Here is a 144,179-nt window from a genome sequence, read left to right on the forward strand (position 1 = left end):
GTTACAATGGGGAGAAAGTCTCACTACAGCCACCATTTGTCTTGTGGACTTGAGTGTATTAATCTAAAAAAAGATTGCAAAATGCACACCAGTACCTCTTAGGTAATCACAGGTTTTCTTTCTGTGCTGAAATATTAGTCATTTTTCTTTCATGTTCTTTGAGTATGATTCAGAAACCAATTTACTCCTAAAGAAAATTGCTGTTAAATTATACCTGTTAAGGTTTTATATTAAAACATATCCTACCAAGGATTCTACCGTCACTCTGAGTGACTGTGCCACTCTGAATGCCTCACATGTTGGCATAATTCATTAACTAGCTCTGGCTGAGCAGAATGGGAGCACTGTTGGAATTACGCTTGGGCTGCATTTGGTATCTCCCAGATATTTCACTTCCTTTGTTCTAGTTTTTGCCTTTATTTGGACTGCAAACACAACAGAGCTGAAAACTCTCAGCATCTTCAGAGAAACTTTGAGTTAGAGCAAAATTAACCACCTAGAGGAAAACATTTAAGTTCAAAATCATAGGAAAACCAAGACTAAATTTAACTATATAAAATAAGATTAATAAGAGGCCTCACAAAATCAATTTTTTAGTGTGGGTCTTATCTATGAAGTTCAGATGACCTTAAAAACCCTGGGCAAATTTTCTGTGTGAGGTGATGAAAACAACGGGTGAGGCAAATAAGAATGAATGTGTGAGTTGTTTTATAAGCAGATCATATTTAGAAAATATTTTTGTGTTGGGAGACCATGCTGCTGAGAAATACTGACTTGAGTTATGGAGCACTTGTTAGGTCTAGAAGCTTCCTTACTAAAATTCAGTGTCTTCAGTCATACTGGCAGGTTTGATTTAAAAACACCAAAACCACTTATGGGTCATCCAAACATTTGACAATGTAAGGGAAAATAAAATTAGCTTTTTTTGCTGCTGTTCCTGAGAGCTGAGTATGTTGTCAAAAGCTAGGTGCCTAGAAAAAGCTGATTTGATTCAGTTTAGCTCTGTTCCAGAGAGGGTTTCCCCACATGCTGTCCAAGCTACTTCAAAAGCCAAATGGATTTTGAGGCTGTCCTGTTATTATGTTTTTGTTTTTAAACAACTGTTTTAAAGATTATTTAATAAATGCATTTACACTCAGTTTAAAAAAAAAAATTATATGATAATTCCAGGATTTGAGGCACACGGTCTGTTTCTGCTATCTTTTGTTTCTGTTGGTTCTTACAATGTCCTGTTACCTAGTGATCTTTCTTTACATTGTTAACTTATAGATAGTGCTCTTGAGAACTTACCCATGGTTACTTCCTGAGCCTGGATGGGTGTATAATACCTCCAGAAAGGCTTTACATTTGCTTCTGCAAGGTGCCTGGAGCAACACTGTGAGGGATTCTTCAAAGGAAGTTCAAGCCGGAGGGTCTTTGGCCTCCCAGCTATGAATACCCAAAGTGAATGGCTTCTCAGAGATGTAGTTTGTTTGTTTGTTTGTTTGTTTGTTTATTTATTCTCTTGCTCTTCTCATAACCAAGGCAGCTTTCTCTGAAATCCCCTAGGATTGGGGGGTGGGGAGTTTGCCTTTCTCCTGGTAATGGAACACTGTTGAGTCCTTGAAAATTAATTCTAGGGATTCAGTGAGGCCCAAATGAAGATATTTTTCACCTGAGATAATTTGCTTTCCTTTCACCTAGTGGCCAAATCCAACCAGGGACTATTTTAAATCCATAGTAGGGATTTTAGATTATACCCAAGTTCCATGTAAGATTGGCCTGTCCTTGAAACTCTCAGCAGCAGGTTTCCCCCTTCTCTGCTCAATTCCAAAGAAAAGCATGGAATTTACTTGAAATTTCATGAATTGGAGTGGTTTTAATTTTTCTCATCTTTGATGGTGTAGCCTTTTGGAGTTCCAGCTTATTGTGGAGGGGTCTCCTAGACCTTGGGTGTCCACAGGCTTCACCTTCACTGTCCTTCAAGCCATGAGGTTGTCAAAGCCTTAAGTTCGAGTTTACCAGGATCAGCCAAGGTCTCTGGGGCAAAGCACCTCCAGAGCTCACTCCTCGGGTGTTTCGGTCTGAGAAATCCTTGCCAGTTGGACAAGTCTGGGATGTGATTTTCTCATCATCTTTATATATATTTAATATAAATTATGAATATGGGTCTCTCTATATCTCTACATATATTTAAAGTGTGGTATTTGAAAAGTCTCGATTGCCGTATTCTCAACACAGTATCTTTATCTATTGCATTCATTTTTGTTATATATGAAGACTTGCATTTTTAAGCCTGTGCATGAAATTAAATTATACAGTATAAGGAAGCAGCCAGCCAGCGCAGCTTGGTCAGGGTAGAGGAAGGGCTGAATATTTTAATATCAGTGCAGTTAAGAGCAGGGGTGTGACAGAAACTGGCACTGCGATTCTGAGCTGTGTGGGCTTGGGCAAATGTCTTCACCTTTCTGAGTCCCTTTCCTCGTCTCGAAGTCAGAGATGGCAGCAAGTCTGGGAGGCAACACGATGTAGTGGAAAAATATCGGGTTTGGAGGGAGATGGGAGTGGTACTAACCTTTCATAACTTTGTCAGCATTTCTACTGCATCTTCTGGGGCTCTATGGGCAGAGCAGCCCAAGAGCCCCTTAGACAAGAGCAATGGAACTGGAAAAGAAAAGAAACAAAAATGACGAGCCCGCCCCCCCCCCCCCCCCCCCCCGGAAAGGCAGGCTTCATGACTCAGATCTTCCTAGAACGCCAGGCATTTCTGAGACTGTCCTGGGATTTGGGGCTTATTCCCAGTGGATCATAGGTATCCACTTAAATGCAGGACTCTTGGGGGCCGCTGATAACGTACTGATTTGGGGAGATGAAAATAAAACTACATGGTTTACCATAGTATTTGCCCTGTGGGGCCAATTTCAGGGAAAAATTTCTAGGGAAAGGCTAGATTGAGAGTTTGTCTCTGGCTTCCTTTCATCACATATCTGATTTTTACCACTTTCGGTTTCCTTTCCTTCATAAGGAAGACTAGATCAGGTTGTTATTTTATAACCTTTCCAAGGCTGAGTTTCGGTTCCAAGTCCTTTTTGGTTCTCTTTGTTGCCCCATCAGGGAAAGAAGTATTTGAATTCCTTTCACATTTTAACACCTTGTCTCTCCCTGGCTGTCTCTTCTGCTGATTTCTCTTTATAGTGTAGGAGCAGATACCTACTGAACATTATCTACTGCCTCCCTCTCTTCCACGTGCATTAATGCATTCAGTCCTTGTATAGACAATGACTCTGAAGCAAAGAGAGGTCAGGCTGCCAATAAATTGTGGAGTTGGGATACTAATCCACAGCCTCCAGAGCCTGGGCCCTTAACCACAACACACTAGCTTCCTCCTCAGGTTTATGAATGCCCCTTTGTCTTAGTTTGCCAGTTAGGACAAACACCACACAATGGGTTGGCTTAAACAACAAACATTTATTGACTTAGGTTCAGAGGCTGGAAGACCAACACCAATTTATCAGCAGGGCTGGGTTTCTCTGGGAAAAGGAAGGTGCTTTCTGGGACTGGCTGCCAGTGATCCTTGGCGTTCCCCGACTTCCCCATCACATGGTGATGTCCTCTCCATTCTCTCGCTCTTCTTGGTTTCACTGGCCTCCAGCTTGCTCCTCCCTGTGACTTTCTCTTTATAAGGACCCCAATAATCTTGCTTAAGACCCACCCTCATTCGTTTGGGCCACACATAATCCAAAGTCGATCGTCAAGCAGTCCCATTGCGGTCCTATTTTCAATGGGTTCACGCCCACAGGAATGCGGATTTAGAACAGGTCTATAGCGGGGAACATAATTCAGTCCACTGCAGCTTTTTTCCTAGTTTTTGAATCTAACTCTGACATTTTTCTCTTTGGCAAACCCATTTTATCTGCTTCCTCCTCCCCACCCCTAGCACTAGATCTCTTCATTATGCATGTTTTTCTCCCTGAAGCTACAGTTCCATGGGCCAGAAGTGTTAGTGGCCATGGTAATCTCAGAATAATTCTGTCAAATTGTCAAGTATCAGAGATATCAGTTCCCTTGAGGATGTCCTGAAAACTAGCTGGAGAAGATGTAACAGCTTGCAGAACAGACTCCCCTTTCCACCTTCCCTTCCCCTAAGCACCTCCTGCCCGACCCGTCACACAGCCTATCTCCCACCCACATAGATCCCTAGGCTAGTCTGTCACCCCACATCTGGATTGCTTTCTAGTTAACTTGGCTGAGCAGCTTGATGACAGGTGACATTTGTCTTTTTCAACTTTCACTCCTTAGTGCCTGACAGTGGCTGGAATCTAGTACCTGTTCAGTAAGATATTTGCGAAAAGAATGAGTACATTCTGCTATCCAAGTCCCAGCCATTTTAATGACTTAATTTGGATCTCAACTTTTCATGAACCTTCCCATAGTCCACTCCACCTGGCATTATTCTTTTCTCCCTTATCCTTTTGTCGTGCCTGATGCCTCAATTCCAGTACCTAATACAGGCTGCCTTGGAGTCATTTTTTCTGTGATAATCTTTCTTTTCTTTCTAAAAACTAACTGGAGGAAAGGACTGCTTATTCTCCTTATTATCCTCCAGAGGACTTACAGCATAGAAAGCCCTCAAGTAGCATTTACTATCACCAAAACTTGATAAAAAAAACTTGATAAAAAACATGCTCAGGTAGTGTCATCTTTCAACCATATAATCTTAAACGAGAAAAATCCAATTCAGAAACAATATACAAAAATTATGGTTATAGAAATGCATTCCTCATACCATTGTTGTTCAACAACAATGTGAATAAGGCATGTGAAAGTGCTTGTAAATTGTGAACCTACAAACAAGTTGGTTTTTAAAGCAGTTTTATTGAGATATATTCATATACCACCTATCCAAAGTGTACAATCAATGACTTTTAGGATAATCACAGAATTGTGGATTTATCATCACAAAAAATTTTAGAACAATTTCATTATTAGAAAAAGAAAATCTCCACACCCTGTAGCAGTCACCTCTGAATCCTTGTATCCATCCCTGCCCTACATAACTACTAATCTAATTCCATCTTGATAAACTGATATTACATTTTATATAAATGGAATCATACAATATATTGTACTTTGTATTTAGTTTCTTTCACTTAGCATAATGGGTTGTTTTTTTGCCTGTTATTAATGTCTCGTAAGATTAGCATGCATAACATTTCGTCAGTTTCAAAGAAAATGACATATATGCAATACTACCCATATTTATATTTCACATGAGGTTTCACTATGCTATACAGTCCCATGCTACATTTTATAGTTTTCCTTTTAGTAATATACATCACCTTAGATTTTCTCTTTCAGCCACTATCATCCCCTTGTAATAGCACTAGTAGTTACAAACACTATGATGTGCTTTCACCTTGTCTATTCATTTCCAAAGATTAACACAAAAGCTTTTTACCAATTTTTCACAAGGTAAACTTCAGCTTTCCATTCTCTATCCTCATTCTAATTTTCTGGTGACTCATATTAAAGTTATTAACTCCATGAGTTTACACGATATATTTAGTTCATAAAAGTACAATCATACAGTATTTGCCCTTTTGTGTCTAGTTTACTTCACTCAATATAATGTCCTCCAGGTTCATCCATGTTGTTATATGCTTTATGACTTCAGTTCTTTTTATAGCTGAATAATATATCACCATGTGTATACACCACAGTTTATCCACTCATTGGTTGATGGACACCTGGGTTGTTTCCATCTTTTGGCAATTGTAACGGCGCTATGAACATTGGTGTGCAAATGTCTGTTCATGTCAGTGCTATCAGTTCCTCTGGGTTTATACCCAGTAGTGGTGTTAATGAGTCATGTGGCAAATCTATATTCATTTTCTTTAGAAACTGCCAAACCATCCTCCACTGTGGCTGTACCATTCCACATTCTCACCAACAGTGAATAAGTGTTCCTATCTCTCCACATCCTCTTCACACTTGTAGTTTTTGTCTTTTTAGAGTGGTCATTCTGAAAGGTATGAAATGATACCTCATTGTAGCTTTACTTGCATTTCCCTAATTGCTAGTAATGTTGAACATTTTTTCATGTTTTTTTCTCCATTTTATTTCTTCTTTAGGAAATGTCTATTGCCCATTTTTTAATTGGGTTGTTTTTCTTTTTATTGCTGAGTTGTAACATCTCTTTTTATATATCATGGATAGTAAACCCTTATTGAATATGTGATTACCCAATATTTTCTCCCATTGAGTCAGCTGCCTTTTTGCCCTTTTGATGAAGTCCTTTGAGGGGCAAAAGTGTTTAATTTTGAGGAAATTCCATTTATCTAAGTTTTCTTTTGTTGCTCGTGCTTTTGGTATGAGATCCAAGAAACCACCATCTACCACAAGAGCTTGAAGATGTTTCTCTACATTTGCTTCTAGTAGTCTTATGGTCCTGGCTTTTATATTTAGGTCTTTGATCCATTTTGAGTTGATTCTTGCAAAGGGAGTGAGATAAGGGGTTCTTTTTCATTCTTTTGTTTGTGGATATACAATTCTCCTGGCATCATTTGTTGAAGACACTGTTTTATCCTCTTAACATGGACTTGGGATATTTGCCAAAAACCAGTTGGCCATGGAAGTGAGGGGTTATTTCTGGACTCTAAATTCTCTTCCACTGATCAATATAGCTATCTTTATGCCAGTACCATGCTGTTTTAACCACTGTAGCTTTGTAGTATGTTTCAAGGTCAGGCAGTGAAAGTCCACCCACTTTGCTCTTCTCTTTTAGGATGGTACACTTTCTCTTCCAAATAAATTTGATAATTTCCCTTTCTATTTCTGTAAAGTAGGTTATTGGAATTTTGATTGGTATTGCATTGAATCTATAAATAGTTTGGGTAGGACCGACATCTTCACAATATTTAGTTTTCCAATCCATGAACACAGAATGTCTTTCCACTTGTTTAGGTCATCTTTGATTTCTTTTAGCATTGTTTTGTAGTTTTCTGACTATAGGTTCCTGTACATCTTTGGAGAAATTGATTCCTAGGAATTTAAGTTTATTTGTTGCTATTGTAAATGGAGTTTTCCCCCTGATTTCCTCCTCAGATTGTTCAGTACTAGTGTACAGAAACATTACTGGTTTTTGCATATTAATCTTGTATCCTGCCACTTTGCCAAACCTCGTTTATTTATTTATTTCTCCCCCCCCCCCGCCCGGTTGTCTGTTCTTTCTCTGTGTCTATTTGCTGTATGTTCTTCTTTGTCCACTTCTGTTGTTGTTAGTGGCATGGGAATTTGTGTTTCTTTTTGTTGCGTCATCTTGTTGTATCAGTGTATGTATCCGTGTGTGCGGTGCCATTCCCGGGCAGGCTGAACTTTCTTTCACGCTGGGGGGCTCTCATTACGGGGTGCACTCCTTGCGTGTGGGGCTCCCCTACGCGGAGACATCCCTGCGTGGCACGGCACTCCTTGCGTGCATCAGCACTGTGGTGGGCCAGCTCCACACAGGTTAAGGAGGCCCAGGGTTTGAACTGTGGACCTCCCATGTGGTAGACGGATGCGCTAACCACTGGGCCAAGTCCACTTCACTGAACCCCGTTTATTAGCTCAAGTAGCATTGTCGTAGACATTTAAGAATTTTCTAAATATAGGATCATGTCATCTGCGAATACTGGGAGTTTTACTTCCTCTTTTCCTATTTGAGTGTCTTTTATTTATTTACTTTTCTTGTCTAATTACTCTAGCTAGAGCTTCTAGCACAATGTTGAATAACAGTGGTGACAGTGAGCATCCTTGTCTTGTTCCTGAGCTTAGAGAAAAAGTTTTCAACCTTTCCCCATTCAGTACAATATTGGCTGTGGGTGTTTTGTATATGCCTTTTATTGTATTGAGGATTTTTCCTTCTATTCCTATCTTCTGAGTGTTTTTATCAAGAAAGGATGATGGATTTTGTCAGATGTCTTTTCTGCTTCAGAGATAATAATGTTTTTAGTTTTTTTCCCCCTGCAATTTGTTGATGTGGTGTGTTACATTGATTGAGTTTCTTATGTTGAACCACCCTTGCATACAAGGAATAAATTCCACTTGGTTGTGGTGTATAATTCTTTTGATATGCTGTTGGATTCTATTTGCAAGTATTTTGTTGAGAATTTTTGCTTCTATGTTCATTAGAAAGATTGGTCTGTAATTAATTTTCTTTTCTTTTAGTGTCTTTATCTGGCTTTGGTATTACGGTGATGTTGCCTTCATAAAATGTATTGGGTAAGGGGAGCGGGTGTAGCTCAGTGGTTGAGCACCTGCTTCCCATGTGCTAGGTCCCAGGTTCAATCCCCAGTATCTCCTTTTAAAAAAAGTATTTTGTAATTTTCCCTACTCTTCAATTTTTTGGAAGAGTTTAAACAGAACTGGTGTTAATTCTCTAAATACTTGGTAGAATTCACCTGTCAAGTCTCTAGTCCTGGACTTTTCTTTGTTAGGAGATTTGTGATGACTGATTCAGTGTCTTTAAATGTGATTGGTTTGTTAAGTTCCCCTATTTCTTATAGAGTCAATGTATGTTGTTTGTGTATTTCTAGGAGTTTGTCCATTTCATCTAAGTTGTCTAATTTGTTGGCATACAGTTTCTTGTAATATCCTCTTACGATCATTTTTATTTCTGTGGGGTCAGTCGCAACTTCCCCCCTTTCATTTCTGGTTTTATTTGCATCTTCTCTCTTTTTTTCTGTTAATCTAGCTGAGGTTTTGTGAATTTTATTCATCTTCTCAAAGACAAGCTTTTGGTTTTCTTGATTTACTCCAATTTTTTTTGTTCTCAATTTCATTTATTTCTGCTCTTGTCTTTTTTATTTCTTTCTTTCTGCTTGTTTTTGGAATGATTTGCTGTTCTTTTTCTAGATTCTCCAGTTGTTTAGCTAGATGTTTGATTTTAGCTTTTTCTGCTTTTTTAAAGTAGGAGTTTATGGTTATAAAATTTCACTCTTAGCACTGCCTTCGCTGTATCCCATAAATTTTGATAAGTTGTGTTCTCGTTTTCATTCGTTTCAATATACTTATTAATCTCACAATTTCTTCTTTGACTCACTGATTGTTTAGGACTGTGTTGTTTAGCTCCACACATTTGCAATTTTTTCCCTTTCCAATCTATTATTGATGTCCAATTTCATTCCAATATAATCTGAGAAGGTGCTTTGTATAACTTCAATCTTTTAATATTTATTGAGACCTGCCTTGTGTCCTAACATATGGTCTATCCTGGGGAAAGATCCAGGAGCCCTTGAGAAGAATGTATAACCTGCTGATTCGGGATACAGTGTTCTGTATATATCTGTTAGGTCTAGCTCATTTATCATATTGTTGAAGTTCTCTATTTCCTTGTTGGTCTTCTGTCTGGTTCTAGCTAATGATGTGAGTGGTGTGTTGAAGTCTCCAACTGATATTGTAGAGATGTCTATTTCTCCCTTAATTTTTACCAGAGTTTGCCTCATGTATATATTTTTTAAAGATTTAAAAAAAATTTTATTTCTCTTTCCTCCCTACCCCCTCAGTTGTCTGCTGTCCGTGTCCATTGGCTGTGTGTTCTTCTGTGTCCGCTTGTGTTCTTGTCAGTGGCATCAGGAATCTGTGTCTCTTTTTGTTGCATCATCTTGCTGGGTCAGCTCTCCGTGTGTGTGGCCCCACTCCTGGGCAGGCTGCATTTTTTTTGCGCGGAGCGGCTCTCCATATGGGGTGCACTCCTTGTGCGTGGGTCTTCCCTACGTGGGGACACTCCTGTGTGGCACAGCACTCCTTGCACGCATCAGCACTGCCAGTGGGCCAGCTCACCACATGGGTCAGGAGGCCCTGGGTTTGAACCCTGGACCTCCCATGTGATAGGCAGACGCTCTATCAGTTGAGCCAAATCTGCTTCCCTGCCTCATGTATTTTGGGGACCTTGGTTAGATACATAGACATTTATGACTATTATTTCAGGTGGATTGTCTCTTTTATTAACATATAATGGCTTTCAGTATCTCATAACTTTTTTTCATTTAAAGTCTGTTTTTCCAATATTTATATAGCTATCCTTGCTCTTTTTTGGTTACTGTTTGTGTGGTTATTTTATCTTTTTCCAACCTTTTACTTTCAGCCAGTCTGCATCCCTGGCTCTAAGGTGAGTCTCTTGTAGGCAGCAAATGGATGTCTCGTGTTTTTTTATTCATTCAGTTCACCTATATCTTTTGTTTGGGGAATTTAATTCATTCACATTCAGTGACATTACAGTAAATGCATTATTTATTTTCTACCATTTTATTCTTTGGTTTTCATATGGTCTATCTTATTTTTGTTTGTCTTTTTACTCTTCTGGTTATCCTTCCTGCCATTCTTGACTTCTACACTCTTCTCCAAGCCTCTCTCTCCTGTGTTTTTCTTTGGATCTGTAATACTTCCAGCAAAAGTGGGTTATTTTTTATGAACCTCTTAATTTCTGTTTGTGAATATTTTAATCTCACCTTCATATTTGAAGGACAATTTTGCTGGATAAGGAATTCTTGGCTGGCACCCTTTCTCTTTCAGTATCATAATTATAGCATACCATTGTCTTCTAGCCTCCATGGTTTCTGTTGAAAAATCCACACTAAGTCTTATGGGACATTCCTTGTGCGTGATGGTTTGCTCCTCCCTTGATTCTCTCAGAATTTTCTCTTTATCTTTGAAGTTTGACATCCAGAGTAGTATGTATCTTGGAGTAGGTCTATTTGAATTTATTCTGGTTGGTGTATGCTGTGCTTCTTGGACAGGTAAATTCATTTCTTTCATGAGAGTTGGGAAATTGTCACTATTATTTCCTCAGGTACTCTTTCTGCTCCTTTTCCTTTCTCTTCTCTGTCTGGAACGCCTATGACATGTATGTTTTTGTGCTTCATGTTATCATTCAACTCCCTAAGCCCCTGCTCAATTGTTTCCACTCTTTTCTCTCTCTGCTCTTCTCTCACTAATTCCAGCTGTTCTGTATTTTGTATCACTTTATGTCCGAGTTTGAGGGCTTTGGATTGAGAGTCCCATCTTCCTGAGGGTCCCTGGAGCCCAGGGCACAGGGTGTGTGTTGGGATCCGAGAGCCCTGCAGGTGATGGCTTAGGGCGGAGTGTTCCCGGGCCTCAGGGCTGGTGCTGATGGTGCTGAGTCTGCTGTGGGGCTGCTAGCAGCCTGGAGGCCCGAGCACCAGACTGTGGCAATGTGGCAGGTCGGCGCTAAGGCCCCACGGGCACCATGTATTGACCACGCGACGGCGGCTGGGCGGTGCGTGCGCACTAGGACCCGGCAGGAAGCGGCAGCGCGTGGGCCGGCCGGTGTTGACAGCGGCGGCCGAGGGCGCGGTCGGCGCTAGGACCCGGCCGGTCCCCAGGGTGGCGGCGGCGCGTGGGGCGGCGCGTGTTGACAGCGGCGGCGGCGGCTGGGTCCGGCGGGCGGCGGGAGTCGGCGCCTGCGGTTCCTGCTCCTGCTCCCGAGGCGGCGGCGGCGGCGGCGGCGGCGGCCGGGGCGGCCCGGGATGGCTTTCATGGAGAAGCCGCCGGCCGGCAAGGTGCTGCTGGACGACACGGTGCCGCTGACAGCAGCCATCGAGGCGAGCCAGAGCCTGCAGTCCCACACGGTGCGCGGCCGCCGGCGGCTGGGGGGGCGCGGGGCGGCCGGGCGCGGGGGACTGCGGGCGCCGGGCGCGGGCCCGGCAGGGTCAGCGGCGCGAGCCTGGGTCAGGGCCAGGGCCCCTGGGGGTCCGGGGGAGCGCTGAGAGCTGGAGGGGCTGAGGGTGGGGACGCGGCCTCCAGGGCCACGAGTAGGAGGGGCGCAGCGGTCCTCCTCCCAGGAAAGGGGCTCCGAGGTGGGGGAGGGGTTGGATTCCCGGGCCCACCTTGGGCCGGGGGAGTAGTTGAGAGACCGCTCCCCCCGCTTCTGCTCGTCTCGTTGGGACCTTGAGTTTGCCTCCACGCGGCTGTGGGGTCTGAGCGGTGGAGATGAAGACGTTCCTGGCCAACACGACTTTAAAGTTTACTTGTTGGGACGGCAGAGCGAACGTAACCGGGGTCTGCAGCCCCATTTCCAGGTCAGCTGCCTGTCGAGGCAGGGGCGAAGTGGTGACCGAGGCTGTCTGGGCTCTTCCTGAGTCAGGTGTGTGAATGTTCTCCTTCCCTGCTCCAACCTGCTCTCTTAGTGGGAGTAGTAGTAGCATTCAGTTGAGTTTAAAATTTACTGGAGTAGCTTAAAGGAGTAATAGGTCCTCATAGTAAACAGTTCATTTCTGTTTGCACGTACTGTCTTTTATGGGCTTTTAAACCATGGTTGTTTTCATTTGCCTGTACCTTTTCTTTTGAAAGGCACACCATACATTACAATTTACAAGCAATAAACCACAAACCAGCAGAAAACCTGGAGCTGCCAGCCAGTGGGACGCTGGGAAAGAATGAATGGGCAGAGGAGAGTCCTTAAATTGTAGTGTTTTGTCAGGTCACCCAATCAAATTCCGGCTCAGAAGCTTGTTTGTTTACCATTGCAGTGTGTTTGGTGTTCATCATCTGGAGGCTAAAGCCTCACAATAGCCTTTTGTTTCTCTTTTTGTTCAAGCTGGGTTGGTGACTTCAAAAGAGACCTTTCATTCTTTGAATTAAAGTGGGATTTTTTGAACCTCAGTTTCCTGTTTCTGCAGCCATGCTTCTAGGACTCGGCTTGTTCAACGTGTTCATTTCCAGTTAGGAAAATGATTATCTTTTTAAGAAGTACATTTAATTTCATTGTGCATATCTTTAATCATATTTTATAGCTATGTGAGAAGGTGCCACAAAACAAAGGACAGACTTTGTTGAGGCTCAAACTTGGGAGCAAGGGTTAAGGGTTGAAATTTAGGACAGGGAGGGAAGAATGAATTCTAGTATTAAATTAGATTTTTGACCTGATGTTTGGCAAATAGAGCTTATAACCTTTCAGGGAGCATTGAGTCTTTTAGGTTTATTTTGGTTGAAAGTGAAGAGATAGATGTGCATACATCCTCACAGACCATCCTTCCAGGTAGCAGTCCATGATGTCTACTGCCCCAGGCCGTGTGCTCACCTCTGCCTCATTCTTGATAGTTAGTCCTATCCTACGTCATTACTTCTCCTCTGCACCAAGCTGTAGGAGGAGAAAAGCTTCTTGTTCACTTTCGGGTCCCAGTCCCTGGCATCTCGCAGAATTTCATATGTGTTTGTTGAATGAATGATTAAACGAATTGGAATGTTACCATGCCTCTCCTTCTGTTTCTTTAAAACGGGAGTAGGGAAATTGGAGTGACATTTGAGGGGTCACTGCTTCAGCAGCTTGGGTGGGGTGGTGAAAGATGTAATAGGGGATTCTACTGTGCTCTGGAGCTTTTCTTCAAAAAATAAAGTAAGATATGGCAACTCCTATAATGAGGATTGAACACAAAAGACAGTGACTCACAGGAGACCCGTAGAGACAGATGTGGTGGAGTAAAAAAGTATAGCACTGTCTTGCATAATTTTTTGACTGTTCTGTGTTCCTGTCATTTTAGCTCTGAAGTTTGAGACTGGGAAATGTTGCATCAGCCCTGAACTTTATTGAGAAAAACATATGCTGATGCAGACTTTTTGGATTGTTAGTGTCTTATGAGTAAGGCTCTTTAGGACAGGAAATGTTGGAAAGGATTTTGGAAAGAAGTAGTTATTAAGATTGGTGTGGAAGAGGAAGGCGTTTCCTATCGAGAAAAGAGAATCTGGCTTTCCAGCTTGTTATGATGAAGGGATCGATGCCTTGGCAGACAGAGATGGTGTCCTAGAAGTCAGAGGTCTACCCTCCCTGTGAAATACTGAACTTCCAGGAAGTTGCTTCTTGGCTGTGGGTCAGAAGCATAAGGAGAGAGTACACAGCAGACAGCCTTTGGATTGGGAGAGGCAAGACCTTAGTACAGGTCTGTGCTGTCACTTGCTAGTCATGTGATATTGGTTGGACAAGTGATTTAACCTTTTTGATGCTTAGTTTCATTATCTGTAAATTGGTCTGATAAATGCCTGCTTTGCTTGGCTCCTAAAGTTGTTAATAATATCAAGTGAAATAATATTTATGAAATATTTCTAAGTATACCCCTTCCTTCTTCCAGCTGTTCACTCCCTGACAACATATATGCAGAAGTTTGAACACAGTAAATTATTATTATTGCAAATAAGTACATTTCTGTCCATAGTTCATTTCATTTATTTAGGTTTGTTTAGCCTTAGGAAGCAGAAATTTATAGAAGAAAAGTTTTGGTTATATCTGATATAGGGTTTTTGGACTTGAGGGAAATAGTCTATGGATGCTAAATCCATCTTGGAAAATAAAGATGCCTAAAGGTGGTGGGACAACAGGGTCACTACCAGAAAGACATATTTGGACGAGCAGCTGGCAGAGAGGGCATGGTTTGGTGATTCTGTCCCTGGCTATAGTTTGAATGCTTTTATTTTCATTTTTATGGAGCACAGACAGTTTGGCTTCAGGAAAGGGACCAGGCCTCTGCTGTAAGAACATGAAGCTTCCATAAGACTATAGAGGGCAGTATTTAGGGGCTAGATGCTTTCAGCGTGGGGTCAGGGGAGCAGGGAGGATTTCCCAAACAAGAGGAATTCTGGTATAAAACCACAAAGATGATTAGTAAGAAAGTTTGGTAGGCCTAAGAGAGAAAAGAAGGAAATACAAATTGTTGGCTGCAGAAAAGAGAAAGCTTTTAAAATTACTTGGCTGAAATGGAAACCAGAGGAAACTGACAGTTTTAAAAAGGGTTGCACATCCAATTTTTGCCTCCTGATATACCGTAATGATAGCTTTTTAAAAAACTTTCTGTTGTAATAAATTCAATGCGAAATCTCCCATTTTAAGCACTTTCTAATATGCATTTCATTGGTATTAATTACATTCACAGTTATTTTACTATCGTCACCACCTGCCATTACCCCAACTTTTTTTTATCATCTCGAAGAGAAGCTCTGTGCCGTTAAGCAATATAACTCCCTTCCCCTCCACCTCCACCCACTCCCTGGTAACCTGTAATCTACTATCTGTCTCTATGAATTTGCTCATTCTAGGTATTTCATATAAGTGAGATCATACAATATTTGTCTTTTTGTGTCTGTATTATTTCACTCAACATGAATAATATCTGTATCTGTGTTTTCACAAGTATCAGAACTTCATACTTTTTTATGCCTGAATAAAAATCCCGTTGTGTGTACATACCACAATTTGTTTATCCATTTCAACTGTTGATGGACACTTGGGTTGCTTCCACCTTTTGGCTACTGTGAAAAATGATGCTAGGAACCCAGGTGCACAAATATCTGTTCAAGTCCTTGCTTTCAGTTATTTTGGGTATATACCAAGAAGTGATATTTGTAGATTGCTTTAGGCAGTATTGACTTTTTTTTTTTTCTTTTAAAGAGATACATGGGATTGAACCCAGGACCTCCTAAAACTGCTGTGCTACATCCATACTCCCCAATGAGAGTTGGTGGTTTTTTTTTGTTGTTGTTGTTGTTTGTTTGTTTTAGGAGGTATGGGGCATCGAACCTGGGACCTTGTACATGGGAAGCAGGCACTCAACCACTTGAGCTACCTCTGCTCCCTAGTGTTGACACCTTAACAATATTAAGTCTTCCAATCTGTGAACACAGGAGGTCTTTCCATTTATTTAGGTGTTCTTTAGTTTCTTTTGGCAATGCTTTGTGGTTTTCGGTATACAAGTTTTTTACTTCCTTGGTTAAATTTATTCCTAGGCATTTTATTCTTTCAGATGCTATCGTGAATGGAATTATTTTCTTGATTTCCTTTTTGGATTTTCATTACAGGTGCATAGAAACCCAACTAACTTCATATTTGTCTTGTATCCTGCACCTTTGCTGAATTCGTGTATTAAAGTTCCAGTAACTTTGTTGTGGATTCTTTGGGATTTTCTATATATAGAATCATGTCATCTCCAAATAAGGATAATTTGACTTCATTCTTTACAGTTTAGATGCCTTTTATTTCTTTCTCTTGCCTGATTTGCTCTGACTAGAACACAACAGTGGCTGTTCCTGATCGTAGGGAGAAAGTATTCAGCCTTTCACCAGTGAGCCTGATATTTACAATAATTTTTTCATAAATTTCCTTTATCATCTTGAGAAAGTTCTCTTCTATTTCTGGTTTTCTGAGTGTTTTTTATCATGAAAGTAGGTTGGATTTTGTCAAATGCATTCTCTGCATCAATTGAGATGATCATGTGTTTTTTTCCTTCATTTTATTAATGTGATATATTACATTGATGATTTTCTTTTGTTGAACCATGCTTGCATTCCTGGGTAAATCACCTTTGGTCATTGTGGTATTTTGGAGACTGTATGTACCCCCCCAGAAAATCCTGGTCTTAAAGTTGATCGATTCCGTGGGTGTAGATCTACTGTGGGTGGGACCTTTTGATTAGGTTACTTCAGTTGGAGAATGGCCCAGGGTGGGTCTTAATCCTCTTACTAGAGTCCTTTATAAAAGCATGTAATTCAGAGAGAGAAACAGAAAACCACAGAACCAGAAGCCAAAAGCATTGAAACTCGGAAGAGAAGCAAGAGACCAGCAGATGCCACCTTGTGCCTTGCCATGTGACAAAGGAGTCCAGGGTTGCAGGCAAGCAGGCTTCGGGGAGAAAGCTTTCCTCTTTGTGTCTCTTTTGTTACGTTATCTTGTGTCAGCTCACCATGCCTGCCCATTGTGCCAGCTTGCCTTTTCCAGAGGTACTGGGAACTGAACCCAGGACCTCCCATGTGGTAGGTGGAAGCCTAATTGCTAGAGCCACATCCACTTCCCCCATCTTTTGATAATTGCATGGTATATCTTTTTGCATCCTTTTCAACTTCTTTGTGTCATTGTACCTGAAGTGAGTCTCTTGTAGACAACATATAGATGGATCATGCTTTTTCTTCCAAACTGCCAAACTCTACTTTTAAAAAGGGGAGTTTAATCCATTGACATTTAAGGTAATAACTGAGAAGGAAGGATTTACTTCTCCCATTAGCTCTTTGTTTTCTGTATGTTTTACTTTTTTTTTGTTCCTCAGTTACTCCATTGCTGCCTCTTTGTATTTAGGTGCTTTTTTTTTTTATAGTGTACCATTTCGATTCCCTTCTTTCCTTTTTTCTGTATTTTAAAGTTATTTTCTTAGTGGTTATCTTTGTAATTATGATGAACATCTTAAATTAATAACAACCTAGTTCAACCAGTACCAACCTAGTATACAAACTTTCTACTCCTATATCTCTGTCTCTCCCTGTTTATATTATTGTTGTCTCAGATTACATCTTTATACATTGTATGCCCATAAACACATGTTTTAAATGTTATTTTACACATTTGCCTTTTATGTCAGATATGGGGGAAAAGTAGTTACAAACCAAAAGTGCAACAATACAGGATTTTATATTTATCTTTGTACTTAACCTTTATCAATGCTCTTTACTTATTCTATGGTTCCATTTACCCTCTAGTATTCTTTTATTTCAGCCTGAAGGACTCCCAGCATTTCTTGTAAGACAGGTCTTCTGGTAATGAACTCTTTCAGCTTTTTTTTTATCTGTAACTGTCTTAATTTCTTCTTCATTTTTAAAAGATAAGTTTGCCAGATAAAGAATTCTTAGTTAACAGGTTTTTAAAAAGACTTTAAATATATTTTCCCACTGTCTTTGGCCTCCATGGTTTCTGATGAGAAATCTGCTGTTAATCTTATTGAGAATTCCTTATATGTGACAAGTTGCTTCTCTTGCTGCTTTCAAAATCTTCTCTTTATCCTTGGATTTTGACAATTTCAGTATGAGGTGTCTTTGTATGGATCTCTTAAGAGGCTCTCCTGCTTGGAGTTTGTTGAGCTTCCTGGATGTGTATATTCATGTCTTTCATCAGATTTAGGAAGTTTTTGGCCATTAGTACTTCAGATACTTTTTCTGCCTTTTTCTCCCTCTCCTTTGTCCTTCTGTGACTCCAGTGATACATATATTAATATTCTTGATAGTGTCTTATAAGTTCCTTAAGCCCTGTTCTTCAGTTTTCCAAGGTGGTATACAAATCAACCAGGATCTTTACCTGTAATAAAAGAGATGGTTTTCGAGTTGTTTGTTTGTTTGGCTTGGTTTATTGAGTTTCTTTCTCAGTGACCCTTTTTAAAAAATATATAGTCTTATAAACTAAATTCATTTATTATAAGAATAGCTATTCAAATGTGATGCCAGAATTAGAGACATCATCTTCAGATGCTGAAATTTTAAGGTAATACAGTGTTCAATATCAATATCTATCTGGGCTTTCTTTTGGAATGCTATTTTGTTTGAAAGTTTCCTTCCTCCCTCCCTCCCTCCCTCCCTCCCTCCCTCCCTCCCTCCCTCCCTCCCTCCCTCCCTCCCTCCCTCCTTCCTTCCTTCCTTCCTTCCTTCCTTCCTTCCTTCCTTCCTTCCTTCCTTCCTTCCTTCCTTCCTTCCTTCCTTCCTCCCTTCCTTCCTCCCTTCCTCCCCCCCTCCCTTCCTCTTGCTCTCTTTCTTCTGCATCTTTAGCTCAAAACAGAGTTCCTTTGTATAACTTTATTTTAAAAGAAGTTTTCTATTGGACGTTTTCTTTAGATTCCAAGTTATGAATATTTTTTTGCATAGATGCATGCAAACTGTAGGATGGTTAACTTGTAGTGCTTCCACACATTGTAATAAGATAATTAGCAGTTATTCTAGGAACTAATCACGTGTCTTCTACTTGGTTATCCAGTTTTCCCCACTTGTCCTTGAAACCTGAGATGAATGCAGAAAGCCCTGGATTGAAAGCTTTTTGGAACTGGTTGTATGTAAGATTGTATGTAATCTCTTCCCATTGAAGAAGTCAGTTTTCTACAGCCTGTTTTGGGGTCTGGTGATACTCAATTCTCATATATGACCTCTGTTGAAGACCATTCCACTAGGAAACCTTATTGTAGTAGCAATACAAATAAGAACGTGGCTGGTTTCTAGGAGTGAATGTACGGTTGTGGGGCGGAAGCTTATCTTATGTGAAAAGACAGCTATGTACTTTACTCCTTGGGGAACAGCAGAACCAGCCACCCATGTTTTACACAACTTCCATATGGATGGTAATCTTGAGATTGTTCAAACTATAGATTATTGATTGAAGGTCTAAATGATCTCATATGTGGCAAATAAAACAAATTCTGCTCTCCACTGCAGGGCAGATAGCAGTTCCTTTTCAAGTCTCTCTCTTTTTTTTTTTTTAAAGATTTATTTTATTTATTTCTCTTCCCCCCCCCCCCCCCCGCTCCTCGTCATTGTCTGCTCTCTTGTGTCCATTCGCTGTGTGTGTTCTTCTGTGTGCAGGGCACACTCCTTGCACATGGGGCTCCCCTACGTGGGGGACACCCCTGCGTGGCATGGCACTCCTTGCATGTGGCAGTACTGCGCGTGTGGGCCAGCTCACCACATGGGCCAGGGGGCCCTGGGTTTGAACTCTGGACCTCCTATATGGTAGGTGGACTCTATCAGATGACATCCGCTTCCCTCTTTTCAAGCTTCTTAGAGGTCTTTGGGCAGCTTCTCTGTGACAAGAAATAAAGACCCTTTATGTTATAGCTCGTTTTGGCATCCTGACATTGGGGGAACTGGACCCCATCGCTATTTTAGGACTCATAAGTGCTTGGTGGTAGGGGTGAGGTAGGGAATAGTAGGTATTTTCCATTATGTATTTCCCCTTAAACTCAGAGTTGTTCTTGTCAGTGACTTCCTTGGCTAGCACTGTGCACAAGACGGGGAAATTCTCATGTCAGGGTTAAGGTGTGACACTTCTTGAGAAGAGATAACTTGGCCCTTTGTTTTCAGTTCCTAATTTTCAATTAAGAACCAAGGGATAAGCACTTTATCCTGGGTAAATACTTGAATATCAGGAGGAGAAGGGTTTGTGTAGTTAACCAGTTAATCTCTTGCTAATTTTGCTGACAACTAAATTTGGGTTAAGTCTGGCCAAGTCTATCTAGATCAAGATATCTATTAGTTTATTAAAAGGGTATGTTCATTCAAAAGCAAAAGGGAATTCATCATTGGTGTCTTCAAATAATCAAGTAGATATTTTTTAGTGTTTCAAGAGTATACTTTTATTAATTAGCATAATTATATGTTACTTTGGGCTTTGGGAAATCCAAAACAAAATACCAGGAAAAGTTTTTTTGTAAATAGCTTTATTGAGATATAATTCACATACCATGCATTTATATTCACCCATTTAAAATATACAGTTCAATGGCTTTTGGTATATTCACAGTTATAAATCTATCCCTATAGTCAATTTTAGAGTATTTTCATTCCCTTGGAAAGAAACTCCACATGCGTTAGCCATCACACTGGAAAGTTTTATAACATTGCAGGATGCTAAACTCAGAATATATTATTCTAAGCACAAGTTCTTTAGCTCTTTGGATGCAACTTCTTTAAGGATTTAATCAGAGTGGCAAATTCTTTCTCCATAACCTTCATGCACATGTTTATATAATTTCTGAGGAGCTCACTAACCTGAAGCCCATTCTTTTTTTATTTTTATTTAAATTTTTAAAAATTTTAAAAAGATACTTAGAATACATAAATGTTACACAAAAAATTATAGGGGATTCCCATATGCCCCATTCCCCATACCTCCCACATTTTCCCACATTAACAACATCCTTCATTAGTGTGGTACATTCATTGTAATTGATGAACACATTTTGGAGCATTGCCACTAAGCATGGATTACAGTTTACATTGTAGTTTACACTCTCTCAACCAAATTCTGTAGGTTATGGCAAAGTATATAATGGCCTGTATTTGTCATTGCAGTGTCATTCAAGACAATTCCCAAGTCCTGAAATTACCCACATATTACATCTGTTTTTCCCTTCCTCTGCTCTCAGAATCTCCAGTGGCCACTTCCTCCGCATGAATGGTATAAATTCTTCCATTGCTAGAATCACAAAAAATCTATAGTAGAATACCAATGTAAGTCTACTTTAGTCCATAGTTCATTGCCTAATCCTGAGGATTCTGGAATGATGATGTCCACTCTACCTCTAATTGAGAGGGGGCTGCAATCCCATAGGGCTGATGGATGGGGATGGGGCTCTCTTGTTTGCAGTTGTGGTAGACTTTCTTGGTTCCTTGGTATGGTAGTTGTCCATCATGACCTCCTTGTAAGTTGTCCTGGGTGAGACTAATGAACTGGAGAGTAGGTGTTGCAACTCTCTTGAGATTCAGGGCCCAGCTGGCATGTGGATAACCCAAAGATTTAAGTCTCTTGGATGTACACCTAACAACTCTAGTACTAATTATAAGTTCAAATAGAAGGACAAAAGAGCCATGTATAGGGAAACCACACCTGAGTCCAACTCTGTCACACTGGGGAGCATAAATTCCAAAGTAAGGTCCACTGGCAAGGCTCCAAACTCCTGAGCGATCTGCCCTGACTATAGTGTCTGGATGTCTCCAGTGCCCTGAGGAGCCCAGCTATTTGTGGTACTATCTACTTTGGCAGTCTATGAGATCCTGCTAAGATGTGCATAAGCATAACCTCTGGAATGACCTCCCAACTCACTCTAAAGTCTCTTAGCCATACAAACTTGTTTGTCTTTACCTTTTCCCTCTTTTGGTCTAGGTCTTTTTCCATTGCATTGCTATTTGGTGCTTGATAGTAATCCCTCAGTGCCAGGGAGTCTCATCCCCAGGAGTCGTGACCCACGCTGAGGGAAAGGTAATGTATTTATATGCTGAGTTTGGCTTAGAGAGAGCTGAAAAGCCCATTCTTAAGCTGTGGATCTGAGGGTAAGAATTACTGTTGGAAAATTTTAATAACTGCCAACTTTGATAATTATTTATTTTAGTTGGTGAGATATGTGCAACTAAAAAAATGCACCAAATCACCTTATACACACTACTTTAAGAAAATCTTTTAAGATAGATAGACATGTCCTATTAAGTGTGGGAAAAAATTGTTTTAGGTTGCAGCTTGCCTTGTTATATTTAGGTATGTTTTCACTGAGTGACACAGGGGAAGGGCAGAGAGCTCTGTACAGGAAAGCAGGGTGATTGAGTCCTAGCCACTGTTCCTCTTGCTTGCCACAGCTCCTCTGTTTGTCATATTTAAACAAGGCTGCCCACATTTGTTTGATATGGCTCATCAGAAATAGGTCAGTTATCCTTATTAATTCAGTTGAGGCTTTTTTTGTGGCAGTGGGAGGAGGGGATAAATGGAGGGTTGGTATGGGAGAAATCAGAATCCCCTATCAAGGTAAAAGGGTAAAATCAATGAGATGAAAGGTCATCTAGGGCCTTCCTTTTGAGCCTGCCCTTCCTCCAGGTGACAGGTGATTCCCGGGCAGTGGCTTATTGCACTTCCACCTTGCATGCTTTCTGCTTTGCAACTTTTCAGTTAAAGAAAATGAGGTGCAGGAGAGGTTAAGTAACTTGATCCAGGCCATAGGGCTGGGGCAGCACTATGAAGTTTGTAGGATGCCAGTGAACTTTGAATGAAAGAGAGACTTGAGTTGGGAGCCATCCAAATCTGATATGTTGTCAAGGCCTGGACAGTGGTGGACCTGTTTGATGACTCCACAAAGCCCTAGCCTAGAAGAGGGCAAGTTAGGGGTTCCCCTCTGAACCACAGAACCAGTGATTTGGGTGACCATTTTCTCAGTTCTTCCACACTAGACACACGGGAGTGGAGTTAATTCATTACATCCAGTAGAGGCCTTAGGGCAGTACTGTCCAATAGAAATATAATGTGAGCTACGTAAGGAAATTAAAATTTTCTAGTAGCCATATTAAAAAGATAAAAAAAAACAGGTGAAGTTACTTTAAATAATATATTCTAGTTAACACAATATATCCAAAAGTATTTCAACATGTAATCAATATAAAAATTAATATGTTTTACATTCCTTTGTTCATACCAAGTCTTTGAAATCCATTATGTATGCTACACTTACAATACATCTCAATTCAGACTAGCCACATTTCAAGAGCTTGCTAGCCACAGATTGCTTATAGTGCCTATTATTGGGCAGTGAGATGTAGACATTAAAAAAAATAATACCCCAGGGAGTGACTGTGGCTTGGGCGGTTGAACCACTGCTTCCTGCATGGGAGGTCCCAGGTTCAGTTCCCTGTGCCTCCTAAAAACAAAAAAACAAAGGACAAGCAAACAAATAAACCAACTTAGGGGAGCTGATGTGGCTCGGAGCGCTGGCTTCCCACACACGAGGTCCAGGGTTCAATCCCCAGTCCCGGTACCTCAAACAACAACAACAACAACAACAACAAAATCCAGATGTATGTTTACTAAAATGAAAAAAAGTTCATGTTATGTTAAGTCAGAAAGCAAGTCATAAAACACTGAGTTAAGTATGATTTCATTTTCATAAATATGTATGTTTATAAGGGCAAAGAGTCTATAACTGCACTATCCAGTACCTTAGCTACCAGTCACATGCAGTTACTTGAATTTACTAAAATAAAATGAAATATTCAGCTCCTCAGTTGCACAGCTACATTTCTGGAGCCCCCCCACACCCCCTACTGGCTCCCACATCTGATGCCATGGCCTGAGGAGGTCATTGTGCTCTTCAGACCACTGAACTGGTTAAGGCAGAGCTCAGAGGCTAGGACCTGCAGGTGCTGTGGGGGCTTTGTGACCCTGCAGTCCCAGAGCCTCAGTGGAGGCCTTTGTCCTGGGTTCATCAGTAGGTTTTTAACATTAAAGCATGAGAAAGAAGCCCATTTTTTGGGCAGCCAATTGTTCGTACCCTCAGGGAGATAATAGAAGCAAAACAGCCTATTCACGGGCCCTGTACCATTTTGCTACAACTGAAACTAACTGCCAGCGGAATTGCTGAGTGCCCCATAAACCTGATAGGCACTTTAGGCTTGTTCATATAAAAAAGCTTCTTTCTGTCTCTTCAGAACCTGCCTCGTGCTCATGGTGGGGCTTGTTTAACATTGTAGAGAGAAAATATTTTTCTCATTTGTACATAGCTTCTGTGCAGTACCTAGATTGTCTTCAGCCCAGCAGTTTGTGTCCATGTGGTAGGAGCTGGGTTGGAGAGTGCAGGGCATCAGAGTCAGCAGACCATGGGCCAGGCGCTTGGTTCCCAAAGCTCTCCAGCTATATTAACTCCCATTACCCAGGCCAGGGTTCTTGTCCTTATTCTGTCCTCACCCTCTGAGGTTAGCTTCCTCCTGACTTGCTGGACTGGTTCTGCCTGCCCTGCAGACCTCAGTTCATCAATATGAGAGGGCAGGTGATGTAAAAGCTGCAGCCTGTTGGAACTGTTGTGGCCGTGGGTCAGGAGTCCCTGATGGCTTGGGAGCCATATGCCCTTGTCTAAGGCATTAGACAGTGATCTACTGCAAGGCATTGCTGGGGGATGGAAGAAGCTGAGGGACAGAGGCACAGAGTAAGTGCTCCATAAACATACCAGTTATTACCTTCTGCTTTGAATAGGTGTATGGGGGCGTAGCATGCATAGTGCGGTCACTTAATGGTTTGTTATGAAATTGGAACTAGTCTTTTATGAGAACACAACAACAGTTTCAGGCTAGGTAGGATAAAATTCTGTGTTGTCAGTTCTGTTATCCCTAATGATGGTAGTTGATTCTAGCATAAATGATTAAAACGAGTAGGGACTCCCCTAGCTTGACTTCTACCCATAGTCTCAAGCTTTTCTACCACCAAATCTTTTACCAGACCAAATACAAATGGGAGAGCTAATTTATTTGAATTTCATCTTGTGCTTTCCCAGTCTCCCCAGCACAGTAAAAGTGCTAATGAGAAGTAAAATGACCAAAAGGTTCCTTGCCAAAGGAAAAAAGGTGATAGCCTGCATTTATTATTGATAACATACTGGTCCTTATCCAAGCTCAGATAATTTCAATCCTTATTTTATCAATAAGGATTCCCTATTTTACAGTAGATGTTTCAGATTTTGTGTGTAGTAAACCAAGAAACCTTTTTAAAATTCTTTTTTCCTGGCTGTAAAAGTAATATATGCTCATTGAGGATAACCTGAAATACTTAGGAAAAAAATAGCCAAGAGAATTAAAGTCACCCATAAGTTTACCTCCAGAGACTATTTCTGTTAACATTTGGTATAGTTCCGTCTTCCTATCAATATTGTTTTCACACAATTTTTTATTCTTTTTTTAATACTTAACAATATAGCATATGCCTTTCCCCACATAATAAAAAAAATCCTTTAAAGGCTTGCATATTTTTCCACTATATCAGGGTTTCTCAACAAGGGGTGCATGAGCTTGAACTGAATTTAGAAAACATTATTCTTTGGGGACGTCTTGGTGCAGGTGTGCTGTATTTATTAAATAATACACAGTATAGTGTGGACTTAATAAGGGGTCCCTGGTTTTCACCTAGTAAAGGGGCATGTGGAACAAAAAAGGTTAAGAACCCCTGCACTATATGGATAAACCATAAATAATGTATCCATTCCCTAATTTTTGATAACATGATTGTTTTAGGAGGAAGATTTTTGATTAGCCCCTATAAAAGTGGGGCATGGATCCTGGGACATAAAGGCTGGAGTAGTAGTACTCTTTCTTAGTAGTCAAAGACTGGTAAAATTTCTCACGTTCGAAGAGAATGGCTGCTTTTTATTTTTCCTTCGGTGCTCTCCTGACTCATGTACTTGCTGATTAAAGCCATGATACTGTCACTTGCAGATGTCTTGTGTCTGTTATTTCATTGTGCTGGACGCTCTAAATAGGCTATCTTGTTTAATACTCACCACAACCCTGTTGGAAAGGTATGATTCCCTTTTGCATATTAACTGATGTTCAGAGAAGTTGGGTCACAAAACAGGTAAGTGGCAGTTGGATATTGAGCCCAGGTCCCTGTGGAGAAAAAGCCTGTGCCCTTTCCGCCTGGGGATTTGTCGTTGTGGTTCAGGGGAGAGGGTGGCTCACTGAGGCTAATCCTTACACAGTACCAGCTCCTCCTTCAGGCTGGCCTGTCTTTGGGGCAGTGGAAAGTGGGGTTAGGGAGAGCAGAAGTGGCCCCAGGATGGGGAGCACTTCAGTCCTCTGCAGGTGCCAGCCAAGAGGGTGAGGGCAGAGGAGTTGGCCACCTCAGACCAGAGCTAACCTAAAAACCATTGTTTCTAACCAGATTAGAGTTTGCTCTTTTAGGGCATTGGCTCAATGAGATGTGAAGATTACTAAAGGAGTGAAGGTTGTATTTCATTGATTACTCTTTAATTGAACCTCAGATTTTTGAGTTTGGTTTGCTTTGATGTAAAATGGAATTACTGGGTTCCCATTTAGCAAATTATATAATTTCCTTTGGGGTTATTTATGGGTCATTGTACTACAGAGTGCTGTAGGAACCAGCTATTTAAAATGCTGTATACTTATTCTGCAGTCATGTCTGAGATTAAAAGGATTTTTGAGTGCTGCTTTGTAATACTTCTCCTAGTTGGAACATGGGCTCTCTTTAAAGTCAACTTGGAGACCAGCTCCCCTGGCAGGGCAGGAGACCTTCCTGCAGAGGAAAGCCTGGACTTCAAAAGGCCAGGAGAGGGAGAAGGGGGAGAAGCATGCTATACTGACGGCTGTCTCACTGCAGGAATCAAAGGATGTTTGTGATGTGTTCCTTGTCTCTCTTGTGAATACAGAGCAGAAAATGGAGAATTTGTTTTCATGAAGTTAAAACACACAATGTTCTATAATCTGGTTAGTTAGATTTTTAAGTGAAATTCATTTTACTTGGTTGAAAAGGAAATATACTTGGCTTCATTCAGCTGCCAAAATTTAGGTTAAGATAGTGGTGATTTTTCAGATGCTTTTAAAAACCCTTAATGTTTTTGTTTGTTTTGGGCAATTTTTGCACATTATTGTATTGCACAACAATTGAAATAAAGTACAGATAGGTTTCAGGACTGAAAATCTGCAGGTGAAACGATAATAAATGTTTAGCAGAACAAGGAGTAATCATTAATTCCAAGTAAAATATTAAAGACTGTAAGCAGCCAGGCTGGTGATGAGTGCACTGAGTAGGAGTCCAGCAAGCTGACCCAACTGTGAGAATTTATTCATAAACCTTGCTACCCTTCCAGGTATGCTGACTGATGTTGACTGTCGCCCGTGAGCTGCAACTGCTATACTGTGTGATCATGTGGTTTTGAATATTGATGCTTTTTTCCTTCTTCCCTTTCTTCTGCTCTCCCTCCTTCCCTCCCTCCCTTCCTTCTTCCTTTTCTTTCTTTTTAATTAGTTACTGGGGCTGAGAATTGAACACTGGACCTCAAATATTGGAAGCCAGCACTTAACCACTGAGCCATATCGGCTCCCTTGAGTTTTTTTGGTTTGTTTGCTTGTTGGTGTTTTTTTGTTTGTTCATTTTTAGGAGGCACTAAAGACCAATCCTGGGACCTCCCATGTAGGAAGCAGGTGCTCAACTGCTTGACCCACATCCACTCCCCAATATTGATTCTTATAAAGGCACAATAAGTCTGAGGGCTTGGGAGATCACATGGAGATTTTCTTGAGAGTGCTCTTTGACTTTTCTTGAATGTAGGTGCACATAAAAAAGAGCAACATGCTTTTGTGTTGCTTTCCAAAGGATCAAGCAATCATTCAATGAATACCCATTATCCAGTTATACTTTTGCTATTGGTCTGACATTGTGCTGGGTGTTTTTTGGAATACAAAGAAATGTATGATTCTAGCCCTTCAAGAATTTAATCCAATTGGAGAGATTCCTTCCTCCCCAAACATAGACATGTGACAAAAATATAATAACATGATTAAAAGCTGAGCTTCCAGGTTTTGAAAAGGTAGAACAGCAAAGTGAGAAGAATGAGTAAGAGGTGTTTAGGAAACAGAGAGCATGATTGCAGGAGCAGAGGGTTTGAACAAAAAGAAAGGGTTGGGATAATTTGGTCAGGTGCTGAAAGAACATGGATGCTAAGCTAAGGTGTTTGTGTTCTATCCTGTGGACAGTGAGGAGCCGTGGAAGGTTCCTGAGCAGGGAAATAGTATGGTGTTGGATATCCAGCAGGATCACTTGTGTTCAGCATCCTTTGCAGTCCTTCCCATTCAGGAAAAGTGCCAGAAACATGTTTGGGAATGTGGCTAGTGGTCTGACTGCCTGTCCCAGATCCACTACTTTCGAGTGAGTGACTGTTTTAGTTGCTAAAAGCTGCTGAAATAATATATCAGAAATGGGTTGGCTTTTACAATAGGGGGTTTATTGGCTTGCAAGCTTATAGTTCTGAGGCTGAGAAAACTGTCCAAATTAAGGCATTGGGTAATACTCTCTTCACAAAGACTGGCTCCTGGTGATCCTGGACTTGTCTGTCAAATGGGAAGTCTCATGGCGGTGTCTCCCTTCTCCTCTGGGTCTCATTGCTTTCAGCTTCCTGGTTTTCTTGCCTTCTCTCAGCTTATGTGGATTTCTCTTTGACCTACAGTGGGTTTCTCTCTGTGCTTCTGTGGCTTGTTCTATCTGCTGTCTCTCCCTGTTTATCCTGTTTATAAAGCACTCCAGTAAAAGGATTAAGGACATCAAGAAGACACTGAGCAAGCACAAAGAAGAATTTGAAAATCTGAATAGAAAAAACAGAGCTTATGGGAATGAAGGATACAATAGGTAAAATAAGAAACACATTAGAGGGGGGCAGATGTAGCTCAGTGCTTGAGCGCCTGCTTCACACAAACAAGGTCCCAGGTTCAGTCTCCGGTGTCTCCTTAAACACACATACACACACAATAGAGGCATCCAATAGCAGACTTAAAAGATAGTAGAAAGAATAAGTGATGCATTAGACAGAACAGCTGGAATTGAAGAGAGGGAAGAACAGAGAGAAAAAAGAATGGAAGAAAATGAGCAGGGGCTCAGGGAGTTGAATCACAACATGAAGCGCATGTTGATACCTGTCATGGGAGTTCCAGAAGGAAAAGAGAAGAGAAAAGGGGCAGAAAGAGTATTTGAGGAAATAATGGCTGAAAATTTCCCAACTATCATGACCAAAATAAGTGTATGTGTCCAAGAAGCACAGCACACTCCAATCAGAATAAATATGAATAAACTTACTCCAAGACACATACTATACAGAATGTCAGATGTCAACGATGAAGAGAAAATTCCAAGAGCAGCAAGGGAGAAGCAAATCATCACATACAAAGGACACCCAGTAAGAGTTAGTGCGATCTCTTGTCAGAAACTATGGATGCGAGATGATAGTGGTATGATATAATTAGGATACTAAAAGAGAAAAAAGTGCCAGCTGAGAATTCTTTATGTGGCAAAAATATCCTTCAGATATGAAGATGAGTTTAAAATACTCACAAATAAACAGAAACTAAGAGAGTTCATAAAGAAGACTCTATCTTTGCAGGAAGTATTAAAGGGAGCCTTATAGCCCAAAATAAAAAGACAGGATAGAGAGACTTGGAGGAGACCATAGAAGGCAAGTCTAACAGAAAGAATAACCAAGATAATTAAAAGATGAAAATAAGATATGGCATATGAAAACCAAAGAAAATGGTGGAAGTAAATAATGCATTTATGGTAATTTCATTGAATGTGGATTAAACTCCCCCATAAAAAAGATATAGGCTGACAGAATGGAGGAAAAAAAAAAATAAGCCATCCATATACTGCTTACAAGAGACTAATCTTAGACCCAGGGATACAAACCAGCTCAAAGTGAAAGGTTGGAAAAAGATACTCCATGCAAACAGTAACTGAAAAAGAGCAAGGGTAGCTATATTAATATCAGACAAAACAGACTTTAAATGAAAAAAAAAGTTATAAGAGATATTGAAGGCCATTATATATTAATAACAGAACTAATCCATCAGGAAGAAATAACAGTCATAAATGTCAATGCACTTAACCAGGGGTGCCCCAAAATACATGAGGCAAACTCTGACAAAACAGAACGGAGAAATAGGCATCTCTACAATAATAGTTAGAGAATTCAACATACCACTCACAACACTAGGTAGAACAACTAGACAGAAGATCAACAAGGAAACAGAGAAATTGAACAATATCATAAATGAACTAGACCTAACAGATATGTACAGAACATTGCATCCCAAATCAGCAGGTTATACATTCTTCTCAAATGCCCATACATCTTTCTCTAGGATAGACTACATGTTGGGTAACAAGGCAGGTCTGAATAAATATAAAAAGATTGGAATTATACAAAGCACCTTCTCAGATCATATTGGAATGAGACTGGAAACAATAAAAGATTGGAAAAAGGGAAATTCACAAATGTGTAGAGGCTAAATAACAGATTCCTAAACAATCAGTTGGTTAAAGAAGAAATTGTAAGTGAAATTAGTAAATATATTAAGACGAATGAAAACAAGAACACATCAAAACTTATGGGATACAAAGAAGGCTGTGCTGAGAGGGAAATTTATAGTCCTAAACTCCTATATTAAAAAAGAATAAAGTTAAAATCAAAGATCTAACTGGAGAAACTAGAAAAAGAACAGCTCACCAATCCCAAAGCAAACAAAAGAATAGAAATAATAAAGATTAGAGCAGGAGTAAATGAAATTGAGAACAAAAAAACAATAGAATTAATGGTACCATAATTTGGTTCTTTGAGAAGAAACAAATGATCTTTGTTTATTGATCAATGACAAATCTTTATTAGAGTGACAAAGGAAAAAAGAGAGAGGATGCAAATAAATAAAATCAGAAATGAAGGGGGAAAGTTACAACTGACCCCAGAGAAATAAAAAGGATCGTAAGAGGATACTATGAGAAACTGTATACCAAGAAACTAGACAACCTAAATGAAATGGATACATTCCTAGAAATGCACAAACAACCTACCCTGACTTTATAAGAAATACAAGAACTCAACAAACCAATCACATTTAAAGAGATTGAGTAAGTCATCTAAAATCTCCCAATAAAGGAAAATCCAGGACATTGGCTTCACAGGTGAATTCTACCAAGCATTTCAAGAAGAATTAACAATCCTGTTTAAACTCTTCCAGAAAATTGAAGAGGTTTGAAAAATTACCCAACACGTTTTATGAAGCCAACATCACCCTAAGACCAAAGCCAAATAAAGATATTACAAGAAAATTACAGACCAATCTCTCTAATGAACATAGATGTAAAAATTCTCAACGAAATACTTGCAAATAGAATTTAATAGCATATTAAAAGAATTATACACCATGACCAAGTGGGATTTATTCCTGCTATGCAAGAGTGGTTCAACATAAGAAAATCAGTTAACAAATTGAAGGAAAAAAACCCCCACATAATCACCTTGATTGATGTAGAAAAGGCATTTAATAAAATCCATCATCCTTTCTTGCTTCAGAAGATAGGAATAGAAAGAAAATTCTTCAATATGATAAAGGGCATATATGAAAAACCTACAGTCATCATCTTATTCAATAGGGAAAGGTTGAAGCTTACCCTCTTCAGATCAAGAACAAGACAAGGATGCCCACTGTAACTGTTGTTATTCAACATTGTGCTAGACATTCTAGCTAGAACAATTAGAAAAGAAAAAATAAAAAGCATCCAAATAGGAAAAGAGGAAGTAAAGCTATCACTATTCATGGATAACTTGATCCTATGTTTAGAAAATTCTGAAATGTCTATGACAAAGCCACCTGAGTGGTAGCTTTGCAAAAATGGGCTCAACAAAAGGCAGGATACAAGATCAACACACAAAAATCAATAACGTTTCTGTACACTACTATTGAAAAATCCGAGGAGCACAGCAAGAAAAAAATTCCATTTACAATAGTAAAAAAAAAAGGACTTAAATATCTAGGAGTCAATTTAACCAAGGATGTACAGGACCTATATATTCAGAAAGTTGCAAAACAATGCTAAAAAAAATCAAAGAAGATCTAAACAAATGTAAAGACATTCCATGTTCATGGATTAGAACAGTAAATATTGTGAAGATGTCAGTCCTACCCAAACTTATTTATAGATTCAAAGAAATACCAATCTAAATACCAGCAGTCCAATTTACAGAAATAAAGGCAATTTCCCAATTTATTTGGCAGGGAAAGTGTACCTGAACAGCCAAGAGCATCCTAAAAAAGATGAGTGATGTAGGAGGACTTTTACTGCCTGACCTTGAAACATATTACAAAGCTACCTTGAAACATATTACAAAGCTACATGGTCAAAAACATGGTATTGGCATGAAGATAGACATATTGATCAGTGGAATAGAATTGAGAGTCCAGAAATAAACCTTTACCTCCATGGCTAACTTGTTTTTCACAAACATACCATGCTCATGTTAATGGGACAAAACAGTCACTTCAACAAATGGTGCTGGGTATCCATAAGCAAAAGAATGAAAGAGAACCCCTGTCTCACACCCTATACAAGAATCAAGTCAATTTGGATCAAAGACCTAAATATATAAGCCAGAACCATAAGACTGTTAGAAGCAAATGTAGGGAAACATCTCCAAAATCTTGCTGTAGATGGTAGTTTCTTGGATCTTACACCCAAGGCAACAAAAGAAAAAAATAGATAAATGGGATCTCCTCAAAATTAAACACTTTTGCACTTCAAAGAATTTTGTCAAAACAGTGAAAAGGCAGCCAACTCAATGGGAGAAAATATTTGCAAATCACGTATCTGATAAGGGTTTAATATCTGTGATATATAAAGAGATGCTACAACTCAACAATAAAAAGAAAAACGACCCGATTAAAAAATGGGCAGTAGAATGGAACAGACATTTCCAAAAGAAGAAATACAAGTGGCAAAAGAACACATGAAAAAATGTTCAACATCACTAGCAATTAGGGAAATGCAAATCAAGGCTATAATGAAATATCATTTCACACCTATTAGAATGGCCACTATTAAAAAGACAGAAAACTGCAAGCATGGGAGAGGATGTGGAGAGATAGGAATGTTTATTCCCTATTGGTGGGAATGTAGAATGGTACAGCCACAGTGGAGGACTGTTTGAAAGTTCCTAAAGAAGTTGAATTTAGGTTTGTCACGTGACCTGGCACAATACCAGTACTAGGTATATACCCAGAAGAACTGAGAGCAGTGACACGAACAGACATCTGCACACCAATGTTCACAGCGGCATTATTCAGAATTGCCAAGGGATGAAAACAACCCAGGTGTCCCTCAGCTGATGAAAGGATAAACAAACTGTAGTGTATGCACACAATGGAATATTACGCACCTGTAAGAAGAAATGAAGTCATGAAATACATGACAATGTGGATAAACCTGAAGGACATTATGTTGAGTGAAGCAAGCCAGATGCAAATACTGTATCATTGCGCTATTATAAACTAAATATATTGTGTAAAGTCATGGAGTTAATAACTAGATTATAAGGCACTGGAAAGCAGAATGAGGGTAGAGAATGGAAAGCTGAGGCTTAACTTATGCAGAATTGGTTAAAAGTTGTTTGTTAATCTTTGGAAATGAATAGAAAAGGTGAAAGCACAACATTATGTTTATAACTAGCAGTTTTATTATTTGGGTATGACAGTGGTTGGAAGGAAATGTCTAGGATCACATATACTACTAGAAGGAAGCTGAAAAATGTAACATGGGACTGTATAGCATAGTAAAATTTCATGTAAAATAGGAATATGGGTAAAAAGATTTTTTTCTTTTCTAATATAAATATTTAATGCTATAAATTTCTCTTGATGAGAAATCTGCTGTCATTTGAATGGTTTCCCCCCATAGTTAAGGTGCTATTTTTCTCTTTTGGCTTTTGGGATTTTTTTCTTAGTAATTGGGCTTCAGAAGTTTGACTCTGCTGTGTTGATATAGTTTCTTTGGGCTTATCCTTAAATCTATACGTTCATGTCATTTGACAAATTTGGGAAGTTTTCAGCTATTTATTTGGTCAAAGTGACCTTGGTCAAGGCATTTATCCTTTTATTGATTCATTTCCTCCGGTCGTAAAATGAGTTCTGTCCTGCTCCCTTCAAAGGCCCGTTGGCAGGTGGAGTTCCATCACGCCGTGACAGGGCTGGGTTGGGTGACTCCCTAGAGGCTTGAGGTTAGGTAGATGCTGTACTCAGGAAGACGCAAGAGGCCAGGAGGGGTGGAGTGGGGGTGGAGGAGACTATGGGGTTTGGATGGGTTCTTGGTTCGTTTGTTTCCTTCCGCTCATATGGTGTTTTAAAAAATTTTGTGAAAAAAAAATTGTGGTGTGGAAATATTTCCTGTTTCTTTAAGAGGTTGTCTCTGCCTTGATTTATACCTTGTGAACAGTGGTTCTCAGCCCTCCTTGCACATTAGAATTACCTGGGGAACTTTTAAGAACGCCTAGTTCTTGTGCCTCAGTTCCAGATGAATTAAATCAGAATGTCTGGGAGCTAGGGGACAGATGTAGTTTGTTGTTGTTTGTTTTGTTTTGTTTTTTAAGTTCCCAGGTATGTGGCAGGGCTGAGGTCCTCTACTTTAGAGGTAGAGATATGGGAACACTGTGGAAACAGTTTCTGTAGAATACCTTAACACAGCTTCTCTTGTCTTTCTGTAGTTTGAGTCTCAGGATAAATCTGAAAGCAGTTCCAGAAGGGAAGAGAGAAGGGAAAATGGGTTGGCTGGTTTGGTGGTTTAAGTTTTCTCTTTAGTTCCTTTAATACATTTCTTTCAAAATAGTCTGTGCCTGTAGTCTCACTAAAGCAATATTGGGGCTGAACAGATTCAAAATAAATTTTCTTCCTTATTTTTCTAAAATCTCATCAAACGGAGGTACCTTTTTGTACCGGCCACTATACAGTGAAATCCTAAAGAACTTTTCAGAAACTCAGGAAACACAAAATGCCAGTGGGGGTGCTTACTTGGAAACTGGCCCATGTTAGAAGCACTGATGGGCATTTGTGGAGGGGAAGATCCTCACCTCCACCCCCCACAAGGCAGGAGTCTGTAGGTCTGAACCCACTGGGGTGATCGTTCCGTGGACTCGTGAGGGCGCCCCTTCAGGTGCAGAGAGAACCCGGTCTCAGGTCCTCCCTGGCTTGCTGGGGGCTGCCAGCTGTCCTGGCATGTTGGAGCGTCTTAGGAGCCAGTGGGGCTTGGGTTCTAGTTCCCAATCAGCTGCTTCCTAGCTGAGCTACCTAGGACAACTCACTCAATCATTTTGTTTTTTATTTATTTTTATTAGAGAAGTTGTGGGTTTACAAAAAAATTGTGTATAAAGCACAGAGGTCCCATATACCACCCTATTTTTAACACCTTGGATTTGTGTGGTACATTTAATTTTTTCTTCTAGTAACATAGATACAACCTAAAAGATTCCCCCTTTAACCACATTTACATATATAATTCAGTGCTGTTAATTACTTTTACAATGTTGTGCTATCATCACCACCATTCATTACCCAGACTGTCCAATTTAAGCATTAACTCCTCAGACAACTCATTTAATTGTACTGAGCCGAGATCACCTCCTTCCTAGGGCGGCTGTGAGGACTGACTGAGAAGCATTGGGTAAGAGGTTTAGCTAAGTTCCTGCTACGCAGTTGGTGCTCCATTCGTGTTAATTCTCTCTTCTCTCCCCTCACGTAAGTCAGAAATCACGTGGTCCTGGTGCATTTCCAGCACTTTGGCCAACCACACTGACTGGCCCAAATGCCCACAGGGTAGGGTTTGGCACGGCAGCCACCCTGGCTTGCCAGGATGAGGGGTGTGGTATCAAGAGTATGAGCAGGACCAGGACCGGGGAAGGGCCTTTGGGAAGTGGCAGCAGATGGCAGAGTTTGATGGCAGGCACAGAACCGTGTGCCTGGGGGCTGCCCGAGGGGCTCTCCGCTCTCCCTGACGTGCTGGGTGGGCCTGGGTTGTTTAATCTCTAATATATGCACAGGTTCTGGTCCATGTGAGAGGGGGCCATAAAGAAGGGACTGATACACTGGAGAATTCTGGGCTGCTGACTACAGCTCAGGAGGTGGGAGGCCTGACTTCTAATGTCGGGTTTCCACTCGTCTCCAGGGCACCCTTCTCTTTGCTTTAACGAAAGCTACAGCCTAGTTGAGAGCAGTAGACAGTCCTGCTGTTTTTTAGCTTGCAGCATTGGAACGCGTCTGTCAGAAGAGATTTGAGGTCAAAGTATTTCCTTTTGGTCAGGCCGGCGTGGCATCAAGCAAGCTAAAAATATTCATAGTTAGGGACCACCTTGCCCCGTTGAAGTGCAGTAAGTCTATTTCTGAACAAAATCATCTTATCTTGTCTCCCTTTTTCTTCCTATATCTGTAACCACATGGCAGATAGGATTTGGGGGCTCTGCAGGAACCTTATTCTTGAATACTTTCCTTAAAATGCCTGGCCTAAATGGGGTCCTTTCTCAGGGGAGACACAAGGACTGGCACTTCGAGGCTGTGGCTTTCTAAGAGCACCCTGTAGGTGGACACGTGCACACGTTATGAATGGTAGGCTGAGGCCAAGGGCAGATGATGCCCAAAGTAACCGCCTAGCCCACGTCCCTAGCCTTCATGGCCTGGCATGACCTGCTCTTCCTGCTGCACCTAAACCAGGGTCTCTCAACCTGGGCACTTTGACAGTTGCTGTGGTGGGCTCTCCTGTGCGTTGCAGGATCTTTAGCAGCAACCCTGGCCTCTACCACTAGATGCCAATAGCAACCCCCACCTCCCTCCAGACGTTGCCCAGTGTCCCCTGGGGGACAAAACCGCCTCCAGTTGAGAACACTTACCTAAACATAAAGAGTGTCTTGGCATAAACATTACTTAGGATGACATTTCGGGACATCAGTCTGACTTGAGGCAATATCTTGTACCTGCTGCTACCTTCTGCCAAATGTTGTTCCCAGACATGTATTGTGTGTCATTTTGTAGCCAAGTTAAAAAAGAAAAATCTGATGACTATATGTCTATACAAAGAATGGGGTGCAGTGCCTTTTTAGTCAGACTGTACCTTTTTTTTTTTTTAAAGATTTATTTATTTCTCTCCCCTTCCCCCCTGTTGTCTACTCTCTGTGTCCAATTGCTGTGTGTTCTTCTATGTCCACTGGCATTTTTGTTATGCGGCACTGGGAAACTGCATCTCTTTTTTGTTGCGTCATCTTGCTACTCCAGCTCTCCGTGTGTGTGGTGCCACTCCTGGGCTGGCTGTGCTTTTTTTGCGCGGGGCGGCTCTCCTTATGGGGTGCACTCCTTGTGTGTGGGGCTCCCCTACACAGGGGACACCCCTGCGTGGCACGGCACTCCTTGAGCCCATTAGCAGTGCGTGTGGGCCAGCTCCACACGGGTCAGGAGGCCCTGGATACTGAACCCTGGACCTCCTATATGGTAAGAGGATGCTCTGTCAGTTGAGCCACAACTGCTTCCCCTGCACCTTTCTTGTTTAGTGGTTATATCCCCAGCATGAGGGAAGCACAGGGTCTGTAACATGACAGGTGCGTAATACATGTTTACATTTTTGTAAAACACATGTCCAGACTTAAAACTTGAAGTGTAAAAAAGCAGGCCAGCAAGTGTTTACTCAGCACCTACCAGGTATGCAACATTGGACTGGAATTTAAAAAATTAATGTTATTCTTCTGCCAGATCAATGTGAGCAATGGAAGTTCGAAGTAATTTTTGAGAATTAACATTTCATTTGGTTTGAACATTACTAAACTTTCCTCTGTGGGTAATTGTTTGAATTAACTCAGTTTTCTGTGCTAATTTCAGCTCTGTTAAAAGTATGTAAAAACTTAGAAAATTTGACAGTATTACCACAGTTCTGAGAAGAGAACAGCCTTTCAAAGCTAAAGGACAGATCTTCAAATAGAATTTCAAATGTTTTTAGCGTTTTATCTTTGTGTATTCAGAAATAATTACATTAGCATATTGCTTAAGAGAATTGCCACACTATGCAAATAAGTTTTGAAATATTTATTTTATAACCCCATATGGAACTAGCTAAGCATGGTGCCAGGCACATAGTTGATGTTAGTTCATAACTGAGTAAATATTGCTGAACAAAACACCCTTAACATCTTCCAGAGGAGGCAAAAGTTCTTGCTTTTGCTGATTTTGTCAGCCTTTGCTAAAGGAATAGAATGGTACTGATGGAAGTGAATGATAGGATAATAAGGTCTACTTTTTTTTCTCTCATGTTGACACATATATATATATCTCATACAGTTTTCCATTTTAACCCTTTTTAAGTGTGCAATTCCATGGCATTAATTACTTTCACAATGTTGTGCTGCCATCACCACCTTTCATTACTATAACTTTTCATAATCCAAAACAGAAACCTTCTATTAAGGTCCATTCTAAAACCTAGTTAGCAGGTTAACAGTGCTTATTTGCCTTTATTTTCTAGACAACCTGTTTAATTCAGTAGAATTAGTACAGTAGGAAGGATTTGTCAAGTACAGTGTTGGTAAGCATTTGTTGAGTTGGAATTATAAATAATACCTAAAGTATATCATCCAAAGATAATTAAAACAATTCTGAGCATTTGAAGAAAAAATGTTTACATTCTTTATATGACAATCTGTGCCTTCACTCATCATTCCCTGTGTGTATAAGCAGGAGACTGGACTAGGTCTGTGTTTCTCACTTATTAGTAAGAATTTTCTGGAGAGGTTATTAAACCTTCCCACTCCTAGGTCTCTATACTAAATATTCTGATTTAGTGGGTCTGGCCTTAGACCTGGGAGTGTGTATTCTTAACATTTCCCCCACCCTGCCCTGCCTTGCCCTTTCCTGGGTGATTTTTATGATCAAGCAAGTTTGGGAATCAGAGGATTCTGTTTCTTTGTGAAATGCCGTCATTGTATGTCTATTCCATCTTTTCACTTGTTTTCTTAAGCAAGACCCTTTATAAAGCTGACTGTGCCTATAAAATACAAGCTTTGAGCCCAGAAATCATGGATCTCAGTCCTCTTTTTTATTTTATACATGCATTTTTTAAAGAAGATTTATTTTTAAAATTTCTCCTTACCCCCTTGTTGTTTACTCTTGCTGTGTCTATTCATCTTCCTTGTTTCATTAGGAGACTCCAAGAACCGAACCTGCAACCTCCAGTATGGGAGGTAGGCACCTAATCACTTGAGTCACCTCTGTTCCCTGCTTTGTTGTGTCTCTCATTATGTTTTTCTTCTGTATCTCTTGTTACATCAGCTTACTGTACCTTCCTGTCACACCAGCTGTCTTTAGGAGGCACAGGGAACTGAACCAGGGACCTCCCATGTGGTAGGTGGGAGCTCAGTTGCTTGAGCCACATCTGCTTCCTGGATCTCAATCTTCTGACTGCTACTACACATAGTTTGGAAAGTTTTTTCAAACTTTTAATTTTGAGATCATTATAGATTCACATGCAGTGATAAGAAATAATTCAGAGATCTCATGTAACCTTGATCCACTTTCCCCCAATGGTAACATCTTGCAAAATGATAGTACAATATCACAACCATGAAGTTGACGTTGTGCAGTTAAAATTCAGGACATTTCAGTTCATACAGTGATTCCTCATACTACCCTTTTATAGCCATACCCACTTTCCACATGACCCCACCCCACTGCCCTGAGCCTTAAACTCATGGCAACCTCTAATCTGTTCTCCATTTCAATAATTTTGTCATTTCAAGAATATATATACATGGAAGCATAGAGTATGTACATTTGGGGATTGGCTTTTTTCACTCAGCCTGATTTCTGGAGAGTCTTACAGGTTTTTGCATGTATCAATAGTTAATTCCTTTTTATTGCAGAGTAATCATCTATGGTATGGATGCACCACTTTGTTTAACCATTTACCCAGTGCAGGACATCTGGGGTGTTTTCCAGTTTGTAACTATTACAAACAAAGCTATGAACATTCACGTCCAGGTTTTGGGTGACCGTAAGTGTTCATTTCCCTGGAATAAATGCCCAGGAGTACAGTTGCTGGGTCGGATGGTTTTGTTTTAAATTTTATAGATTTCTGCTCCTATCTTTATTTTCTTCCTTCTGCTTGCTTTGGATGATTATGCTTTCCTTTGTTTAGGTTCTCGAGGTGGGCACTTAGATTATTATTATTATTATTTTTTAAAGAATTATTTCTCTCCCCTTTCCCCCCCACCCCCGCTGCAGTTGTCTGTTCTCTGTGTCCATTTGCTGTGTGTTCTTCTTTTTGTCTGCTTCTGTTGTTGTCAGTGGCACGGGAATCTGTGTTTCTTTTTGTTGTTGTTGTTGCGTCATCTTGCTGCGTCAGCTCTCTGTGTGTGCGGCGCCATTCCTGGGCAGGCTGCACTTTCTTTTGCACTGGGCGGCTTTCCTTACGGGACGCACTCCTTGTGCGTGGGGCTACCCTACGCGGGGACACCCCTGCGTGGCACGGCACTCCTTGCGCGCATCAGCACTGTGCGTGGGCCAGCTCCACACAGATCAGGGAGGCCTGGGGTTTGAACCTTGGACCTCCCATGTGATAGACGGATGCCCTATCCACTGGGCCAAGTCCGCTTCCCTAGATTATTGATTTGAAAGTTTTCCTGTTTTTAATGTAAGCATTTAAGTGCTATGAACTTCCCCCTCAGCACTGCTTTAGCTCTGTCTCACAAATTGTGATATGTCATATTTTCATTTTCATTCAATGTTCAGCATATTTTTTTGCTTTCTCTTGAGAAAAGGAAAGACTTTACATAGGCCAAAGAGAATATGGATTATTTAGAAGCATATTGTTTAGTTTCTAACTGTTTGAAAGTTTGCCTGTTAGTGTTACTGTTTGATTCTGTTTGGTCAGAGAATACATTCTATATGATTTCAGTTCTTTTAAATTTGTTAAAATTTGTTTTATGGACTGGGATGTGGTCTTCATTGAGCTATGTTATGTGGGTAGTTGAAAATCAAATATGTATTCTTCTGTTCTTGAATGGAGTATTCTGTGGATCCTTTTGGCTGATGGTATTATTGAATTCCTCTGTAAGCTTTCTGATTTTCTGTCTGGTTGTCTAGTAGATTGCTGAGAGAGATACTAAAGTTTCCAACTGTAATTGCTGATTTTCTGTTTCTTTAGTTCTATCAGTTTTTTCTTCATGTACATTGCAGCTCTGGTGTCTGCTTACACATTTAGAATGACTATGCCTTGTTTGTAAATTTACCCTCTTATCTTTATGTAATGTTCCTCTCTGCCTCTGGTAATTTTCTTTGCTCAAAGGCCACTTTATCTGATATTTTGCTTTCTTTTGGTTCTCTGATTTCAGGGTTATGTAACAGATTCTTTTTCCCTCTTTTTTTTTTCAGGAATATATCATTCGGGTGCAGAGAGGAATTTCTGTAGAAAACAGCTGGCAGGTAAGCATTTATTTCGTCACTAGAAAAATGGTTAAATTTGTGGCCAAAAGCCTGACTTGGGACATCTAAATATTTGGAAAGGTTAGAACATGCGTAAATGTAAATTAAAATTCTCTTAGGTATAAACCTTTAGCTTTATAACATGTATTATAAAGGCTTTCTGTGCCTAGGTGTTCAGTTTAGTTAAATTCTTATATGATGTTAACACTGAGAGTATCTAGGAATTTGTTCTCCATTTCCTCCGTCTGCCCCTGGTGAGCAGGAGTTGCAGGTAAATTCTAACCTTCCACCTGTAGCTGAGTTAGAGTTCAGTCCATCAGGTTAGAAGGTAAGACAGTTGCCCTGGACACTGTCCAGTTTGGGACAGTACATTTCAGTGCACTCTCAACCCACTCGTGGGCAATTTCTATTGCTGGCTTCCTTGCTGACTCTAGGGGAGGGTCTTGTTGGGGTCCCAGGCTCTGCTTTCCTCAGAGGTGGCCTCAGAGAGACAAGACTTACTGGACAGACCTGGAGGTTCTTCCCATACCAGTTGGCTTGCAGAAAGTGAGTGGATTCTGTATAGGAGCCATTTCTTTCCTGTTTCAGTAATCATAATTGTCCCCCCACCCCCACCCTGCTCTTCCAAAAATCTTACCTTTCCTTTGCAGAGGCCACATTGGCCCAAAGTTGGTCTTCACCTGAAATTTCAAATGACTTTTTTGTTTGAATTATTGTAATATTTAACATTAATTGAGTGTTAGGCACTGAGTCAAGCACATCAATTAATTTCCTTTAACAACAAAACAGGGAAGTGGATGTGGCTCAAGCAGTTGGACTCCTGCTAATTGTGGGAGGTCCCAGGTTTAGTTCCCAGTGCCTCCTAAAGAAGACAAGTAAGACAGAGCTGATGTGGTTAGCTGATGCAACAAGATGACACAAAGAAGAGACACAACAAGGAAAACACACAATGAGAGACAACAAGCAGGGAGCATGGTGGCTTAAGCCATTGGACGCCTCCCTCCCACATGGGAAGTCCTGGGTTCAGTTCCTCGTGCTTCCTAAAAAAAAAAAGAGATGACAAGCATGCCACAAACAGACACAGAGAGCAGACAGTGAATGCAAACACTGGGTTCAGGGGATAAATAAATAAAGTAAATCTTAAAAAAAAATTAGCTCTGTGTAGTTGTATTATCCCTATTTTTCATGTGAGAGGTAAATAACTTGTCTGAGGTCCTAGTCAGATCTTTGAGGGAACAGGGTTGAATCCATGTTTTTTCTGTCGTTAACCACTGTGCTATCTCTCACTTCTTCACACTTTACACTTTTATTTTAACTTCTGGATGCCTACTTGGCAAGCAGCAATCAACTTTAAGTACAGCTTTCTAGATCAACTGAATTAGAATGCCTGCATTAGGATGTAGATTCCTGGTCGCCACCCTAGACCTACTGAATTCGATTCTTTGCAGGTGCCCTCTTAGGTGAGCTCTAGGTAATTCTTCTGTCCTCCAACATTTTAGAATCACTGATAAAGATTGAGGTCAAATTACTTGAAAGCAAAATAATTTCCTTGCTTGGAATGTGAGGAGCTAGTAAAATTTGGCATGACCTAATCAGTGCTTTCAACACAACTAAGAAAGATATGACCTTTCTACACATCCCTCTTCTGTTACTTTTACTGGACCTGTGGTTGATGTTGGGGTTGGTGTATCCTTAGGAGACCTGAATCTCTGGACTGTCCATGTGACAGCCAGGCCCTGAGCCTCAACAGACTTGCACCTCCTACCCTCTGGTTTATTGGACTTACCCTGGCCAGCTAACAGGGAGGCCAAGAAGGTCAGCCACCACACCAGGGAGCCAAGAGTGCCTACAACTGCAAATAGGAGAATTACATCCATCATCCATGTGGAATCTAAGCCCCCTCTTGATGTAGAGGGGGACTGGACATAACCATCCCAGGGTCCACAGGATGGAGGAATAGAGTGTGGATTAGAGTGGACTTACTAGTGTTCTGCTGTGGAACAACTGTAATTAGTAAGGGAAGAAATTGTAGCATTGATGTGGAGAAAGTGGCCAAGGTAGCTGCTGATGATAGGGAGAGGGAAGAAGAGATATGATTGGGGGCATTTTCAGGATTTGGAATTGTTCTGGGTGGTGCTGCAGACACAGATGCTGGACATTGTGTGTCCTGCCATGGCCCACTGGGTGGACTGGGGGAGAGTGTAGACTGCAATGTAGACCACTGTCCGTGTGGTGCAGCAGTGCTCCAAAATGTAATCACCAGGTGCAGTGAATGTGCCACGATGATGGAAGAGGTTGTTGATGTGGGAGGTGTGGGGTGAGGGGGGTGGGGGGATATATGGGGACCTCATATTTTTTGATTGTAACATTTAAAAGAAAATAAAGAAGAGGAAGAAAAAAAAAGAAAGAATGTGTGGATAATCTTCCAGGAACTAAGAAGGAGAAGAAGAAAGAGAAACAGCATCTGGCTCCAGAGACTGGGATTGAGAGTCAGGGAGAAGTGTGGCAGCTCTGCTGCCATTGCCAGCCAGTCTCTAGACTGGTGAAAAGTTTTATCCAAGGCAAGGGTGAAATGGCTTCAAAACTGTTCTCTCCTTTTGCTTTGATTCCATGCTCATTAAAACTTGTTATTTTTTTAAGTCATTATTTTCATTTTTTCAGTGTGCCTGTCTTTTTTTAATTTGAAAAGCCACTTTCCCTAAAAAATTAATACCTTATCATTCTCATTTATCTCTTGGCATCTTCTGAGTTTGCCTGGCATCAACCAGTTTCTCATGACCCAGACAGCTGCGGGGCACTGATAAGTCTATTTTCTAGGCCTATCAATTTAAGCACTTATTATCCTTAATGCAAGTGCCTCAGTTCTAGAGTGCCAATGAATATTAAATAGGGAAATATTGTGTATCTGAAAAGAGATGGTCTTAGTGAATCAAAATATCACTCTCTTGTCTTTTACAGATTGTTAGAAGATACAGCGACTTTGATTTGCTGAACAATAGCTTGCAGGTAAGTGTTTTGAAACTCCATTGACATATGTTGACTGCTTGTAGTGACTTGACTTAAATGGCTGGTTGGAAATAGCAGTATCAGGAACATGAAATTAACAAGTTTCTCAGGAAAAAGAGATATAGATAGAGATTTATTACTCTAAAATAAACTTTCGAAAACAAATGTGATTTATAGTTAATAGTTACCTTGAAACTGAGCACCTGTGTGCCAGCCTGCCACTCACCACAGTCAAGGGATGCTGTGTATTATCTCTTTTTCACTGATTAGGCTTGATCAAGTGGATGACTAGAGTTGTTGTTTTAGAGCAGGGGTTCATAACCTTTTTTCTTCCATGGACCCCTTTGCCATTCTGGTGAAAACCATGAACCCCTTCTCAGAATGTAGTGACAGGTAGTTTTGTGACACTCAACTAGTGTTGGGTGTAACAACTACCGTAATTTCAAAGTACAGATGAGTATAAATGATTTTTCGAGATATGCAACAATTGTAATGTGATATGAAATTAATACTACTGTAATTTATTGCATACATTCATAAATGAAAGAAATGCTAGATTTCAGTTAGAGGTCAGAGAAATAAAGATAACAAGTTGATTTTTTTCAATTCAAGCTCATGGACCCTTGGTTAAGAAGCCCTGATTTGGAGGGAGTTGGGATTTGGAACCTGGCTTGTCTGACTTCCAAACTCAGACTCTCTGCACTAAACTAGGCTGTGCTGTCAGCATTTGCAGATCAACGTTTAGCAGTAACAGTAGTGATTCAGCCTTTTCTAGTGTAACTTTTCCCCCCCTTAAGTCTGCATTTCTAAATTCTTTTGATTTTAAATTTCCCTAACTCGGTGGCCATAACGGAAAGAGGGATGAGCTGCAAAGTCTTCCTCAGAAAACCCAGCCAGTGCTGGTAATGGTTGAAGGGTCTTAGAGGGGCTTCAGCACCATAGGAAGTACTGGCAGTATATCACCTTTCTTTCCTTTTGGCAGATGGGTCTTCAAGTGCTGTGGATTGCTGAGGAGGACAATGGGCTTGTTTCATACCTTAGATTTCATTGATAACATAAAGCTCCTTAGACCTGAGCCAGAGAAGTGCTTGGCTCACTATCAGCTTGTCTGGGAGGAGAAGGACTGCTCCTTGCATTGATGAGCTAGCCATCATCATGTATTCTGAGTGATCTCTGAGCCTGTTCATGAAGGTCAGAAGGACTGCTAGCCTGAGAAGTTCTTCAAAACTTCCTATTCTTCGAAAGGCCAAGTTTTATCTATCTATCTATCTATCTATCTATCTATCTATCTATCTATTTATTTTTTTAATTTATTTCTCTCCTCTTCCCTCCCTGTTGTCTGCTCTCTGTGTCCATTTGCTGTGTACTGTTCTTGTCAGGCGGCACCAGGAATCTGTCTCTTTTCGTTGTGTCATCTTGCTGCATCAGCTCTCCGTGTGTGCGGTGCCACTCCTGGGTGTGCTGCATTTTTCGTGCAGGGCGCAGTCCTTGCGTATGGGGCACTCCTATGTGAGGGGCACCCCTGTGTGGCAGGGCACTCCTTGCATGTGGCAGCACTGAACGTGGGCCAGCTCACCACGCAGGCCAGGAGGCCCTGGGTACTGAACCCTGGACCTCCTATATGGTAGGTGGATGCTCTATCAGTTGAGCCACATCTTTTTCCTGGGCCAGGTTTTATTGACCAGACTTCAGAAAATAGCATTTGTAGAACCCAAACTTTAAATTTAATTTACAGCACTGCCGAAAGCATGCCTGCCTTATATTCCATCTGATAGAATTGGCCGAAATACTGATAGACTGGTAATTGCCCTATTTGCCATGAATTTGACACATGTTGTCTTTTTTCATTTTAATTGTGATATGACCAATTTAAATCTCCAGATAGAATATTGGCCGAGATTGAATTCTCACTGACTGCCTTAGTTGGTTTCATTTAAGGATTTTAATAGCATAATCTTCCAACTTATACAAAAGCTGGCCTTGTGGTAATATTGTCAGTAAGGCATCAGGGCACCAATGTGCAGTTTATCCCAGCAGGGATTTTGATCACAAGCCCCTCCAGATGCAGTGGCCCACATTATGTTTCCAGGGAAGTGTGAGCATTTGTGAGTTCACATTGGGCCTACGATATGTTTTTGCCTTTATGTGCAAGTGAATCTTTTCCCAGTTTTAAAGTAGGGGATTGTTGTACAAAAACAGTCAGCTAGGGCTGAGTAAGAATTTTGGGAGAAATTGGAATTGAAATTACATAGGCTTCAGCTCCAGAGAATGGGAAGTAGGGACAAAAGAGGGGAATTCTATCTCCCATTTGCTCTTTGTCTTTCTCTCTCTTTCTCTTGTTTTTTTAAATCTTTTCTCTCCCATTTGCTCTTTTGGGATATAGAGTTGAATCTCCATGAGTATTCAATTTTGGCCTTTAATATCATAGAATTTTTTTTTGGCTTCAGTGTAACTTTTCATTTAAAAATGGGCACTTTAAGTGTGCATCTTATTTCAAATGCAAATATACATGTATATTGATACTGGCATGTGTTGAGCAGGATGTGGCCAGACATCATTTCAGTGGGAGATTTTTTGAGATCCAAGTAAACAAACAGAAGAAAGTATGTGCAGATTTTTGGCAACCAAGTAATTTCAAAACAAACTCCATAAAACAGACCAAGAAGACTCCAAAACCACTGAGCAAAGCTGTGACCATGATTTTCAGGGTCTCATTACCCTCTTGACTGATAAATGAGTTCCTGATGAAGAAAGAGAAATATAATACACATATGCAGAGTTGTCAGAGTCCAATAGAAAAATGCTTAAGTGAAAAAAAAAAGCAGGATATAAACTTACACTTGCATTATAATGGCATGAAATGTTTAGAGAAAAAGATTGGAAGGAAACATTCCAAACTGTTAAGAGTGGTGACCCCAAGGTGGTGGCATTATGGGTCACGGTTTTTGTTTTTTTCTGTTTCTTTATACTGTTCTGTACTTTCCAAGTTCTCTACAACCATAATAGCTATATAAGTAGAAAACTAGAAAAAAGCTGTATTTTCCAAAATTATTATAGGGAGCATATATTATGGTAACAATGAAGAACAGTCACCTGTTTTTTTTGTTTTTTTTGTTTTTGATGTACCAAGGCCAGGGATTGAATCCGGTACCTTGTGTGTGGGAAGCCGGTGCTCAACCACTGAGCCACATCGTCCATCTCCCCTGAGTTGGTTTTTCATTTGACTAGCAAGTTATTTGTTTTTGTTAAGAGGCAGCAGGAACCAAACCCAGGACTTCCCACTTGGGAAGCAGGCACTCAACTGGTTGAGCCACATCTACTTCCTCACCTTATTTTATTTTATTTTTTTAAAGATTATTTATTTATTTATTTCTCCCCACCCACACCCCCAGTTGTCTGCTCTTTGTGTCCATTCGCTGTGTTCTTCTGTGACCACTTCTGTCCTTATCAGTGGCACCGGAGATCTGTGTTTCTTTTTGTTGCATCATCTTGTTGTGTCAGCTCTCCGAGTGTGCAGTGCCATTCCTGGGCAGGCTGCACTTTCTTTAGTGCTGGGCGGCTTTCCTCACGGGGCACACTCCTTGCGCGTGGGGCTCCCCTACGCAGGGAACACCCCCGCGTGGCACGGCACTCCTTGCGCGCATCAGCACTGGGCGTGGGCCAGCTCCATATGGGTCAAGGAGGCCCGGGGTCTGAACCGCGGACCTCCCATGTGGTAGGCGGATGCCCTATCCATTGGGCCAAGTCCGCTTCCCCCTCACCTTATTTTAAAGGCAGTAACAAAATAGTTACCATCTAGGAAGAAAGCATACAGTGAAGAAAGCATACAGGTCAGAGAGCCCTTACACTTGGGGAGGAGCCCTGGCTCTGCCCCTTACCAGGAATGAGGCTTTGGGCCAGTCATTTCCTCTCTCATGCCTCACTTTCCCCTTCTGAAATAAAGGGGTTGAACCAGATTACTTCTTTACTGTGGGGGAGGTTGTGGCCATGTCAGGGTCTGTTGAGAGCCTAGAATTCCCTGGAATATTGGCTGGAATGTGGTTGAAGGCAATTTGCAAAATCATTAAGAACCGATAATGGAAGTAAGTAAGGAGAGACTAACAGATTCAGAGTTTGAAAGTTTTTTCCCTTCAGATTGTGATGCAGTTAATTATGTAGTTTCAGATGCTTTACTAGGCTAACATAAATCAGATTAGGGGAACCAGACTCCCACTTTGGGGGTTTCCCCATTTGCATTTCACTCTGTAGTTGTTATAAATGGAACTCCGATGACTTCTCTTGTGGCTTTCTTGTTCTCTTTTCTGTTTATTAGGAACTCAAGAGGGGAATCCATAGGGCACATTTAAGAAGAAAGCTAGCGACAGTGGGAGGATGAGGGCCTGGCTTGAAGCCATCAGTAGCTTAGTGACTTTGTCACCCTCTGTGCTGGTATTCTTTTTCACTTCCTTCTAATTAGTCATTGGAGTTCTAAATTTTATATTCTGTGAATGGTAAGCATTTAAAAAATTCTAGGGGAAAGTTGAAAGAGAAAAGAATGGTCCTTTGAATGCTAGTGTTTTTAAAGAGGCAAGATTTTAACATATGCACATATATGCCTTGTTTTAGTACTTTTAGGACTATTTGTTGTGAGATCTTAAACTAGGCCAGGAAAACACCTCCGGTCTGACATTGCAGGGACATTATAATCACAACTGCTGGCAAAAGAACTTTGTTTCACCTGATTATTTGGAAGAACTGATAGGATGTCTGGGCAGATCAGTACATTTTCCTAAAGTGAATTAAAGCTTGGAAAAACAGATTGGTTGAATCTTGGATGTTGCAGAGTTTGAAATACTTTATGAAAGTCATTCTCACATCCCCACCATGAGTGAAAAATATCCCCAATATTAGAGTTTGAATCTGATGCTGTCAGAGTAACTCTCCATTCTAAGTGATGCAGGATTCAGTTGGTTATGCTGTTGTGCAGGTAGCACAGGCAAATCTATTGATATTGGTTGAAGGTATTTTTTTATCCTTGCCACATATATAATCCATTTGATAAGCAAAAGCATTTTTCTTTTATTGGAAAAAGTAGTACATGAACATTTCATAGAGTAGAAATTATTTTGAAAAATTAATTTACCCAACCCACCTCCAGAGGTAGCTATTGTTAACCAGTGAGTGTGAGTCCTTCTAGACCTTTTTGGTACATATATAACCGTATCCCTGGGCTTATATACACACATATAAACTTTAAAAAATGAAATTATATTATGCAACTTAGTAAAAGAATTTTAAAAAGGAATAAGTTAGTTGTGTTATAAGTAGTATATTCCCCTTGATTTAACACTCTGTGGTCTAAAGGTTTTGGTTTGGATGCATACTACCTGAGTGCTTTTCTTTCTTCCTAATTGGGTGTTTCATTTAGCTAATAAAGAAATGCCTAAGTGTGTGGATGAGAAAAACGACCTGATGTTTAAGTGTCTAATTATGCTGTGGTAGAAAATTCATGCTGAGTATGCCCTGGCCTGTTTTCACGATTACATTGAAGAAATAGGCAGTTTAGAATTATCAGCCAACCTTTTATCATGTCTAATGTCAAGTTCAAGGTCTTCATTTAGCTGCATCATTGTTTGAAAAACAGTGGAACAAGCTAAGCTAGGTTTGCGCACATGGGTGGTTTAGATTACATCCTTGTCTGATTTCAAGTTGCCCTTCTCTTTAGGCCTTACCCTCGATCAATACACATGTCACTTAGACTGCTCTAATCTAAGCACAAGTGTAGAATAGCATTATCCTTTGAAAGTAACTTTATTCTTTGAATTAAGATTATGTGTGTGTATGTGTGTGTTTAAGTTTAAAAAATAGATTCATGCAGTTTTATATGATTTGGAAAATGATAGTAGATTGTACACCTGCATTAACTTTTCCTCCCTCCCCAAACCACTCTAAAAATGACAGTAAATTGATTAAAAATATATTTTAATTCACACATACATACACACACTTACATACATAGTTATACACTTACCCTCAAGGATAAGTAGAATAGGAGAAGAGAAAGCCACCATAAAACCTATGAAACTGAGGAGCCAGTAGATGAGAGGTAACCAATTAAGCAAATATGGGATAGCAGAATTCTGGGACAGTGGGTGTGGTGTGGTGGGTATAATAACCCTGATAGGTCTCAGTTTACTTTGACCCAATTTCACCACAGAATCCCCAAGCAGTTCAGCAACTGGCAGCACCAAATGCCTCCAGAATAGAGTGAAGGTGGTGCTAAGAAGCTGTGAGAGCCCCACGTCTCCCCTCTCTGAAGAAGTTGTGACTGCCCGCCTCCCTCCAGTTTATATTCTGGAGAAGGTTAAACAGTCTTTGGACTGGGGAATGCAGGGAAAATTGAAAACATAGTAAATGCCCTTGCCAGACCTATTCTTCTTCTTAGCTCCCAGAATGCTGGCCGCCAGGCTAGACTCTCCCAGCAGGAGACTGGAAGATTCTTTTCTGAGGAATCTGCCCAGTCTTAGGGGAAATTGCTAAGGACACTGAGGCCAGGGGTTTCTCAGTGAAGATGGCAAGGCCATCTTCCACAATGAAGCCCACAGTAGATAATCTCCAGCCACTTATCCAGAACTTCTAGTTCAGCTTTTTGGTGCTCTACTCTTTGAGGAGACAACCAAGGGTCACCAGATTCCAGAGAAACATTTTTGTTTTTGTAAATTAGAAAAGTTGTGGGTATACAGAAAAATCGTCCATAAAATACTGAGTCTCCATATACCACCCTATTATTATTTTTTTAAAATTATTTATTATTTTTTTTAAAAATTACATTATGAAAAATATGAGGTCCCATTCAACCCCACCGCCCCCGCCCCCCACTCCCCCCACAGCAACACTCTCTCCCATCATCATGACACATCCATTGCACCTGGTAAGTTCATCTCTGAGCATCACTGCACCCCATAGTCAATGGTCCACATCATAGCCCAGACTCTCTCACGTTCCATCCAGTGGGCCCTGGGGGGATCTATAATGTCCCGTAATTGTCCGTGAAGCACTATCCAGGACAACTCCACGTCCCGAAAACGCCTCCACATCTCATCTCTTCCTCCCGTTCCCCACACCCAGCAGCCACCATGGCTACCATTCCCACACCCATTCCACATTTTCTCTGTGGACATTGGATTGGTTGTGTCCATTGCACATCTATGTCAAGTGAGGGCTTAGATTCCATATGGGTACTGGATACACTCCTCCCGCTTCCAGTTGTAGACACTCTAGGCTCCATGTTGTGGTGGTTGACCTTCTTCAACTCCATGTTAGCTGATACCACCCTATTATTAACACCTTGCATTAGTGTGTACATTGGTTACAATTTATGAAAAAATATTTTTGTAATTGGATGATTAACTATAGCCCTTACAACAAGGGTCACTGTGTTGTACAGTCCTATGTATTTAAAAAAATTTCTTATTCTAGTAACATATATACAACCTAAATTTTCACCTTTTAAGCATACTCACATATATAATTCAGTGCTGTTAATTAAATTCACAATGTTGGGCTACCATCACCAGCATCCATTACAAAGCTTTATAATGAACCCGTATAGAAACTCTGTACAATTTAAGCATAAACTCCCCATTCCTTACCCTTACCCCACCCCTGGTAAACCTGTATTCTAGGTTCAGATTCTGTGAGTTTTCTTATTCTAGTTATTTCATATCAGTAAAACCAGACAATATTTGTTCTTTTGTGTGTCTTATTTCATACAACATGATGTCTTTAAGGTTCATCCATGCTGTCACATACTGCAATCCTTTTTTACATCTGAATAATATTCCAGTGTATTTATAAATCACATTTTATTTGTCCATCAGTTGATGGACACTTGGGTTGCTTCCACCATTTAGCAATTGTGAATAATGCCACCATGAACATCGGTATGCAAATATCTCCTTGAGTTGCTCTTTTCAAAACCTTTGGGTACGTACCTAGAAATGGGTTTGCCAGGTCATATGGTAATTCTGTACTTAACTTCCCAAGGAACTGCCAAATTGTCTTCCACAATGGTTACACAATTTACATTCCCACCAACAATAAATGAATATTCCTATTTCTCCATATCCTCTCTAACACTTGTAATTTTCTTCCTTTTTTTTAGGTAGTAGCCATTCTAGTGGGTATGAAATGATACATCTTTTTGGTTTTTATTTGTATTTCCCTAATAACTAATGATGTTGAACATCTTTTCATGTCCTTTTTGGTCATTTTATATCCTCTTTAGAGGAATGTCGGTTTAAGTCTTTTGCCCATTTTTAAAATAGGTTGGTTGTCTTTTTTTTCTTGAGTCATAGGACTTCTTCGTATATTCTGGATAGTAAACCTTTATCAAATATGTGGTTTCCAAATATTTTCTCCCATTGAATAGATTGTCTTTTCATTTTCGTGGTCAAATCTTTTGATGCACAATTTTAATTTTGATGAGATCATTCCCATTTATCTGTTTTTTCTTTTGTTGCTGATGCTTTGAGTATAATGTCTAAGAAACCATTGCCTAACACAAGATACTGAAAAAGCTTCCCTATATTTTCTTCTAGGAGTTTTATAGTCCTGTTTCTTATGTTTAGGTCTTTGATCCATTTTGAGGATTTTTGTATATGGTGTAAGGTAGAGGCCCTCCTTCATTCTTTTGCATATGGATATTTAGTTCTCTCATCACCATTTGTTGAATAGACTATTCTTTCCCAAATGAACGGAGTTGGCAACTTTGTGAAAAACCAGTTGGTGGGAGGGATTACTACAAAGTACCAGCTGATGATGTAAATAGAAAATGACCTTAAATACAAGGGTCAACTTGGACCAGCAGAATATCTCAGTCTACATATAATACCAGGAGCTAAAAATGCTTTTTGACCTGAATCAAGGGGGAAATGGAAAGGACAAATGAGTTTATATGGCTATGAGTCTCCAAAAAAGAGCTGGGAGGTTATCAAAGGCGTTGCCCTTATGCACACCTCAGCAGAGTCCCAGAGACGGATAAAGTAGATACAACCCCAGGTTTTAGTTCTTCTGAAGGCTACAGAGTCCCACAGGTTCTATGGTCATGGCAGATGAAGTTCAATGCCATGTCAGTTGGCCCTTCTTTGGAGCTTGTGTTTCTGTGTGATGGAGGTGGACTCAGATGTGATCTTTTTTCACAACCCTCTCCTGTTACGTTTACCAGAACTGTAGTTGGTGCTGGGGTTTAATATATACCCAGAGGATCTGAATCTCTGGACTGACCATATGATAGCCAGGCCCTGAGCCTCAACAGACTTCAGCTCCTACACTCTGGTTTGTTGGACTTACCCCACTCGGCCAACATGGAGTTGAAGAAGGTCAACCACCAAACCATGGAGCCAAAAGTGCCTACAACTGAAAGCAGGAGGATTGCATCTAGCATCCAGGTGGAATCTAAGCCCCCTCTTGATATGGATGTGGAGTGGACACAACCAATTCAAGGTCCACAGGGTGGAGGAATAGAGTATGGATTAGAATGGACTTACTGATATTCTATTCATGAACTATTATGATTAGTAATCGAAGAAAATGTGGCATTGGTGTGGAGAAAGTGGCCATGGTGGCTGCTGGGTATGGGGAATGGGAGGAAGAAATGAGATGTAGAGGTGTTTTTGGGACTTGGAGTTGTCCTGGGTGGTGCTGGAGGGACAATTACCGGACATTGTATGTCCTCCCATGGCCCACTGGATGGAATGTGGGAGAGTGTGGACTATGATGTGGACCATTGACCATGAGGTGCAGCGGTGCTCAGAGATGTATTCACCAAGTGCAATGAATGACTCACGATGATGGAGGATATTGTTGCTATGGGGGGAGGAATGGGGTGAGGGGGGTGGGGGGTATATGGGGACCTCATATTTTCTGAATGTAATAAAAGCAAAAACAAAAACAAAACCAATTGGCGGGAAGCGGACTTGGCCCAGTGGTTAGGGCATCCATCTACCACATGGGAGGTCTGTGGTTCAAACCCTGGGCCTCCTTGACCCGTGTGGAGCTGGCCCACGTGCAGTACTGATGTGCGCAAGGAGTACCTTGACACGCAGGGGTGTCCCCCGTGTAGGGGAGCCTCACGCACAAGGAATGCACCCCATAAGAAGAGCTGCCCAGTGCAAAAGAAAGTGCAGCCTGCCTAAGAATGGCACCGCCCACATGGAGAGCTGACACAACAAGATAATGCAACAAAAAGAGACACAGATTCCCATGCTGCTGACAACAACAGAAGCAGACAAAGAAGATGACGCAGCAAATAGACAGAGAACAGACAACCGGGGCTGGGGGGAAGGGGAGAGAAATAAAATAAATAAATAAATAAATCTTTAAAAACAAAAGAAAAAAACCCCAATTGGCCATACATGTGAATGTCTATTTCTGAACTCTGTCCTTGTATCAATATCATGCTGTTTTGACCACTGTAATAAGTTTTAAAGTCAACTTCATCCTTCATTTTCAAGATGGTTTTGGCTGTTGGGGCTGCTTTTCCTTCCAAATAAATTTTGTGATTGGTGTTTCCATTTTTGCAAAAAAGGTTGTTGAAATTTTGATTGGGATTGTGTTGAATCTACAAACTTTTTTGATTAGAATTAACATCTTAAGATTTTTTAGTCTTCTAATCCGTGAACATGGAATGTCACTTTATTTAGGTCTTTGGTTTCTTTTAGCAAAGTTTTGTAGTTTTCTGTGTACAAGTCCTTTACATCCTTGGTTAGATTTATTCCTAGATATTTGATTCCTTTAAGTTCCTATTATAAATGGAATTTTTTTCTTGATTTCCTCCTCAGATTAGTCATTACTAGTGTATAGAAATACTACGGATTTTTGCATGTTGATCTTGTATCCTGCCACTTTGCTGAATTCATTTATTAGCTTTAGTAGCTTTGTTGTTGATTTTTTGAGAATTTCTATATAAAGGTCATGTTATCTATAAATAGTCAAAGTTTCACTTCTTCCTTTCTAATTTGGGTGCTTTTTATTTCTTTTTCTTGCCTAACTACTATGGCTAGAAGTTCCAGCACAATGTCGAATAATAGTGGCATCCTTGTCTTGTTCCCACTCTTAGAGGAAAAGCTTTCAGTCTTTAACCATTGAGTACGATATTGGCTGTGGGTTTTTCATATATGCCCTTGATTATGATGAGGAAATTTCCTTTTATTCCTGTTTTTCTGTTTTTATCAAGAAAGGATGCTATATTTTGTCAAATGCCTTTTCTGCATCAATAGAAACAATCATTTGTGGTTTTTTTTCTCTTCTGTTAATGTGGTATATAATATTAATTGTTTTCTTATGTTCAACCATCCTTACGTACCTGGAATAAATCACATTTGATCATGGTGTATAATTCTTTTAATGTGCTGTTGGATTCAATTTGCGAGTGTTTGTTGAGGATTTTGCATCTATGATCATAAGAGAAATTGGTCTGTAGTATTCTTTTCTTGTAGTATCTTTATCTGACTTCAGTATTAGGGTTATGTTGGCCTCATAGAATTAGTTAGGTTATGCTCTATCCTCTTCAATTTTGGGGGAGAGTTTGGGCAAAATTGACATTAATTCTTCTTAGAATATTTAGTAGAATTCACCTGTGAAGCCTTCTGGTCCTGGGCTTTTCTGTTTTGGGAGGTTTTTGATGACTGATTCAATCTCTTGACTTGTAATTAGTCTGTTGAGATATTCTATTTTATCTAGAGTTAGTATAAGTTGTCTATGTGTTTCTAGGAATTTTTCCATTTCATATTGGCTGTCTAATTTGTTGGCATATAATTATTTATAGTATCCTGTTATGAACCTTTTTTATTTCAATGTGATCAGTAGTAATATTCCCCCTCTCATTTCTGAATTTATTTATTTGTATCTTCTCTCTTTTTTCCTTTGTCACTCTAAAGGTTAGTCAGTTTTATGGATCTTTTCCAAGAACCAAATTATGGTACTGTTAATTCTATTATTTTTAAAATTCTCAATTTCTCAATTTCATTTATTTCTGCTCTAATCTTTATTATTTGTTTCCTTTGCTTGATTTGGAATTAATTTCTCTTCTTTTTGTAGTTACTCAGGTGTGCAGTTAGGTCTTTGATTTTAACTTTTTTTTTTTTTTTTAATGTAAGCAATTAGGGCTATGAATTTCCCTCTGAGCATTGCCTTCGCTAAGTCCCATTAGTTTTGTTTTGTTTTGCTTTTTGAGGTACTGGGACCCAGGATTGAACCTGGGACCTTGCATATGGGAAGCTGGCACTCAACCACTGAGCCACATCGACTCCCCTGAGTTGGCCTTTTTGTTTGTTTGCTTGTTTGTTTTGTTTTGTTTTTAGGCGGCACTGGAGACCGAACCCAGGACCTCCCGTATGGGAAGCAGGTGTTCAACTTTTTGAGCCACATCTGCTTCTCCCATAAGTTTTTTTGCCCTCTGCCTCCCCACGGCTTCCTCCTCTATTTGCTCGTTATTTGTACTCCTTGTCTGTCGGTTGTCTTTGCTCGTTATCTGCTCATTGTCTGTTTGTTTTTTCTTTAGGAGCACGGAGGCTGGACCAGGACCTCCCATGTAGGAGGCGGGCTTCAACTGCTTGACCATGTCTGCTCCCAGCTCATTTGTTTTTGCTTGTCTGCTTGTTGTCTGCTCATTGTCTTGCTCACTGTTTTTGTTTGTTATCTGCTCTTTTTTTTTTCTTCCTGTTTTCATTGTTTTTGCTCAATGTCTGCTCATTGTCTGCTAAAAGTTTGTCCTCTTTAGGAGGCACTGGAAACTGAACCTGGGAACTCCCATGTAGGAAAAAGGCACTCAACTGCTTGAGCCACATCCATTCCCCAAAAAGTTTTTATATGTTGTGTTCTCATTTTCGTTCTCTGAGGAACAATTTTTAAAATTTGAGTGTATTTTATTTAACTTAAATATCCAAATATTATCATTTCAGCATGGAATCAATGTAAAATAATATTAATGAGCTATTTGACACTCTTCTTTCCAGTTTATTTCTGTATGTATTTTATAGTTACAACACATCTCCATTCAGGCTAGTCGCATTTCATGTGCTTGGTAGGGCCTGTAGAGAGTGGTTACTGGGTTGTACCACATGGCTCTAACCAGCAGAGGCCTGTGTTTGCTTAGGGGTGGCCCCATCCCTGGCACCAGCACTCAGGTCTGGAACAATTCTTAAAAAAATTTTTAGGCAGTACCAGGGATTGAACCCAGGAGCTTGTACATTGGAAGCGGGCTCTCAACCACTGAGCTGCATCTACTCCTCTGAGGAACACTTTTAACATGAAAAATAGAAATAACAACAACAACAAAAAAGGAGCTTTGAGGAAGCAGAAAATATGAAGTAAGAACACTTTAGGCACTTAAGAAAATCTCAGAGATAAGTTGCATTACATTTAGGATTCTATTTTTAATAAAAAGATTAGAAAAGAGCACTTAGAAAAAATGTTAGTAGAATTGAAAATTCTTTAGAAGGGCTGAAAGTAAAGTAGAAAAATTAGAAGGAGGGAAAGGAGGGAGGGAGGAAGGAAGGGTGAAAAATAAGAGAGAAAATACAAAACAATTAGAAAGTCAGTCCATAGAGGTCCAATATTGAAAAATAGGAATTCCAGAAAAGAAAGCAAAGGACATGGAGGGGAAGAAATAACTAACACCCCAATACAAGAAAATATCAAAGAACATAAGCATATGTTTCTAAGATTGAAAGGGCCAACAAGTACTCAGCACAGAGGATCAAAATAGACCAATAAAGGCACATGAAATTCACAAAGAAGTCAAAGAGAAGATCCTGCAATCTTTCAGGGACAAAATAAAATGGAACAGGTCACATATGAAGGATCAATAATCAGTCTGCTTTTTACATTTAACAGCTGCACTGGAAACTAGAAGACCAAGTAATTCTTTAAAATTCTGAAGGAAAAGTATTTTCAACTTAGAATTCCACATCAAGGCTAGCTATGAGTCAGTATAAAGGTGGAATAAAGACATTTTTACAAGTGCAAGGTTTCAAAAGATTTACTTCCTTTGTCTCCCCTTTTAGGAAGCTCACAGAGGGCACACTCCACCAATAATAAGGGAATTATCTAAGAAAAAGGAAGATACAGGATATAGAAACAGGTTCAACAGGAGAGAACCAAAGGCATCTCCAGAACAATGATGGAGAACCCAGGATGCCACCTTTGTAACAGTTATAGGGACAGCCCTTCTGATTGGAGCAGGTCAGACAGCTCTGGGAGATAGATACTCTTCAAGAAGATGCACTAGATGCATCTGTTGAGAGAAGGCTTAAACAACTTGGAGTTGAAAAGAAAACTAAACGGAAATATTGACTTCAAAATGTTGGAAAGGAAAAGTAAGAATGGCTGTTTAGCTCAGTTATGAATGTCATTTATTTAACGTAAACATGAATATTGCACTAAGTAAAGTTATAGTATAACTATAGTGAAATGATTGGGTACAAGAAATGTGTAGGGTAAAGTCAGGATTGTGAAAGAAAACTTAATCCTTATCTGCCATAATGGCAAATTTATAGATAATGCCTAAAAATGAAAAATCAAGACATAACAATGTAAGTATTCCCAAATGCCAAAAGATCAAAAAGAATTGGATGTAGTTAGTTCTGAGAAGTAGTGGGAAATGGCTTGGCTGGGGAGGGAGAGGGATATCATAGTGGAATGAATTGACTTGAAATTATGTTCATGTATAATTTTGATAAAAATAAAAACATAAAAAATAAAGTTTTAAAGTTACTATGCAATCTAAGATGTACAGTGTTTGCACATTTTTAATGTCATTGAAAATTTTTTTCTATATCTTGTTTTTTGTGTTTTTAAAAGTTTATTTTGTACATTTAATAATTGAAAATATAAACAACTATAATGTCATTGAAATTAGGATACATCTTAAAATCTGGTGTCTTTGATTTAATAAAATACTGTGTTCAGGATTCAATATTATATCTTATTTGAAAATGATTTGAGTATAATGCATGCCTTTTTTTTTTTTTTTTAAGATTACAGGCCTAAGTCTACCTCTTCCTCCCAAAAAATTGATTGGTAACATGGATCGTGAATTCATAGCTGAGAGGCAGAAAGGTCTTCAAAACTATCTCAATGTTATCACCACGAATCACGTCTTATCTAATTGTGAGCTGGTTAAGAAGTTTTTAGATCCAAACAACTATTCTGCAAACTATACTGGTAAGCAAAGGAGTCTGTGAGCCAACATTACAAGGGCAAGGGCATGCATTCTTTGCTGGAGATAACAAATGTGGGGAGAAGCTCTACTTTGAAACAAGGAAATGCTATACTTATTATAAGGTTTCATTCATTTCCTAATACTTACCTGGTTACAATTTACTATAGATGTATAAGAAAAAAATAATTTCCAAAATGTTCATATAGTCTGCACAGAAAAATATGGAAATTATCATGTTTGAATCTAGGTCTTGATTATATGCCCCAGCAAAACAGAGATTAAATAATAATCCACAATAATGTATGCGATGTTCTCAAGTTTATTTGTATTTGATTCTGTTTTTGAATTTACAATTGGAATATAGTATATCTGGTTTTTCTGGTTATTCAAGAGGGTCCTTTCTATATCTTCTTAGTTGGTTCTTTTTTTTTTTAAAGATTTATTTATTTCTCTCCCCTTCCTGCCCCGCCCCAGTTGTCTGTTCTCTGTGTCCATTTGCTGCATGTTCTTTTTGTCCGCCTCTGTTGTTGTCAGCGGCACAGGAATCAGTGTTTCTTTTTGTTCTGTCATCTTGTTGTGTCAGCTCACCTGCGTGTGGCGCCATTCTTGGTAGGCTGCGCTTTCTTTCGCGCTGGGCGGCTCTCTTTATGGGGTGCACTCCTTACGCGTGGGGCTCTCCTTTGCGGGGACACCCCTGCGTGGCATGGCACTCCTTGCGCGCATCAGCACTGCGCATGGGCCAGCTCCACACGGGTCAAGGAGGCCCGGGGTTTGAACCGCAGACCTCCCATGTGGTAGATGGACGCCCTATCCATGGGCCAAGTCCGCTTCCCGCTTAGTTGGTTCTTGAGACTCATCAGCCTAATTTTCCCTGAATGAGGGCAACAGGCAGGGGTCTGAGGTAGAAAGTCTTCCCTTCTGTTACCAGGTACACACAAAGTCAGCATTAATCATCTAAGGTGGTTGTCAACAAATTGATTAAATATTTAATACATTCTTCTGTGTGGCTGTGAAGAGACCAATAAGAAACCATTGTAGAACTGAAACCAGTGAATAGAATTCAACTGGGCTGTTAGCGCCAAAACATGCTTCCAGTATTTCTAAGTGGAACTCTGGGTATGAATAGGCTAATTCCCCTGCTAAGAGAATAGGTTGTTTACATGCTACTTGGAACATCTTGTGTCAGAAAATTGAGTCCTCAGAACACTATTCTGGTTTCAGAGAGGGAAATAGAGGCTTAGTGACCAAATTGTTGTGCCCAGACTGTACTCTTGCTAGTTAAATCAGAATCCCTGGGAGTGGGACTCAGGCATCTGGCTGTGTAAAGTTCCCAGGTGATTCCAGTGTGCAGCCAGATTTGAAAAACCACAGTCCATGAGCCTTGCTATTCACTGTCTGGGTCTCTGACTGGCAGCATTGGCATCGCTGGGAGCTTGTTAAAAATGTAGCATTCAGGCCCCACCCCAAGCCTCCTGAATCATTATGGGCAGTTTAACAAGATCACCAAGGGATTTGTTTTCCTTTTTCTTTTTTCTTTAATAATTTTTAAAAAAGATTTATTTATTTCTCTCCCCATCCCCCTGTTATCAGCTCTCTCTGTGTCTATTCACTGTGCGTTCTTCTGCCTCTGCTTGCATTGTCAGGCGGCACTGGGAAACTTGTGTCTCTTTTTGTTGTGTCATCTTGCTGTGTCAGCTCTGTGTGTGTGCAGCACCACTCCTGGGCAGGCTCCGCTTTTTTCACGCAGGGCGGCTCTCCTTACAGGGCACATACCTTGCGCGTGGGGCACCCTTACATGGGGACACCCCCGTGTGGCACAGCACTCCTTGCGTGTGCCAGCACTGTGCGTGGGCCAGCTCACCACATGGGTCAGGAGGCCCTGGGTTTGAACCCTGGACCCTCCATGTGATAGGTGGGTGCTCTATCATTTGAGCCACATCAGCTTCCCCACCCCCCAAGGGATTTGTATGTGCATTAAAGCTTGAGAAGCCCTGCACTAGACTATACCTCCCAACTTCTAGTGGAAGTGCCAAGTGGAGGTAAGGAAAATGCCTTTCCAGAATGTGACTAAGAGAGGGAAAGTTGATTTCCAACTCATGTTTACTATAAGTTATAAACTCCTTGTAATGTTGTTACAAGGATTCCATTCTTCCCCCACTTATTTTTTGGTTCACCCAGGAAAAAAGACATCATAGATAGGACTGGGGCTCCTGAGACAGCTTGAATTTTGTCCTGTGCTTCCTTTTTCTGTGCTTCTCTTCATTTGCTCCCTAAATTCCAGACCCAGCAGACCTCTGGATTGACTCTTGGTAAATCAGCCCCACCCAGCCCTGTTCATTGGTTGTCCATATTATTTCCTGAGAATGTCTGTGATAGACTTCTCCTGAGGGCAGGCGTTGAGGTGCAGTGCTCATGTAACGATGGCATTCATTCAGCAGACATTGACCAGCTGCGGGTGCTGCACGCTCGGTGTGGGGCTGGGCACTGGGGATGCGGCCGTGAGGAAGGTGCTGTCGGGGAGCTTGTACCAGGTACATTGAGTCACATGGGGTCGGAGCAGGAGGGATCTTGGAGCAGGCATATTGTTGGTGGAGAGGGTTCTTGTTCAGTCACAGGAAAGATTTCAAGGGTTGAACTAGACAACACAACAATTTATAGAATAGCATTACAGGAAAGCAGGAGCAAGTGGGTGGGGCATGTGCTGAGAAGCCCACAGGGGAGCTACCTTGAGGGGTTGTTAGTTGACATAAGTCCTGGGGCGGGTCACTAGGTAAGTCATGTTTACATAACCTTAGGCTTCTCTCTCTTGCAAGCAGGTGTCTTTCCCTGGAAATCTCCTGCCCTGTTGTTGGTTGCTTGTCTTTCTGCACACAGGGACCTCTGACCCTCCGCCTGCCCCAGGTTCCCCGATTCTCCTGCCTCAATCCCCAGTTTTCTGATGTGCAACCGAAAATCTTTAGGGGAAGAAATGGACTGGAGGTCTGGTCTTCTTTAACTGCTTCCTGCTGTCTGTAGTCCCCTACTCTGAGTTGCACTCAGAGGTGTCCCTGCTCCTGGGTCCTTGGGGCACGGGGTAAAGGGGTTTCTGGTGGTGTGGGGTTGAAGAGGGATGTCCCTGGACGAGAAGGAGATGATCTTGTGCTGCTTGGATCTGCCGCTGAACAAAGGACTGCAGGCACTATAGGATGCAAGGGCAAAGTCAATGCGAGGAGTATTACCTCTAGGGGAATTAAGAGTGGCACAAGAGGGGAGCTGATGTGGCTCAGTGGTTGAGCACCAGCTTCCCTCATGTGAGGTCTGAGGTTCAATCCCTAGCCATAGTACTTAAAAAAAAATGTGACCCAAGAACTGACCATATACTTGGCCAGGAAAAGCCAAAGAGGGACCTGGGTTTTAGCCGCCTTCTTGATGCAGGTGGCTTGATCTGTTGGCTTTGGATGTCATTTAGGATTTCTGATGACCAGATATAAAAACAACATTCTTCCTTAGGGAAAGTACATACTGCTCCCTAAGCGGCAGTTAAGCAAACCTAGGGCTCATCGGTTTTGAAGGACTGCAGCAGCTAGGAAATCTACCTGCTGACTTAGCTGTAAGATGCCCTTGGCTGTGGTTTCTAGCCCTTGTGCTAGTTCCCTTGAGAGGTTATAATAGAATGCATGGCTGGTTGCGAGCTCCCCGCTCCCAGTCCAGCTCTCACTAATGAGGTGATCATAGGGATAAGGACTGGGAAGGAACCCTCTTCTGGCGGGACTGCAAGGTGTGATAGGCCAGGAGAGGGACGGACTCTGAACCATTGATGAAGTATATTTCTGGGCTTAGGAAGACTAAGGAGCAGAGTTTCATCCAATTAGCAGGGAGCTTCCATTCGCAGAGATCCTGCAGACAGAAAGGCCCTCTTTTGCCTCCAGAGTAGCTGAGAAAGAGATGGTGGCTATATGGCTGCAAACTGAGGTGATGCACCCAGCTGACTCTTTCCCTGTCCACAAGTGGATTTGCCTATTTATTTTTTTGGTGCTAGAAGCTGAGTTCTGGACAGGGCCATTTTAGCTGCAGTGACAGAGGCAAGAGAGGGTGTTAATTCCAAATTCATGTTTGTTCCCCTCTTTCTCCAATAGGAGGGTCCTCAATCCCCTTCCCCACCCCACCTTCTTTTGTTCCCAAGTGTGTACCCTGTTTTCACTGACAAAGCTATTGAAAGAGACAACACTGGCCCTTTAAGGTGGTTTTTAAGACAGACTTGGGACCGGGTCTATTCCAGCAGTACTGAGTTCCTGTAGAATAGTTTATAGGAGATTGGTTTAGAAAGAAGGCCTCAGCTTCCTCAAGGACAGTTTCCCTAAAGTGAGCTCTGGCTGTGCACAGGGCTATTGCGACACGACTATCAGGGTGCCCTTGAGCCCAGGATTTATTACTGTCAACCCCGTTTTGTGATACCTCGATGTTGCAGTGATGACACTTGAGTCAGATAAGAATGATGGATCTACAAAAGGTTTTATTTAATTGTCTTATGGACTTGCTGATGGGTTGGTGACCTTGGAAGAGATAGAAAATGTAAAAGAGGGGAGCAGATGTGGCTTAAGCCATTGAGTGCCTCCTTCCCACATGGACAGTCCCGGGTTCGGTTCCCAGTGCCTCCTAAAAAAATGAAAACAGAGAACAAGCAAAACAAATGAGAAAACCAAGTCAGGGAAGCTGATGTGGCTCAGTGGTTGTATGTTGGCTTCCCATGTGTGAGGTCCCGGGCTCAATCCCCAGCCCCTGGTACCTCAAAAAACGAACAAACAAACAAAACAACTATATTAAAAAAAAAAAAAAAAGATTGGTTTCTTGCAAGGGAAACGTTGTGATGGATAGCCTCATTGGTGGGTGGGGGTTTTGCCTTTAGGCATTTGGTTTAGAAGAAATGGGGGTACCTCAGGGAAGTTATTTAAGGCATCCCACTGATAATACCTCCATAGGGCTTGGTATTCAACTATGGGGTGTTAGATTGGTGAGTCCCCAGTATTTATTCTTGGCTGCCCAGGCAGTATTTTTGAGGTGCTGGTGTGTCATAGCCAGCAGTTACTAAGGTTTAAGGTCATGGCTGCATGCTGAACTATGAAGTGCAGTGGGATGGTTCCTGCTGCTATTTGAAGCTTAAGAGTTAGGAGAAGAGCTGCAGGAGTCATAATGACTGGACTTTAGGTTTTTGTAAACAAATGTACCTACCAAGAAGGGGTTATTAAAGCAGATTGACAGTAGTGGTGACAAGCAGGAGACACTCCCAGGAGGGGCTGTTGCAGAGTAGGGGGTTCAGGCAGGTACTATCTGATACTTAGCTTTTGTTTTTTTGAAGATTCCACGTAGGGTGGCTGGACTCTTGAATAGGTATTTTAGGGCCTCTGTTGCCTAACAGGTGTAGGATGGTGGTTGTTCCACGGCTTCTGAGGATGGGGCAGGGGCAGGCTTGACTCTGGAAATACGAATCCAACTTTTATGGATAGCAACTCTTTCAGCATTTGGGGTTGCCAGGATGACATCATTGGGGCCTTTCCGTACCTGGTCCAGTGCTCCTTTTGGGTGGGTTGAGTTCCAGGTTTTTATATATACTTGATCTCCTGGAGAGATCTTGTCTGCTTATAGATCTTGTAAGGCTGGGACGGGAGGACGTTTATGTACATGGCCCACTGAGCGCCTTTCAGACCTGTTTGAACTCTTGGTAGTAGTTAAACATAGCATTAGTTTTGGAGTCAAGCAGTAGGTCATGAGTGAGAAACGGACAGCCATACGGATGTTCATACGGTGAAAGCTGAATTTTATTCCGAGGGGTGGTTCTGAATCTAATTAGGGCAATGGGCAATAAAGTCTGCCAAGTGAAATGAGTTTCCTGGCCATTTTAACTAAGATTCTCTTTAGTGTTTGATTGGCCTCCTCAATTTTGCCTGCTGACTGAGGTCACCAAGCACTATGCAAAAAGTATTTGATACCCAAGGTTCCACTCACAGCTTGCTTGGTTTGTGAGGTGAAAGCTGGGCCACTGACACTCTCTAGTATTTTGGTGAGCAAACCGGGGAATAATTTCTTTTTTGGCGGGGAGGGATAATTTCTTTTAACAGAGCATTCACTGCTTCTTGAGCTCTTTCTGTTCTGGTCAGGAATGCTTCTACCCATCCAGTGAAGCTGTCCACCAAGACTAGAAGGAACTTATGTCCTTGGCACGAAGGCATTTGTGTGAAGTCAATTTGCCAGTGCCATTGAATAGGCTTAGTTAGGGAAGGCAGGCTTCTTTTGCATGACTCCCTGGTGGGGATTATTTACTAGGCATGTTGGGCAAGCCTGAATTACTTGCTGAAGGGTTTGTAAAAGATTTGAGGAGGCAACCAAAGTTTCTAGTTCTGCAAGAGAGGCATCCTGCCACCAATAACGGCTTAGAAATTTCCAAGTAAGAGCCTGGGGTAAACAAATCTTTTGCTCTTTTGCATACCATCCTGATGGCCTGAGCTCCAATCCCCAGTTAGACTTGTGGTCCTCTGGGCTGTGTTGGGAATTTTCAGGTAAAAAGGGAATCTCTGGAATAAGGCTGAGTCATCTGGCTGGGGCTAAAGGCTTCCTGGTAAATGGGTTAGCAGTTATTCATTCCTGTGTGTTCCCTCCACTTCCACTGAACATGTGGGGCAGGTGTGGTTTCTTTAGTGGCTTCCTGTGCTTGTTGATCTGCTGGTCTGTTGCCCAGTGCTATAGAGCTCTTTCCTTTTTGATGCCCCTTACAATGCATGAGAGCTACTTTAGAGGCTAAGGCTAACGCGCCTATGAGAGGTTTTATTTCCTTGCTATGTTTAGTGTGGGATCCATCCCAAGTAAGGAATCCCCTTTCCCTCCATACACCTGCGTGAGCATGCATTACCAGGAAAGCATACTTCGAGTCAGTATAGGTATTGGCAGATTTCTCTTTTGCAAGCTCTAGGGCCCTGGTGAGGGTTATGAGCTCTGCCTTTTGGGCTGATGTTCCTATGGGTAGGGGTTTAGCTTCTGTGGTTCCCTGGAGAGAGACTATGGCCTATCTTGCAACTCTAGCTCTAGATTTGTTAATGAATCTACTTCCATCTGTGAACCATTCGTTTTTGGGCATGTTCAAAGGTGTTTTGGACAGGTCAGCCTTTGCCACATTAGAAAATTGAGGACCCTTGAACAGTCATGGCTTAATGATTCCCCTGAAGGGTCAGGCAACAGGGTAGCTGGGTTCAGAACAGAGCAGGGCTTTATTGGACTTGGGTTTTCCAGGAGTTAGATTTGGAATTTAAGAATTTTTGAGGGGAGAGCCAGTGGGGTCTTTGGTTTCTAGAAGCTCCGGGAGCTGATGGGGTGTGTACGAGGTGAGTGATTGCTTCCAAGTAAATTTGGAAGCTTCCTCGACTAGGAAGAAAGTGGCTCCTGCTGCCTGGAGGCACAGAGGCCAGCCCTGAGCTGCCTGGTCCAGATCCTTCAAGAAATAGGCAGTGGGTTGGGAGGTATCCCCAATGAGTAGGACCAGGACACACAGGGCTACCCCTCGTCAATCAGAGACAAATAGGGTGACGGGATTTTGTGCATTTGGTGGCTCTAGGGTTGCTGGGTTTGTAAGAGCTGTTTTTAAATCATAAAATGCTCTTGGTTTTGCTTCTCCCCAGTCTAGATTATCAGGTTCCTTATTCTTAAAGACTTTATACAGTGGTTTTGCAATTTCCCCTTACTGGGGAATCCAGATTCTGCAGGGGCCAGTCATTCCAAGGAATGTAAGGAGTTCCTTCTTGTTAAAGGGAGGGGGAATCTTCAATATGGCTTGTATCTTGGCTTGTATCTTGGTGGGAGTTAACTGGAATCCCAAAAATTCCACCTTTTGTTGGGATATTTGGGCTTTCTTGGGTGAGATGTGATAGCTCAGGTCACAGAGGAAGTTTAAAGTGGTGACTGTGTGGGCATGTGAGTCTTCTGCTGAAGGACTACAAATTAAGAATCATCTATGTATTGCAGGATTCCTCCCCCTGTAATTCTGTTACAGGACCAGTTTCAGGGTATTTCCAAATAAGTAAAGGCTATCTCTAAATCCCTATTCTAGACAGTCCATGTGAGTTTTGTGTTGGACTGTCTGCCCATTGGAAGGCAAACAGAAAGATGGCTGCTTTTGTGAATTGGGACACGGAAGAGAGCATCCTTCAGGTCCAGAACTGTGAAGCACAGCATGCCTGCTGGTACCTGGTTCAGAATGCTGCATGGGTTGGGCACCACCTGATGTGTTGGATAGACATATGAATTTATAGCCCATAAGTCCCGTACTCGCCAGTAGGTGCCATCCCGCTTCTGCGCTGGGAGAACTGGGATGTTGCATGGGGATTGGTAAGGGTTTAAGATGCTGGCTTTCAGGGATTTTTTACAGAGAGCCCTTCCTCAATGGCTTCGGGCGTAAGTGGATATTATTTTATCTGGGGACTGGTCCCTGTAATGGGTATTTTATTTGAATTGGGGGTCTGTGAGCTATTACCCATGGTTGGGAGGTGTCCCAAACTGCAGGATTGACTTCTGATTCCAGTAAAGGGGTTTTGTGGGGAGCTGCTGGGCAACTGACCATAACAAAAGGTCTGTGAAATCCTGGGACTAGTACTGATGAGTTAAACCTCTAATAATGTCCCTTCCTAATATTGGTGTGGGGTAACTTGGCTCCAGTAAGAACTCATGGCAGATTATTTGCCCCTGAAAAACACACAGTATTTTTGGGGGTGAAGTACTGGATTCTTGGTTGTCCTTCGAATCCTATGGTTCTGCATGAATTTCCCAAAGTGACCCCCTAAATTCAGTTAAGACAGAGTAAGTCGTTCCAGTATCTAATAAGAAAGAATAATCTTACCTGCCACGTCCAGGTTCACTCTCAGTTCCTCCAGTGATAAACTGATGGGCTGGATTAGAGCTGGGGAGGTCCCGGGACATCCTCATTCATCAATGTCCATGTTTTCCATGTCCTCTAGAGCCATGGCTTGAGGGACTGTGATTCTGCCTCTCTGGGCAGTCCCCTGATCCCAAGCCGGCCATGGGCAATTGCATGCCTAGAGCCCCATGCGGTGACATCTGGGGCAAGGTGTATGTGCGGTGGTTCCCCTGCTCCCACCATTTGAGGGGAACCCAGGTCACTTCTTCTGCCAGTGTCCTGGTTGCCTGCACTGGAAACAAATGAGGGGTTTTACCTTTTAGGTGAGAAGAGTGGGAGACTCCCCTTGGTTGGTCCTGCAGAGTCACAGCAAGGAGTTTAACCTGTTTCTTTATTTTGTGGTCTGGGTCCCAGTTAATGAAACTGAAAAGGCAGAGTCTAAGAGCCCATTAGTAGGGGACTGGGGACCCAAAACTAGTTTTCGGAGTTTCCTCATGATCTCTGGAGCTGATTGGTTGATAAAATGGGTGTTTAGAACAATTTTTCCCACTGGCCGACTCTGGTTCCAGGGTGGTAAACTGCTTGAGAGCTTCCACTCTCTGCTTGGAAACAGTGTTGGATTTTCTTTTGCTCCCTGGGTGATTTCTTCAAGTTTATTAAAGTTAATTGGTGTGTCTGTGCACTTGTCCGATAGTCCCAGGTAGGGATGGCAGTATCTCCTACTGGGTGACCTTGGGGTTGGTCTCTAGCTAAACTGTCAGGGTGTCTTCTGCCCTCTGCTCAGATTCGGGCATTTTCCTCGGGTGCAACATGCAGAGAGAATTACCGAAATATCTTTCCAAGATGGGTCATACAAGAGGGTCAGAGAAACAAATTCTTCCACAAACTAGGCAGGGCCCTCTGAAAGCCTACCTACTGGCATTTACACTGGCCAAGTCTGCCAGGACGTGAACCCTAAGAGCTCCCCCTTCCCTGTTGGCTGTCACCTGGAGTGGACACGGTGGAGCAGAGGGGGTGTAGGCACTGCCACTTTGGGTGTGGGGAGGAGAGTTAAGGGATCCTCCTCTCTGGGCTTAGGTGGGGGGGGGCTCTGGAACGTACAGGGGAGGGGCAAAGAGGAAGGGTCCTCTCACTTAGGTTCAAGAAGGATCCAAAGAGCTCAGCCCAGAGACAGGTGGGAGGGGGAGGGCGGGCTAGTTCGAGATAGTCCCCACTATTACTGTTATTGGGTTGTCCCCTTGGAGGAGGGCTGGTCCTGTTCCCCTCCTGCTTGTTTCTGATAACGAATGCGACTCGTTCCCCGCATTTGGGGGTTTTGATAAAGGATTATAAAGAATTGGACATAGGGAAGCTCTCCCCCTTTTTTTCTGCTTCTTGTAGAAGAGGTCTAACTAGAGGATTGTGTTCCAGTTAAGAGCCCCGTTAAGGAGCCAGTTTTCACTGTCTTCTAGGCCAAATGGGCTCAAACGTCATTACAGAGAAAGATAAGTTTCTGTTTGTGGTTATAATTGGTTGGAAGGTCCTGCCAGTTTGCGAGGAGGCATCCAAATGGTGTGCCACTCCCCAGTTTAGATTGGGAACTGCCCATGTCTAGGAAGAAGTGGTAAGAGGAGAGTCAGGGATCCCACTTAAAAGAGCCTGCAGCTCTGGAATCCACCCCAAGTGCCCCGGGCCAGGAGGGTGAAAGAGGACACCCCAGGCTGTCCTACCACCTTGGATTCAGGGGCGTCCCCCAGACCTCCAGGGACCTGGCCCACTAGTCATTGGACAGTGTTTTGTCCGGAGAGACCTACTGAGTAAGAGGAAGAGAGAGAGAAAAAGAAATAGAGAGAGGTAGACATAGCCCAGTGAGAATGAGAAGAGGACTCACCAACCTGATGTTTTGGTGCTATGCTCAGGTCCCTTTGTGTTTGCCAAAACTGCTGTTGACGGAGAGCGTACTTGTTCCATCACAATAAAGAATTCAAGGACCAAATAGACAACAAGATGGTTTATTGAACAGTGTTGAAGGAAGGAAAGCAGGAGCAAGTGGGCGGGCTGTGCTGAGAAGCCCCCAGGAGAGCTATCTTGAGGGGTTGTTAGTTGACATCATGCAAGTCCTTGGGCAAGGAACTGGTTACTAGATAAGTTAAGTCATTGTTTGTATAACCTTAGGCTTCTGTATCTTGCAAGCAGGTGTCTTTCCTTGGAAATATCCTGACCTGTCCTTGTTGCTGGTCTTTCTGCACATAGGGGCCTCTGACACTCTGCTTGCCTCAGGTCTCTAGATAAGTGACTCTCCATCTGCCCCAGGTTTCTAAACATGTGACTCTCCACCTGCCCCAGATTCCCTATTCTACCTCAATATCAAGTCTAACTCTCTCATTTTATAGATGAGGAAACTGAGGGCCCCAGAGGACCTCACCCAGGTGTGTACACTTGTGTGACTGCAGTCCAGTCTGTTTTCAAGTTAAAATGCTTCTTGGTCCCTCGAAGCTTGTCTGACCTCTTTATTCCTTCTACTGTAGCTCGCTCACGTGCCATTATTGTTCTTGATCTTTCCCCCTCCCCTAGCATAGCAGACAGGAGACCAAAGCAGAAGATGCGGGCAGGGTAGAAGAAGGCCACCAGAAACTTCTGCCAGGACCCACATGCTCAAGGACCCCCATTTAGAGGGCCCAGTCCTGTAATGGAACCGTAGATGAAACACTGTTTCAGAGATGCTGGCTAATTCTCCCCTCTGAATGAAATGTCAGGCCTGGGCTTGCCTCTCGGCTGACCCACCAGCACCCGAGGAAGAGGAAGCACAGGCGCCTCCTCCGGGCGGCCTGGTCAACTGAGTTTCCTCACCTTTCACCGCTGGCCCTCCTCGTCCAGGCTTCCCCGAGGTTCCCCGAGGGCACTCTGCACCCCTCCCACCCGTGGCAGGTCTCTAAGCAGGGCACTTTCCCTTTTAATGTGGACAGTGACTCTGCCTCTTATCATTTTCCAAATGGTCAGTGGTCATGGCCCAGCTTCACTGCAGCAGGATTCGATTTCTGCATTCAAGTCGTGGCTGAAGTCAACAGACTTTCCTGCCTTTTGCTCTGTCTGAGGTTGAGGGTGTCTGGTTGGAGCGGGAACCGTGATGTGACCCCAGTACCCAGGGAACGGGGAACAGGGAGCTCTTGGGACATCAGAAGTTGCCTCCTCTCCTCCCTTGGTCTGTAGCCTAGGATTGCTGGGCATTTCTTGCTCTTTTCCTGGCTTTCTCCAAACCACCAAGCCTGCAGAAAGGAAATCTAGGCCCTTGGCCTACCACCTGCCCTGGTAGATCAGGGACCTGCCTTGAACTGGAGGAGTCCGTTTTTGTTCCCTTCAGGCACCCCACAGAGCTAGACTCTAGGCGTTCAAGGCTGCACACAGTGGGAACACCTGATCCATTGTGGGCCAGAAAGCTGGGATCCAGTGGGAAGCACAGCATGGACCTGAAGGCTTCACTCTACATTTCCAGCCAGCTGAGCATGCGGGTTTTCCTGCATGTGTCAGGGCTAAGGAAATGGAGGGCGGAATGCCCTCCTTGTCATACATTTCATGCTCTAACCAGAGAGCAATTCCACATCCATTAAACGAGTATTGAGCCCTTCATTCAGATGTTTATTGAGCGCATACTGTGTGCTAAGGCTATAGATACAACAGTGAGGAAAGAAGAGTCCGCTGCCCCAGGAGGTTATTCAGGGAGGCAGAGAGCTCAAGGCCATGGCAGGGCTAACTTGGGGCAGCACCGTGGGGGTGGAGTTGGGGTATGGATGACCCAGATCTGAGGATAGAGGACTGCTTCCCAGAAAAGGTAACATCTGCACGGAGCTCTAAAATGTGAGCAGCTAGCCTGATGAGAGGCAGAACAGCATGAGGAGAGAGAGAGAGGTCATTCCATGTGGCTGTGGGCTTTTCCCAGATGAAGAGGTATCCTCCCAGCCAAGCTTACAGTCCGTTGGGTGAGAGAAAGCCAGTATACCGTAACCCTAACACAGTACAGCCTGTGCATGAGGCCTCTGAGGGGCACGGGTAAGGGAGGGAGGGCAGCCTGGCTGGGCCTCAACGTTGATGGGCAGGAATGGAAAATGCCCATGAGGGTCAGGCCAGTCTTTAGGGGCTATGGGCGGCAAATCTCAAGAGAGTGCGGGGCACCACACACTGTGGGAGGTAAAGCCAGAAACATAAGCTGAACCTGGAGGTAGGTTGTACACTAGCTTGGTCTAGATTGGTAAGGAAGCCAGTGAAGGCTTCTGAGCAGAGGAGTAGATGATAAGGATTAAAATGAGTTACCTGAGCCTGGGGGTGGGGGGATTAATTTTGGGAGCAGGGTAGTCATGCGATTTACTTGACAGTAAATCCCAGTTCAGTGGGAATGTCCTTTCTTCATTTCCCTGACCCCTAAGGTAAAAGAAAGCTATTTCCTATTCCTCAAGTTATCAGTAACAAGTCTAGTATGTTCCAGCTGTTCACAGCTCTCTTCCCCCAGCCCTGTGCCTAAAACAATGTATGCTACGCAGTGGTATACGATAAATATTGAATACTGGTTTTGTGGGAAATCATGAGTCACTGTTAGTTTTGAACCAACTGTCCATTTCCATTTCTCATAACGACATCATACCACATTTATAAGATTATTTTTCATAATTCTTTTCAAAGGTGATATGAACGATTTTTACTTAAAATAATTTCCTTTTAAGTCTATTTATGTTCAAGTTATTTTAGAAATAACCAAAAACACTTTATATCAACATTAACTGTAGAAAAGATATATTGCAGCATTCCCAGTGCTGATATTGAAAACTTACATGCTTCTGCTACACTTGGTCCCTCCAAATATTTGTTTGTTGTTTTGTTTGGAGTAATTAAAACAAATATGGGAAGCGGACTTTGCCCAGTGGTTAGGGCGTCCGTCTACCACATGGGAGGTCTGCGGTTCAAACCCCGCGCCTCCTTGACCCGTGTGGAGCTGGCCCAAGTGCAGTGCTGATGCGCACAAGGAGTGCCCTGGCATGCAGGGGTGTCCCCCGCGTAGGGGAGCCCCACGCGCAAGGAGTGCGCCCCATAAGGAGAGCCGCCCAGCGTGAAAGAAAGTGCAGCCTGCCCAGGAATGGTGCCGCACACACGGAAAGCTGACACAACAAGATGACGCAACAAAAAGAAACACAGATTCCCGTGCCGCTGACAACAGAAGCAGACAAAGAAGAACACGCAGCAAATAGACACAGAGAACAGCCAACTGGGGTGGAGGGGAAGGGGAGAGAAATAAATTAAAAAAAAAAAATGTGAATGGAGTCAGTTTTGTATTTGGCCATCCTGTGTTTTCTTCTGAGTAGGTAATTTTGATTATCAGTAAATGAAGAGTAAAGTATTTTCTTCCCAAAATAGCTTAACTTCTAATAGCCTGAAAATATATCAAAATGATATTGCTTGTGCCACAGTAGGCATGGTAATTCCAGACAAGGCCATTTTGCCATGTGGCAGGCATTGCTGCTACATCCTCTTGCCTCAGCAGTCTGCCTGGAACGTAAGTAATGCTTGGCTGAGGTGAAATTCCAGTGAATCTGAAGAGTTGCTATTTGCTTTCAGGAATCTGGAGTGGTTTTCATTTACTCACTATGTTGGAAATGGTACATTACTGATGTTGCTTTTTTACAGGAAATGTAAAAGCACAGTTATTCTGATAATTTCTTAATACATTGAACTTTAAAGAACTTCCTCTTCTCATTGTTTTAGAAGGAAGAAACATTCTCATGATAAATGAACACAAAAAGGATGGATTGTTTTTCCAGTAAATAGGCACTCATCGACTTCCTACAAAAGGACTATGTTGTTGCTGTACATGGATGTTTTCTAAAACACTGGCTTTTATTTCCAATATATATTTAAGGCTAATCGTGCCTTTGTTGATGAAAGCTGTAATTCCATGAGGAATGAAGATGGGCTAAATATCACTTAGAGGAACATTATGTGCTGTTCTAAGCTGATGTTAGAATATGTTTTGAGTCTTGTGCTTGGGTTGTCGTCTGGTGCATATATTGAATTCTCAGCTTCAGCCAGTTAGTTTGCATATTTTAGATATTACAGCCAAAAAAATTTTTTTTTCACATCAGTAATTACGTTTTTTAAGAAGATTATAGGCTGTAAGGATTGCAAGAATAATACCTTATGCATATATGTTTGACTAATGAGTTTCTAAAATGTCTTTTCAGAGATTGCCTTACAACAGGTTTCCATGTTCTTCCGATCAGAACCAAAGTGGGAGGTGGTAGAACCATTGAAAGACATAGGTGAGAAGCTAGCATGTCCATTCTGTCAAACAAGATGGTTTACAGAACTGGATTCAAAATATTGTCAGTAAACAATATTTTATTGAAACATTTCATAACAGAAAATCTGTCTAAAGTGTGAAATTTTTATCTACTGGTGCAAAAATTATGTAGCTATTAATAAAAACATGTCTCTGCTTTGATGGCAGGTTGGAGGATAAGGAAGAAATATTTCTTGATGAAGATTAAAAATCAGCCAAAGGAACGGCTAGTGTTAAGCTGGGTAAGCTGAGGTTGTTTTTTGTTTGTTTGTTTGGTTTTTTTGTTGTTGTTGTTTTGCTTTGCTTTGTTTCAGTCTTACTTCAGGGACTTTAAATGGATTTTTGAAAGCAGATTTGGGGGAGCAGGTGTAGCTCAGTGGTTTGAACATCTGCTTGCCATGTACAAGGTCCTGGGTTCAATCCCTGACTTCTCCTTTAAAAAATAATAACAATAATAATAAAAAGTTAACATAAATTACATATTTGAAAGCAAATTTGCCAAGAAAATTATGAAATTGTATTTTTCTCTAAAGTGGTTTTGTAAGAGTTTCCCACATCATAGAAGAACCATTTTAAGGCACTTTGCTTAGGCATTTGGCTATATTGATTTAATTATGTTAGATCAACTATGAGCATTTGGGAAAAAAAGAGAACAACTTAAAATACTTCTCTGCAGCCTATTAGGACTGACTGTTTTAGAGTTTATCTCCCAAAAAAGAGTTGGATATTGCTTTTTTTTCCTCCCCCCTTTCACGCCCCCTGTCCCCCCGGTTGTCTACTCTCTGTGTCCATTCGCATGTGTTCTTCTGTGTCCATTTGTGTTCTTGTCAGTGGCACCCAGAATCTGTGTCTCTTTTTGTTGCATCATCTTGCTGCATCAGCTCTTCGTGTGAGCAGCGCCATTCCTGGGCAGCTCTCCTTATGGGGTGCATTCCTTGCACGTGGGGCTCCCCTACACGGAGGACACCCCTGCGTGGCACGGCACACCTTGTGCGCATCAGCACTGCACTTGGGCCAGCTCCACACAGGTCAGGAGGCCTTAGGTTTGAACCCTGGACCTTCCATGTGGTAGGCAGATGCCCTATCTTTTGGGCCAAATCCACTTCCCGGATATAGCTTTATTTTATCTCTTTTACTTTGGTAGTTCTAGTGGTAAATTTGGTTAATGATAATAATAAAATTACACTTAAGTTCTGGTATTTATATATTTATATACTACCTCTTGAGAAAAGACTTAAGGCAGCAAGACCCAGTGTAGTTTTCATCTTTCGTTTATAGTCATATATTTGGACAAATAAAATTAAAGGGAAAGACTAATAGGGAATTTTTCTTTTGATCACCAAGGCAGCACCCTGATATTTCCTCCCATGTTTTCAGGCTGACCTTGGCCCCGACAAGTACCTGTCAGATAAAGATTTTCAGTGTCTCATCAAACTTCTTCCCTCCTGTTCGGTGAGTACAAGTCCTTCTATTAACCTTGGTGCTGGCATGACTGTCATCACAGATTCTCAGTTTTCCCTTGTGGGTAAACATGAACAGAAGATTTGGAAATACTGTGTAGGCTGAGGAGAATGGAAAGGTACTGTGGATTTCATTTCAGGCTGAAATCATACAGAGCTGGTCCCTTAGATCAGAGGCTGTTTAAATGGCATCCATGACATCTGAACAGCCCATGAAATATGTGGTGATTTAAATGTAGCCTTTATGTTTTAAGCAAACATCAGAGTAGGAAAGCAGCCAATTTTCTGAGCTTCTTCTTCATGGTGAGAATGTTTATATCAGTGGAATTGGAAGATCTGTTTCTAGCTTGAGGAAACAGAGCTAGTAAGGATTTATGTCAGCTGGTAAGGGAAAGGCAAAATTATCCTTTTGCTGTCTGAGGTACTGCTCTCACAGACTAACTAGCTGACCTTTAGGTGTATCTTGAGTGACTTTATACTTATGCTAATACACACTCATAATCCAAGGCCTTCGGTGGGAAGAACCATATTGATAAATTTCAAAATGTATGTAGAATGTCTTTAGGAAAAGACTAATTTAGCCAGGAAATTGAGTTAGTGTTGCTGTTCTTTTTCTGTGGATCCTATACATGAGGATGCACGACCCCAGAATGAGTCACTAATGGACTGAGCACAATTCTGCTGACTTGTCCGGTTGGATTTGCTAATTTGTTTTTGAAGATGGTATCTTGTCAAACTAGCAAAACAAAGTTTTTAAATGAGGTATCGTATATGGCCAAGAAAGATCTGTGGTCTTTATGTTTCCTTGATTGTGTGAAGCAAGCTATCAGCACCTAGTTCTGAATTTCTTTTAGTGGATATGCTTTTTTTTTAAAAAAGTACATACAAATAGTGCATATTAATTGCAGAAAAGTCAGAAAACACAGATAAGCAAAAATAAGAAAATGAAACTTACCTGTAATCCCACCGACCGGAAGCATGAACCAAAATGTTTAGCTGTTACTTTTCTAGAAGTTTTATATTTAATACTTAATGTTACATATGCTTTTGAAAAATTATATTATACACATATTGGTTTAAAACCTGTTCAGTTTTTTCATTAATAGTATATCATGAGCATCTTTACTTTGCAATAAATATACTAACACATCATTTTTATTGACTGCATAGAATTATCATTCATCTTTATCTCAGTTACTCAACTAATGTAGTTGACATTTGGCTGACTCCCAGTTTTTTGCTTAATAATATGTGGGAGATATTTTGAGACTATATAAATATACTGTTCCTCGTTGAACTCACTAGTTTTAGTTTAGTTTTTTTTTTTAGATTTTCTAACTCCATTATTTCTTATGTATTTATTAGTTGACATTGTGCTATAAAGAAGAGCTTCCCCTCTCCCTGGTATTTATTTTTATATTTATTTAAATCACTGTGGACTCAAGGATTTTTATTTTACTCAAGGATTTTTATTTTACTGAGGTGATGAAAATGTTCTAAAATTGGAATGCATGATGGTTGTACAGCACTGAATATACTGAAAACCATTCAATTGTATACTTTAAATAGGTGAATTTTAATGGTATATGAATTATCTCTCAATAAAGCTGTTAAAAATTAATAGCAACCATTTTGGTGTAATGAGCAAGAGAAACTTCGTGATACATTACTGTTTTTTAGTGGGCTCACCCTCCCACCACCAGCACCCACCCCCCCAACCCATTCCAGCTCTGACCCCAGAATCCCTGTACAGTTCAGCAAACATGAGTTTAAATTTTCAGGTTACCCTTTGAGCCAAGGGATGCTGTAATGCCTGATTTGAGCCAGTTTCATTCATGGAACCAAAATTACAGGTCATATGAGGACTTTATTTCTAGTCATTAAATAATTTTTCCCCCACCCTTACTTGATTGACGTCATGTCCTCATCTCAGGAGAACACTATGAATCATCATACTCCAAACTTCTGTAGAAGGGTAGGAAGATTTGTGCTAGCTGTTTTGGAAAAGGACCAAATGCCAAAAGATCCTGCTTTTCTCTTTTTCTGACTGTCATGCTCCCTGACTTGGCACCGAGCAGCAGTGTGGAATGTCGGGCAAAGCTGAGTGTGAAGACACATTTATCCTGGTCCCCACTTGGCTGTTTTGAAAGCCGGCTATCTTCTTTACCAGTTTGGCTGTCTTCTTCTGTTTATGGAGACAGAATAGTAAAATCAGTCTCCCTAAAGCTCAGACTTGCCCTTTCTTCCATCACACTTGTGCCTAAACTATGAGAATACACACACCAAAGCAGACATCTTCAAAAGTAGAGCTTACCGTATCAGCTATCCATTCTTTATGTTAGTAGAGTTTGTGTTCCTTCTCTAATCTAAAGAGTGAGGTACTAGTTGACCATCTGATACCTTGAAAATTTCATACCTTCAGCGAAAATCACCACATTTGTATAAAACTAAACTACCAAGGTGGTATTGATGCTGCATAACTAGATCCTAGATCTAAGAGGACCTAGATGCCGATGCAAATAAATGTGAATTTCCTTTTTGTTTTGACAGCACCCTTACATCTATCGGGTTACCTTTGCCACAGCTAATGAATCCTCAGCATTGCTAATTAGAATGTTTAATGAAAAAGGAACTTTGAAGGACCTGATCTACAAGGTACCGGTGATACAAGTTCATGGTCATAAAGAAATTCTCATGTGCCTTTAGAACCTGTTATTGATGCTTGACCTTTAAGACCTGATCTTAACAATGAAGACTACCCATTCTGGTTAAAGAACATTCCATTTTCCCACATGAGGGAATGTTGGACATTTAATGACCAAGTCCATTACATTGTAGGCTATTCTTTTAGGTCAGTTTTAAAGTTTGTATTTTTCATTCAACAAAGCCGTACTGAAGAATTCTAACAATAGGCAAGACTGGTCTGCTAAAGCCAAACACCAGGCATATCTTCACTGGGCTAGAGGCCAGAACCTGGGTCAGCCCCTTTCTGTCAACTCCACAGTGCGTTGTGTTTTAAAGACTCACATGCTGCGACTGACCATGTCGTACACACTCAGCCTCTTTAAAGTTCTACCTGTTCGGTAACTCCCTGGGCTGCATGGTCCTCTCTGTTGCTTTCTTATGTGCTTTTTGGTCTTTTCCAAAGGCAAAACCAAAAGACCCATTCCTAAAGAAATACTGCAACCCTAAGAAGATTCAGGGCCTTGAAGTCCAGCAAATAAAAACATACGGGCGGCAAATATTAGAGGTAGGAGGTATTTACTTTTTGTTTAAATTGCATCTGAATTTCACCCAGCGTTACAATGTTATTTTGAGAAAGTTCTCAGGCAAAATCCAATATGGTTTAGGTTATCTTCACTTAAAAACTGATGGCATTGTCAGGGTTTATCCTTAAAAAGCAAATATTTGAGAATAAGTCAGTAATTTTGATCTTCAAAATTCCAAAAGCTAGAGATGACTTTTAAGAACTTTTCTGTGTGGATACCAACCTTTGTGTTATCTTTGGTTGATCTTTATCTTTGTGCCAAGATTCTTGGTTGAGTTATATCATACACAATACCATATGGCTTCCTTACAGAGGTGTGCCTAACAGTGAGAAGTCTACAGCCTTTCCTATGTCACCCTCAATTTCAGTGTTCTCCAGGCTTCTGGGATTGTGCAATTCTAGCAGTAAGAAACAATTTAATAAGACTTCTAGTGATATATGTATATAATTTAGCTATTTATAAATACCTACATGTACTACTACTATTTCCTAAACTATAATTTAAGAAAGAAAGAAAATTCTTTTAATTTAAAAGAATTTTTTAAAATTAAAAAATCAAAACAACAGCAAATAGAATGAGAAGTTGTAATATTTTCTTCCAGTCCTCAGTGGACTATCCTGTGCACCCCCCCCCTTGGCTATCTCTGCTCTGTTTCACCAGGTCTTTACAGGACTGTATCCGGGTCTCCATGACTACAGAGCCATTACTTAAATGACAGCTGAAACGTTTGCTTGCTTTTTTGGAAGGCTGTTATGCATTTCTATTAATAAGCAGCCAAACATGTTCTTAGGAGGGGTTGGACTAGAGAGATTTCAATTCAAGCACTTTTTCCTGAATAGTTATCAGATCACTGATATGATAGCTTTTCTCATCTGCAGGAGAACAGGAGTGTGCCCTGAAAAGAGCTGGTCTGTTAGGATCAGAAAGTGCAGAGACTTTTGGCATCAGAGCTATTAACTCCAAGCAAACTAAGGCTACTTCTCCAGTCTTTGGAAATGAGGAGCTGGGTGTTGTGTCTCATAGCTGGAAAGCATTCAATAGCACTCCCTTTTCCAAAGAGACGAATAGAGATGGCTTTTTTTTTTCTTTCCAGGAATCTCCCCAGTGATATGTTTGATTTAGTCTCAAGCTATATTGACTTAAGTATAAATACATTTTTTATAAATACAATTTAAATGTATGCTAATATGTATTGGTATTGAAGTTGATTTTACCTGTGTTATATCTGAATGAGTCAGAGCAGAGGGACTTTTTTTTTAGGAGGTACCAGGGATTGAACCCAGGACGTTGTACATGGGAAGCAGGTGCTCAACCACTGAGCTACATCTGCTCCCCTTACACAGTTTTTTTTTAACCAGCTAATTTAGGATTTCTGTTTATCTCTGGTTATTTAGGTACTAAAGTTTCTACATGACAAGGGATTCCCTTATGGGCATCTTCATGCCTCCAATGTGATGCTAGATGGGGACACTTGCCGGCTGCTAGACCTTGAGAATTCCCTCCTGGGCCTCCCTTCTTTCTACCGATCATATTTCTCACAATTCAGGAAAATCAATGTAAGTTTCTGGAAAGAAATGAAGCAGTAGGTTGATTTTTTAGGTATCAGTTATCCCCACAGCAGGACCCCTGATCTGCCCATGTAAGGCATATGCACTAAACGGGGAAGGTACAACTGGGGTGGGCCATGCTCACTGGCCGCATTTCTCCCTCAGAGCATTGCCTCATCTCCAAGAGGCTGAGCTGAAATGGCAGGTGGGGCAAGGAGGGGAGTAGAGTCGCTGGTTGGAAAACCATAAAGGGTCAGACCACATCTCCGGACAGAGCAATGCCTTGTGAGCTTTTACAAAAGCTTTGGAGTTGTGATTTTACTACTAGTCAGGAGTAGGGTTGCCCCCGAGCCTTTTTCTCAGTGGAAGCCTGGATATGGAGCATTGAGGTTCACAAAGCCAAATTAAAGGATGAACATGTACGCCACTCTGTGTTCTTCCACAGACATTGGAAAGTGTGGATGTCCACTGCTTTGGCCACTTACTGTACGAAATGACCTATGGACGACCGCCAGACTCAGTACCTGTAGACTCCTTCCCTCCTGCACCGTCCATGGCTGTAGGTCAGTATGGGGCCTGGCGGGGTGGGGGAGGGTGGTTTCCAGGCCCTGGTAGTGTGCAGAGCTACTCACTTCCTTTCCAGAGTCCAGGAAAGACCAGAGGAAGTTGCCATCCCCCACAGCCAGAACTTCTTACCCAATTTAAAAGTGGGCCAGGTTTGAGTAACTTACTTAAATGTACTTCAGTGAAAATTGAGATAGCTTGTCAATATGTCAGGCTCCTAGGGAACTTCCTGGTCAAATGCCTTAGAATTTTGGAAGCAGGAGGATGTAGAGAAAAGTATGGGCAGCACGAGTCTGATGACAGATTTTCAGTGCAGAAGCAGAAGCCAGGAGTGGACAACTTGAAGTTAAGTCTTGAGGACTTGGGTCCGTGTTGGGAGTCAGACCAAGGCTGAGTGGGACTTGGAAGGACTGAAGGAGCAATGAGCCAGGTGGATAAGAGCCTCATGGGCCTACTTGTAGGGAAGGCAGCCAGGAGTGCCGACACCCAGGCACATTTGATCCAGGAGTCCTCTTGCATTACCTGAAGGGGCTGAGGAGAGCCAGAGGACAGGTAGGAGGCACCTTTAGGAAGGAGCTGATGTAGACTCATCTGGAACCCTTTCATCCCCTCCATAAGCCAACTCAGTTAGAACTCTTGGCTGGAGCAGAGAGAGAGGAGGGCCGTAAGCTCGTGGACCACTGTGCCTTCAAGGTGTGGGAGTCAACCCCCCATCCAGTGTTAGTTTTGTGTCTAATAAGGTGGTTCAAGAAAACAGGCCTGGACTACTCTGTGTTGAGTTCTAACAGATGAAACTGAACAGCGAGCTGTGTGTAGAAAACGCTGGCTGCTTTCATTGATAGCATTCAAGGTGTTGGATGGTGAGATAGCAGCAAGTGGAGTTTTGTGGACTGGTTTTGATTAAAAGCAGGCAAGCATCAAAATGTCTTTCAGGTTCAGAATTTTACTTCTTTGTATGTTACTTCTAAGAGAGCGTTTTTATGAATGATATCCTGCATCCTTCCTCCAGTTATTTTGAAATATATTTAGCTTTCTGTCAGCATGCGGTTTCTGAACCATTTATTTGGACTCATCGGTAACATCAGTGTTGCCAACGTCCCCCTCCCCATGTATGCCATCTGTCTGTGTGTGAAGAGTTTTGACACTGTCCTGATCAGCCGCAGACAGTTGTTGCAAAGTGGTGTCAAACTTTTCATCACCAAGTAGATTTGCCAGCTTGTTCTGTGAAACTAAAATGTGTATCTGTTCATTTCAAGTGGCCGTGTTGGAGTCTACGCTGTCTTGTGAAGCCTGTAAAAATGGCATGCCTACCGTCTCCCGGCTCTTACAGATGCCGTAAGTCAATCACGTGCCTTGGTTGTAATCTTGAGAACTGTGCAGAATGCCACCTCACTGTGCCCCAGCACCTGCCACGGTAGTAAGGGCTTGGTTGTGGTCCTTGCAGAATTGAGGTGACCTGCTTGCGGCATGACATCATGACCCTTTCCCTCTGACCTCTGTGCTCTCTTAGTTTGCTTACTGTCCTTTGACGCTATATTGTTTTCACGTGGGTTTCTCCTCTGTCAGTGTTAGCACTGTGTATGTGTATATGTGGCAGCTCCAGTTTAGAAGTTCTGAAGCAGGGCCCTCCCAAGCTGCTCACTTTGGGACCCTCTCACAATGCCCCAGTTGGCCCATAGGTGTGCATGATTCAAAGGTCAAGGCCTTGGAGGATTTGCCCTCCAGAAGGGGGTCGTGTGTCTCTGTGCTTCCTTGCTCTTGTTTGTTCATTCATTCACTGAGTAACATTTCTTAAACAACTAACAGGTACCAGGCCCTGTGCCAGGGTCTCAGAAGGTGTTCTCCCTTAAAAAGCGTAATGAACCATTAATCAAGGCTGTTGAAGTAGTGCTTTGGGCCTTTCCTTTAAGGATATTTTCTGTCCTCCCTGGAGGGCCAGGAGAGTGGTCTAGAGATTGGATAGAGGTTGCATAGACCCGGGGTGGATCCTAGCTTTACCACCGCTGCCTGGGTAACTTTAGGCAAATGACCCAGCCTCTGGAGGCTGAGTTTCCTCCGCTGTAAAATGGGGGTGATAACAGTCGCACCCCCGAAGGTTGTTGGGAAGATTTAATGGCATGGTTCCTAGTGCAGTGCCAGGCACTTAAGAAGTGATTATTAATATTAGTTTTGATACATACTGATTCAGCTTACATTTTTTGAGTACTGGCTGTGCGTGACACACTGACATTGTTCAGGTGTCTGATCCTTGCCTTCAAGATCAGGGGATAGGAAAGGGAGAATGAAATGAACACTTGTTGAGAACTTGTCCCATGCCATGCAACGAAGGTACCAGGTACTCTTTCCGTATCAAGAAACAGTAATGTGGGGAAACAGGGCAGGGGAAGCCAGAGTGCAGAGGAGGGAGCGAGAACTCCAGGTTCCTTGTTTCTTCTTTTAAGTGTTTCTGGAGAGTGGCCATAACACTCCCTCTAGCCAGGGCTAGAGGCCAGGTGCTGTTCTCGGCCCTGGGGATGCTGTGCTGGACCAAGCTCCTGCCCCGATGGAGGTGATGTCCTAGTGGTTGACGCACATTGACGCCTCATCTTTGAACCAGCCACGGTTAATTCTAATGTGGCTGTGGAAAACTGTATCCACTTAGGGGAAAACGTTTTCATGCACACTTTTAGAACAAAATGGATTTGTAGTTAGCATTTGTATATGTGCTGATTTACCTCAATTTGCATTTGCCCACATCACCACCCACTCCAAAGCTCTTACATTTTTCTCCCAGTCTTTATTTTTAAAGTTAATGCACATATTTTTTCTTAATATAAGTCGTTCCACCCTGTGGGCTTCCAACCTTGAGAAGAGTACTTGAAGAGATGTGAGCTTGTGGGCAATAACAATTTCTTGTCTGGAAGTAAATGGACATATGGAAGCAGGGAGCTGTGTCCCTACCTTCAGAGCCATTCAGGAAAGCACTGTAGGAAAAAGTTAACCTTGTTATTTCTACTTGTGATATATTTCCATTAAAAAAAAAGTGGAATATTCAAGGAAAGACTGATTTATAACCATTTGGGCACTGCCCAAGCAACCATTTATATTCTCTTTCCTGTTTTATCCAAAGCAGTCCAGAATTCCTCAAGCTATTGTTTTTAATATTGTTTTAAACTTTTTATTGTTGTTATTTTAAACATTTGAAGAGAGAATTCATATATCCTAAAAGCTGCTATTTTTCCTTTAAGAGCATGTGAAAAACACATTTCTTAGAAGAAATTTATTTTCTTGTTAGATTCCAATCAGCACAGTTCCTTTCCAAGTGAACATTTTTATTTTAGTGAACTCTTGAACATATTTTATACTCCTCTGAGTTGAAGAAGAAGAAGAAGGAAAAGAAGAGATGACAACGACAAACACCACCAAACGTTCTGTTTAGAAATATCTTTATTTTAAAAAACAATGTTTTTGACATGTTAATTTTGAGTTGGGTGGTGGGAGGGAAACCTCATGGGCTAAATGTGTCTTAATCTGCTTTGATCTGTACTGAAAATATACCTGTTTTAAGGAAGATTTTTTTTTTGTTTTTTGTTTTTCCTTTCCAGATTGTTCAGTGATGTTTTATTAACGACTTTTGAAAAGCCACAGTTTAAGGTAAAGCAAATTAACGTCAAAATTTTTACCTTGAAAGCTAGTGTTCTTTTAATCAAAAAATGAGAAGGTACAGTATTTATGAACAGGGAAAATTGCAAATAATTTAAATATCCTGCAATTAGGAAATAGTTTAATAACTTACTATACATCTATTTGATAAAATTTTTTTATCTAATAAAAAAAGAAATTTTATAAAGACATTGTAGTAGCGTGGAAAATTATGAAATGGGTTCAAAAAAGCATCTGCATTTAATTGAATAAAGCTTTTATATAGCAAAAAAAAAAAATCCCCAAAAAACATAACTGTGTCTAGAAAAAATGACTGGAGGGAAGCATCGTGGGAGGCAGTGGTGTTAGGCGGTATTGTGGAAAGAACACGGGCTTTGGAACTCAAAAAAACGAGTTGATGTCTAACTAGCAGCATACCTAACCGCACCCCACATGCTACTGGTAATACCCCCCACACACAAAATTGTAACAACCAAAAATGTCTCCAGGAATTGTCAAATTACCCCTGAGGGGCAAAACTGCCCGTAGTTGAGGACCACTGATAAATGGGCAAGCACCTAATCTCTGAGCCTGTAAAACTGGGGAATAAAAACTGTCTAGAGGGTCACTGGACACCTAAGTGAGACGATCTACTTGAACTCCCAGTTCAGGGCCTGGCACTCATCAAAGGTCACTGTTAGTGTTGTTTTGGGTGATAGGATGAAGGATAATTCTTTTTCCTCTCTATATTCCAAAATAACATGTCATATAATTATAAAGAAAATAAACTGAGAAAGCCAAGCAAGGTGGCGTTAGAAGATTGTATCGATGAGAGAGAATCTTCTCTGTTTGTTTCACCAGTTAGAAGAGTTCTGACAATAATAGCTTCTTTGGATCTGAAGGAAGAAAGAAAAAAACATCTAAATTAATATCTTCTTCACTGAAATTCCCCAGGAAGTGTATTCAGTCTTGTAAATAATACACTTTCCCCAATCCAGGTATTCCAGTTCTCAAGATTTAGGGATTGTTATCAGAGCTAGCTTTTCCCTTAAGCCAGAGAGCCTATGTAAAAGACAATATGATTTTTAAAAAATAACATTAATTTCTTGTTAATTGACTTTCTGGAAAGATGCACAAGTAACTATGATGTTGATTGTCTGCAAGGAGGAGAGCTAGGTGGGAGACTTTTTACCATGTACCCTTCTATACCTTTTGAATTTGGGACATGTAACTGCATTACTTATTCAAAACATTTTCCTTGGTATTTTTTTTTAAATTTTATTAGAGACATTTACAAGAAGATCATGCATAAAATACCGAGTTCCCATATAATGCCCCCATTTTTAACATTTTGCGTTAGTGTGGTAACTTTGTTACACTTCATGAGAGAATATTATTATAAAGTACCATTAGCTATTATAGTCCATGGTTTACGTTAGGGTTCACTATTTATGTTGAAAAATCCTATGGTAGTTGTTTGTTCTAGCAGCATATGTATCACCTAAAATTGCCCCTATTAACCGCATTCAGATATATAATTCAGTGGTGTCAAAACTTTTTTGAATTTGAATTTTTAAAAGAATAATAAAGCCCCAAAGTTCAGCATGGTCTGCGTGTCTGTTATATGGGTCTAGGCTCCTCATAATCTTAAAATCTAATGAATTAAGAAGTGATAAACTCAGAAATAAGCCAGGTTATTGTTAAGAGTATTTCCCAACAGGAAGAAGCTTAATCTTGTGAAATTTAGAACGTAAATCTTTCACAGAGAAAATCCCTATGAAGATTTAAAGTAGTATAGTTACTTGAATTTTTACATCATGTTTATTTATGTTTTAGTTTTATGTATTCATTGTTAAAAATGCTAAAAAGGTAAGCCTGTTGGGGAGGCCAAATGTGGCTGAGATGGGATTCGTGTGGACAGCTTGTAACTGATTTTATTCTAGATGACATCCTTCTTGATGACTGACTGTTCCTTCACTGAAACCAGGGCCTGAAAGGTCCGCCATCCTTTTACTCAATGGATTATGTGCTTTTTCTTCTAGATCCCGACAAAGTTAAAGGAGGCATTGAGAATTGCCAAAGAATGTATAGAAAAGAGACTAATTGAAGAACAGAAACAGGTAAAGTGCTCATTCTGTTCCTCATTGCCCTTTGATCTTCTGGTATCCCCATCCTTGGCAGATTCTGCCATGATATCGATCGTGATTTACTTTTTTAAAAAGTATGTCTTATAGGCTTTATTTGGATATTAAATAAGAATCTGTTATCTATGCCTATACTGTGCATAAACTGGCAACAACTCCCAAGGATGGTCATCCTATAAATACAGATTAAATTACATTTTTGTGTGATCATTATCATTACAAACCAAACATATCACAGATAGTATCTAACACAGTATTTCTTCAATAATATTTTAGTTTTGAGGTGTTCTAGTTGTATCTACCTTTACCCTTAGTCTGCCTTCTTATATCCATAGTTCCTGGAGTATTTATTTCAGTCTAAAGTATGAGGTGTGCTTGTATTTGGAAATTGAATCCTTAAGTAGTTATTACAAACTTAATCCATATGGTAGTTCATCATCTCAGTGGAATACCTCAGGCAGCTGACCCCAGAGGCTCTTGTCCAACTGTGATTGACTTTTAACTGTTCACCCCCTAAACATTCCCTTCATACTTGCTCTGAAACAGGTCCCAGGCTGGGTCCTGGACACAGAACTTAACACCTCCTGGTCTTCCCTTGAGGAGCTCAGTCCACTGGGGAAGCAAACCCGTCATCCTTTATGACCAGGGACAGGCAGGGGCTGGGGAGAGGCACGCGTGGTCCGTGCTCTAAAGGTGCCAGGGGCCACACCGTCGTCTGAGAAGGGCGTGGGGGAGGCGAGAAGGGTCTGCTTCCTCTCCACCCTGGGCAAGGAGGCAGAAGGCTGGATAAGGAGACGTTTTTTGTCCGTATAGCGTGATTTGGCAAAGGACATTGGAGAAGATTTTCATTAGGAAACTGCCTTGAGTAGGATCTGCTTACATTTGTGGTGGTTTGTGGTCTCTTAAAGATCCACCAGCATCGAAGGCTGACCAGAGCTCAGTCACACCATGGATCTGAAGAAGAAAGGAAAAAGAGGAAGATTTTAGCCCGAAAGGTAAGCCTGGGGGCTCTGAATTCTTAACCACGGGCGCGGAAAGTTCTTGGTTAATGGTGTACATTTAGTTAAAGACAGATTTTGTGCTGCATCTCCTTGAAGGATAAGATTATTTCCAGATGACTAGTTTGTCTTTTTTTTTAAAGCCACATAATATCAGCAGAGAAATGGACAGAGATTCCTGGCTCACTGTGTTGATTGTGGTATAATGTAATTGGGGGAATGATTGTCTTGAGATGGTAAATTCAGCTTTCTTGGTTTTACTTCCCTCTTCAGTTTTGGCTTGTGGCTTCTTCACTGTATTAAGTTATGAGGCCACATATGACCTTGTTTGTGTCTAATTTAGCTGTGTGCCTAGAAAATATTTCTACTCTAATTCCCAGCTTCAGGGTGTTTACTCATTACTTTCCCCTCCCCCCACCTTTTTTCTATTTTTAAAGAAGTCAAAACGATCTGCTGTTGAGAATAGTGAAGAACATTCAGCAAAATACAGCAACTCGAATAATTCAGGTAACTGGTAATGGATAGTAGTGGGGCCTAGAAACAGACGTTCAAGAGCAGGAGTCTGCAGTCAGACCAGAGGCCTTTCATTCTGGTGCCAGAGCCTGGGCAGTGTAGTAGTGAATACAGAGAACAGAAGAACTCCATCCCCAGTGGGCCTGAGGCCCCTCGGAACTCAAGTGCTGGGAGGGCCCTTGACATCCAGAGGGGAGTCCAGCCTCTTTCCTGACGTCAGGACTCCTCAACCAGAGACACAGGAGCATTAGCCATGGGAGACAAACAGACCCGATTTTAAAGGCAAGGGCTCTTGTTTTCAGTAGAGCCTGCATGAACAGAAATGACTCCAAGTCCTGCCCTCTGCCCTCTGCCCTCCTGCTCAAGTAAGGAAAGGACTTGGCAGTGCACGGGGATGGTGAGGGGCTTCGTGCCAGAAGGGCCAGGATGGTGCAGAGAGCGCTGTCCAGCAGTTGGCAGTGCTCACTGCCACTCTTGCCTGCCCTCTCTCAGCCCCACTGCCCTTGGGCCTCAGTGTCCCCATCTTTGGAAGTCAGGGCCGGGATGAATGATCCCTCAGGGCCGTCCAGTTCTTCTAGCTTGTGAATCTGTGGAGTGGAGTTCCACATAGTGAAGAGGAGGTCTTGTCCTATGCCGTGCCCCTTTGGCTCAGCCCTGGAAGGCCCAAGGGAAGGGGAGATTTTTTTGGTTGCAGGATAGTGGAGTATACTTCGAGGCAGGGGAAGGACATAGCAGAGAGGGAGAAGCTGAAGATACAAAAGACTGATTGAGGCAGTAGGTCTCCCAGAAGGCCAGGGGTTGGCTCTAGGAGCCCAACTGTCAGTCTTAGCCTCGGGGGAAGCCCATCCATCCCTTCCCAGAGCCAGAGGCCTGGAGGAAGGGGTGCTGAGTCCGAGGTACTTATAAGTGTAAGGGTGGGAATTGTTAGCATTCATAGCTCCTACCTCGGTGAAGTCTGTGAGGAAGATGTCTGCTTGAAGAGCTAGAGGAGAAATAGTGAAGGGTTCACAAAAGGATTCGTCTGCAGCTCTGAGGGCCAGACTGGCCACAGCACAGAATGCATTAGGAGTTGGGATGGAGGGAGATCGTAAATCCAGGAAGGAAGCAAGAATCATGTTGCTACCACCACTTCCGGAGTCTAGGCCAGAGAATGATCAGGTGGAGGATAGGAAGAGAGGCTTCAGGGCCAGGAGGTCCCAGTGAAGGCAAAGGCAGGCTCCCTGGGGGAGGAGGCTGGGAGAGCAGGAGGGGCAGGAGGCTGGTATTTTCTCCATGGTCCATGGGATGGGCATGGACCGGTCACCATCGTCATTAGCCTGGGCTTTTGTCTCCATCGGCATGGCTGACTGGCGCTCGTTGTTAGCAGCTGGCTCTTTACAAAACAGACAGTGCCTGACTTGGTGCTCTACACTTTCCAAGACCCTGCCTCGTGCCTGGCTCAGTGCTGGAGGCCCTCAGAATGGACTCGAGGCCTCCAAGACACAGGAGCCAGGCCCTCAGGCTGTTTAGGGAGGCCAAGCAGAGGCTGACAGAACTGTACAGATCCTCCCCAAACCCTATCTGAACCACAGGTTTCAATCTTTCCATTAAAATCTGTCAGTGCTACAAAGCAGTATGAAAATACATGCATTGAGTTTTGCCTCCTTTAGTTAAAAAAAAACAAACAACTTCTCATATTTATAGGGAGCGGAGGGAATGTTGCAAATAGTAGTAAGGCATTCCAGTGGGGGGAAGTGTGGCTTAATTAGATGCTTCTCATCCTGCCATGTCCATGAGGCACCAGCACATATTGTGGGTATGAGTGAAGTGGTAGGTGAGGCTTGTCGTAGCCAGCACACCAGGGTGGCTTCCAAGCGTCGTGTGGGGACAGCCCTCCTTTGGGGGTGTGCTGGTCAGCCCAGGAAGCACTGGATTGTGCAGCTTTGGTTAACCCCGGGAGAGGCCCTCTGGGAGTGTGAGGGACTTCTGTATCTCTATCAGAAATGGCTTTTGTAGGCCCCTCCATCCGCTCATCAGGGCTTCCATGCCAGGCCAGGAGGTGTTTTCTAGGGATTGCCGAGCAATGGGGACATGCTGAAAACGGGTTACTAGGTCCAGAAAGAGCATTCAGTATATGGAAATAAGCACATTGCTTTAAAGTAAATAAGAGTATTTACTGAATTTCAGGTGAGAACAGGCCTAGAAAACCCACCAGTTGACTCTGCTGACCCTGTCTAACTGAGTGTGCCTGCTGAGCACATGGAACTCCTGGAGAGCACGTTTCTGGGTGAATGGTGTGGAACAGCCTCACTTGCCCTGGAGAGGCCCCCCACTGGGCTGCGCTGTACCCCCTGTCCTGTCCTGCTCAGGGCCACCAGTAAGGGGGGTGGCTCAGGAAGAGATACTGTGGCCAATTGCATAAACCGTTGGTTGCGCAAAGTTGGTTTCAGAACCAGGCAGGCTGGGGGAGCAGTGGGACGCCACATGCCTCTGTGGCCCTCGGGTCAGGCTCTGAGTTTTCTGTCCTGCGTCACCTTTTACCACAAGGTCCCACAATACGCACATTCTCACACAATGGCATGGATTCCAGCTCAGGCCAATTCTGTATGTCTTTATTTGGTCCCACTGAGGGCTTCTCTGTGTTTTATCTCAGCAGGATCTGGGGCCAGTTCACCTCTCACGTCCCCGTCATCACCGACTCCACCCTCTACAGCAGGTTAGTAACAGGTAAAGCAGCACGTCTCCCTCCTCCTCTGCACCCAGGGATGGAGGAGAGGCGCTGTGCCAGGGGCTAGGGGTTACCCTCCTTCTCAGGGTCTGATTCCCAAACCTAGTTTGCGTAGGGAACAGAATGGCTTCAGGAGCCCCAGCCCCACTCTGGCTTAAGCTGCTCTCCCTGCTGAAGAGCCTCAGGCAGGGCTCCTCCAGGCAGAGCTCGTCCTGGGACAGTCTCTACTGAACAAGCACGCTGCCGCCAGGGGCCCTGCCCTTCCAGGGCTCTCTCCTCACCGAGCCCATCCGCACACGCCGGTTTTCTCGCTGAGCAATACCACTGAGATGCCTAGTGCAAGAGCTGCTGACGTCCTGAGAACTATTTGCGCTCTGTTCTGCTTTGTAATGCATTTAATTATCTGTATCTTTTTCTGTGGCTAGGTTTTGTTTCCCCTTTGTGGATTAAATCAGATATTATGAGTTTTGTTTGAAGAATGAACAAAGAACTTATCTTGGGGAATACTTATGAAAATAATATCTAATTCTTTGAAGTGGACTCAATACTATTTTTCCTTCCTTCTTTTGTGGACTAAGATCTCTCTCCTAACAATTTGCAAACCCAGTAAAAACACATTGGAGTACCAGTGTCTATCTCCTTTCAGTTCTTAAATGAACTGTTTGCTCTAAATCTACGTTCAGAGCTTGTTGTCTGTGCTTGGAAGGGTCCCAGCAGCCTTTTCAGGGGAGAGTCATTGGCCAGGGTTGATTATGAGTTGCTGATACCATATTTTACATTAAGGTGACACCCAGGAGCTACCAAGAGTATTACCTGCCTGCTCTGAAAGGCCTCTAGCAGACCCTCCTAAAAGTGACAGCAAGTCAGTGCAAGGTAACCAGCTGGAATGATTTACTTCTGTCTGGTGGTTGTCCTTGCTGGCTGCAGATGATTGTTGGTGGCGGACTGAAGAGTGTTCTGGGGCCTGTTCTGAGTAGCAGAGAACCTGGCTCATGGGGATGCAATTCTCTTCCCATCTGACTTTGTCAGTGGATCATACTAGAAAGGCCTGGATATTGGTCAAGGCAGGAAATAGGCTCTCTTGTCCTTTGTGGAGGCCTGTATAGGCTGCTCAGAGATTTCTGGACGTCTACTGCCCAGACTATGTTGAGCTGTTTCCTAGACGATAAGAATCTTTAGGATATTAATTTCACACCACTTGACAAAGTAAGGAAAATAGAATTAGTAGTGAGAATCCATAAACTCTTCTTTAACAACTGAGATGTCTGTTTAATGGTACAGAGCACCTCATGGAGTACATTAGATGTGATCCTGGGAAATTAACTGCCAGGTCTCATCTTGCCTTCAGGAATTCACATTTACTCAGATTTTTTTTTTTTTTTTTGTGAACCCTCTAATTTACCTGTTTTTTTTTTTTTAATGGATGTTTTCTCATATATATTAATAGTAGCAGGTTTGCATGAGTGAGGTAACTTTTACAATGAGAGAGGAAGAGAAAGGAATATTTTTAAATTTCAGTTATGTTGGAAAAACTTTGAGGTGAATGGGAGCATTAGGGGGCATTACCTATCCTAAAGGGGAGTCCTGAGAAATCATATGTGAGGCCCCAAGAACAGTGTTTGGCAAATGAGAGGTTCCAGCAAATCCTGGCTCCTTTCCTTTATCTCATTTATTTTGTTGGTGAAATGGGCTCAGCCCCAAAGCCTATACTCTGACCTCTGCTGGGCATTTATTGTAATGCATCTTATAAAAATAACATTAAGCAATCACCAGATAACCTAGTATTTCAGGCCCTAACCAGGGTACCCACAGTGAGTTTGTTCATTCATTTATTCAAGATGCATTCAGTATGCTAGGAACTGTTGTAGCACTGGGATTCAGAGGTGAGCAGACAGACCAGTGCTCGTGGAGTCGCATTTACAGTTCCTCTTAGGAGCTTCAGGACGATAGACACAGTTCGGGCAGATGTTTTCCTTGGGGTCCGGTCATAGTAATTTTCCTCCCAATACTCCCCTTTCTTAAATAGAGGATCTCCACCTGAAAAACTAATCCACCAGCAAGGAACAGCTTGAGCTTCAGTTCTGTGCAAGGCATCAGGAGATACAAACAGGTAGCCTCGTGATATGGTGCCCACAGAGGCTGTGCGGTAAATCCTTGTTAACGGGCTCACGTAGGCTTGCGGCACCTTGAAGACAGGTGCTGGCTGAGGGCGGGACTCAGCCTCGGGGTGGCGACTTGCAGCTGGTCAGCACCTGCTTAGACTGGTCTGTCCTCCCAGGTCAGGAGGCAGGGCTCCTTGTCGGGCACACCTTTCTTTTGTTCTCTCTGCACGCTGCCCATTTCCCTGCTGGAGTCACACTTACTCTAAGTTATGTCTTATACTTCTAGGCCAGGTTTATGGTTTTAAAAAAAGCCCTCTTATCTGGAAACTAAGTCAAGGATGGTACCTTACAGCTTTGTGATAAAATACAGTTTTCTTAGGAAAAATTTTCAAGGGCTAGTATTATAAAAGAATTATTTCTCAGGTTAGCACGTCAAATACAACCCAAACTGGGAACCTAAGCTTGAGGGCCACTGCTTGCTAGTTCTGGGACCTTGGACAAGTCATTGACCTCCTGTGCTTCAAAGTTGCCATCGGTAAATGAGGATACTACCAATGAGCACCTCATTGGGGTATTATGAGGACTCGGTGAGTTAGAGGTGTGAAGGGTTCAGAACACCACCTGGTACATAGTAAGCCCTCAGTTCACCTGAGGGTTCGTTACCCTGAACCTTGGGTGAGTCACTTTCCTTGTCTGGGCTTCAGTTACCTCCCTGTAAAAGGCAAAAGCACAGGAATTGGATGAAACCATTCACAGTGCCTTCTAACCAAGCATACTCTAAATCCACTGTGGACTACAAACCTTACAGTTTGCTCCATAATAGATCAACAGCAACAGATCAGCAAAGGCAGCTTCAGCTTGGCAGCAGGGCCTTTCTTCTTTCTGAAAGCATCTGTTGAGCACATTTATGGTAACTAAGTGTGGTCTTAAGCTCAGTTACTTTTAGGATGGGGCAAAAGGGACAGACATTTCTAAGTGAAAGGGTCTGACCCTGATGAGGGCTGTCCAGCAATTGCATAAGGGCTCATGCCTCTCTCTTTTCTTCCTGCAGCTCCCTCCCTTGGGGCCTCCTTCAGCTCCTTACCACATGTCATCTCCCTAAATCTAGTGGCAATTCCACTGGATAGGATGGGATTCTCTAAAACTCTTTTGCTGAGGTCCCTAGTTTTTCAGTGAGAACATTCATAGCACTTTCCTTTTCTGCTTAAGGATGTTTCCTGCCTCTGGAAGGTCACTCTTTTAAGAACTTTAAAAGTTCTTGTCCTGACATATTTCATGGTAAATGTCACCAACTGATGTCTATGCTCTGTATTCATCGAGCTGAATGAGTTAGAAGATCCCATTTATACTTACATAAATAACCTCTTCCACTTCACTTGCGGAGCAGACAGACCTGTTGGCTTGACTTGTCTTTTTCTTTCTCTCTCTCTCTTTCTTTAATACAGTTTGCAAAAGAGTATTTAAGGAAAGCTAAATAAGCAGGAGACCCTAAGTTGTTTTTAATAATCATATCTGACATGAGTTTTGTGTTGTCATTCAATTCCCTGAGTCCCTGCTGAATTTTTCCTATCTTTTTATCTATGTGTTCAACTCTGTGCGATTTCAGATCTTCTATCACTAATTCTTTCCTCTGCCCGTTCAAATCTACTGTTAACGTGCTTTCAGTGTAGTTTTAATTTCTTGCATTGTGCCTTTCATCACCATCAGATCTGTTATCTTTTTATGTATGTTTATGATTTCTTCTGTGTGTTCCCCCAGTGTCTTCTTAATATCCTTTATCTCTTCCTTCACTTCCTTAAGTTGATTCATGATATTTGTTTGGACATCCTTGATTAGTTGTTCCACATTCTGCCTCTCTTCTTGTTTTTTACTTTGTTCAGTAGACTAGGCCATGTCTTCCTGTTTCTTAGTATGGCTTGTAATTTTTTGCTGGTGTTTAGGCATCTGTTTACCTTGATGGACTTATTCAGTTTGGTTAGCTTCTCTTTCTACTTTAGGGCTTTATTTCATTTTGTTTTGTGTTAAGGGTCCTCTTTGACACTTGGTTCTACTTAATGTTCTTGTAGTTGTGTTCCCCTGAAAAAATATTAAGACCATAGAAAAGGAAAGAAAGAAGAGAATAATAATAATAATAATATTAATAAAGATGGGAAGGAACCATAAAAGAACTAGGAAAAAAAAGTAATAATGAAAAATCATAAATAATTAAAAGGAATTTGAAGTTTTTTTTTTTTTTAAAAACGAAACAAAAAAATAGGATAAAGTAAAAGACTGGGAAGATGAGAAGCAAAGAAAGAAAATGAAGACCAAAGAAGAGAAGGTAGAATGATAGAAAAGCAATGGAAGAGGGAAAAAGAAAGAAAGAAAATAAACAAACCAAGGAGAAAAAAGAGAAAACAGAAGGAAAAGTTAAAAAAAAAAAAGCAAAGAAAAAACAAAAAAACAGGCTTCCCTCTTAGTCCACAAGCAGCTGTCTCAGACTGCCAGTACTCACTAGTCAGTCACCCTGAGTCTACCCTCCACAGGTCAGGTACCCAGCTGTAGAGAAAAAATAAAGTATAAAAAATAACAAATTACAAAAACCTAAAAAATCTGTTAAATTCTCTGTCACGAGGCTTCTCGCCCTCAACTCCCGCTTCCCCCCGGAGCCAGCTGGTGCCTGGCAGCCCACTGGGCCGCTCTGTGGATCCCTTCTCTTCAGGGCTGATTGGTCGTCGTACAATGCCTGGGCTGCCTCTGCCTTTTCCTGTCCTCGGGCCGGTTAGGCTTTTTTTCCTTTTAGGAGGTAGTGGGGATTGGGTGCCTGTGAGCAGGCATTCAACCACTGAGCTTCACAGCTCCCCTGGTAAGGGAGGCTTCTGGAGGCTTGTCCGTCAGCCTCCCCCTGCCCCCTGTGCCTGGAGGCCAGGTGGGCTTCTGGCAGATTGCCAGCTGTCTCTCCTGGTCTCCCTCCCTCCTGGTCTGTCAGGGGCATTAGCCTAGTTCCGATCTCCCACGGCGGGGGGATGTGACAGCCTGCCTCATCAGCTCTCCTCTCACCCTCCCTGGAGCTGCTTCAGCGCTGGCTGGGGTCTGTTTTCCCCCTCTAGTCCGCCCACCCAATCTCCCCTTCCCCCTACACTCTCTCCCCCTGAGTTTGCTGGGTGCTGGTCCCACAGCTGTCTGCCCTGCAGACCCCCCCTCCCCCAGAGCCTGCTGGATACCAGGATGCTCCCCTGGTCACTTCACTCTTGGAGCTGGCTGAGCGCTAGTCTTTCAGCCGAGTCACCCCGTCTTCCCAGTCCTCTGAGCCGTCTCTGTGCTGGCTTGAGTGCCCACATCCTACAGCCTCCCTTTCCCCCAGTCCCCTGAGATCCCCGCTCTAGCTGCCCTCGCCAGTTTCCTCCACAGTCTCAGGGCTTTGCTCTGCCAGGTAAGCCTGCCTACCTTCCCGCAGTTTCTGGGGGAGGACTGCAGCCTGCCGTTCCCTACTCTGCCATCTGGGAATCCTCCACAGGCCTTTCCTGTATCTGACTGTATTTGAGCCCTTCCTTTGTTATAAATGGTTTATAGTCATTGTTTCATTTAATCCTCATGAATACCCTCCTGTCCAGCAAGGGTGGATTCTACTATATCTCCATTTAATAGATGAAGAAATTGAGCTCTATTGGGGTTACGGGAGTTTGACAAATGTTGCGCAAGTGGGGGTTTTAGGGCTAGGATCCAAACTTGGTTCTGTCTTTGTTCATTTGCCCCACAGAGTTTTACCGAGCACCTGCTCACTGCAGTAAACACTGCTCGGCCGGCATGAGAGGGCCCTAAATGCAGAGTCAGAAAGCCCAGGCTTGAGTACTAGCACTACTGCTTTCCAGCCATGACCTTGGACAGGTACTTTCCATTCTTTGAAGCTGCCTCTTAAAAAAGAATTCCTGCTCTTCTATCAATAGTACATGGCAAGGCTTTTGAAAGCAATAAAGTACTATAAAGTGTAAGCTATGAATGTCCCTGCTTGCCACTTATAATTCTAAGCAATAATTTTTATATAAAGAGAGCTGGCAGTTTGTAAAGAATGCAGTCCGTAGGAATGAATGGAGAAAAAGATATTTAGAATCTGGAGAGCTGAAGGAACTAAAACAGAGCCTGTGGGCACAGAGAGTGACTGAGAGCTTCAATAAGAGGGACGAGGGTTAAGAATTAAGAAGATACAAATAGATGGGAAGCGGACTTGGCCTAGTGGTTAGGGCGTCCGTCTACCACATGGGAGGTCCGCGGTTCAAACCCCAGGCCTCCTTGACCCGTGTGGAGCTGGCCCATGCGCAGTGCTGATGCGCGCAGGGAGTGCCCTGCCACGCAGGGGTGTCCCCCGCGTAGGGAGCCCCACGCGCAAGTAAGGAGAGCCGCCCAGCGTGAAAAGAAAGTGCAGCCTGCCCAGGACTGGTGCTGCACACATGGAGAGCTGACACAAGATGACGCAACAGAAAGAAACACAGATTCCCGTGCCGCTGACAACAGAAACGGGCAAAGACGACGCAGCAAATAGACACAGAGAACAGACAACCGGGGCGGGGGGTGGGGAGGGGGAGAGAAAAAGAAATAAAGAAATCTTTAAAAAAAAAAAAAAAAAGATAAAAGAGAGACAGAGGTGAATTTATTTAGAATGTTAGAGCTTCCAGAATTTGACTAGCCAGATCAAAGTCTGAAAATCATCTAGGCCCCAAATCAGTATCTGGCCATAAGAATTGCCCTTTTCTCAAAAACTGTACATGCACAGAGCACTTGCCGTCTGAAGCGTGTGTTGGCTTGTGCTCTCGTTGCGTCTCCTGCTGCCGCCGTGCCCACTCCCAGCCCTGTGTGGGAGCTCTTCCCCAGAGCCCTCCTCAGGCCCGTGGAGCGGGGCGGGCCAGCACTCCGGCCATCCCCCTCACCTCCCAGAGTGTCCCTTCAGAGGGGTCTGCCTGCCCATACAGTCCTGTTTCTCGTCTCTCCCCAGGGAAGGGATCTTCCTCCAGACAATGGGAAAGAGTTGGCTTCTTAGGAATGCTGGGATTCACTGTCCGGAAAAGCATCATCCCTCACATTTACCCTGGAATCTAGTCAGTTAAAAAGGAAGACAGGAACAATGTTTGCCTGGCTTGGTTCTTTATTAATGGTTTAACAGCAGTAAGTAAGCGCGTGCTGGGCTCTCGACCACTCACTGGCTAACCCAGCCCCTGAACTGCGCAGCCTTCAGGGGATGCCACGGACAGCGCCTCCTCAGACCTGTCCTCGGCCTTGCCCTTCCCAACCTTAAAAAGACAAGTTTCTAGTTTAGATTATAGAAGATTTACTTGGGAAAAAAGTTGTGGTTTTTCTCCCCTCTTGATAAACTGTCCTTATTTAGTAATAGAATTAAATACACTCACCACATCCATTCTGCTTTTCAGGGGAGGTAAAGTGTTCGGGGTTCTTCTGAAGTGAGTGCTGTCCTTGGAAATAAATTTTTAAAAATTTAAAAAGCACTGACTGGCTGGGAAAAAGAAAAGGAGAACGCAAAGAGCCAAGCAATTCACTGGTTACTTTTAGTACTTTTGCCGTGTTCTAGAAGGGTAGCAATAATGTTTACAAACCAGTGCATTTTGTAGTTAATTTAAGTGCATCCTAGTTTTACAGTGAGAATAAGCAGCATGTGATTTGGACTAATAATTTATTCTCTCTTACTATTTAATTAACTGACACTAAAATGTGAATAATGACTTGTGTCCCCCCTCTCTCTTTCTTTCTCTTTGCTGTTTTCAGTAGAGCATGCACCATTTTGAAGGTGAATTTTCGGTAAAGTAAGCCATGCTGATTTCTCTAACTTTAAAGATGCTCTGTTTCTGTATGTGATGTGGGACCCAGTGTGGCTAGATCACTGAATTGATGAGCAGGTGGGAAAGCAGATTCAAGATGATTTCCTTATCTGAACATTTAAATGAAACACAGCATCTTTAAAAAACACCTAAGTGACTTCATTTACATTCATTTCATTTTGTCATGCTGTTCAAAATCTTCATTTTCACTCCAATTTTAGTTTTAAATTATACCTTTAAAATGAGTCTAAAACCTGCAAATTAACACTATAGCGTTATGGTACATTTTAATTTTAGAAATTATGCCTCACTAAGTCCTATTTCTGCTAAAATGTTGGTTCCTGTTACCCCAATGATGGGGAAAGGATGTTAGGAAGGTGAGTTCTTGGTTACTGGGAGACAACTTACTAGCTTTTATAACCATTAGGGGAAAACTGTTTTTCTCTTTAAACATCCCTGGTGTGGTACACCACACATTGTCATTCTTTTATTTTCTCCATGACTGTCCAGTGCCCCGGATTGCTACTTAGAATTATAGATAGGCTGATTGTGAGCATCCTTCATCCTGGGTGTGTGAAGTGTGTGAACGGAGTTAGCAGTGGCTCTGACATGGAATCCGCCAGGTCCTGTCTGTGGCCTGGGCTATTGGGGGCCTTTTGTGTATGTGTGGGGGCTGGGAGGATACGCATTTGGGGGAGCAGAGTTCCGGCATTAGGCAGTTTTCCCAGGTTTGCCCAGGCCAAACAGCCAACTCTGAATTTGACCTTTGTTATCACCCACCCACCCCTCATTGTTACCAATGTGTTGTAGGTTAAACCCAGTGAAACTTTAAAGGAGCTTGAGGACCAAGGAAAAGGCAAAAAGAGCGAGCCAAAGAAAATCGGTGGGGCCTTAGTCAGAGGCTGAGTCGTGTTGACCTTCTTGCTCCTGGACCTCCTCTCCCTTTCCTGGGTGCTCTGAGTGGGCAGGGTGCGTTCTGGCCTTCCTTGCCCTGATTGTACACGTGGAGACCCACCACTGAGGAGAAGTGGACCTCATGGGACCTGAGGGATGACCTCTGGGAGGGACGGCAGGGTGGCCTTGCCCCTCACTCCCGGGATGAGCAGCCTCTCTTGGTGCAGTCCTTAGCATCCCATTTGCTTGGGAGATTTCGTTAAAGTGGCAACAGCTTCAGCCTTTGCTTGGAAAATAAAGATCCATTTACTGAACCCAACCCCAACTCCACTCCCCAACACCAAACTCTGTGGTAGTGAATTTGCACTTTTAATTTGTAATACCTACAGCTGGGGCCAAGTAAAGGGCTGGATTCCTGTGTGGGCCAAGCAGTTTTGTTCTGTGCCAAGGCCACAGGCCCTAGCCCTGAGCCCAGCCCTCTAGGCCATCTCTAGCACGTGGGAATCCTGGAGGGGTGTCCTGTCCCTGCCGGTCAGTAGATGCCCCAAGGCCTGTCACAGCTCAAAGCATGTCTTCTCCTTAACCCCCCAGTGACTCTGCTGCCAAGGGTCAAGACAAAGCTGGAAGGCAGGGGCTCTGGAGCTCCTTCTGGCACACGCTGGGTCTTGACTGTCAAGTCCAGATTCTGCTGCCTTTTTCTGGCCATTGGGTGGATGTCCACGGAAAGTGGTGTGTGGTGCCCAGTCCCTCCTAGTATTTCACTGGTCACTCAGCCCCCCTCAGAGGAATGCACCTATCACTTGCTCATTCTCCCTGGTTTCCTCACCTCAACAGTCATTTCAGGCTTCCAGTCCTTCTTTTTTCCCTTTGTAATCTTGTGACATAAAACCAGAAACATTTTCCCACAATCCATCTTAGCATAGATCATAATAGAACCTCATTCATCAGTTATTTGTTACTGTATAGAACCACTGAAAATTGTATTTTGTCCATTTGTATTTAAACGTTATTTTTATTGCTACCTTTTCATTATTTGAGACCTTGCAAGATTGCAGAGCATGAGTATATTTGTGTGATTCTTTAATTTCAGCTGCCTTAGGTTTGGCTAAAAGATGTAAAGGAAGGTAAGTGGTTTTCTATAAATTGCAAGATGTTGTTGCCTGTCATACTTGAAAAGGATGCACTTACCTTAGGTATTTTACTGGTGATCCTGCTCATCCATATAAATTCACATGGGGACTAGTATCTTTACCTGTTATCAGCACAGTTCAGTAGCAGTTTTGAGGGAGAAGCACCTACCAGCATGTCTTCCTGGTATAGCTGTAATTGAGAGCAGAGGGTAGGAACAGCAAGAGAGAGGCATAGAGAGCTGCAAGGTTCACAGGAGATGGGGCAACTAACTCTGTGGTACAGGAACGTTCAAGGCAGGGCTTTTTCTGTACTCAATTATTTTGCCCTGGGACACTTCATTCATTGATTGAAAAATATAAAATTCAAGTTGCAAATATTTGCACGCCTGGAACCTGAGGGAAGTTTTAGATAGCGGTCCAGTTTCCCTCTCATTGCCCACTAGGGCAGACATTCCACTCTCCCGTGATGCTCCAGCAGAGACGTTCCTTTAATGCAGTTACATTCTGTTCCTTGGTCAGGCCACAGTGGAAACAACGGTGCTTGAGGAAGACTCCTCCCAGAGCATACCATTGCTGGGGAGGCCCCTCTGCTCTCTGCTTTGCACTGCTAACAATTATTAGCATTTTATATTTCTCTATTGCAAGCTAATAGGGATGATGACTCATGACAGACTCCCCTGGAAAACACGTAACCCAGCAGGCACTGGCTTCTTGTCGAGAATCATGAGCAGTTTGTCACTTTATATTAAATCATATCTTTCAAACACTGTGTTAGAGCAGCTGAAGAACTGATTAATACTCAGGTAGCCCAGCTCTGTGCATACAGAGGACTGTCTTCAGTTGCTAGCTGAGGAGTAGGTGGAGCTGTCTGGGATCCGGCTAAAGTAGCTGATGAACTCTTCTTTTGAGACTATCACTAAACTCTGGGAATGGGGGAGAGCCTCATTTATGCAGGAAGAATATCACTGTGAGTAGTTTCTTGAAATCTATTATGTATTTTCAGAAAGCCTTTTCCCACATGACTGTTATTTGGGGGATATGGCAACCTTTAATTTCCCCACCCCCTTTGATGCTTCTTGCTTTCTTATTCAGTATTTTTAAAAATTCATACTACAGTGTATCTTGGACCCTCTGGGAAAACATTTATGGTCTGACCAAAGTTCATTTTTGCCCTGGACTGAGCAGTGGCGTGTGTGAAGGATGTGCTGGAGGGGTGAACACTGACTGTCTTTTCCCTCTACAGGGATATCTGCATTACCTCCACCTCCTCCACCTCCACCTCCACCACCAGCAGCTTCCTTGCCTCCGGCGAGCACAGAGGCACCCGCACTGCTGCCACCCCAGGCTGTGAATGGTGTGAGCCGAGGGGCCTTGCTCAGCTCCATCCAGAATTTCCAAAAAACAACTCTGAGGAAAGCTGAAACCTGTGATCACAGTGCTCCTAAGATCGGCTGAAGCTTCCTGTTTACACTTGGGGGGGGAAAAACTTTTTTTCCCCCTCCTGCCCCCAACCCCTGAAAGTGTACCCTCGTCTTGGATTCATAATTGCTGAGCCAGTACAGCCGCTTACCATTTGCAGTTGCTCATTTAAGAGGCTCTTCAAGAGGGAAATATTCTTCAAGTAGAAGCCAGGCTAGCATTGCTGCCTTGAAATAAGAAATATTTTGCACCTTTATTACCATTTTAAAGGAGTCTTATTCAATCTCTAATGGGCATCTTTCTGGGACAGCAGGATATCAGAGTAAGCATTTCCACCAAGTGAAGTAAATGATCAAGAAACTAGAACAATGACGGTATTCAGTCACAGTGAGTGGCCTGGTGTTGCAGTCCGTCCTACCCCAGCAGACGGCTCCTAGAAACGTTCCTCTCATCTTTCATTCCTCTGTTCTAAAGCATCTTTTGGTTATTTCTTAACTCCCATTTTTGCTACTTTGATTTCACCTTAGACATTAACACTGTAGCCTAAAGCATAGTTATGTCACTGAGATCGGAGAAGCAACTCGAGTTAATTTTCCCTTCAGACAGACCAGGAAAAGTATGCAGCATTCTCTTAAGTTCTAACAGGAATACCATCGTGGTTACAGAACTCAGGGCTGGCAAAGCAACTACTCCAAACCCTAATTCTTTTCAGTTAGAATATACTGAAACAGGCAAACATGTTAAGGTAAGGTCAGAAAAAGCTCTTGCCAATTAAGAGGATCTTCTTAAACCTCAGCAATTAAAGTTTGTTTTAGGGGGCAGGGTCATTATAACACAAGTAAATTTGGCATCTATAAAATCAATTCTGATTTCTGAAAGTCCTATTCTAAATACATTATCTTTTTAATGTTACTCATCTATTGGAAAGATCCTTCATCCTATGATTTGCTTAAACCCTTAAATAAATTGCACTTTAAAGGATTATAAATAATCCATTTTAAAATTCAAGTACACACATCAGTGTTGGTTACTATGCAGAGAATGTCATTGTGTATAGTTTCATGTAATCTGTGATATATGTTCAGCTGTATTTTTTATGAAAATAAACCATGTCAAGAAAATGTGTTGTCTGTAGCTTCGCTAGTTATTTCAAAGGAGAACTTTTTATAGCACCTTTTTTAAACGTTAAGAACAGATCCAGGGAAACAGATGTGGCTCAACCAATTGGGCTCCTGTCTACCATATAGGAGTTCCAGGATTCAATGCAAATCAATAAAAATAAATCTTTAAAAAAAAAAGTATTAATTATGGGCTCTCCTATAACTTAAAAAAAAAAAAAAAAAAAAAAGGAATAGATCCACACAGTATTTCCAGAAATTTCCTTCCCACCTATCTTAATTTTCTTTTGCATCATATTTTCCCTCTTAATAAGAGCTAATGATCCTGGTCTTACTATGTAAACTAGGTACTTCCCATGTTTTTATAACTAATTTAAACTTGTCTTTTCCATCTCAAATTCTGAAGAGGGCAGTGTATGACAGAACGTATGTTTTTCGGCAATGAGAAAATATCACTGTGAAAAATACCTGACATGAGTTTTGCTGTAACTTTAAAGGGAACCCTATTAGAATTTGGCATTGAAGAGTTTAGAGATAAGTTCTTGTTTTAAGGGTGACACCCTCTAGGTAATTAGTTCCCAGTAAGGGGAGGTGTAAATCCTTCAGAAATACGCAATTTTGGATTAAGCACCAGATATTTGGGGGAAAAAAAACCAGGCAATCACATTTGGCACAGTATCAGCTTATTCTCTATTTGGTACTAACTTTTTTAACAGAATTTTAAGATTCCACCCCACATTTAATTATTTCAGGAATATAAAAAGTCAGTCATAGAAGTTCATTTATTCCTTATCAAAGCAATTTAATGGTAATTGTAGACTATGCACATGTTATGCATAGTTTATCTTTTTAGGATATATTTTTCATCAGGACTCTTTCATACCTAGTCTTTCTAGTGAGAAAGGGTAAAAATTTACATTAGTCTTATTCAAAGCATATGGCAACTGTAACAGACAAAAAAAAAAGCAGGCATGAATCTAGGACAGGAGAGTAGTTTCCATATATAAGCACATTTAAACATCTTTCTAGTACAAAAACATTCTGTACTGTTGCTTCAGAGATTACTTTCTAATAAAGTCTTATATTACAAACCAGGTGAAGAGCCAGCAAGTATTGTAAATAAAAAATTATAGTGACTTGAAATTTAAGGTCAAACTAGATATTTAATGTTTTCTTGATGGCAAATATGATATCTTTGACCTGAGGTACAGAGTTGTCTTCTAGAATCTTTGCATAAGGCATAGGGATGTCAGCACCAGTGACACGAACTGCAGGAGCATCCAGGAAGTTGAATGCAGGGCCTAGGAGAGAAGGCAACTGAGAAAGTGCTAAGAAAAGCCAGCTGAGCATCACCACTGGGAAATAAGAGCTGGCCAAAGGAGAGAGTAAGCATGAAGTGGAGAAACTCAAATTATGGGGAATTTTGGTTTTATTTTTAACATTGAGCCAAAGGAGAAATGTCAAACTGATGAGTTGAAAGCTAAGGCATTTGGATACCCTTAGCTTTCCCCCTTTTTTTAAACACATTTAAAAAGTTTAATACAGGTGGTTCATTTCAAAAGAATTTAACAGTCAAGACACTGAGCCACTTTGTGTTCAGAGGGTAACAAGGAAACCAACTCCTCACAATCATGTATCCATTCTCTGGGGCACAGCCAGTCTTCCTGGCTGCATGTGCTCCCCCCTCATCCTCAGCCAGGGAGGGGCTCTGTGGTCTGAGAACAAGTTAATCAACACATAAAACAAAGTTTAAACAATCTGTGTCTAAAGAGCCCCCAACTAGAGTCCCATCAGGTGATTCCTGATCAGAAGCTGACAATGCCACAGAGCCTGGTTACACAACCCTCTGCCTTGTCTACCTGATTTGGGTTTTTCAAAGCTCCTTTTCTGGTGGCCCACAACTGCCCTGACAGCTCGCCCTGCCTGGGTCATGGTGAAGGGACACAGGCCATGCAGGGATGGGGGGGCACCCTCACTATCTAGTCCCTTCCACACTGCTAAGTGTCTGTTATGGTCATGTGGCCACTTGGCCACAACTGGTCACCACAGCACCCCGACCACAGTGCCTGCCCTAATGGGGGCAGGGGGAGGATGGAGTGAGGGTCAGGGGCAACACTGGCCTCAGGTACCCTTCCCTCCTAGGGAACATCCTTAGCTTTTGATCTCTTTATCCAATATTAAGATGTACAAGGTTTATGAAAAGCTTGACTGTACTTTATCACCAGTTTCTTTGAAATAAATACCTTCCATGATCCTGGCACAAATTTCAGCTCCTACTCCAAACTGTGGCCAGCCTCCTTCCACAGTTACGAGATGATTTGTCTTCATGACACTGGCTTCTATGGTTTCAATGTCCATTGGTCTGATGGTACGCAGGTTTATCACCTAAGCAGATGAAATAATAAATTCGCTTTAGAAAGCCACTACATCATATGTATAGCCTTGTCCTCATAATACCACTTTCTTTTTTGTTTCTTGTTCATCTTTTGATCTAGGAAAATTGAATCTGCCTATTCACAAAATGTTAAAGGGGAAATTGTACTTAAAGAAAAATCATTATCTTCGGGGAACGGGTGTAGCTCAGTGGTTGAGCGCCTGCTTCCCAGGTATGGGGTCCAGGGTTCAATCCCCAGAACTTCCTAAAAAAAAATCATCTTGACTACAAGCAGCTCTGTTAACATGCAGAATTCAATTTTAACTGCCCTTGGCCTGACTTCCCTCTTATCAAAATAAATATAGCTAACGTGTGAGTGCTCACCATTTACCAGGCACTAAGCTAAGTGTCATTCTCACGACCACTCTATAAGGAAACAGTGTATCATCCCCATTTTGCAAATGATGAAACTGAGACTTACAGTACATAATTTGTCCCAGAATAACTAAAAAGTGGTAAGCCTGAATAACAAAGAGATAGACTCACTGACTTCTAAGTTCCCCTTTCACCCCAACCTCCAGCTCTGAGGCTGGATCTTAACCTGAGAAAGATCCAGAACTTAACTGTTTTGTAAAAAGCTAAGATAAACATTTGAAAAGCAAGGAGGTTTTCAGCTTCAAGAAGAGGCAGACAGAACTGAGGGACAGAGCAAGAGTGGTTATTTGCCACTAATTAACCTTTTACAGATGTCAAGCCCCTACTTCGGGGTCTTAAATTTTAAAGAAGCCTTTCTGTTTCTTTAGGATCAAGAATGTCCACCCACCTCACATTCAACTCCCTCTTTAGAAAGCACCGTTGCAGCTTCTAAGCAGTGACCAACAGGCCTTGAATGGGAAACCACGGTTATATGCGTCCCTGAAACAGAGTGGTCACAGATCAGAGGTCAGGTCAAAACTAAAGTTGTCCTGTTCTACAGAAAGCTGTGGCTCTTGTTCATTTGTACAGTCTTCAACTCAGCTTCCTTCCAATGACAGAAGAATGTAACAGACTTCCTAGAAATGAACTACAAATCTAATGGACCAAGATTTACAAAAGCACAACTATATGAGAAGTCACAGCATCACACACTTAGAGTCAGCTCACTGCCTAATTTTTAAAGTCAAAAAGTGGTAACTTGTAGATTGAATGTAAACAACGTAAGTAGAGAGGTATACCAAGTTCTCTTACCTTGTCTCTCAATTTTGGCTTTTCCAATAGGAACCAGAAAATCTTTTGACTGAGCTTCATCAGGAAATTCAAAAGGAACTCCATACATCAATTCATTCTCTAGCATCACGACTGCAAAATATTAAAAATATTTAAACAGTGACTATTCTAACTGCATCTGAATAACTTAAAATGTATATACAACAATATTATTCACACTCTGAAGAGATCCACTGTGCTGACTAGGAAGCTTCACTTCTAACACATCTGAAGTCTCGAGAATCATTTTAGTTATTTACATTTGTAGTTTGGTCAGTCCTAATCGTATCTACTGAGATTAAGTCAGTGTTTTAAGTATGTAGCAAGGGTCTCCTTTACATAAATGGCCCCCTTATGATTAGAAATAAGAAAAACAACCACATTCTTTACTATCTGTAAATCATTACTGTTTTATATGAGATGTCTAAGCCTAACTAGAAGTCTTTAAAGATGGCTTCTATGCAAGGATTTCATTGTAGTTCTTTAATGTTCCAAAGAGTCCCAAGGGTTGCTTTCTGACCTGGATTGTCATCCCGAATGGCTGATTTAATAAGTCCTTTTGCATCCTCTGAATTCCAGGGGCTGACAACCTTTAAGCCTGGGCAGTGCCCGTACCAGGCAGCAAAGCACTGCGAATGCTGGGCAGCCACACCTGCTGAGGAACCATTGGGCCCCCTGAAGACTATGGGCACGCTCTGAAGGCCAGCTGACATGTAGTAAGTCTTGGCAGCTGAGTTTATAACCTGGTCAATGGCTTGCATGGAGAAATTGAAGGTCATAAATTCACAAATGGGCCGCAAGCCAGCCTGTCAAATCAAAAACATGCATGTGAAAAAGACTAAAACTCACAGCACTGAAGAGTGGCAAATAAGCACTCCATTTTTCCAACATTCAAAGGATATCTTAAATAGGATATCTTTTAATGTAAAAGAGATCACTTTGGATGAGCTTTAAAAGAATGTTACATACCATAGCTGCACCTACAGCAATTCCAGTAAAGCCCATCTATAAATACAAAGCAAAATACAGACTGAGTAAAAATACATAAAAATAATAGCAGTGTACTCTTTAACAGCTGTCTCCCTCAAAGGTCTATTTCCTGTCTGAAGGCTTACCTCTGATATGGGGGTATCTATGATCCTCTTGTCTCCATATTTCTTCCATAGGCCTCGACTAACCTACAATTAGAGTTGACCCCATTATTTTTAAGTGTATGTGGAGTTAAACAGCCACTTCAGTTGTATATAACTTTCACATATTTTGCTTACCTTGTATGCCCCATCATACTGGGCAACTTCCTCCCCAAGCAGAAATACCTTCTCATCTCTTTCCAGCTCCTCATCCATTCCTTGATTTATAGCATCACGAACTGTCACCTGTCACAGGTATGGGCAATCAATACGCTACAGGATTGTTTAACATACTATTGGGATTCTCTCCATTAATACTTACCTAGGCTGCCCACAGCTTACAATATAAAAACCAACACTAGAACAGGATTTTCTTTAAACGTTCAAAGAATTCTAAAAGCAACCCTATTGCACGTTGCCAGTCTTTAACTTGATGTGTTAATGAGAACTTACTAAACACTTTCCTTCATGTGCACCTATGCTTAAGAAAAAAGCTTGCTGCCCAGATCAGCCCACAGACAGTTTCCTAAGTAGAAAGTCTACTTGGCTATTTTATTTCTCTACTTAGTGGGTAGTACTGGGCAAAGAACTGTCAAAGAAACAACAACCGATACTAATAAGCACCCGAGCACTCACGAGGGGCCAGACACTGCCAATCACTGTGTGTTCAGCATCGTGTTTAATCCTCACAACTACCCTAGGAAGTATTATCTTACCACAGATTGATAAAATTTTGAGGTTTTAAAAAAGACGAGGCGGGGGAGGCAAGGTAAAGGTGCGTCAAGTCTTTGACAGATTGTCCATCTGATTGCCACCACCCTCCTGGGCTTGACATTTCACCAGGCTGCGAAAGGGCACGCACCAGCGCACTCGACTACCGCCTCCGGGGGCGCAGGGGGGAACTCGCCAGGGGGCAGCGCAGGCCGGCCAGCGGCCTGAGACCCTAACCCCGCTTCGGGACCAAGGCTTCCTGGAGGGGCCGCCTGCACGGTTCTAAGCAACAAGGAAGAATCTGCTGGACAGCAAAGGGCGATGAAGAGTCGGAGTTGCGCCCCACGCAAGACGCGGGAGTCCGCAGCCCGGGGCCCCGCGGCGCCCACCCTGGGCTCGGCGCAGGCGCGATCCCGGCCTGCAGCCGGGAGATGAGGGGGCCCCCTTGCTTGCCCAGGCCAGCGCCCGAGCGTTACCTGCAACGCCGCCGGCGCCGACCGATGGAAGCGCCTCCGCAACAGCCCGGACACCTGGCGAGGAGAAAGACAGAATGCTCGGAGAGGACGCAGGGTGGGCAGGGCCCGCGCACTGTCGCCGGCGCCCCGCACCGCTGCTGACCTGATGAAGGGGTCTCCGCACCAGCCCAGACGCCGCCGCCATCTTGCCGGTGTCCTCTAGCTGCCGCCTGACGCCAACCTAGCGGGACTAGTAGATGTAGACGCTCCGCCCCTCCTGCCAGCGCGGGCCAATGATAGGCCGCGGTGCCTGCGTGCTCCGCCCATCCTCCCCAAGGTGAAAGGCTAAGGGGCGGGGCCCAGGGCATGACCCTGCCTCTCTGACCCCGGGCCATTCAAATGCGCTTGATAGACGGTGCACGGTGGCAGGCGTGGCCGGTTACGCTCCGGTACCTGTTCTTGAAGCCTTGGGACTAAAATTCGGATTCTGAGGAACTTGATCGCTCGAGGCTGGAGGGACTTTAAGAGCTGGGCCACCCGTCAGTTAGCACTGGTACCCTTTCAGCACAGGTAGCGCTTGCACACTCTAGTGTCCAGGGAACCTACTACCTGCGGAGTGCCTTGTCTTCCCTGGACAGCGCTCTCTGTTGGTGCCTTAGGATGTGAGCACTAGCTTTCATAGCATATTTTTTTTCTTTAAACATTTCTAAAATTTTGAAATAATTCCAAGTGACCAAACATTTGCACACATAATACAGAACCATACAGAGAACTCCACTATACCCTACCCAACCACCCAGATACTTACATCCGCCAATTTAACATTTTGCCACATCATTCTGTCAACCAGTCTATTGTCCATCCACTTTCTGAACATGTGAAGTAATTTGTATACATTATGCTCCTTGAACACTTAATACTTCATGTACATTTCCTAATAACAAAGACATCCACCATAAGTGCTGTTGTCATGTTCAAGAAATTTAACATTGACATAAAGCTTACAATATACATTCCAATTTTTCATATGTCCCAATACTGTCCTTTCAGGTCTTTTTTCCTCCATTATTACATCCTGTACAGGATCATGTATTCCATTTAATTGTCTCTTTAGTGGCTCTTAATTTTTTAAATTGCAGAAACATCTACAGCACAAACTGTCATCTCTACCACTCCCAAGTATACCATTCAATGGGATTAATCACATTCACAATATTGTGCTAGTCTCACTGTTCTCCATTACTCAACTTTCCCATTACCCAAACAGAAATCCTATACCCATTACTGGGTATTTACTGTGGTCATCAGTTCCGTTTGGTTCATTTTCATAATTTCAATTCTATTTCTATCCTTTTATTATTATCTTTGTGATCACCCATCATTTTCTCGATTTCCTTTAGTTCTTTGTCCATGTTTTCCTTTAGCTCTTTTAGCATATTAAGGATCTTTTTAAAAATTTCTTTCCCCTCCCCTCCCCCGTCCTCCTCCTCCCTCCCCAGTTGTCTGCTCTCTGTGTCCATTTGCTGTGTTTTCTTCTGTGACTGCTTCTATCCTTATCAGCAGCACTGGGAATCTGTGTTTCTTTTTGTTACGTCGTCTTGTTGTGTCAGCTCTCCATGTGTGTGGTGCCATTCTTGGGCAGGCTGCACTTTCTTTCGCGCTGGACAGCTCTTCCTACTGGGCGCACTCCTTGAGCGTGGGGCTCCCTTATGCGGGGAACACCCCTGAGCAGCAGGGCACTCCTTGTGGGCATCAGCACTGTGCGTGGGACAGCTCCACATGGGTCAAGGAGGCCCAGGGTTTGAACCGCGGACCTCCCATGTGATAGGTGGACACCCTATCCATTGGGCCAAGTCTGCTTCCCAGGATCATTTTTTAAAAGTCTTTGTCTGGTCTGTCCTAGGTCTGGTCCTCCTCACTGATGGTGTCTGTGAAGGTTAGGCTAATGCGTCAACTTGGCCAGGTAATGGTGCCCAGTTGTTTGGTCAAGCAAGCACAGGGCTAATTGGAATATAAGGGCATTTCATGGACTTTAATCATAATGAGTTGATTGTGTATATGGCTGATTATATCTACAATCAACTAAGGAAATTGTCATCGACAATGGGTGACTCCAGTCAACTGAAGGCCTTAAAAGGGGAAGTGATTTCAGCATTCAGAGAGAGAATTCCCATCTCTACAGGACATTCATCGGAGTCCCTGGTTGCAGCCTACCCTACAGAATTTAGACTTGTGGTGCATCCACACAGTTGTGTGAGACCGTTTTATAAAATCTCATACTACTTACAGATATCTCCTGTTGGTTCTGTTTTCCATTAGAACCCTGACTAATACAGTTTCTAATGCTTTAATCTTCTTTACATGGGCCATTGTTTCCAATACCTTTGTATGCTTTGTAATCTTTTTTTTTTTAAGATTTATTTTATTTATTTCTCCCCACGTACTTGTTTGCACTTGTTGTGTCCGTTTGTCTTCCTTGTTTCCTTAGGAGAAACCAGGAAGCAAATCCAGGACCTCTGATGTGGGAGGGAGGTGCTTAATTGCTTGAGCCACCTTGCTCCCTGCTTTGTTGTGTCTCTCGTTAAGTTTACCTTGTGTCTCTTGTTGCGTCCTCGTGTAGCATCAGCTCGCCATGCCTGTCCATTGTGCCAGCTCACTGTCTTCTTTCAGAGGCACCAGTAACTGGAGACTTCCTATGTGGTAGGTGGGAGCCCGAGTCCTCGAGTCACATCTGCTTCCCCTTCCGGTTTTTTTTTTTTTGAAGATTTATTTCCCCCCTTTCCCCACCCTGCTGTTTTTGCTGTGTGATCTTCTGTATCAATTTCTCTTTTTGTCTTCTCTTCTCATTTTTTTCTCCTCTAGGATTCACCAGAATTCGATCCTGGGGACCTCTGATGTGGTAAGGGATTTCCTGTCAATTGTGCCACCTCAGTTCCTGGTTTCTGCTGCTTTTCACCTTGACTCTCCCCTTCATCTCTCTTTTGTTGCATCATCATCTTGCTGCATGACTCACTTGTGGAGGCACTGGCTCACTGCACAGGCACTTGGCTCATCACGCGGGCACTCGGCTTGCCGCGCAGTCACTCAGCTGGTCACGTGGGCACTGGCTCACCATGCAGGCACACTTTCTCTTCTTCTTTTTCACCAGGAGCAGGTGGAGTCCCAATTACTTGAGCTACATCCACTCCCCACTCCCCGTCCACTCGCTACCATTTTTAAGTTGTCTTTTTCTTGGTTTGGTACTCATCCTGTTACTGTTAATCCTTTGATTGTTTTCTGGAGCTTGGGAAAAATATTTCTGCTGGTTCTGCTAGTTCTTCAAAACTTTTGTGGGGGGACCTACAGCATCTCATTCTGCCATCTTAATGGGGGGAGAGCCTCTATTATATATCATTTCTGGATTATTTTCTCAACTTCCCTGTAAGTTTGAAATTATTTCAAAATAAAAAGTTAAAAAAAGAGAATGCTATAAATGGAATCATTTGAAATTTACTGGTCACTCAGCATGATGTTTTTGACATCCACCCAAGAGTTACATGTATCAATATTTCATTCCTTTTTTATTGCTGAGCAGTTTATGGCTGTATCAATTTATTCATTCACAACCATTGGAAGACGTTTGGGGTGTTTCCAGTTTTGGCTATTGTCAATAAAGCTGCTCTGATCATTGGTTACAGGTTTTTCTGTGAACGTAAGTTTTCATTTTTCTAGGGTAAATCCCAGGAGTGCATTTGTGTGGTAAAATGTATGTTTAACTTTTAAGAAACTGCCAAAATGTTTTTCCAGACTGGCTGTACCATTTCACATTACCTGTAGCAATGTCTGAGACATCCAGCTTCTCTGCCTCCCAGCATTTGGCATTATCTGCATTTATAGTTCAGCCATTTTAAGAAGTATGTGGTGATATCCCATTAAGGTGTAATTTGTATTTTTCTCATGTGAACCTCTTTACATGTGCTTACTTGCCAACAGTATATCCTCTTTGGAGAAGTATCTGTTCCATGGTATTGACCATTTTCTAATGTGATTGTTTCTTTACTGTTGAGTTCAGAGCATTCTTCATAGTTTCTGTATGTAAGTCTTTTGTCAGATATGTGATTTGCAAATATTTTCTCCCAGTTTATGGTTTGTCTTTTCATCCCACTAGGAGGGTATTTCTCAGAGCAAAAGTTTTTAATTTTGATGAAGTCCAGTTCATCAATTTTTTTCTTTTATGGATTGTGCTTTTGTTGATATGTCTAAGAACTTTTTACCTAACCCAGTATACAAAGACTTTCTCCTTTTTTTACATTTAGATCTAAATCCATTTTGAGCTCATTTTAAAAAATAAGGTGTGAGGCTAACATTGAGGTATTAGGATCACATTTTCTGCATCTTGATAGATCTTGATAGAATTTTTATTGGAATTGTGTTAAATGTATCAATATATATTGATACAATTCAATATATATATGATTTTGGGAAGAATTGACATCTTAACTATACTTAGTTTTTTGATCCATGGACACAGCCTGTTTCTCCATTTATTTAGATCTTCTGTGTTTCTTTCATTGGTGGTTTGTAGTCATTATACAGATCCTGCACCTATTTTATTAGATTTATATCTAAATGCTATTTTTAAAAATTAGTTTCCAATTATTTATTGCTAGTATATAGAAATACAGTTGATTTTCATAAGTGTTGAGATTATGTCCTGCAACCTTGCTAAAGTAATTTATTATTTCTAGGAGCTATTTTTGTAGATTACATGATATTGTCTGCATAGATCAATCATATGTTATCACTGAAAAGGAAAATTATGTTTCTTCCTTTCTAATATGGATGTCTTTTTGTTTCTTTTTCTTCCCTTATTGCCCTTGCTAGGCCTTCCATCTAATGCTAAATAGGAATGGTGAGAGTGGACATCCATGTCTTATTCCAATCTTAGAAGAATTTAGACTTTTACCATGAAGTATTACATTTGTTTAAGGTTTTTTGTAGATGCTTTTATTCAGGTTTAGGAACTTCCCTTCCATTCCTAGCTTGCTGAGTCTTTTTATCATGATGTCTGTTGAATTTTGTCAAGTGTTTTTTTCTTTATAAATTTATATGATTGTTTTGGTTTGCTAAAGGCTGTCAAGGTAATATACGAGAAATGGGTTGGCTTTTACAATGGGGATTTTTTTTTTTTTTTTTTAGGTACGGGGCCAGGGATTGAACCCGGGACCTCATATGTGGGAAGCCAACGCTCAACCACTGAGCCACACCAGCTCTCCTGAGTTGAGGTGGTTTTGTTTGTTTGTTTGTTTGTTTTTAGAGGTACTGGGGATCAAACTTGGAACCTTTGTGCACAGGAAGCATTCAACCACTGAGCTACATCTGCTCCCCTACAACAGGGATATATTAACTTACAAGTTTAAAGTTCTGAGGCCATGAAAATGCCCAAATTACGGCTTTGTCAGGCAATGCTTTTCTCCCTGAAGACCAGCTGCTGGCAATCCTGGACGCTGTCACATGGCAGGCAAAATGGCGGCCTCTGCCCTCTCTCCCTTCTCCTCTGGATCTTGTTGCTTTCGGCTTCAGGCTTCCTCTGGCTTTCTCTCTCCCCCTGTGGCTTTCTCTTGGGCTCCATGATTTCACCTTATGGCTTCTGGGGCTTTCTCTCTCAACTTCTGGGAGTTTTTCTCCGTCTCTGTGGATTTTTCTGTCTGTCTGTCTCTCCATATTCATCCCATTTTTAAAGGACTCTAGTAAGAGGATTAAGACCCACCCTGAGTCATGCCTTTCTGAAGTAACCTAATCAAAGACATTTAATGGCATGATTTAATCAAAAGATCCCACATAAAATAGGTTCACATCCACAGGAATGGGTCACCTCTAAGGATATGATCTTTTCTGGGATCTTACAGTCTCAAACTACTACAATGATCATTAGCTTTTCTTCATTAATCTTTTGACATGGTGGATTACACTGATTGATTTTCAAATATTGACTCTACAATACATTCTTCAGGTAAACCTCTATTGGTCATGGTATATTATACACATACACACAAATCACAGACACATATACATGTATATCTATGTATGTATATATATCGTTGGACTCGATTTGCCAATTTTTTTTTGAGGATTTTTTTAAAAAAGGATTTTATTTATTTATTTCTCTCTCCTCCCCCCCCACCCCAGTTGTCTGCTCTGTGTGTCCATTCGCTTTGTGTTCTTCTGTGACTACGTCTATCCTTATCAGTGGCAACGGGAATCTGTGTTTCTTTTTGTTGCATCATCTAGTTGTGTCAGCTCTCCATGTGTGCGGCACCGTTCTTGGGCAGGCTGCACTTTCGCACTGGGCAGCTCTCCTTATGAGGTGCACTTCTTGTGAGTGGGGCTTCCCCACGCGGGGACACCCCTGCATGGCACGGCACTCCTTGCGTGCATCAGCGCTGTATGAGGGCCAGCTCCACACGGGTCAAGGAGGCCCGGGGTTTGAACCGTGGACCTCCCATGTGGTAGACAGACGCCCTAACCACCGGGCCAAGTCTGCTTCCCTGTTGAGGATATTATATGTCTTTGTTCTTGAAGGATATTGATCTGATACTGATTGTATTGTCTTGTCTGGTTTTGACATTGGGGTAATGTGAGGCTCACAAAATTAAATGGGAAGTTTTCCCTTTTCTTCTAAAAAGACATTGTATAGAATTGGTGTTATTTCTTCTTTAAATGTTTGGTATAATTTGTAAGTGAAACCATCTGGAGATTTCTTTTTCAGGAGGCTTTTAAACTACAAATTCAATTTCCTTAATAGCTATAGGACCATTGTGTTATCTATTTATTCTTGGGTTAATTTTAGTAGTTTGTGTTTTTCAAGAAATTTTCAAGAAATTTTCAAGAAATGTAACTTGCCAAGTTTATATGCACTGATTTGTTCATAATATTCACTTATCCTTTTAAAGTCTGTGGGGTCTATAGTGATATACTCTCTTTCATTTCTTTTTTTTAACTTTTAAAATTTATTTCTCTCCCCCCTCCCCCAGTTGTCTGCTCTCTGTGTCCATTCACTGTGTGTTCTTCTGTGACCACTTCTATCCTTATCAGTGGCCCTGGGATTCTGTGTTTCTTTTTGTTGTGTGATCTTGTTGTGTCAGCTCTCCGTGTGTGTGGTGCGATTCTTGGGCAGGCTACACTTTCTTTCACACTGGGCAGCTCTCCTTACAGGGTGCACTTCTTGCATGTGGGGCTCCCCTATGCGGGGGACACCCCTATGGCAGGGCACTACTTGCATGCATTAGCACTGCACATGGGCCAGCTCCACATGGGTCAAGGAGGCCCAGGGTTTGAACCCCGGACCTCCCATGTGGTAGGTGGATGCCCTATCCATTGGGCCAAGTCCGCTTCCCCTCTTTCATTTCTGATATTTGTAACCAGTGTCTTTTCTATTTCTTTGTCATTCTGACTAAAGAAAGTTGATTTCTCTTTCTTTTTCTTTGTCTGTTTTCCCTCCCTCCCTCTCTTCCTTCCATTCTTCCCTTTCTGTGTCAGTTTGAGATTATTTTATGAATCCTCAAAAGAGAAAGATTATGTTTGTAAATAATGAGTTCCTCTGGGGGTGATACCGTTTGATTTTGCATTAAATTCAATTGAGGGCCTTACTTGATAAGATCTCTTTAGGGCTTTGATTCTAGTATTTCAGTAAGGTGGGACTCAGGTTGAGTCCCCACGCCCTTACTGGGTCTGATATAAAGGGACTCATAGGGAGACAGACACACAGGAAGAGAGGGCATTGTCATTTTTTAAAAGTAGTTTTATTGAGATATAGTCACATACCATACAACCTATCCAAAGTGTACAATCATTGGTTTTTAGTATTATCATAATGTTGTGCATTCATCACCACAAAAATTTTTAGAACAATTTCATTACTCCAAAAAGAAAAACTTCACACCTTGTAACAGTCACCTTTCAATCTCTCTATCCTTCCCCAACCCTTATAACAACTAATTTAATTTCCTCTTTATAAATTTTAATTACATTTATATAAATAGAATCATACAATATATAGAACATTGTGTCTGGTGGTTGTTTTTTGCCTGATATTAACATCTTGTAGTATTAACATATGTTTGTTTAGTTTCAAAGAAAAACAGTTATACAGTCAATATTAGCCATATTCATATTTCACATGAGGTTTTACTATGCTATACAAACCCATGTTACTTTTTTAGCTTTCCTTCTCATAATATACATGGCCTTAGAATTTCCCATTCAGCCATTGTCGTAACCATATAATATAATATCACTGCTTGTTACAAACACTATGTTGTGTTTTCACCTTTTCTATTCATTTCCAAAGATTAACAAACAACCTTTTTACCAGTTCTTCATAGGTTAACCCTCAGCTTTCCATTCTCTAACCTAGTTCTATTTTCCGGTGACCCATATTCTAGTTATTAACTCCATGAGTTTACACAATATATTTACTTCATAATAGCACAATCATACAGTATTTTTCCTTTTGTGTCTGGCTTGCTTCATTCAACATAATGTCCTCCAGGTTCATCCGTGTTTATCATATGCTTCATGACTTCATTTCTTCTTACAGTTGTGTAATATTCCATCATGTGTATAAACCACAGATTGTTTAACCATTTATCAGTTGATAGACACCTGCATTTATTCTGATTTGAGTATGCTGCACTTATTGTATTTGTAAGTTCATTTTTTTCATGAGAGTTGGGAAATTTTCAGCCATTTTTTCTTCAAATATTCTTTCTGCCCCTTTTCCCTTCTCTTCTTCTGGAACTCCCATGACGTGTTGTTGCACTTCATGTTATCATTCACCTCCCTAAGCCCTGGCTCAATTTTTTCTACTCTTTCCTGTTCTTCTCTCTCTTCAATTTCAGCTGTTCTGTCTTCTGTATCCCTTATTCTTCTATCGTTTTGAGTCTGCTGTTTTGTGCCTCTAATGTGTTTTTTATTTCACCTATTGTGTCTTTTATTCCCATGAATTCTGTTACTTTTCTATTCAGGTTTTCAAATTCTCCTTTGTGCTCACTTGGTGTCTTCTTGGTGTCCTTTATCCGTTACACATTTTGTCTTTCAGCTCATTACTTTGATTTTAGAAATTTGTATGGATCTCATTGATTAGTTGTCTTAAATCCTGTTTCTCTTCTGGGGCTTTGATATATTCTTTGCTTGGGTCATTCTATTTTTTCAGTATGGCTTGTAACTTTTTGCTGATGTATAGGCATCTGATTATGATAGTGAATTAACTCTGATGCTCAATCTCTCTCTTTTGTAGGGATATGGTGGTGGGCGACTATGTGTTACTGCTGTTCTTTGTTTATTGGTTCAGCCTCTTCTAGGTCTTTAGGATTGTCCCTCTTAGCTGCTTAAATCTGGGCCATGGACCCAGTAATGAGTTGCAGACCCACTTCCAAGGGTCTTGCGGAGGGAAGCTGTAAAGGCCAGAGCAAGCCTCTCTTACTCATTTACTTTTAGGTTCCTCTCATGCACTTCCTTGGTCTGCCTACAGATGGTGCTCTTCACCAGTATTCTCAGTTCAAAGCCTGGTAGGAGTGTGTTTGCTGCAACCTGACTGCAACAGTGTAACAGAGGATCCTGCAGGGCATCACAATTCAAACTTTCTCAGAGGCTGTTCTCCAACACTTGCTGGCAGTCCCCTCCCTTTTCCTGAGTAGGAAATAAGTCCACTTCTCTCTGCGTCCTCAACAAACCATCCTTGTCACTAGAGAGGGTGATTGAGAGGATTGGATCTCTTTAACCTGGTGCTGGCCCCCAGAGCAGACAATGGCACCACCCCCTCCTGGCCTAGAAGGGCTGGTGGGACACAGCTGGTTAAATGATGGCTAAAAGCTGAATCAGCCTTAGGCTGCATCCCTCTCTCTCCCATTTCCTGGGGAAGTGGCTCCCTGTGGTCCCCTCTGTCTGTGGCCACCAGCTCGAGGCCAGATAATTCAACATTGTCCACTTGTGGGGTGGGGGAAGGACACTGGCAGCTGCAGCTGCAGCTTCTACTCACGATTTGCATCAAGATTCTTTTCCTGTGCCCTTCTCTCTTCTGGGTGGTCTCCAGCCTTCCCTTGGTGTCCTAAGCCCTAGAACATTTTTTTTCCAGACCATTTCTTCCTCTCTTCTAGCTATTTTTCTGGGCGAGAAGAGAGTCCCGTGACTTTCTAATCCACCATCTTCCCAGGAGTCTTTTGTTGTTTTTGATCCTGCCATTTGACAGAAAGGAGAAGGCTCAAACTGCTGAGGCTGGGGAGTGGTGAGCCATATGCCTGATAGCTTACAGCTGAATTGGGAAGAGAGCAGACCAGCCGAGGCTAATATGGGAAACCCCAAGAGACAAGCCCCACGCCAGCTTGCAGCTGAAATTGGGAAGAAAGCCCAGCAGCTGAGCCACAGAGAAAAGGCACAGAGGGGAAGGCTGACACCTGGCGAGGTCAGCGGCCATCTTGCCTCCTGCTGTGTCAGCACCCTGGATCAACAGTGGCTGACTTTGGTGAGAAAGCATCTTTGGTGATGCCTTGATTTGGCCTTGGCACTGTAAGCTTTTACCCCTAAATAAATCCCCATTATGAAAGCCAACAGAAATCTGGTATTTTGCATTGGCAGCCCTTTGGCAGGCTAATATACCTTCTTTCTTTCCTTCTTTTGTTCTTTCCTCCCTCCCTCCCTCCCTTCCTTCTGTAACTGGATTTTGTCTAGGTTCTTGACCATGCTGCGGAAATGAATTTCAAGAGCACATCAGGTTAGTTAGACCAGTAATTTAGTAAGGTAGGGAGAGAAGAGAAATGGGAGAAAATAATAGATCATGGGTCCCAGATAGAGAGGAAGGGGCTGAAAAGTGATAAAGCAGGCTGATTTGCAGACTACAATTTCCCATTATGGATTATAAATGCCCCATGCGTTGATCCATGCGGGGGGGACATGGTGAAAGCAGGGCACAGAAGGCAAGAACAGGGGTCCAAAGGCAAGAGAGAGTTTGGCCTTTGTGCTTGCTTTTTTTCCCTCTGTTTTTTCTTTTTGTTACTTATTTTATTATTTTGTGCTTGCTTTTCAAATCATTAATTATTCCGCCCCTTTGTTAATGGCCCAGGAGGAGTCCCAACAGTTTGATGTTTTGATTGATTGCCCAACCCATCATTCCCCCAGAAGGGTCCAATAATAAAGCCCCTGGAGAATGTCTGGGGCTTCTCCTGGCTTCTGGAGGAAAACTTGCTCTGAATGAGATTTCTCCTGAGTCTTCCAGCAGCCATCTCGGGGTTATTGATGTCCACATGGACTTCTTGCCAGGTTCCAGATCTGTCTACTGATCCCGCATCTTACCAGCCTGCTTTACTTCCTTCCAGCAGGTAATCCAGAAGGTTAGCTTCCCATTGTAAATTCCAGCCTGCCTTCTGCTGGCTTTGGTTCCGAAATTAGTTCACTTTGGAGAGCATGCAGTGAGTGCTATTAGGATCATCCCCACGTGTGTGCCCCCCGGTGTTGGGTTAGGGACCTGGACAAAGGGCTAGCTCGGTTTGCAAAGTCACTGGTGTACTCTTCAGGGTCAGACCCATCCGTGCAAGCTCTGAAGCGACCCCAACTTTTTGGGATGTCTCTCTTTGTCTCTCTTCTCCCCGTGATACCCCCATAACACGTTCCGCTCCCCTTGAGCCTCCTTTCCCAGTCCTGCAGTCAGACAGGTGGGGCTTTAGTTTCCCTTGTCTGCCACACACCCCCCAGCCCTGTTACTGTCAGGGATTTAGTGGTGGAAGGGCAGAGAAAAAAAGCTCTTCTGGACCTTAAAGCTTAAAGTCCTGCACACCCACTGCTGCCACCACCACCTCAGGCTTGTACAGGTGAGAATACAAAAAAATTAAAAAGGGTGCTGGATGGGAGGGTATCCTCTCCTCACTCCCTAACTCTCTCCCACTCAGATCAGAAAGAGGACTTCTCTCGGAGCCTTTTCTGACTGCGCGTGATGCACATTTCTGAGTTTTGAACTAACTACCTTTGAGTCCATCCATCCTGGGCAATATCAGTTTGGTAGAACTTTGAATTTTGATCTCTTTCCCCAATCCACCTGTTACCAGTTGCTTCTCAGAATCCTCAGATAGCTGCTCTATGCATTCTGGCTGGGATTTATAGCTGCATTCAAGGTGATAAGTAGAGTAGAGTGTACTTACTCTATCTTCCCTAGAACTAGAATCCCATTCTTTGGCTTGAATGTTAGCGTGAAGGCACACACACTTCCTGGTGCTTAGCTTTTCTCACTAGACTATGTCTTGGAGGACGTTGCCTACCAGTGCATGTAGATTTCTCTCAGTCTTCACAGCTGGATAGTTTTGCAGAGTGTGGATGTATCATACACCTTAAAAACTGATCCCCTATTAATAATCATTCTTGTTGCTTCTAGTCCTCACTTTCATGAACTTGGGTACAGTGGGAATGATTTGTCCATATTCTTTTGCCCACACATGTGAATGTATCTCTGAATAATTTATAGAAGAAGAATTTCCAGGCCAAGGTAACTCTGTGCATTTTAAATTATGTTCAGTATTTTGAAATTGTTTTCCTAATTTACCCTCCCACAAACAATGTCTGAGTACATCTTTTTCCCGACAGCCCTGCTGATATATTTCATGTGCGTGCATTTCTACTTTGTGGCATCCTTGCTCTGCCACTTCCTACCTGTGTGACCTTGAACTCGTCATCCTTGGCATCTATACTTCTGTTATCTCATTTGTCAAATGAGGATAATAGTAGTGCTTACCTCATAGGACTGTTATGAACGTTAAATGAGTTAATGTTTGTAAAGCTGCTTAGATCACATCTGCCACATGGTGTCATAGAGATGACTAATTAATTGATTGATTTAGAAAATGAATCAAGGTCTTCCCAGAGGAGCTCTGATGAAAGGGCAGGACTCCAGCCAGGGACCAATGCCTACCTTGTAAAGGGTTCGAAATGATTAAATCAAAGGAGAGAATGCATTTAAATTATTTTGCACAGTGCATTGTATACAGTCAGTGCTCAAAAAGTGCCAACCCTTGTTTTCCTTGGTTCTTTGTATGGTCCCTTCCAGAGCGAGTGGCTGTGAATTGTTTTGTGGTGTGAGGCCTCTGGTGTGACCCTGCAGGAGGGGGCTCTTCTCTGGGGACAGCCACACCGTAGCAGGCCGGGCCTGCAGGAGCAGCCCCCCTGGGGGAGAGGCAAGCACGCCCAAGGGGCCCACTCACCCTGGTGCCCTGTGTGGCAGCAGCCATCAGGACGGCTGAAAAACTGGGCCCTAGAGGGCAGGTCAGTGTCCTCAGTTCTCTCTCTACAAGGACTGGAGTAAGTTCCAGAATGTGCACTCATTTGGCAGGGAGAGCAGAGGCCCGAGGCCACAGAGTGACACTGGACGTGCACAGCGGGGCAGGCGGCCACTCAACCTGCTTACTTAGAAAATAACAGGTAGGATTCATGGCTCCTGGCTGGTAAGGGTTAGTCAGGCCAAATATAATTCAGTATGTGGTCAAAACCAAGTAGTTAGAGATGCTAACCAGGTCACTAGAAAAACAAATTATATATGTTAATATATTGCACGTGTTATGTATGAATTAGATATATTATTTAATATATATATATTTATAGACTAGCATCTCTACTTGTTTTTTTGGGCACATATTGAATTCTGTTTTGTATTTAGATTGTATTTCTGCTATGTAGACCTCACTACCCTACAGCTGGGTTGGCTGAGGCTGGGCCACTTCCCTGCAGGATGTCATGGTCCCTCCTGCTCTGGGCCTGCCACAAGCCTTCAGGGAGTCGAGAAGGGTGGCAAAGTGGAAAGAGGGCTGGACTGGGACAAGGGCCAGACGCCGGGCCAGACGCCAGGCCCGTCTTGGGGTCCCTTGGTACGGGGCAGCCTTCGAGTCACAGATTTTTTGGAACCTTGTTCTTTCCATTCGTGCTGCCTTTCTCAGGGACAACTCAAACACAAGGCGTTGACTGTGGAACTGAAAGCTCCTGAAGGAGCAGCTGAGAACAGCCAGAGGCAGCACTGGCCCAGCAGGAGCCCTGAGCTTGGCACCCTGCCAAGGACTTTACCTCCATCTTATCAAACTCATCGAAGGCATTACTACTTAGACATCTATTTATTTGGATAGATGATATGTATGCAGCCCAAAACTGAAAAGGTAGGAGACTTTACTGTGAAAGGTGAGTCTTTAATCAAATGAGTCAGTCAACCAAATATAGAGTAATGCAAATAAGGCAAGATGGTAGCAGTTGGGGCATCTGGGGGATGCGTCTGTGGGGATTCATCGCGCTGTTCTTTCAGCTCTTCTGTGTTTGAACGTCTTTCATAATAAAAGGCGGAGGGAAAGTAAGTCTCCCCGCCATCCCTGCCTGCCTTCCCGCGTTCCCCTCCCAGGAGGGAAGGCCTTTAGGGGCGTCCCGCTGATCGCTGGAGAGAGGCCGTTTCATTGCGCGCACGTGGCCTGTTGCTAGTCCCGCTCTGCTGGAATGGTGTTTGGAAGCTTTGGAAGCACAGTTGTTTAGGAAAGGCCCTTCTGGGGGAGCCCATGCTCCCTCTCCCCGGTCCCGGCGAGGCTTGCTGCACAGGCTCAGGGCTCCCCCTCCCCTTGACTGGGAGCCACAAGCAGCAGAAGGTACAGCACCCACTGAGTCAGGGCTGCCCATGCGTGACTCACAGAGTGTGGGGCCTTCCAAGAGAACTGACGCTTATGTTCTCTGGCCTTCGCCATGTTTTTGGTGGGTTGCGAACCTCAGGCTTAGAGCCCACATTTTGGCTTCATAGCGGCAAAGAGGGACAAGTTGTCCAGAAGGCCTCACCCACACACTCAACCATGACATTTGAAGGATGAGTAAAGTGCTCAATTTCTGGACACAGACACTTCTTAACATTGCAAATATCTTGTTTTTTAAAAAAGATTTATTTTAGTTATTTCTCCCTACCCCCTTGCTGTTTGTATTTGCTTTGTCGGTTTGTCTTCCTTATTTCTTTATGAGGCATCGGGAACTGAACCCAGGACCTCTGATATGGGAGGGAGGTGCCTAATAGCTTGAACCGCCTCCATTCCTTGCTTTGTTGTCTCTCTCATTATGTTTTTCTTCTTGTGTCTCTTATTGCATCATCTTGTAGCATCAGCTTGCTGCTCCTGCCTGTCGCATCAGCTTGCTCCCTTGCTCATCTTCTTTAGGAGGCACTGGGAACCTCCACTCCCTGCTAGTTCTTTCATTATGTTTTCCTTCTTGTGTCTCTTGTTGTGTCAGCTTGCCTCACCTGCCCATCGCATGAGCTCACTGCCTTCTTTAAGAGGCACCGGGAACTGAACCAGGGACCTCCCGTGTGGTAGGCAGGAGCTCAATCACTTGAACCACATCTGCTTCCCAACATCTCAAATATCTTGATGCATTAATACCTTAAACCTGTTTATAGCATTGGGGTTTGCAGGTGTCTTTCTGGAATAATGATAACACCAGTTGTATTTTATGTATATTATATTTAGAGAGACAAGATTTCACTACATTATCTCTGGATCCATGTGAAAATGAACTCTATTATTAATTTTTAAAGATTTATTTTTATTTCTCTCCCCCCCTCCCCAGTTGTCTCTTCTCTGTGTCCATTTGCTGTGTGTTCTTCTGTGTCCGTTTGCATTCTTGTCAGGTGGCACCGGGAATCTGTCTCTGTTGCTTCATCTTGCTGTGTCAGCTCTCCGTGTGTGCAGTGCCACTCCTGGGTAGGCTGCGTTTTTTTGCACAGGGCGGCTCTCCTTGTGTGGCACACTCCTTGTGCATGGGGCACCCCTAAGCAGGAGGAACCCTTGCGTGGTACAGCACTCCTTGCATGCAGCAGCACTGCGCGTGGGCCAGCTCACCACGCGGGCTGGGAGGCCCTGGGTACTGAACCCTGGACCTCCTATATGGTAGGCGGACGCTCTATCAGTTGAGCCACATCTGCTTCCCTGAACTGTATTATTGTAATAGTTTGTTACTTTTTTAAAGAACTTGTAATATCAACAGGTAAATGACTGAAAAATTAATATAATAGGAACGTTGTTTTGCTAATGTTAACTATGTAAGGTAACTTGGCAAAATTTTGCCATTAAGAATGTATACATAAGACAGTAATTTTCAGAATTTTGACACTGAAAAATTTTATATATGGCTTAACATATGTGGTAGTTTGAGATTATTTTATGAATCCCAAAAAGAGGAAGATTATGTTTGTAAACGAATCTGTTCCTTGGGGTGTGATAGCCTCAGATTGAATTAAATTCAGATGAGGGGACTTTGAATAGATTACTTGATAAGATCACTTTAGGGCTTTGGATTGGACTGCAACTCAGGTGGAGTCTCCACCCCCTGGCTGGGTCTGATATGAACAGACTTAGAGACAGAGTTAAAAAGGGAGCCTGCATATTTGATTTTGCAATGTGAGGCAGAGGATTGCTTAAGCACAAATCCCCCAGGAGGCTGGGCTCACAGAGCACCTCAAGGGAAGACCAGCCCAGCTATATGCCTGATAGCTTACAGCTGAACGTGGGGGAGAGCAGACGAGCTGAGACTGATATAGGGGACCTGGAAAAGAGACAAGCCCTATGCCAGCTTGCAGCTGAAATCCGGAAGAAAGAGGAGCAGTTGAGCCTGGGAGAGGAGGCCCAGAGGGGAAGCCAGAGACCACGCAGAGATTGCCTGCCATCTTGCCTCAAACTGTGGCAGCTGGTTTTGATTAGAAAGCACTTCTTACGGGGCCTCAAGTTGGACTTTTCATGGCCTTGGAATTGTAAGCTTTTACCCCAACTACTACAACTCTATCTTTAATCCCTATAAGAATCAGAATACCATTGAAAAAGACAATGTGTTCAGATAATGGACATGAAAGATAGAAAGTGTTAAAGTGGGACAAAAACAACATGAAGAGGGGAAGCCGAGTGATACAGGAGCAGAAAATTGAAACTGGATTGCTATCTTTTCAAATTAGGATATAGATATAGGTTGTGTAATATAAATCCCACAGTAACCTTTAAATAAAAATAAAGTGTTTAAAAAATATATGGAAACAGAAATGTGAAGGGATCAATCAGATACATCACAAAATATTAATGACACAGAAAAGGAGTTTGCAAAAAAAAGAGAGACAACAACAAAAAAGATATATAAAAACCACAGGACAAAATGGCTAAAGTACTACCTTTACAGTGATAACACTGAATGTTAATGAATTAAACTCCCCAATCAAAAGATACAGAATGGCAGAATGGATAAAAAGGGCATGACCCAGGGAGCAGCTGTAGTTCAGTGGTTGAGTGCCTGCTTCCCATGTATGAGGTCCGGGTTCAATCCCCAGCACCTCCTTAAAAAAAATAAGAATTAAAAATAAAAAAAAAAAATGTCTTAAAAAAAAAAGAGGCATAACTCAACTCTATGTTGTTTACAAAAGACTCATCCAAAGACACAAATAGGTTGAAAGTGAAAGATTGGAAAAAGATATTCCACGCAAATAGTAACTGTGGCAGTTTGAGATTATTTTATGAATCCCAAAAAAGAGAAAGATTATGTTTGTAAACTAATCTATTCCTCTGCGTATGTAACCCTTTGATTGCATCAAATTTAGGTGAGATGGCTTTGATTAGATTATCTGTTTGAGATTAGGCTTTCAGATTTGATGATGTCAGAGGGCATGACTCAGGTTGAGTCCCTGTACCCTTGCAGGGTCTGATATAAATGAACACTCAAGAAGACACAAAGTGAGAGCTCTGCCATTTTTTGATCCCGCCATGTGACAGAAAGGAGAAGGAGCAAAAGCTAATGCCCTGGGGAGAGAGAAACCATTTGCCTGATAACTTAGCTGACCTTGAGAAAAGACACTGATACAGTAGGCCTGGAAAGAAACAAGCCCTGTGCCAGGAGAGGACTTCACTTAGGCACGAGGCCTCAAGAGGCTGGGCCTGTGGAGCCTCACGAGGAAGAGGGAGCCCAGAGGGGAAGGCAGGGGCCAGCCAGAGATCGGCAGCCATCCTGTTTCAACACGTGGCCACTGTCTTTGGTGAGAAAACAACCTCGAGTTGGACTTTTATGGCCTTGTAACTGTAAGCTTTTACTCCAAATAAATACTTGCTATAAAAGCCAACAGATTTCTGGTACTTTGCATCAGCAGCCCTTTGACTGACTAAGACAGTAAACAAAAAAGAGCTGGGGATAGCTACACTAATAACAGGCAAAATAGACTTTAAGTCAAAAGCTGTTATAAGAGACAAAGAAGGACACCATATATTAATAAAAAGGTCAATCCACCAAGAAGAAATAACAATTATAAATGCTTATGCACCTAACCATGGTGCCCCAAAATACATGAGGAAAACACTGGCAAAACTGATGGGAGAAATAGACACCTCTGCAATAATAGTTCAAGACTTCAGTATACCACTTTCATCAGTAGATAGAACATCTAGACAGAAGATCAATAGGAAACAGAAAACTTGAATAATATGATAAATGAACTAAACTTAACAAACATATATAGAATATTGCACCCCAATACAGCAGGATACATTCTTCTCAAGTACATACAGATCATTCTCTTCAATAGACCATATGTTAAGTCACGAAAGAAGTATCCATAAATTTTAAAAGATTGAAATTATACAAAGCATCTTCTCTGACTGTAATGGAATGAAGTTGGAAATCATTAAAATGTAGAGAACTGGAAAATCCACAAATTTATGGAGGTTAAATAACACACTTTTAATCAATGGGTCAAAATAAATTGCAAGGGAAACCAGTAAATATCTTGAGATGAGTGAAAACGAGAACACAACTTATCAAAACTTTGGGAATGCAAGAAAGGCAGTGCTGAAAGGGAAATTTATAGCCTTAAACACTTATATTTAAAAAGAAAAAGTTAGAATCAGGACCTAGCTACACACCTGGAGGAACTGAAAAAAGAACTGCAAAATATTCCCAAAGCAAGTAGAAGGAAAGAAGTAAAAATTAGAGCAGAAATAAATGCAATTGAGAATTTAAAAAATGGAGAGAATTAAAAAAACCAAAAGTTTGTTCTTTGGAAAGATTGATAAAATTGACAAACCCTTAGCTGGACTGACAAAGTAAAAAAGAGAAGACACAAATAAATCAGAAATGAGAGGGGGAACATTACTACTGACTCCACAGAAATTAGAAAGGATCATAAGATGATACCATGAACAAATATGTCAACAAATTAGACAACCTAAATGAAATGGACAAATTCCCAGCAACACCTAAATAATCCACACTGACTAGAATAGGGGTTCTAACCAGGGGTACGTGAACTTGAATTGAAATAAAACAAAAACATTATTCTTGTGGGGATGTGTTGTACATGTGTGATATATTTATTAAACAATATACAGTATAGTGTGGACTTAGTAAGGGGTCCGTGGTTTTCACCTGACTGGCAAAGGGGCCCATGGAACAAAAAAGGTTCTGCTCTGGAAGAAATGGAAGACCTCAATAGACCATTTACAAGGAAAGAGATTAGATCAGTCATCAAAAACCTCCCAACAAAGAAAATCTCTGGACAGATGGCTTCACTGGAGAATTGTACCAATCATCCTGTCGCTGTTGGTGGGTTTCCAGGTTCTTGGCCACATCACAGAAAGGAACTTAACGACGTGCCATATTTTAAGCAAGCAAGTAAAGAGTTTATTATAAAGAGAATGTACACACCCATGTCAGGGGTGCAGGCATGCTCAAGGGAGAGACACGGAGGGGGCAGAGGCTGCAGCCCTATTTACAGCTGCTTCCGCCCACCCTTCCTTCCTCCGTGGAAGTGAAGACTTGTGCATTATAGGATGCTCATTGGCTCTGAGTATGCAGAAGAATTGGAAATACAACATTCCCATTGGTTCTGAATATTTGCTTGCCTGAGTGGGGGTCATGGGAGGGGGCTTCTCATTATCTTTTGTCTTCAGGTATTCGACCTTGGGCAGTTGACTCCTCTTTGTTGTCTGGACTTTATACTGTCAAGCCCGGGCAGAGATGGATGACCTCGAGCAGGAGTTTTACACAGAACTGACTTTTGTCCTTATCACCCTAGTGCTTTTCTGCTGAGACCAGCTCAGGAGTAGGTTTGCACAAAGGAAGGTGACACAGAACGGAAGAAATAAAAGGACAAAAAGAAAGACACAAGAGAGGAAATAAAGATGGGACCAGGAGACTCATAGCATCTGAAACTGAGAGCCTTGACCCTAGTTTTCACCTCGCATTTATTGGAAACTACCAAGCAGCTGTTTGCTATTAGAACTGCAACATCATCTACAATAATAGGGAACATCTGCAACATCTACAATAGAACAGGTGTAACATTTACAATAAGGACCAGGTAAGTCAGTTTCCCACAACACTTTTCTACCACATCCTTTTTTCCCCTCAGGTCCCTGTGCCAGCCTGCCTCAATTCCAAGAATTAACACCAATCCTACTCACTCTCCCATAAAATTGAAGAAGAGGGAATACTACCTAACTCTTTCTATGAGGTCAGCATCACCCTAATACCAAAGCCAGATAAAAATATTACAGGAAGAGAAAATTACAGACCAATTTCTCTTATGAATATAGATGCTAAAATTCTCAGCAAAATACTTGGAAATTGAATGTGCAGGAGATAGAGAGGGACTTGGGGGCCTCCTTGACTTCTAGAGGGGAGTTGTGGCCTGCTGCTCACAAAGACCCACACAACTAATGACATCTCCAAATAATAAGAGTGGGAAGAAAAAAACCAACAGGTAGATGAACGTGAATAGACTAGACCCGGGAAACCTGGACTCTAGTCACTGTTCAGTGACCATCCCACTCTGTGATTTTTGTGGAAAACTTCCTTAACTTCTCCTCAGCCCAGTTTCCTTGTCCATAAAATGTCAGAGTGGGCCTGGCTGGCAGCTATTTTTTCCAAGTCTTGAGGCTAGACAGGAGATAAGGAGTGCCTTTTGTTTGGTTAGGTGCATGAAGTCAGCCAAGACTTTCCTATAGCAAAGGTTAATGCTCTGTCATCTCAAAGATCCGTTTCCTGAGGATTTCAGAATGTAAATGTCAAGGTGCTTCTTGAGTCAGAGCCGCTGAAGCCTCGGAGCACAGCGCCTCCTCTGTGGCCTCTGGCTTTATCAGTTTGGGCTTGGCTGCCCACCCTGAGTTAAAGAAATTGGTAGTTCAATTTGCTTCTGGGAAAGAACTGACTTTCACAGCAGGGTTTGGGGACTAATCACGAAAACCAAGCTGGCTAATTTCCCCCCTGGAGGAGCAGAGTGCCTCGGATGTTTTTCCAACAGTCTATGCTGTCACATCCACAAATTCACAGGCCTTATGCCTTAGACCTCACCACCTAAAATCAGAAAGGTGATTCAACAGTTGTGTGGGAGTGTGTCTGCTTTTTTGTTTTTAAGGAGGTACTGGGGATTGAACCCAGAACCTTGTACACGAGAAATAGGTGCTCAACCACTGAACTACATTTGCTCCCCTCAACAATTTTCATTGCTAAAGCCTAACAGCAAACTCAAATTGGGTATGAAAGGCTGTGAGTAGGAGGAGGTTTTCTGCCAGGTGTTTATTTGTTCTTCCTCCCCTCATTTACTTCCTTGATAGTGCCCAAGTCCATGCCAAAGGCTTCTGGGGACATTTGCTGCCAGGATGCCTTCCTCTTGCTTTTGGGCCTATAATCTCCTCTACAGGTTTAGCTTCTTCCCTACTCTCTGTGGAATCTGTGGATCTTGGGATCTACCCCAGTCTCCCAGGAACAAGCAATTCCAAACTCTTCTTGCCATAGCTGGTACGAATCACAAGTGGACAAGAAATGATGCTTTCTTACCTAGAACTCGACTCTGAACTGGGCCTCCATCCTACAGGGCTGGTATAAAGTCCATAACCTCGGTCTTTCCTGAGGACCCTCCCGCACATATACAGAGTCTTGCACAGTCCTGGGGCCTTAAGCAAGCCCAAAGCCAGGGAGGGAGGTGGCTCTGGCTCTGGGTCATTAGTTCACATGGTGGCCAAGGGATCTATTGGTCCTGCCCACATGGTCCCCTTGACTGCAGGGTCCTCTGCTACTTTCCTGCCATCCTGGGGCCCTGGGAGTCTTTCTGAGCTTGCGCCAGCGGCTGGTTGCTCCACCTTCCGCAGGCTTCCAGATCAGTCAGTACTCCCAGAGTGAGGTCCCTTCTTCAATGGGAGGAAAGGAGAGAAGAAAATTTAGGAAGAACCAACAGTGTGGTTAAAGACTTTGCAGCATGATCCAGGCCTGCAACCAGCTCTCCCTTTTACTCCATCTGTGTTTCTAGAAGGGAGATGATAGGTATGTGTTTTGTTTTTTTTCCCCCAAAATGAAGAATGACATGAAGAAAAAAACACCCTAATAATCTCTGATATCTATTTGAATACAAAATGGTATATATTTTGGTAATGGACATATAAACACCATTAAATAAAACTCTTGCAGAAAAGGGGGTAAACATGATAATTCTGATTATTAGGCTCTTAATTTAATGGGGGAAAGAGGGAGAGTAATTTTATAACTGGCATTTTAATTCATCTTCGGAGGTAAAAATATAGGGTCAGCTGGGAAGCAGCTGTGGCTCAATCAGTTGGGGTCCCGTCTACCATATGGGAGGCCCTGGGTTCATGACCTAGGGCCTAGGCTTGCCCCGCCTGCATGCACCATGGAGAGCTGACTCAGCAAGATGATGCAACCAAAAGGGAGACAAGCAAAAAATGCAGAAGAGCGCAGCAACAGATGCAGACAGCAGACAGCAAGCAAGCCGCAAGGCAGGGAGGGAAATAAATAAATACAGACACAGAAGAACGCACAGCGAATGGACACAGAAAGCAGACAGCATGCAAAAAGCCCCAAGGGTGGGGGGGGCGATAAAAATCTTTGGGAAAAAAAAATATAGGGGTGCTGCAATGAGCTCAACGATAGATTGCCTCGAAGGGAAGGCAACGCAGAACTTTACAAAATAAAGGGACAGAGAGAAAGACACAAGAGGAGATAAAGATGGGACCTGGGGACTCACAGCCTCTGGAACTGAGAGCCTCAACCCTAGTTTCCACATCCCATTTATTGGGTAACTACCGAGCAGCTCTTTGCTATCAGAACTGCAACGTCATCTACAATAATAGGGAACAACTGCAACATCTAACAACTGCAACATCTGCAATAGAACAAGTAGAACATTTACAATAATGAACAGGTAGGCCAGTTTCCCACAGGGGCAGTTGAGTGAAATTCCATATTTAGAAAGGGAATAATAAGTTCTGGGAAGATGGTGACTAGAAATACATGGGACTCTCTTCTCCTCCAGAAATACAGCTAGAGGATAGGCTGAAACAGCCTGGAAAAGATCTCACAGGGTTTAGGACACCAGGGGAAGGCTGGACACCGCCCAGAGGAGAGAAGGACAAAGGAGGGGAATCACGACTACACAACTGTGAGTTGAAACCAGCGGCTGCTGCTGCCGGCACCTTCCCTCAAAGTAAGGACAAGGTAGAGCTCTCAGGCCTCTGGGCCTGCGGCTATAGACAAAGGGCGCTCCAGGGACCCACCACCCAGGAAAGGGGAGAGAGAGGGACACGCCTAAGGCTGACCCAGCTTCTGACTCACAGATTTGGTCGGCTGTGTCCCACCAGCCCTCCTGTCCGGGAGGGACTACACCGTGGTGAGCCCTGGGAGCCTGCACAGGACTGGAGGAATCCAACCCTGTCAATCTCCCTCTCTTTTAGCTGGGACTGATTGTGGAGGACACATCTCCCCAAGAAGGGGAGAAAGAGGGACACAGCCTAAGGCTGACTCAGCTTTTTTTTTTTCTTCAGGTTTTTATTTTATTTATTTATTTCTCTCCCCAACCCCCCCCCCCCCCCCCCCCGCCCCGCACCCGTTGTCTGCTCTCTGTGTCCATTCGCTGTGTGTTCTTCTGTGACCGCTTCTATCCTTAGCAGCAGCACAGGAATCTGTGTTTCTTTTTGTTGCATCATCTTGCTGTGTCAGTTCTCCGTATGTGCGGCACCATTCCTGGGCAGGCTGCACTTTCTTTCGCGCTGAGCAGCTCTCCTTACGGGGCGCACTCCTTGCGCATGGGGCTCCCCTACACGGGGGACACCCCCGCATGGCAGGGCACTCCTTGCGCACATCAGCACTGCGCATGGGCCAGCTCCACACGGGTCAAGGAGGCCCGGGGTTTGAACCGCGGACCTCCCATGTGGTAGGCAGACGCCCTAACCACTGGGCCAAGTCTGCTTCCCGGCTGACTCAGCTTTTGATCACAAATTTGTTCAGCTCTATCCCAGGAGTCCTTCCAGGCTGGGTGGGACCACACCATTGTTTGCCTGGGGAGTCAGTAAGGGGCTAAAGATATAGGATTCTCCCAATCTCCTTCTCTACTAACCAGGACTGATTGCTGAGGATGCCACCTGGGAGAAGGGAGGGGGCTGCCTGAGAATGCTAGAGAACTGTCTCTGAGAAAGTTTGAATTATAAGACTCTTAGTCTCCAGGCAGGAAGCTCTATCACATTGACCCAGTCTGTGTTGCAGAAAATACACTCTGACCAAGCATTGCACTGAGAGCTGTCAAAGCTCTTTGTTGGCAGAACAAGGAAGTGTATGTGAGAAAATTAAAAAGTAAGAGAGGCTTTTCCTGGCTTTTATAGCTTCCCTTCCCAAGGTCCTAGGAAGCAGGTCTGCAACCAGTTACCAGGTCCAGAGCCCAGTATTGAGAAACTAGTAGGGACAATCTTAACAATCCAAGTTGAGCCAATAATCAAGGAGGAGTGGTAACACAAAGCCTCCTGCTAAATCCCTACCCAGGAGAAAGAAATTGAGCATCTGACTAAATTACATTCTAATCAGGTGCCTAGATATCAGCAAAAAATTACAAACTGGGAAGCGAATTTGGCCCAATGGATAGGGCATCTGCCTACCACATGGGAGGTCCAAGATTCAAACCCAGGGCTTCCTGACCCATGTGATGAGCTGGCCCACGTGCAATGCTGATGCGTACAAGGAGTGCCGTGCCATGCAGGGGTGTTCCCCGCATAGGGGAGCCCCACGCACAAGGAGTGCACCCCTTAAGGAGAGCTGCCCAGTGTGAAAAAAGTACAGCCTGCCCAGGAGTGATGTCACACACACGGAGAGCTGACGCAGCAAGATGACACAACAAAAAGAGACACAGATTCCCGGTGCCTCTGACAAGAATATGAGTGGACACAGAAGAACACACAGCAAATGAACACAGAGAGCAGACAACTGTGGGGGTGGGAAAGGGGAGAGAAATAAATAATAAATAAATCTTAAAAAAAATTCTATTAAAAAAAAGACCCAAATACCTAGGAATTAATTTAATCAAAGTAGTACAGGATCTATATGCAGAAAACTACAAAACAGTGCTGAAAGAAATAAAGACCTAAACAAATGGAAAGACATTTTGTGTTCATGGATTGGAAGAATGAATATCGTGAAGATGTCAGTCCTACCCAAACTGATTTATAGATACAACACAATACCAATAAAAATTCCAACAGCCTACTTTACAGAATTAGAAAAGGCAATTACTAAATTCATTTGGAAGGGAAGTGCACCCAAATAACAAAAAGCATTCTAAAAAAGAAGAGCAACATGGGAAGAATTTCTCTGCCTGACCTTGAAACATATTACAAAGCTATAGTGGTCAAAACAGTATGGTACTGGCATAAACATAGACTCATCAATCAGTGGAATAGAATTGAGAGTCCAGAAATAAACCATCATCTCTACAGCAAACTGGGTTTTGACAAACCTACCCAGTTCATATTAATGGGACAAAACAGTCTCTTCAACAAATGGTGCTGGGAGAACTGGATATCTATAACCAAAAAAATGAAAGAGGACCTCTATCTCACTCCCAATATAACAATCAACTCAGAATGGATCAAACACCTAAATATAAAAGCCAGGGCCTTAAGACTACTAGAGAAACATCTTCAAGACCTTGTAGTAGGTGGTTGTTTCTTGGACCTTATATCCAAAGCACACACAGCAAAAGAAAAAATAGATAAATGGGACCTCCTCAAAACTGAACACTTTTGCACCTCACAGGACTTTGTCAAAAGGGTGAAAAGGCAGCCAGCACAAAAGGAGAAAATATTTGGAAATCATGTCTGATAAGGGTTTAATATCAAGGATATATAAAGAGATGGTACAACGCAACAATAAAAAGATATATTACCCAATTTAAAAATGGGCCAAAGGCTTGAATAGACATTTGTCCAAAGAAGAAATGCAAATAGCAAAAAAAAAAAAAAAAAAAAAAAAAACACATGAAAAAATGCCCAACATCACTTATAGCTAGGGAAATGCAAATCTAAACTACTAAACTATAACGAGATCTCATTTCACACCTACCAGAATATCCATTATTAAAAAGACAGAACTACAAGTGTTGGAGAGGATGTGGAGAGATAGAACACTTATTCACTGATGATGGGAATGCAGAATGGTACAGCCACTATGGAGTTCTGTTTGGCAGTTCCTAAAGAAGTTGAATGTACACTTGCTATGTGACCCTGCTGGGCATATATCCAGAAGAACTGAGAGCCGTATCATGAACAGACATCTGCCCGCCGATGTTCATAGCAGCAGCATTCATGATTGCCAAAAGTTGTAAACAACCCAGGTATCCATCAACAGATGAATGAATAAACAAACTGGTATATTCACACAATGGAATATTATGCAGCTGTAAGAAGAAATGAAGTTGTAAAATATATGACAACATGGATGAACCTGGAGGACATTGTGTTGAGCGAAGCAAGTCAGACACAGAAGGACTAAAACTGTATGATTACATTACTATGAACCAAATATATTGTGTAACATATTGTATGCTTAAAAAGAACAGAAAGAAAAAAACCCAAACATATGTATCTAGTACATTTAATTGAGAAATGTAGGTTTTTATTCAACTGTGTTTTTTCTTTTTCTTTTTCAATTATTGTTTCTATTTTCAGTTATTAAATATACAAAATAAAGTTGAATAAATAGTAAAAAGAAAGGAGGGGGCAATAAGAAGTTTCTTTTGCTATGTAGGGAAATAATGGTAGAAAAATAAAACCCCTGCATTCATCTGTTTGGAGTTTAGTCTAGAATCTCAGCATAGCACAGTCTTTTAGAGCTATTAATAATTTCTAAATTTTAAAAATTTGTTTAATTACCACAGTGGAAGGATATGTCTGAATTACTTATGTTTGCTCTTGAATGCTGTTTTAGACTAATAGTAAATTCCCTTTGCTTTCTAAGGACTGTTGGGGGACGTGGGGGTAAGGTTAGGGGGTTATAAATTATTTGGAGATGATCCACAAAATGAAAACCCACACAGAGGTAACTGAGCCTGTTGCAAATATATTTGCATTTGGCATTAGAATGAAAATACCTTTCTTCACATAAAATTAAGCAATGATAAAGTACACAAAAATTTTTGAAGGTGGCAATAGAGGGAAACATTTGAATTTCTCATATCCCTAAAGACTGTAAGTGAAGAAAGGTGTAAATTTGGTGCTTTTGAGCTGAATGGTAGGAGATTTAGGGGGATAGTGTAGAGGAAATCAATTTAACTTCCTTTATCTACCCAAGGTTTGCTGGTTAAGTTTTCTTTATAGGTCCAGGAAATAAGAAACCTTTACTGAAAAATAAATAGTTGTAGCCTTGGAAAAACTGTTTTCCTATTTCTTCTCAGTTAGGAAGAGCATACCCTCCCTGGAGCCTTAAATGTAAAAACCCTTATTTTGATTAATATCCCGGTATAAGAGTTATAGCAGTAAGAGAAGCTGAAGCTACTTTTTTTCAAGTCTTTCCCTCTCATTAAAAATCGTTAAGACAGCTCATAAATTTTACCCTGAACGCTACTGCACAAGGTATATTTTTCTTTCTCTGTTTTTAATGGTCATCCATTCCTACAGAGAGCTGGGGGTAATTTCAAAGCTAAGAGTGAATGTTTCTTGAGTTGATTTTGTTCTGTGTATGTCATATCTGTATATATCTGAATCAGGTTCTGTGCAGAGAGGTTGCTATAACTATATTCACCAAAAATAATTTTTACAATTAAAGTCACATTTTAACATAAAAAAATGAAGAATATAATGATAAAAAGTCATAATCTCTAGCATCTTTTTAAAAAAGATTTATTTATTATTTTTAAAGGTTAATTTATTATTTTTAAAGATTTATTTTTTATTTATTTCTCTCCCCTCCCCCCCCCCCCAGTTGTCTGCTCTCTGTGTCCATTCGCTGTGTGTTCTTTTGTGTCCACTTGTATTCTTGTCAGAGGCACCGGGAATCTGTGTCTCTTTTTGTTGAGTCATCTTGCTGCGTCAGCTCTCCGTGTGTGCGGTGCCACTCCTGGGCAGGCTGCACTTTTTTCATACTGGGCAGCTCTCCTTACAGGGTACACTCCTTTTGTGTGGGGTTCCCCTATGCGGGGGACACGCCTGTGTCATGCCTGCATGGCATGGCATGGCATTCCTTGCGCGCAACAGCACTGAGTGTGGGCCAGCTCACCACACAGGCCATGAGGCCCTGGGTACCAAACCCTGGACGTCCTACATGGTAGGCAGATGCTCTATCAGTTGAGCCACACCTGCTTCCCTCTAACATCTTTTGAGTACAAAATGGTCCTGATGTTGTCTGATTTAATCAACATAATAGCCCTTTGAACTAAGTACCATTATTTCCATTTTACAGATGAAAAAACTGAGGCTCAGTGTATTAGTCAGCCAAAGGGGTGCTGAAGCAAAATACCAGAAATTGGTTAGTTTTTATAAAGGGTATTTATTTGGGATAGGAGTTTACAGATACCAGGCCATAAAGCATAAGTTACTTCCCTCACCAAAGTCTATTTTCATGTGTCGGAGCAAGATGGCTGCCAATGTCTGTGAGGGTTTGGGTTTCCTGTGTTCCTCCCTTCCAGGGTCTTGCCTCTTTTATGTCAGGGTCTTGCTTCTTTCTGGGTTCAGGGTTCCTCTCTTCCCAGGGCTGGCTTCTTCCTGGGGCTTTATTCTCTTTCCTCTGTGAGCTTACTTCCCGGGGCTCCTGCTTAAGTTTTCAACATCAGACTCCAACACCAAAACAGCCTCAGATCTGTCCTTGGCCATGCCTTTTATCTGTGAGTCCCTCCCACCAAGGGGTGGGGACTCAACACCCTAATGATGTGACCCAATCAAAGCCCTAATCATAACCTAATCATGCCCAGGTACAGACCAGATTACAAACATAATTCAGTGTCTATTTTTGGAATTCATAACCATATCAAACTGCTACCATCAGTGAGATACAACAACAACAACAATAACAACAACAACAAATAGCTCCTGGTTACATGGCAAGCAAGTGAGAGAGCTGGAATTTTAATCCAAGACTTCCTGATTCTAGACAAGCTGGACCTGTAAGTGTAGAGTGACATTTTACAATTATATATATATATACATATTTAAAGATTTATTTATTTATTTCTCCCCCCTTCCTCCATTGTCTGCTCTCTGTGTCCATTCACTGTGTGTTCTTCTGTGTCATCCTGTATTCTCATGAGGCAACTCTGGGAACCGATCCTGGGACCTTCCGGGGTGGGGGAGAGGTGATCACTCTCTTGCACCACCTCAGCTTCCTGGTCTGCTGCATCTCTCATTGTCTCTCTTCTGTATCTATTTCTGTTGTGTCATCTTGCTGCACCAGCTCTCTGCGTGGGCCAGCACTCCTTCATGGGGCAGCACTCCACACAGGCCAGCACTACGCATGGGCCAGCTCACCACACGGGCCAGCTCGCCTTCACCAGGAGGCCCTGGGCATTGAACCCTAGACCTCCTATATGGTAGATGGGGGCCCAACTGCTTGAGCCACATCTGCTTCCCATACAATTCTATTTTATGATCACTCTCATCCTGACCTGGGGTTTGTACCGTCATCCAGTGCTTCTTTTGGTGGGACTGTAAAACACAATACATAGCACCTTCCCTGGCAGCCAAGCCCAAGGGAAAAAGTCAACAAATACTTGTTGACTGATTGACTACATATCTCACAAGCAATTTTGCATTTTCAGACACCTTTATGTCGGGTCTAGATGTAGCAGAAAAAGTGAGAGGTAGCTGGAGGCATGTCTACTCTAAAATATAGGAGAAGCCCTTCTAGTCCTGCTGTGCATTTTTCATCTGCTGACTGACACTCCTTCAGCTCTTCTCCTGTTTGTGGTCTCCAGCTTCCAGCCAAATCCACTCAGGGTAGGACGCACTGCAGGGTTTTGGCAAGTCGAACACACCTGGGTTTTGAATTCCAGCTCTGATACTCGCTAGCTGTGTGACCTGGACTGGATGCATACTTCCCTGAGCCTCCGTTTCCTCTTCAGTAAAATGGAAGAATAATAAATCTATTTCAGGGATGTAAAGAGTAGGCACTCAGTGTCTAGTTCCTTTCTCTGTCAATCAAATCAACCTCACCAGTATATTTCATTTATTTGAATTTTAAACTTCAGGTCCTTCTCAAAACTTTTTAGGTAAAGGATGCCATCATCTCTTTGGTTGAATTTAGGGCTTCATGTTTACTAATGCAACTTAAGGGTAATGTAGCTGTAAGATGGTTTTGGTTGCAAGGAAGAGAAAATGTTGACCCACACTGGCATAATCTATGAGAAAACGGCTATCTGAAGGTGTGAGGCGATTCGAGATGGCGGCTGGTTCCATGGCTCAGTGGTGTTGGGAAGGACTTGGGTTTTCTTAGGCTCTGTCCTGATGCTGAATCTGCTCAGGGCCACGGGTTAACTGAAGCAGTAGGCCAAGGCTCCACATCTAGACACAGCAACATCCAGAGGTAGAAAAGGGGCCTTTTCTTCTACTTTCCCTTTCTTGGGTGCCAGGAAACCTTTCCCAGAAATCTCCCATCAGATATATTCTCACTTTCCAATGGCCAGACGTGGGTCACATGGAGCATCAAGATGGAATTAGGCCAATCAGGGCTTATCTCTGAGCTGGGATGAGGTCACCATTTCCTAAGTCATGGGGGTGGGGGTGGTTTAATTAGAGAAGTTGTAGGTTTATGGAAAAACCACGCAGGAAATAGAGAGTTTCCATATACCATTCTCTGCCCCTCCCTCCCCCCTTATTAATACCTTACATTTAGTGTGGTACATTTGTTACAATCAATTAAAGAATATTATTATAATTGTAGTATTAACTATAGTTCATCCTCTACATTAGGGTTCCCTGTTTGTGTTGTACAATCCTATGTTGTTGTTTTTTTAAGATTTATTTTTATTTACTTCTTCCCCTCTTAGTTGTTTGCACTTGCTGTCTGCTCTGTGTGTTTGCAGTGTGCTCGTCTTCTTTTTAGGAGGCACAGGAACCAAACATGGGACCTCCCATGTGAGAAGGAGGTGCCCAATTGCCTGAACCACTGTTGTTCCTTGCTTGTTGTGTCTCTCATTGTGTTTCCTTGTTGTGTCTCCTCATTGCATCATCTTGTGTCAGTTCACCATCTTGCTCATCTTCTTCTTATCTATCTATCTGTCTATCTATCTACACCCCCCTCCCGCCTCATTGTTTGTGCTTGCTGTCTGCTCTCTCTGTCCATTCACTGTGTGTTCTTCTGTGTCTAGGAACCGATCCTGGAACCTTCTGGAGTGGGAGAGAGGTGCTCAATCACTTGTGCCACCTCAACTCCCTGGTCTGCTGTGTCTCTTATTGTCTTTCCTCCATATATCTTTTTGCTGCATCATCTTGCTGCACCAGCTCTCTGAGCAGGCCAGCAATCCACGTGGACCAGCTCTCCATGTGGGCCAGCTTTCCACACAGCCCAGCTCACTGCACAGGCCAGCTTGCCTTCACCAGGAGGCCCCAGAAATTGATCCCTGGACCTCCCATATGGTAGATGGGAGCCCATTTGCTTAAGCTACATCTGCTTCCACCTCTTCTTCTTTAGGAGGCACCAGAAATTGAACTTGTGATAGGTAGGCACCCAACTGCTTCAGCTACATCTGCTTCCCAATGTTTTTTTTAAAGGTGATACCTGGGATTTAACCCAGGGCCTTGTACATGGGAAGCAGGCGCTCAATCACTGAGCTACAGCCACTTCACTATATGGTCCTATGTTTTTGTCGTTGTTAATTTTTATTCTAGTAACATATACACAACCTAAAATTTCCCTTTAACAACATTCAAATGTATTAATTACATTCACAATGTTGTGCCACCATTACCACCATCCATTACTAAAAGTTTTCTACCATCCCAAATAGAAACTCTATACAATTTAAGAATTAACTCCTCATTCCCTACCTCTACCCTGGCCCCTGGTAACCTATATTCTAATTTCTGACACTATGAATTTGCTTATTCTAATTATTTAATTTCAGTGAGATCATATAATATTTGTCCCTTTGTTTCTGGCTTATTTCCCACAACATGATGCCTTCAAGTTTCATCCATGTCATCACTTGTATCAGAACTTCATTCCTTTTAATGGCTGAATAATATTCCATTGTATGCATATATCAATTTTGTTTATCCATTTATCAGTTGATGGGCATTTAGGATGCTTCCATCTCTTGGCAATTGTGAATAATGCCACTATGAAAATTGGTGTGCAAATATCTGTTCGAGTCCCTGCTTTCAATTCTTTTGGATATATACTAAGAAGTGGGATTGCTGGGTTATATAGTAATTATACACTTAACTTTCTGAGGAACCACCAAACTGTGTTCCACAGTGGCTGTACCATTTTATATACCCACCAGCAACGAATGAGTTTTCCTATTTCTTCATATCCTCTCCTATACTGGTAATTTTCTGTTTTCTTAATAGGACCATTCTAGTGGGTGTAAAATTGTATCTCATTGTGGTTTTGATTTATGTATCTCTAATGCCTAATGATGTCGAGGATCTTTCCATGTACTTTTTGGCCATTTGTATGGCTTCCTTGAGAAATATCTATTCAGGTCTTTTGCCCATTTTTTATTGGATGAGAATGACCTTTTGAACAAAATCAGGTTCTATAGGAAAGATAAATGGGGGTCAGGGGGAGAAAAGATGAGGAAATGGATGTGAGATACATACATACAGCAAATGACCATCCGACCATCCATCCATCCATCCATTCATCCAAGTGACCTTATCTTCTTTCCATCATCCGTCCATCTGTCTATCCATCCATTCTCTATACATTCCATAAAGAATTTAGGCAGTCTAATCATTCTGACTATATCTCGTGTTATTTCTCGTAGTGTCCAGCTCATAGTTTCTTGAGGGTGGTCAACATTTGGATTAACCCTTCTAGCCTTGCCTCCTACTCATCATCCTTTTTAATTTTGCTTTAGCCAACTCCCTGACCCTGGAATAGGCTTTTTTCTATTCTGCTTCTGCTTTTGCCAGAACTGTCTTCCTTCCTCTTCTTGGCTTGTCTAAATTCTATGCGCCCCATCCCTCCTGAGCCAAATGCCTCATCATCCAAACACATCTTCTCTCAATTCCCTGAATTCTGGTTCTTTTTGTCATCACAGAATCTCTGTGGCAATTGTTGCATGCAAGCACATAACCATACACTACTGTGTGTCAATGTGTCCCCTGAGGAGTGTTCTTTCCCCTTTTTATTGTTATTTCCCTTTTTGTATATATCCTTCTTACCAGTCTTACCACTAACTCTCTGAGGCCAGGGCTCTGACTTGTACACCCAATAGCCCCCTCATGGCACAGGGTAGCACAGACAGGACAGACTTTCTGCACTTCCAAGGTTCTGTAGATATTGGCTGATTTGATTTTAATCATCAAATTTCTTTTAAAAATATTTATGATGTAAATACAAAGAGCAGTTTGAGTAGAATATCTAAATGAACACTTATCTAATCCCAATAGAAGGCACACAATAAAAAAAAGTGTTGAAATGGTCAGTAAAACATCTGAATGGGCTTAACATTCTGAATATTATTTTTAAAAGGCTCTTATTGAGAGTAACTCTGGCTCAAGTGGTTGAACGTCTGCTTCCTACATGGGAGGTCCTGGGTTTGGTTCCTGGTAACTCCTAAAAAACAATAACAATAACAACAACAAGCAAAACAAATGAAAAAAACCAACTCAGGGGAGCTGATGTGGCTCAGTGGTTCCCACATATGAGGTCCTGGGTTCTCTCTCTGGCCCCTGGTACCTCAAAAGAAAAAAAAAAAAAAGGCTATTATTGATGGATATGTGGAGACTGTTATGGCTCACAGAAATGATTTCTCTTCCCTAACTGAAACCATTGTTTTTCCAGCTTCAATAATTTGCATA

General features: G+C 42.2%; 2 protein-coding genes across 16 annotated transcripts; one reads left to right on the plus strand and one right to left on the minus strand.

The window, feature by feature from the left end:
• The first annotated feature begins 11,357 nt into the window (after positions 1 to 11,357).
• On the plus strand, positions 11,358 to 103,975 carry PXK (PX domain containing serine/threonine kinase like). 14 transcript variants are annotated; one of them, XR_011647542.1, is made up of 20 exons: positions 11,358 to 11,606; positions 41,239 to 41,289; positions 44,248 to 44,295; positions 59,313 to 59,499; positions 74,582 to 74,659; positions 74,848 to 74,921; positions 76,057 to 76,131; positions 78,690 to 78,794; positions 79,288 to 79,389; positions 80,803 to 80,964; positions 81,401 to 81,518; positions 82,776 to 82,854; positions 85,104 to 85,152; positions 87,183 to 87,260; positions 88,193 to 88,279; positions 88,720 to 88,789; positions 91,428 to 91,490; positions 99,359 to 99,396; positions 101,396 to 101,429; positions 102,679 to 103,975. XR_011647542.1 is itself a non-coding variant. In XM_023586648.3 (20 exons), the coding sequence occupies exons 1-18, from the start codon at positions 11,505 to 11,507 to the stop codon at positions 99,376 to 99,378; spliced, it is 1,548 nt and encodes a 515-aa protein (XP_023442416.1). In that variant the 5' UTR covers positions 11,358 to 11,504; the 3' UTR covers positions 99,379 to 99,391; positions 101,396 to 101,429; positions 102,679 to 103,975. The 14 variants fall into 14 exon arrangements, 13 of the variants coding, with proteins under 13 accessions (XP_023442416.1, XP_058144208.1, XP_058144206.1 ...); XM_023586648.3 differs by having other exon boundaries at positions 99,359 to 99,391; XM_058288225.2 differs by having other exon boundaries at positions 99,359 to 99,380.
• Positions 103,976 to 104,736: 761 nt separating this feature from the next.
• On the minus strand, positions 104,737 to 110,163 carry PDHB (pyruvate dehydrogenase E1 subunit beta). 2 transcript variants are annotated; one of them, XM_004450683.5, is made up of 10 exons: positions 110,051 to 110,163; positions 109,909 to 109,962; positions 108,860 to 108,967; positions 108,707 to 108,769; positions 108,561 to 108,596; positions 108,112 to 108,397; positions 107,574 to 107,684; positions 107,170 to 107,261; positions 106,216 to 106,357; positions 104,737 to 105,273 (listed from the first exon to the last, which is right to left on the minus strand). In XM_004450683.5, exons 1-10 carry the CDS (start codon positions 110,090 to 110,092, stop codon positions 105,128 to 105,130), a joined length of 1,080 nt encoding a protein of 359 aa, XP_004450740.2. In that variant the 5' UTR covers positions 110,093 to 110,163; the 3' UTR covers positions 104,737 to 105,127. The 2 variants fall into 2 exon arrangements, with proteins under 2 accessions (XP_004450740.2, XP_023442413.2); XM_023586645.3 differs by lacking the exon at positions 104,737 to 105,273 and adding an exon at positions 105,384 to 105,687.
• Between the last annotated feature and the right edge of the window lie 34,016 nt (positions 110,164 to 144,179).

This window comes from Dasypus novemcinctus, chromosome 26 (assembly GCF_030445035.2).
Source record: "Dasypus novemcinctus isolate mDasNov1 chromosome 26, mDasNov1.1.hap2, whole genome shotgun sequence".
Taxonomy (NCBI): domain Eukaryota; kingdom Metazoa; phylum Chordata; class Mammalia; order Cingulata; family Dasypodidae; genus Dasypus; species Dasypus novemcinctus.

Coding starts and splice junctions, on each gene's coding strand:
- PXK (XM_058288227.2), top strand. CDS start 38,886: ATGGATCTCAGTCCTCTTTTTTATTTTATACATGCATTTTTTAAAGAA. Junction 41,290..44,247: donor CTGTAGAAAACAGCTGGCAG/GTAAGCATTTAT, acceptor TGTCTTTTACAG/ATTGTTAGAAGATACAGCGA. Junction 79,390..80,802: donor ACGGGCGGCAAATATTAGAG/GTAGGAGGTATT, acceptor CTGGTTATTTAG/GTACTAAAGTTTCTACATGA.
- PDHB (XM_004450683.5), bottom strand. CDS start 110,092: ATGGCGGCGGCGTCTGGGCTGGTGCGGAGACCCCTTCATCAG. Junction 108,968..109,908: donor CGGCGCCGGCGGCGTTGCAG/GTAACGCTCGGG, acceptor TACCTGTGACAG/GTGACAGTTCGTGATGCTAT. Junction 108,597..108,706: donor TAGATACCCCCATATCAGAG/GTAAGCCTTCAG, acceptor TTGTATTTATAG/ATGGGCTTTACTGGAATTGC.